General features: G+C 47.1%; 1 long non-coding RNA gene across 2 annotated transcripts; it reads right to left on the bottom strand.

Annotated features, from left to right (window-relative positions):
• Nucleotides 1–15,695: 15,695 nt before the first annotated feature.
• On the bottom strand, nt 15,696–18,945 carry LOC123134146 (uncharacterized). Of its 2 annotated transcripts, XR_006465536.1 has the most exons (4): nt 18,678–18,945; nt 18,516–18,598; nt 18,353–18,437; nt 15,696–15,955 (listed from the first exon to the last, which is right to left on the bottom strand). It is a non-coding gene; the product is annotated as an uncharacterized lncRNA (long non-coding RNA). The 2 variants fall into 2 exon arrangements; XR_006465535.1 differs by lacking the exon at nt 15,696–15,955 and having other exon boundaries at nt 18,174–18,437.
• Between the last annotated feature and the right edge of the window lie 125,234 nt (nt 18,946–144,179).

Here is a 144,179-nt window from a genome sequence, read left to right as displayed (position 1 = left end):
TCTATGGAGATTCTAGCAACAAGAGAGGGAGAGGATGACAATCTTCATACCCTTGAAGATTGCTAAGCAGAAGCGTTACAAGAACGCGGTTGATGGAGTCGTACTCGCGGAGATTCAAATCACGGGAGATCCGGTCTAGCGCCGAACGAACGGCGCCTCCGCGTTCAACACACGTACAGCCCGGGGACGTCTCCTCCTTCTTGATCCAGCAAGGGGAGAGGAGAAATTGAGGGAGAACTCCAGCAGCATGACGGCGTGGTGGTGATGGAGCTCGTGGTTCTCCAGCAGGGCTTCGCCAAGCACTACGGAGGAGGAGGAGGTGTTGGAGGAGGGAGGGGTTGCGCCAGGGGAAGGGTGTGGCTTCCCTCCCACCCCCTCACTATATATAGGGGGAAGGGGAGAGGGGGTCGGCCCCTCTAGATGGATCTAGAGGAGGGGCGGCGGCCAGGGTGGGGGTTTGGGCGCCCCCACCCCCTAGGAAACTTGCCCCCCCCCAAGCCGGGAGGGGAAGCTGCCATAGGGGTGGCGCCCCTACCTCTCCAGGTAACGTGAGATGGGGTGGGAGGGGCGCTCAGCCCCTTAGTGGGCTGATGTGCCCCCTCTCCTTGGCCCATAAGGCCCCCCAACACTTGCCGGGGCCTCCGAAACCCCTTTCGGACACGCTGGTCATCACCTGGTACCCCCGGAACAATTCCGGACTCCAATACCCTTCGTCCAATATACCGATCTTCACCTCCGGACCATTCCAGACCTCCTCGTCATGTCTGGGATCTCATCCGGGACTCTGAACAACCTTCCGTAACCACATACTATTTCCCATAACAACTCTAGCGTCACCGAACCTTAAGTGTGTAGACCCTACGGGTTCGGGAACCATGCAGACATGACCGAGACATCTCTCTGGCCAATAACCAACAGCGGGATCTGGATACCCATGTTGGCTCCCACATGTTCCACAATGATCTCATCGGATGAACCACAATGTCGACGATTCAAGCAATCTCGTATACAATTCCCTTTGTCAATCGGTACGTTACTTGCCCGAGAATCGATCGTCGGTATCCCAATACCTCGTTCAATCTCGTTACCGGCAAGTCACTTTACTTGTTCCGTAATGCATGATCCCGTGACTAACTACTTAGCCACATTGAGCTCATTATGATGATGCATTACCAGGTGGGCCCAGAGATACCTCTCCATCATACGGAGTGACAAATCCCAGTCTCGATTCGTGCCAACCCAACAGACACTTTCGAACATACCTGTAGTGCACCTTTATAGCCACACAGTTACGTTGTGACGTTTGGTACACCCAAAGCATTCCTACGGTATCCGGGAGTTGCAAAATCTCATGGTCCAAGGAAATGATACTTGACATTAGAAAAGCTTTAGCAAACGAACTACACGATCTTGTGCTATGCTTAGGATTGGGTCTTATCCATCACATCATTCTCCTAATAATATGATCCCGCTATCAATTACATCTAATGTCCATGGTCAGGAAACCATGACCATCTATTGATCAACGAGCTAGTCAACTAGAGGCTCACTAGGGATAAGTTGTGGTCTATGTATTCACACATGTATTACGGTTTCTAGTTAATACAATTATCGCATGAACAATAGACAATTATCATGAACAAGGAAATATAATAATAACCATTTTATTATTGCCTCTAGGGCATATTTCCAACAGTGGCTCTAACCTGGTACTCAGCGGCGACCATGGAGATTTGGGAGGCCATGGATTTTGGAGGAGGGTTAGGAGAAGTTGAACTGGTGTAATGTGAAAGGACGGGACGACTGGGAGCGAACTGTTGTAAGGTACTATACTAGTAAAAGACAGGGACGAGTAGGGCGTGCGAACGATGTGGGGTTGCTGGCTTGCCCGGTGGATAAATGGCTGCAAGCCCCCAAAGAGTTCTTGAGAACTATGCAGGACCCACTAGATGTCATGTCTACTAGACCCATATCGTAGGCCTGACGGTATAGCTTCTGCCTGTTCACACGCCATGCCGGCGCGTGGATGTAACTTCACTTAATTCCGTCAACCGTCGCGCCTCCCACAACCTTTGCCTCCCTCGCGTGGTCGCGCCCTTTGAGACTTCAACCGGCTATAAATGAGAATTTTTTTTGCCTACTCCGCATGCATGATACTCCCTCTGGTCCTTTTTACTTCCGTCAACCGTTTGCAAAGTGTTTGACCAAATTTATACTAAAAATATCAATACCTACAATACTGATTATAATGAGTATAATAAATACGTTTTATAATGAGTATAAAAATATTGATTTGACATTGTGAATGTTGATACATTTTTCTATAAGTTTGGTCAAAGCACAGGTACATTGACTTCAGACAAAACTTAAATGCACAATGCAGACTAGTTCCTCCGTCCAGGTGCGTGCCATGTCCTATCTTGTCATCACAACAAGGCTAGCTATTAGAGTACTACTACCTCCCTTCTAGTTTTATTTTTTTTTGCAAAAAGAAAGGATTGTATTAATCAAGGAAGATTATTACAATCCTGATGGCATAAGGCGCCAATACCTCCCTTCTAGTTTAAAGGGCTCAATTCAGAAAATTCACCTACTCTTAGCAATATAGAGGCGGTGGAATAGTTTTTGTAGTCTGTAGAAGTACCTAACTAATGATGTCGTTCTTCACAAAAAAATGTGTTTACCAACGCATGCATGAACACTAGTTACTCTAACCCCCCCCCTCTCTTCTTTAATTCTTTGCCACATCAGCATGTTTGCTATTCCTGTGTGCATGATACCAGCTAAGATACCACCATTATGGCCAGCCTTAATCATCGCATGCAATAATTTAGTGCACCTTGAAATATGAACATGTGTGGGGCATGTATGTTTTTAATGACTTGAGACTATACCTAGCACGACATGCAAGATGACCTATTATGCACCGTTTGCCATACCTGCAGGAAGCCCGTTCGTCTCCAAATCTTTTCCTCTTCATGTGTGGAAACAATATGCCTGACAAACTCTCCTTCTCCCTCCAGCGGTCCCACCACTCCACCCCGTGTGGAAAAAAATTGCATGCATGACTCTCCTCCCCCCGCGCTCGTCCAATCCGTTGTGACCAGCAATATTTCCACCCCTTCCCTCCCCCATAATTTACTCCAAAAAATATGCCCACGTAGCTGTTACGTTAATCACGCAACATATCTTTCGGGACGCTGCTTCAGTTACTGAACTACACGTGCATTAGGTCACTGACATCTGGACCCAACAGGGGTCTGGCCCACATGTCAGTGACGCAACTGGACCTGCAGTTAAGTTAGTGCACCTTAGTCCATATCTTACGTAGGTGTGCCATTGCTCGCTATAAATATTTTGCCTCCCACGGCATTCGTAGAACACTCACGTTCATCGCTATCTCCTCCCCCTCCCTCTCACGTCGACCACCATGGCATCGCCCCTCCCAAGCCCTAGGCGCCCCTCGTTGCACCGCCCGGACGGTCACGCGTCATCGTTCCGTTCCTCGCCACCACTAGTCGAGGAGGACGCATCGGTGTTCCACTCCTCATTGCAACACGTCGAGGTGGAAGCGTCGACGTTCCCAATCTCGCCAGCACGCACGTCGGAGGACACGTCGGCTCCCTGCTACGAGGAAGAGAAGCGCGCCATGAGGCAAGCTGCCAGGCAGGTCTATGTCATGTCCGAGAGAGTTAGGAATTGGCTCTTTGGCAGAAGGCTCGTGCAAGGGCCGTGAGGGTGGCGGAGGACGCCCGTGCCAAAGCCTTGAGTGCAGTCTGGCCCAAGCGCCTCATCTACGCTTGGCGGTACGTGGACCGGGTGCATGCTTCCAGCGAGGAGGAGTACCTATTGGCGCCGGATCACCACACCGGTGATATCACGCTCGCCTGCCGGCAAGCCGCCAATCAGCATCTCGCGAGTTGCAAGGCTGAGGAAGAGGTGTTGTGTCGGCGCACTGGGAAACGGCCGTGCACCAGGGCACTCGTGGCGTGCTGCAAGCACTCTTGAGAGCGTCGTGGCTTTTAGTAGGAGTATAATTTAGTTTCGTAAGGTGATCTCATTAGTTTTGGGACGCAAATGATAAATCCTAAACTTCAGAAATTATTAGCGTCCTTAATTAAGTATGTAAGAGGGAAAGTTTGGAAACCTTGTGTATCCGTACGCATTTTGTAAGTAGGTGCATATAGCACAAAATTTACTATATACTATCACACTACACGTCTCTCTCTCTATATATGCTTGCAGACTGTGCTACTCCCTCCGTCCAGGTGAATAAGTCATCTTTGGTTGTGCACCGTGACCAAGAAGGAGGGAAGACTTTATACATCTATACAAAGGGAGTACTGCTATTACTTATGTACATGCAAATGCACGTTTTAACATTATGATGTGGTTTTTGTAAAAGTAGAAAAACAGCACTAGTCAAGCTTGTGAAACGATTCAATTCAAAACAAATGCAAAAATGCTTGTTTGATTGTTTACTTTTAGCTTCCTTCTCTGTGGTTATTTCTTTGTCGTACTTTGTACGGAGTATCTCACTGGTCAGAAAGGCATGCAAATTCCCAAACCGCTTCCTACACCCAGTATCGAATTTTTTGCCTAACAAGTTGTGTCGTGCAATTGGAATTCCAACTTGAGTACTAGTACTACTAGTAGGAGTACCAGGGGCCAGTTCGTTTAGGCTTCTAGATTAGTAGTAATCCCATTACTACTAGCTCCGTCCTGGTTTATTGGTCCCCATTGTAATCGTGTCAAATTTTGATCATAAATTTAACTAATGAAATGTTTGTGCATGTCACATGCACTAACATTTTATCAGTTAAATCTTTGGTCAAAATTTACCACAAATTACAATGGTGACGAATAAACCAAGACGGAGGTACTAGTAGTAGTTTATAAGCCTAAATAAATGAGTGAGGTGCCTTAATGTTACTATCCACTTTGACTAGTCTTATGGGACAAGCTGGGGAAGAGACGGCTTATCTTTTAAGCCGCCAAAAGAACTGGCCCTAGGAGTAGTAGCTAGGGATACTAGGAGTAGTAGCTAGGGATCGAGTGTGCGAGATGAACCGGAGAAAGTAAATGTAGAGAGATGAAATTCAGAAAGACGGAGGGATGTGATGGTTGCTTGTCCGTTTATTTTACCAGGCCACTTATTACTGGCAGTGGTCGGGTTTTGTGATATGACGGCTTTACTGCCGCGCCACGAGCGGGGTGAGACTCCCGTGCAGCGCCGCCCTCTACACTTGTTCTACATCGTTCGTGATTTATTAGTCCCCCATTGAATTTGACTGAAGATTTAACTGACAAAATGTTAGTGCATGTCCACAAAAACTATATCGTTAGATTCGTATTTGAACATAGTTTTCAATGATATAATTTTAGGTGACATACATCAGCATTTATCGTACTATATAGAGTGTTAGTTCAATTTTTGGTCGTACTAATCTATAGTAGTAAGGTGCCCGTGCGTTGCACGGAAGACCGAAATGCATTGATTGGGGAGTTGTTTATTTTGACAAAGGATGTGGGGGTCATCTCATGTGTAACGGGTATCAATAGGTTTCTTCAGATATTATTTCATCTCTCGAGCTCACAAACATCTGGGTGAAATAGATAAAAAGGTATCTTTTGCAAACAAAAGCGTTCAACTGTTCAACCTGCATCCAAAACTTGTGAAGAAATAACACTTATTGTGCTTTGCAAGAAATGATCTTTAAGAATTAGTTTTTGAATATCGATTGTTATACATGTTGGCTACAGATGACATGGCACTTTCTTATAGTCAACAGTTGGCTATACTATTAACTATTAACCATGCCCTTATACACCTAGATGAGGGATTAAATCAGAATGACTTGGAAGGGGGCAGAGGAGATGTAAGAAATGGTTCATAGTAACTCTTTCACCAGTACTGTAGTAAAAATTCATACATGGAATATTCTAGACTAAACCGTAAACAGATACACTTTTATTCATGCGCGATACTCCAATAGAGCAAGATATTGCATGGAAGTCTCCACATGCTTAGACAGCGGATTACATTGAGCGAAGACTAATGATCAAAATTTAACTTGGTAATGCATATGTCTAGGTGAACCTCTTTGGAGTTCCCGTGCACCGCGTTGGGGGGTAAATCATACCATGCGTCTTCCATGTCCACATCGGCAGGAAGGTCCCAGCTCTGCAGAGTCCCAGTCAGTTTGATGTAGCCGGTGTCGCCGCCCACGTACCTCTGAGGGGTAGTAACAGTGAGCACGCACTCGTACATAGGCCTCATGTCAGTGTCAGCGTCAGCGGCGTCGCCCCTGGCGCACACTACAGAGACGGGGCAGCGGCCTGCGCGGGCCTCACCGGTGCCCACGATCAAGAGGAAGACGCTGTCGTCCTCCTTCGCGACTAGCAGGCCGCGGTGATCCTCCAGCGACTCTGGCACAGTGAATGAGTAGCACGTCTCGTACTTGATGTTCTCCGCCAAGGGCCAGTAGTGACCGCTGCACGCATTCGTGAGGTGATGCACGATGTCCGCCGGCGAGCCCCAAAACGGCATCCGGCACTCATGGCATTAGACGAAGGGCTCCTTGGAGGCATCGACCAGGCCGTCCGTGAAACGGGAGTGGCTGTAGGTGACATTGCGCCAGTTGAATATATGAGCAAGTTACTACAAGATTTAATCCGAATAAGCACAAAATAAATCATTACGGCTATAACAGAGATTAAACTAATCATGTGGACTAGCATAGTAGATGAACAGATAGAATCTACTCCCTTCGCTCCTAAATATTTGTCTTTTTAGAGATTTCAAATGGATGACCACATGCGGATGTATATAGACATAATTTAGAGAGTAGATTCACTCATTTTGCTCTGTATGTAGTCACTTGTCGAAATCTCTAGAAAGACAAATATTTAGGAACAGAGGAACTAGTAGGATATAGAGTAGAAACATCAATTCTACCATGATTTCAAACAGGAAGGACAGAAACACATACGGTGCAACGGGAGCAGCACCGTTGGTGTTGAGGTTGTCGCCCATGTCGTTGAGGAAGAGGTTGTCGAGGTCGGGGAAGAAGTCGTCATCAGTGAAGTCGTGGCTGCCAGCAGTCACGAGAGTGCGCTCCCCAAATTTCAACAGCACCCGCCGAATGGAGCACAGGAGGGAGTGGCTGTAGGGGAAGTTGCGGCCGTCGAATGGAGCGCAGGAGTAGCACATGAAGCAGTAGATGGTGCTCCTCCCTAAGTCTCTATCTCTACTCTTATCTCTATCTCTACTACTCTTCTTTGTTTTTTATAACAAATCGAATAGTACTGCGCCGTCCGCTGCACGCCCGGCTGAACACGCCTTCTCGCGTCCATCATCACCAACCGAGTCTTTTATAGGAGTAGGAGTAGAGAAAAAACCGAGTTGGTGATGATGGTGTGTCGTGCAATGCACGGGCATCTTGCTAAATTTTTTGCATATAATTCCAAACACCACGTAGACACGGTCTTTGACCATTTTACAACTATGTTAGTATCATTGTTAGTGGTCAGCCGGTGCAAGTTATAGCCTCGGGTGTTTTAACCTTTTTTTAGTAATGATATATGGCGATTGTTCGGCACGAGCTCAATCCTGGCGAATCCCACGTAACCATTAGATTTCTATCCGACGGTGGCCTGTTTTTAAGCCGTAGTATTTGACAAAACCGCCACCCTTACACACGTACTGTAACTGCATTGCGGCGTTTGCAACTGCCATGTTTCCCAGCAAACGTTTGCTGGGGATTGGAGTTAGCACCGATGGCGGTATGTAGTCGTTCCATGCTCGGGCATTGAAGTTTGTAACTATTTTAGATTAGAATATACTACTCCTCCGGTGCTAGTAGTCCTACTCCACTACTACTCTACTCAAGAAAGTTAGGGCATAGTAGTAGGTACTGTAGGGAGTACCAGTATTGTGATCACTCAAGCAAGTTGTCTGACTTCGATATGACCCTACACTGCTAGTACGTGTCTCGTAAGTCAAGCGGCGTGCTATAGTCATCATCACCTGTCCACTTCCCGCAGCACATATTCGCTTCTCCATCCTTGTCTACACATAATCTCGTCCAATCTTCCATCCCCGCTAAGGCGCCTCCCCCCCTCGTCCGAAACCCAAGCACTAACAATGGCAGAACCAAGCAGCGTCCACCGAAAGAGTGGCTGGAATTCGCTCCCCATAGAGGTAATCAAGCTCATTGTTTCGCATGTGGACAAGCTCAGTACCATGCCGCTCGCCGCGTGCTCGTCGGGGCTGTACCGTTTACTCAAAGCCCTCAAGCCAGAGCTTTTTAAGCCAGCTCCTTGCTTGCTGATGCCGCCTGATCTTCAGAAACAGCGTGTCATGCAACATAACGATCGTAGGGTGGCGAGCATCAACCCCCTTGACTGCGATCTGATCCCCTTCACCCTCAACTACATTAACAGTATGTACTGGGTCGGCATGAACACGTCTTGGAAGGTGCTCGTCGAGAGTAGTGGCAGCTGGATGATCATGGAGGTCTACACCTGGCGATTGATCCCCCTTCCTTTGATTAACACTGCACTGCTTTGGCACCGCAGCCCAGAATACTGGAATCTTACAGTAGCCAGCATGATACCAAGTTTGATTTGCTCAAGGTTGTAATCTACCAAGTGCCCACAATATCTACGAATTATAAAGACTTCAGGCTAATTGCGTTGTTCAACCGCGGTCTCGCCTATCTGACAGGTCACTGCGGTAAGTGGATAAATCTGCACGTCCATCGCAGGATCATACATCCTCCATGGTTCTCTGATGCCATTGAACACAAGGGTTTCATTTACGCTGTCGACTCCTTCTATGGCTGGACGTATTGCGGGCCTACTCTAGTCATCGCTACAAACGGCTGTTACAGCAGTATGTTACTTTCCTATGATATCATGATGGCTTGCTTATATTACTGTCAACATTTACTGAAAAAATATTCATGCTCATAACATGATGTTCTTAAGATTGACTACATTAAGAGCCCTTTTTTATTTGACTCCAACTTGATATGATGTTGTAGGCCGCCTGGTGTCCCTACCCTTCCTAATCCCAGAACCTTTCAAAGAAAAGCGGCATGGCATTTGCAGGTGGTTGATACATCTCCATCGTATCTACTTATTCAAACACTTTTGCCCTTGTTTTGGACTCTAACTTGTATGATTTGAATGGAACTAACCAGGACTGACGCTGTTTTCAGCAGAATTGCCATGATGTTGTTTTATGTGCAGAAAACAAAAGTTCTCGGAATGACCTGAAACTCCACGGGAAGTCTTAGAAAAAATAATAAAAAATCCTCACCAAAGATGAAGACCAGTGGGCCCACACCCTGTCCACGAGGGTGGGGGCGCGCCCCCCTAGGGCGCGCCCCCTACCTCGTGGGCCCCCTGGAAACCCTCCGACGCCAACTCCAACTCCATATATTGGCTTTCGGGGAGAAAAAAATAAGAGAGAAGAAATAATCACGTTTTATGATACGGAGCCCCCGCCAAGCCCTAATCTCTCTCCGCAGGGCTGATCTTGAGTCCGTTCGGGGCTCCGGAGAGGGGGATTCATCGCCGTCGTCATCATCAACCATCCTCCATCACCAATTTCATGATGCTCACCGCCGTGCGTGAGTAATTCCATCGTAGGCTTGCTGGACGGTGATGGGTTGGATGAGATTTATCATGTAATTGAGTTAGTTTTGTTAGGGTTTGATCCCTAGTATCCACTATGTTCTGAGATTGATGTTGCTATGACTTTCCTATGCTTAATGCTAGTCACTAGGGCCCGAGTGCCATGATTTCATATCTGAACCTATTATGTCTTCATGAATATATGTGAGTTCTTGATCCTATCTTGCAAGTCTATAGTCACCTACTATGTGTTATGATCCGGCAACCCCGAAGTGACAATAATCGGGACCACTCCCGGTGATGACCATAGTTTGAGGAGTTCATGTATTCACTATGTGCTAATGCTTTGTTCCGGTTCTCTATTAAAAGGAGGCCTTAATATCCCTTAGTTTCCAATAGGACCCCGCTGCCACGGGAGGGTAGGACAAAAGATGTCATGCAAGTTCTTTTCCATAAGCACGTATGACTATATACGGAATACATGCCTACATTACATTGATGAATTGGAGCTAGTTCTGTGTCACCCTATGTTATGACTGTTACATGACGAACCGCATCCGGCATAATTATCCATCACTAATCCGGTGCCTAGGAGTTTCCATATACTGGTTCTCGCTTATTTACTTTTCCGTTGCTACTGTTACAATCACTACAAAATACCAAAAACATTACTTTTGTTGTCTTTACTTTTGTTACCGTTACCACCACTATCATATTACTTTGCTACTAAACACTTTGCTGCAGATACTAAGTTTCCAGGTGTGGTTGAATTGACAACTCAGCTGCTAATACTTGAGAATATTCTTTGGCTCCCCTTGTGTCGAATCAATAAATTTGGGTTGAATACTCTACCCTCGAAAACTGTTGCGATCCCCTATACTTGTGGGTTATCAATAAACTGTTGCGATGACGGCAGCCTCACACTGCAGCCGAACCAGTGAACCCTCGTACTCCTCTCCGCATGGGCATCCACTGTCGTGTCTTCCCCTGCTCCGCGTCTTCCCCGGCTCCGCGTCGTCCCCTTCCTAGGCCTCGCCGTCGTCCAGTGCCCTAGTGCTCTCGGTGTGGCGTGGTCAACGTGGTCAAGGAACGACTTCCATCAGACGTGGATTGTATGCGGAGAGGCTGACAGCTGGGTCCACGGTCGCACACAAGGAAATGCCTCCTTATTATGCACAAAATAATGATTCCTCCAGCTGACATCTGGGACCCACCGGAAGGGCCTCCGTATTTCGCAAAAAAATGTCCACCCCCCCCCCCCCCGCTGACAGGTCGGACCCACCAGCTATATATTCGCACACAAGGAAGTACCTCCTTATTACGCACAAAAAAATGAATACTCCCCCTGCTAGCTGGGACCTAGCATAGTGGGATGCTGACTTGTGGGCCTACTAAGTTGACGGGGACGGAGGGCTTTGTCAACTTAGTCAATATGAACGATTCTAGCTCCAGTGACCGTACGATGTCCATCCAACGGCCGTAGTGCTTCTTCAACCTCTGGTCTTCTTACTCCAACCGCCCAAAGCAGTGCCGGTCGTGCCGCCTGCTCCTGCCTCCCGTGGCCGGCTGTGCTGCCGCGGAGGCCTCACCGCCCCCTACTACTCCCACCGCTGGCCAGGCCATCCCTCCACTCACCCACACCCCCTGTTATTCTGCGAAGACGGCAGCCTCACAACAAAGACGAACCAGTGAACCCTCGTAGTCCTCTCCGCGTGGGCATCCACTGCCGCGTCTTCCCCGGCTCCGCGTCGTCTCCTTTCTAGGCCTCGCCGTCGTCCACCGCCCTGGTGCTCTCGGCGTGGCGTCGTCAACGTGGTCAAGGAACGACTTCCATCGGAAGAGTACTGTACGTGGAGAGGCTGACAGCTGGGTCCATGGCGGCCTCAAGGAAGTGCCTCCTTATTACGCGCAAATAATTATTCCTCCACCTGACAGCAGGGACCCACCAGACGGGCCAACGTATTTCGCGAAAAAACGTTTCCCCCTGATTACTGGGACTAGGGTTGCAAGAAAAGCTCGAGGCTCGTGAGCTGCTCGAGATCGACTCATTTTTTGACTCGACTCGAGATCGACTCGAAAAGAAATGAGCTGAGTTTGAACACTTTATGTAGCTCGATCGAGAAACGAGCCGATCTTGAGCCAATGTTAGCTCGCTCGATTTCAGCTCGATAGCTCGACAGAGTATCATTATGTTAAATAATCGTGGCTTATATTAAATGGAAATACAATAATTTATTACCATCTATGTTGTTCATAATTTTTCTCCATTTTATTTACCAACGAACATGGAAACTTAACTAAGTGCAGAGAAGATTTAGGCCTCATTATGGCACGTGGTCGACTATGTGTTAAATAACCTATATTTTTGGCAAAGTTCCCATCATATTCACCTTAATTTTTTAGTTTTTCATCCATAGATTCAGATTTTTTTTACCATCTCATTTAGCTCGAAACTAGCTCGAGATCGACTCAAGATCGTTACAAGCTGAGCACGAGTCATGTTCTATAGCTCGATCATGAGCTTCACTCAGTTTGAGCTCGCTCGAATTTTCATATGAGTTGAGCAGAGCCAACTCCAACTCGCTCGAGCTCGATTCGTTTGCAGCCCTAACTGGGACCCACCAGCCACATCTTCACACGCAAGGAAGTGCGTCCGGGCAAAAAAAATGATTCGCCCCCTGACTGTTGGAACCCACCAGCTACATCTTCGCACGCAAGGAAGTGCCTAACAGTCGGGACCCACCTGGTCGAAGCGTATGTAGTGTTGTCATTCTGGTCGTGAACGTGTACATACATACTGGTCGATTGGACGCGCATGTGTCGTAGTAGAGGCGCGCACGTAGCATGTACACGTACGTACAACGGCCAGGGTGCAAAAAAGTAAATACGGCCACGTACGTACATACCGGCGGGGTCTCGAACGCCTACTTGCGCATACGTACAGGTAGGGCTCATGTACATGGCTGGGTCCAAACGGAAAAACTGCATCGTCGTCGTGTTCATGGGGAGCCAACCGGCTAGGTCAAAACGGAATGCGTCGTCGTGTTCATCGGGAGGGCTTGGACGGAACAGCCGATGGAAACGAGGCCTGGCGTACCGCAGAATGGAGGAAACGGCCTTGTGTTCGGCCGGCACGGTCGAAACGGGATCCTGTTCATCGGGAGGGGTCTGGCGTACCGCAAAACAGAGGAAACGGACTTCTGTTGGACCTCCTACGGTCGAAACGGGGTCCTATTGATCGGGAGGGGTGTGCCGTACTGAAAACGGAGGAAACGGGCTTGTGTTGAAGCGCTACGGTCAAAACCGGGGTCCTATTCATCGGGAGGGGTGTGGCGTACCGCAAAACTGGACTCCACGGGATACTGCTCATCTCCACCGTCAACCTCCTCCAGCTTCCACGGGCTACTATTCATCCACCGTCGACCTCCTCCAGCCTCCACCTGTGACTGTTCATCCACGGGGTCCTGTTCATCCATCCTCCACCGCCGCTACTCCACCGGCTACTGTTCAACCAGCCCTCTCCACGAGCTTCTGTTCAACCACCCCTCCACGGGCTACTGTTCATCCAGCCCTCCACCGGCTACTATTCAACCAGCCCTCCATGGGGTCGTCCTGTTCATCCAGCCCTCCACGGGGTCCTGTTCATCCAGCCCCAATCGGCTCGATCAAACCGGGTCCTGTTCATCCAGAGGCAACACCACGGGGTCCTGTTCATCCACCCCCACCGGGAACTGTTCATCCGAACCCCCCCCCCCCAGCAGTTAGGCGACGCCTCGCTCGGGTTCAGTTAGAGCCCAATGCCTCGCACCCACGCGCGTACGGTATGAGAGACACATGCATCGCTCGGCCCTCGACCACCCACCATTACCGGGAACTCCCAGAAATTTTCCTCGCCCTTGCTTCTACCACGGTTTTTTCCGTCATGGACGGCCCAAAGAATGTCATGCAGCTGCGTCTCTGGCCCGCCCAGGACAAAAGCCCATTTTCTGTCATGATTTTTTGACATAGAAGTAGGAGCCCACCACATCTATGACGATACCGGGTTTTGTCACAATTATCATCATAGAAGTGTCATAAGTATGACAGAATTTTTTTTCATTCAGCCAAAAATGTCACGGATGTGTCTTTTTTTTGTAGTGGGTGGCGGCGTCATCGTCCTCAGAATCAACTTCAGCGCTAGCATCTTCCCCGAGAAGCCTTCTCCCTTCCTCAGCACGTGCACATTTGTCCGCCAACGTGTAGAGCTCGTCGACGGTCTTTGGCAACCGTATGTTCATCTTTTCCTGCATATTGCGATTGTCCACGTTCGTGTGGAACAGGACAATCACAGCTATAGGATGCAGATCTGGTATGCTGCGGTGTACATGGCTGAATCATTGTATATATTTGCGCGGATTTTCTCCTTCTCTTTGCATGATCACCTGCAAGTCACTGGGCCGTACAGGGCCTTTCTGGCCCCCAGTGAAGGCACCAACGAACTCATTGCATAGATCTGACCACGTAGAAATGGAGTTCTCCGATAAGTTCATCAACCAAGACCTCGCATTGGGTTTGAGTACCAATGGGAAATAGTTGGCAAGGATCTTTTCATCCCTTCCTCCAGCAGCTTGCATGGCAATTGCGTAAATACCTAGGAATTATGTCGGGTTCATCTTGTCATCATACTTCTGTGGTACTTCTGGTTGAACACCCGGACAGATGGCCAACGGACTTGCCGCAACTCACATGTAAAAGCAGGGCACCCAACCTCGTAAGGTACGTACCCACCAATAACGGGCGCAGTCTCATCAACGACTGGGCCGTTGCGCTTCGTCCTAAAAGCTTTCTTATGATTTTTTCCAGGTCAAAATACACCATATAGCGGAAGATGGGCACCGGAGACCTGCTAGGGGCCCCACAAGCCCTAGGGGCGCGTCCAGGGGGTAGGGCACACCCTAGGCTAGTGGTGTAACGACCCAAACCTGATAAGATTCGATGTCTCTGTGCTCACTATGCTAGTCCCTGGATCAATAGCTAACACGCACAGTACAAGATGTAATATCAAAATAAACCACATGTCATAATATTACATCGTAGGTCCAGAATTTAACATAAAACATACCTGCATAGCTCAAGCTAGCATACAAACAAAATGCAGCAGAAAAGCAAATAAAATCTCCAAGAAGTCCATCAACACCACAGGCAAATGTCGAGTATAGACATCATAACCCTACATCGTATCACTCACCCATCGTATAAAATCGGCAACATGAAACATTGCAGCCATGAATGGTCAATACATTGAATGTATCAGGAAGTCACACAAGGAATGATATAATAGACCTATATCTACATGCATGGTATATCAAAAGAATGGGTGGTGGTTTGTTTTGCATAAAAGCTAATTTTTCCCTGATAACTACATAATATAATAGTCAAATTTTAATTATGTCTTGCTATAATTAAATACACATGGTTGAATTGGGCAACCCAATTACAACCTATCCCCATTATTAAGTTTCCCACCCAAAATTTATTAAAGTATCATCTGTCAAGATCATCCAACAATTGTAATGGCATAGTGGCTCAAAATTGCCCATAACCGGGGACACGGCTAATCATGATTAGTTTATACACTCTGCAGAGGTCTGTACACTTTACCCACTGGACTCAACCCGAAGATTTAGACATAGTCTTTCAAAAGCAGTCGCCTAGTCCCACAGGAGGCCCATCCCAACTATCATAACTACATCTACTGGCACATCCAGATAAGGTCTCCACAACTGATCAACTAAGCCAGAGCCCATATTAGCCAGTGGTTATACATGGAAGCTACTAGTCACTAAGTCTCTCTGATCTTTTTGAGCCTAGACGACACCCACTTACGTTCAGAGGGTATAAACCATGATGTTCCTGAAACCACCCAGCAATACCATTCAGGCGCACTTAGCCATGGTCCATGTCCTTGGAAAAGGAACAAGAAATTCCATGATGCAACCCTGTCCGTCCAGAGGTGAATTATATATTATGTTTTTACTCAAGTTATGTTATATATAGTCCTCACATAATCTCAATGAACACACGAACCAATCCCTGTCTACATAGCATAGCAAGAATACACTACCACGGTCAACAATCAGGCCGTACTAACTGCATTAATAGTAACAGCATACTACCGTCATATTCCTACACATGCATAATATGGTATTGTGGTATAGAACTACATGCATAAAAAATAGGATGAAGGATGATCAAGGTGTAACTTGCCTGTAGGTTTGATGAAGATCGTCGCACTCACAATCCTGATAATTCTACTCGTCACGCTCCGAGTAATCTATCGCAAGGAAATAATTCAATCAATAACCATGCCATACAGAAAAATCAAAAGAACAACCAAATAAATATGGCAAGGTTGAACAACAACAATACATATGGGCTCAATATTATAATATGGGTCTCGATGTGCTATAAGGTGACAGGGGAAAGGATCAACTCACAAGAGTTAATACAGAGAGAGATATTACTATAAAAGCTTATATTTGAGATAATATAGAACAAGGTCAAAAGTATTTGGAGGACAACATAGAAGTTGTTTGACATATTGCGTATGGCATACGAATTCATTTGAAGAAAAAGAGTTAATTGAAAAGAAATACTACAACACAAGTTATAGCGAATGAGAGCTTGAATTAAAATTAAATTCAAACATGTCAAAAGTATTTGAATATGAATGTGTAGAATATGTTCATCCAGTATTTGATGCAAGTGTCAATAGCCAAAAGGAATCAATTGAATATAATATACCATTTACAAGATATGGCCTTCAGAAGGTGGAATTCAAATTCAAACGAATTCAAATTTAAACAGTGCAAACATGTGAAATTTTAGTTCTACCATATTCTTCTGGTCATTGTTTATTTAGAAAAGGAGGAAGATCCCCGGCCTCTGCATCTGGGCGATGCTTACAGCCATTTTATTAATTATTAACACAAGAACTTACAAAGTCATACAACAATAAGACTAAAGCCACTGTCTAAGCAACATCTGTCACTACTCCTATCCAGTTGATGAAGGGCGCTGATAGTCTGGGCCTAATACCAAACAGACCCCGCAGCCAAATCTAACATTTAATACCTGAGGTCCCAACCAGGACGCCTGCCGGGTATGGGCTCCCACCAGTCCGGCGTGCTCCTCAACCAGGACGCCTGCCGGGTATGAGGCCGCCACAGCCACCTGCCACCACTCCATCTTTAGAGTTGTACTGCTGCATGTACCTTGCCCGGTCTAGCTGCCGCCGCCGACGCCACCACGATGCCAGACAGCGTCGACCTCCTGCGCGAGTCCATCATCGTACATCAGACGCCTAATCTCCAGGGCGCCATGCCATCGAGATCCGACACCATCAATGTGTATGATGAAGCACTGCTTCTCCTCTTGTCACCTCCAGCCATCACTTGCTCCAAAACGATGCCCCCCATGAGGGAAAGCGATACTAAGAACGCCATCATCGTCCGATCCGGGAGACCCAGATCTAGGGTTTCCCCCGGAGCATCCCGAGCCTGATGATGCCAACTATAACGACGATGCGCCCACAAGGAAACGACATCAAAGACGCCGCAATCATCCGCCATGACCGTAGTCGGCGTGATTTTCATCGGCAGTTGCGCCAACGGACGTACGCCGTCGGCCTCGCTGGACCCTTCAACCGTAGCAAACTCCAAAACAATGCCATGAAGAGGGACTACGACGCAAAAGCACCGCCATCACTCGATCCCGTGGAGATCTAGGGTTTCCCCCGGAGTTTCCTTTGTCAAGGACCAGACAAGGATGGAACCCCGCAGATCCGTCCAGCTGCCGATGTGTCACACTCGCCATCGCGCCGACCGTGACCCGAAGACCAAGCTCACGCCTGGGCCAAGATCCGGCCGCGCCGCCGCCGATCTGGTCACGCCGCCGCCGTCCATGGCGACCATGATGCCCCAGATCTTGAAGCCGCCTGCCATAGGGTATGAGATCGCCAGAGCGCCAGCCCCGCCATGACGTCCGGTCGCACGCCACGCTCCAGCCCGAGGGCGCCAGCTCCTCACGAGTGGGAGGGCACTTAGTCCCCATCGCCGCCGGCAACGGCAAGGCTTCGCCTGGCCGTGCCCTCGAGCGGCAGCGAGGAAGGAGGAGGACGAGAGCGGGAGTCGGGGGCGACGGGATCTGGGGGCCTCCCTGCCGCCGCACGGGGGCGACTCGGAAGGAGGACGGGAGGAGCCTCCCTCTTTTAAAATGGGGAGATTTTCACTTCCCGGCCTCTGCACCAACTAAGGATGCATACGACCATTTTAGTATGAGTACCAAGATAAACATGGTCCTCGAAATTTTTTAAATGAGTATCAAGATATTTCTTGATGAGTGGTTCCACCACACATCTACCTTGATCCTCAATAAACGGGGGAAAACCCTTGTGCATCACCTGTCAATTCTGGGAACTGAACTTGGGTTGTTGGGTTGCAAAACCACATACCCAACCACTGAGCCAAGGCTCTCTTTGATCATTCTAAGTGTATAGGAAAAAGAATCACCTAATTTGGATATATAGACTAAAAGATATAGCCAAAGGAAGTTTTAGTTGAAATCTGAAAAAAAAAGACAACAGAAATCCCCTGCACTGCAGTATCTCCTGTAGCAGATGCAACGTGGCGCATGGCAATTGGCCGCGACTTTGCTGTGCGCGCGTGCTCACCCAAAAGCAGAGGACGGCGGCGGTGGCGCATCTCCGACGACTCTCCGGCGAGATCGGGTTGGCTGGGGAGCTCGAATTCGAGCATCTGCTAAGGGGGAAAGATGGTCAGGGAGAGAGTCTTATCGATACGAAGCATCTGGCGGACAGAGGGAGCTCGGGGTACCTTGGGCTTGATAGGATGGACCGGAGATGGAGCTCGGGCGGCGGAGCTCTGGAGCTTCGGTTCTGTGTGCTCGATCCGGTGCTCTGATCAAGGGGAAAGAGGGTTAGGGCGACGCGGAGCAGAGGGAGGGAAAAGAAGGATTCATAGGGGATCGTCGGAGACCTCTGTAGGTGACGGAATCAACCAGCGAATAGCTTCGGCGGCGGCACAACTCCGGCGAGATCTGGCAGCGGATTCTAGGGCACGGAGGTTTGAGATTTGGCCAAAAATTGGTCGAGGAAGGATCAGTGGCCCTTCATACGAGGAGGGTCTATCTCATGGCTCTCGGGATCGATCGAACCGATCGATCTGGTTTGATTCAGTTCCGGGGTGCTACAGAGTTGAGGATGAACACGTTGGGGAAAAGAAGATGACAAGTGGGCTCCACCCATCAGCGGGAAGAGGCGAGAGAAGAAGAAGGAAAAAAACAGAGGAAGGGGGGTTGCGGCCTGCAGTTCTGGGCCTTGGCCGATGGAAGCTGCTGCTGCTGCTACTGCGCAGCGCAATGCGCGTGGCCGTGAGATAGGGAATGGGCTGGTTGGCTGTTCGGGTTAGAATACGTGAGGGATACGCTTTCTTATTTATGAAATTGTAGAATTGACTTTGGCTCCATAAATGACACAAATAATTTTGTAGAAAGAGAAAACATTCAGAAAATAGAAACAGTTATATATAGCTTAGTGAACATTTTTCCAGTCTAAAATACTTATATAAAATACATATAATATTTGCATAAACTTTAATTTGACACTTATAAAATGACCAATCAAATATTTTTGAACTCCATAGAAAAATGCAAATAAAATTTAGAACAATTCCAACTCTTTTTAGCGTCAAAGGAGTCATATTACCTTCTCTCATATGATTTAATTCTTGAGTTAGAATTGTTTTAAATATTCAAAATCCAAATGAGAGAATATTCAGTTATTCACCAATATTATTATTTGAGGAAGTCATGTCATCCTCTATCATATTTGAATTGGAAATATTCTGTATATCCTCAACCCCAAAATAAGAACCGACTGAATAATTGGAAAGTCCTTTGGTTCCCTCTTGTTTATTATTCATTTAAACTCCAAAAGTTTCAAATCCTAGTCAAAATCAACTAACCAGAAGCAACACAAGCAAGTTTTCAATTACTCCTATTTAAATTATTAACATTCCAAAATTATAAATTTTGGGATGTTACAGGTGGCCTCCTGGTGGGTCGCCTCTAGTATTTTCTTCGTCCAATATTTTTTATATATTCCAAAATATTTTTTCGTAAAGTTTCAAGACATTTGGAGTTGTGTAGAATAAGACTCTCAGATTTGCTCCTTTCCGGTCCAGAATTCGAGCTGCGAGCATTCTCCCTCTTCATGTAAATCTTGTAAAATAAGAGAGAAAAGGCATACACATTGTACCATAATGTGAAATAATAGCCCATAATGCAATAAATATTAACATAAAAGCATGATGCACAATGGACGTATCAACTCACCCAAGCTTAGACCTCGCTTGTCCTCAAGCGGAAGCCGAAATCGATAATCATGATCTCGTGTTTAAAGATAGAGGTGTCGACAAAAATAAAATACGGGCATGAGGGCATCATGATCATATTTAAAACAACAACGTATTATCATATAACTTCTCATGCTAAAGTGATAATTTGTTCACAAGGTAATGTATGAAGCAAAAACTTTATTGAAAACTAACAAACCATGATCTCAGTCATTGAAACAATTGCAATTGATCATAATCTTGGAAAGAGTCAGTGTAATAGCTTTTATGTAGCAAGTCAACATACTCAACCATATTTTAGTCTTTCACAATTGCTAACACTCACGCGATACTTATGAGATCAAAGCCTCAATCAGACACAGAGAAAGATAGTGGCTTATAGTTTCACCTCCCAACCTTTTACCTCAAGGTAATGTCAATAATAATAGTTTATGATCACCCACATCCGAGTGGATATATATGTCTCGATCTTTCCCTAACACATAGTGCTTGCCAAAAAGAAAAAGTATAAAAAGGAAAGGTGAAGATCACCATGACTCTTATAGAAAGGTAGAAGGTAGAAGTGAAAGATAGGCCCTTCGTAGAGCGAAGCATAGGTTGTCATGCGCTTTTATGGTTGAATGCACGAAATCTTAATGCAAAAGAACATCACTTTATATTGCCGCTTGTGATAAAGAACTTTATTATGCAGTCCGTCGCTTTTATTCTTCAATATCACAAGTTCGTATAAAGTTTATTTTCTTCACACTAAAAGATCATGCATGTATAGAGAGCAATTTTATTGCTTGCACCGATGACAGCTTATTTGAAGGATCTTACTCAATCCATAGGTAGATATAGTGGACTCTCATGGCAAAACTGGGTTAATGGATGTTGGATGCACAAGTAGTGTCTCTACTTGGTGCAAAAGATTTGGCTAGCATGGGATGAGAAGCACGCTCAACATCTTGGAGGATCCATGACAATATAATTTCTGTTCAGATATAAGAAAACATAACCCATTATGTTGTCTTCCTTGTCCAAAACTACTAGAGAAAACCCTGGTAGTAGTGCTTGAAATATACATAGCAGTAGCGTTGGGTCCAGCGCTACTACTAGCGCGCTACAGCTAAGTTGTAGCAGTAGTGCTGGTATGGGCAGCGCTACTGTTAAGTATGGTTAGCAGTAGCGCTGCACTGACCAGCGCTACTGCTAACTCTCTGTAGCGCTTGAACAAACGAAGCGCTGCGGATAACCCAGCGCTGCTAGTAGACGCTTCCAGCGCTACTGCTAGTATTCCTGCTTTTAACAAATTTATGCCCCCTCTATGTATTTGTGATGTATTTATACAGACTCTATACAATAGTTTCATCAGATCATACTAAACATACACTATTCTCATCATATCAGAGACCTACAGTGGTCTCGTCATACCATCATCATCATCATCATCATTCAACACAAATCATCACATCTTGAAAATAGCAATACACAAGTCATGTCATGTCTGGAATAAGTGCAACTGCATGGTCATGGCACACACACTAGTTTCATCATCTCTATCTAAACCATGATCTAGAAGACAAGAGCGATCAGCATGAGCAGGAGCGCGGCTATGTAGTACTTGAGGCACCGGCGGTCCCGCCCCCGCTCATGCCGGAGCATCCACCTCAAGTAACTACTTTCCGCTTCTGCTCTGTTGTCGAACCCTCTATGGCTAGCACCCGGGTACTTCTCCACCTGGGCATGAGCATCTGGCCAGTGGTCGTAGACTCCTGGAACCCTCCAAACGAACACGACATAGCAGTCCTTCACCATCTCTGATCTATGTACCTGCATCGTCAATTGATGAATTGAATGAGAATATGCAACATAATATACTTAAGAAAACAAAGAGGCATAATTAGCAAAATACAAGCAACTTATAGTAAACATAAATGATGAAGTTCCTCATAACCAAACTAACTAACTAGAGAGATCTATGCTAGTTTAGGACCACGTGATTTAATTACATCACATAGTTTCGCCGTGCATAAATTCAAAGTTTCGCGATAGAAATACAGTAGTGACACATTGTCATCGACAATCAGTCCTCCATGTTGGCGGTCCAATCTTCATAGTCAAGCAGGAAGCACCCAAGCTTCTTGAAAGGCTTCAGGTCCAGACGCTGAGCAGTTAGCAGTGCTTGGACATCAACCCGCGTGATTGGCCCATGGTAGAACATCTCCGTTGGTTCGAGGACCTTCTTCATGATCACTTGGGCAAGTTCACACTGTACGTGATAAAACTCGGCTCGGATTCGATGATCCGGTGTCTTTCCTATGCTTGTGGCTCGGCTGACAATCTCGGCATCTTCGGTAGTAGCTGACATGCGAACGCGTTGATTATCCCTTCTGTACTCGAGCAGGTGATGCATGAGGTAGAATCCATCAGCCCTACTGGTGTGCGGTTGCTGGATGCAGCAAAAGTCGGTCTTATGGCGGAAAACCGGCCCGTGCTTCCTGTGCCTTTTCACCTTGATATATCCACCAGACAGGATGAAGGTTAACAGGGCACTATCGAGAACACTCTTTACGTGCGTGTAATCCTTTTTCTTGAGGTTCTTTGATGAGTCCAAGTACATAGCATGGGAGTATTCCGGGTACAGAATGATGAGGGTGACGCCGCCCCGTTGTGCAAATTAAGTACACTTTAAATTAGCCTCCATGCTTGCAAAGGAATGATTAACACTTACGAAAGGATATGCACGGATGACTTACTAGGGATGATAAGGCAGGAGAATCGCTTCCTTATCCTTATTAGCGATCATGAATTTGCCAAGGTACTTGCTCGCATAGTCAGAGTGCTCTTTGCAAACTGCCAAGAAACTCTCGTGTATAGTACAGGTCCGCGACGCAGATATATTTTATGTTCTCGATCCTGATGAAGTAGTTGAGATACAGCGCATACATGCGGATGAACTGGAAATCTAGCTTGGTCATGTGGAACATGTCGTAGATGTAGTCAAATCGTAGGATGAACTGATTCGTGGGCCAGGTCTCGACGTACAACTTCCCACCCAGCACCTGAGCCGCGTAAAGCTGGTATCCTGGTTTTTCCTTGATCAGAAGGCTTTTCTCTCTGGCCAGCACATGTTCCGGGAGTCTTCTTAGATCATTGTTCAGTATGTGCTCTAGCGCTTTGGCAGGTAGGATCGACTCGCCGGTGATATGGAAATGCTTTACACCTTTGACAGGTATTCTATCTACCACCCAGGGATTCAGAGGCGGCTGGCTGCTTGAAGCACCTCTAGAGCCTTTAGGGCCTCTCCTGGGCGGTCTCCTCCTTTGCTTCTTGACGGATGGCGGTAGTGAGCCCACCATACCTTCCCAAACCACCACCCCAAGTGTCGTCGGGCTAATCAGTGGATGGCCCTCGGTGTGTTGCTGGGTAGGGGCGGCATCTGGAGGCGTCTCCTATGAGGATCGCTTGAAGAGAGACTTTTTGCATTCCGCCTTAGGACGTTCCGGCTCCGGCAAATCAGGCAGCATCAAGTCATCATCTCCATGATCATAGCCTGAGTCTTCCTCGGCCTGAGCCATCAATCCTCCATCATCATAGGCGGTATTGAAATACTTGTCTAGGTCATCATCATCCTCCTCCATGTCATCATCAGCATTTGCTTCTTCGACAACAGGGGCAACGTCATCTGGCACTAATGGAGGCTCTCCCTCGCGTCGTACTCTATCAGCCGCCATGATAGGTGCAGGTAATTTGGTAGGTGGGGTGGTGTTCGTACCTTCTTGAGAAGGTGGCGTTGGTGTGATACTGGGTGCCTCGAGATGAAGAAGAGACTTCGGCCAAGCCAAGAGCCAGCTCTTGCATGCGCCAATCCTCGTAGGGGTCTCCTCATCATTGACTGGTACCGAAGGAGACAAGTCCTTGAAGCCGCTAAGACACTGGCCACGTTAACCTTGAAGATACCATCAAGCATATCTCGGTTGTGGAACATGAGGTCCTTCGGCTTCATGATCATTGTCTTTCCCATGGCCACCTTCTGGCCCTTGATGTCATAGAGTAGGGTGCACGGGGTATCGTCGGCCTATGAAGAAGACATGTCTGCAATGGCAAACATCCGGAAGGTAACTGAAATGGAAGACTATAGACATGCTGGTGAAAAGGGTATGATCCGTAATTTCCGTGAGGACATCGAGCTCAGCGAGCAACGAAGGCCCGCCGAGCATGTCAGAGACGGAGGTTGGGCTGCTATGAGCAGGAGCGGGACCTTGTGCGGTTGCTTGAGCAGGTGTTGGTGCTGTGGTGTTCGCCGAATTACTCCCGCCAAAGCTGGGAAGGGGACAGTCCTACGGCCATGCATTTGGATTGCTCTTCGACCAATTGAAAATTGCCGGAATCAAGCTGGCCATAGTGTCAGTGACCAACCCACTGACTACCCCGATCAACTCTTCTTTTGTCTCAGCTTTGGTCTTATTGACCGCAATCGCGACCTTCTCGTCGATCGTCTACTGAGTGACAACCAACAGTCTCTTCCTTCTTTCCTCTGGCTCCTCGTGGTAGCATGTCTTCCATGAGGTGCCATCTCTGACGCCATGCACACGTCCATAGGACAGCGGCTTGTCCACCGGACCTTTTTTAGTATGTTCAGGGCCTGGTTGAATGGGGTGTCCCACTTGGGCCTTGCCGACAACTGTGACAATTCGTCGCTTTCGGCTGCCTTTTGGTGCTGCTCTTTTTGCAAAAGGAACGTGGATGGTTTACTAATGTGACAAAACTTGTAGTCGAATTGATTGGAAGCTAATATGATAATGTGATAATATAACAATTACCAGATGTCTCATGAACTCCCTCGTGTTCGGGTCCGTGTAAAAGATCTTTTTGACACGGTCCCACTTGTACCGGGCCCTGATCCAGTCATGCTCTAGCGGGTCGGTGAACTCCGCCAAGGGGTCTAGGTGTAACGCCCCGGATACAACTTTCCATATTCGTAACTCCGACTCTTGCCTTTTCCGGAGATGTGATTTATTATTTCCTCCGTGGTTGGGTTTTTGTCTGTTGTTTTGCATTTTGTTCTTGTTATGCATCTCGTCTCATGTCATCATCTGCACTTCATCTGCATTTCATCTGCATGTTTTTCAAAACTTGCATCCGTTCGGGTTCCGCCGGTCCTCTCCGTTGTCCGTTCGGAGTCCAGTCACACTCGCACGCGCCCGCGGCACCTCCGAGATATTATTTTAGAAGTGGCATAAAAATGTTCTCGGAATGGGTTGCAACTTGTCGTGCGGTCTTATTATAGTGTAGACAGGCCGCCTGCCAAGTTTCGTCGCATTCGGAGTCCATCTGATAGCCCAACCGTTAAACATAGCGGTACCGTTGCCGGTACCTTCATCGGACGATTTCGGTCTCCGGAAACAGTTGCCGGGCTGCATTTCTATTCTCTCCCCTCAGCCCAACCTCTCTTCACAGCCCACTAGACCCACCTACCTACCCCCCTCCGCTCCGGACCGTCCGATGGCGATCGAACGTCTCCGAAACGGAGCAAAGCCCCCAACCCTAGCCTCCTTTTCCTATAAAAGGAAGCCCCCCTTCCATTTTTGGCAGCAGCCAATCCCCCCCTCCTCGAAACCCGCGCGCCGCCAGCCTCCTTCCGCGCCTCCACCTCGCTGCCGCCATGTGGCGCCACCCCAGTGGGCAGCGCCTCCGCCAGGGCCAATCGGCACTCGCCATGTGGCCTGGCCACGTCCCCCTGTTCTCCCCGCGCCGCCGCGAGGCCCATCCGCGGCCCGCCACCGAGCCGAACGGGCCCCGCCAGCCCGCGCGCCTCCCGTTCTACGCCCGCCTCCCGCTCCCTGCCCGAGCGCCCCGCTCGCCCTTGCTCGTTCGGGACCAGGGAGGCCATCCGCGCCGCCCCGCCATGCTCGTCCCCGCCGCCTCGTCGGAGGGACGCCGCTGCCGTCGGACTCCAGCAGCAGGCCGGCCCCATCTCTCTCCTCCTCCCTTCACCTTCTCCGGTGCTCTCCCTCTCCACTAAATGCTGCGCCGTTGCCATTTTCTTTGCAGGAGCCGCCGCCAAGCTCGTCGCCGGCCTTCGCGCTCTCGTCCGCGGCCGGATCTGAGGAGCCCGGCCCTCGGTGTGCCCGTTTCCCCTTGCTCCTCCCTCGCCGCGGTCCCGCCCCGCGCTCGCCGGAGAACCGTGCCGCCATCCCGCGCCGTCAACTCATCCCGTGTCGGGAGGACGGCGTCCTCGCCTCCCTGGGCCTCCTCCTGTGTGGGCCTCGTGAGCCGCACTCCTCCTGCGTGGGCCCTGGCCACCCCGCGGCCTAGCCCAGCATTGGCCTGCCTTCCAGCCTCCTCTCCGCCAACGGGCCGTGGCCCATGGGTGAGCTCCCCACAGCCCCTCTGCTCTGTTGGGCCAGTAAGTTTCGGCCCAACACATGTTTTTTCCTCTAACGATTTTAGCTATTTATCCAGGGAATTTCAGATTTACAGAAAACCCCCTTTAACTTCATGCATTTAATAACTATTAAACCATGCATCGGATTAAAAAACTTTATATATGTAAAATGCTCAAAAAATTGTGTAGATTAATAATATGTCACTTTCATCCATGTTTAAAATGTTTAAAATGTTGTTTGTGTTAATTTGCATAAATGCCATGCTAAAATGATTTATTTCATAACTAAATAATCGTAGCTCGGTTTTAAATAAACTTTACCGGTAAATGGGGTGGAAAAATGCCTAGTTTAACATGGTCCACTTTATTTTCCTGTTTAACAACCTTAAAATGTGGTTTAGGACAGAACAGTACCAAATTCATTTTATGCACATGGGGATTTTCCGGAATTGTTGTTTGTTATTCCGGCCTCATTTAAACTTGTCTAGATAGGTAGATTTTCATATGCTTCACCCCTTGCCATGTTTAACAACATTTAACATTGTTGTGTACCTAAACGAGAGCGAACTAAATAATTGATGTGGTGTTTCATCACTATGCAACTTGTGGCATATTGAGCTCCACCTAACTTGTAGTATTGTTTGTTGCACTTTGCCATGCCATGACTCTTTAACCGGACATGCATCATACTTGTTTGTGCATCATGCCATGTTCGTGCTTGTGCATTTGCCATGTTGTTTGTTTCTTTCCGGTGTTGCTTCTTAGTTCCGGTAATGTTGCGTTCGTGAGGATTCGTTCGACTGCTCCCGTTCGTCTTCTTCATGGACTCGTTCTTCTTCCTTGCGGGATCTCAGGCAAGATGACCGCTACCCTGGATCTCATTACTATCATTGCTATGCTAGTTGCTTCGTTCTATCGCTATGCTGTGTTACCTATCTTTTGCTCCTCAAGCCTCCCAAATTGCCATGAACCTCTAACCTTTGACACTCGTCCTAGCAAACCATTGCTTGGCTATGTTACCGCTTTGCTCAGCCCTCTTATAGCGTTGCTAGTTGCAGGTGAAGTTGAAGATTGCTCCATGGTGGACATGATTTTGGTTGGGATATCACAATATCTCTTATATTATTAATGCATCTATATACTTGGTAAAGGGTGGAAGACTCGGCCTTTTGCCTGGTGCTTTGTTCCACTCTTGCCGCCCTAGTTTCCGTCATACCGGTATTATGTTCCCGGATTTTGCGTTCCTTACGCGGTCGGGTGATTTATGGGACCCCCTTGACAGTTTGCTTTGAATAAAACTCCTCCAGCAAGGCCCAACCTTGGTTTTACCATTTGCCTCACCACCACCTACTTTTCCCTTGGGAGTCGCTTTCTCGAGGGTCATCTTTATTACAGCCCCCCCGGGCCAATGCTTGTCTAAGTGTTGGTCCGAACCAGAGCCACTTGCAGCGCCACCTCGGGGAAACTCGAGGGCTGGTTTTAGTTGTACGTAGTGTTCATCCGGTGTTGCCCTGAGAACGAGATATGTGCAGCTCCTATCAGGATGTCGGCGCATCGGGCGGTCTTGCTGGTCTTGTTTTACCATTGTCGAAATGTCTTGTAAACCGGGATTCCGAGTCTGACCGGGTCTTCCTGGGAGAAGGTCTATTCCTTCGTTGATCGCGAGAGCTTGTCATGGGCTAAGTTGGGACACCCCTGCAGGGTATAATCTTTCGAAAGCCGTGCATGCGGTTATAGGCAGATGGGAATTTCTTAATGTCCGGTTGTAGATAACTTGACACTAGATCCGAATTAAAATGCATCAACCGTGTGCGTAGCCGTGATGGTCTCTTTTTGGTGGAGTCCGGGAAGTGAACACGGTTTCTGGGTTATGTTTGACGTAAGTAGGAGTTCAGGATCACTTCTTGATCATTACTAGTTGACGACCATTCCGCTTGCTCTCTTCTCGCTCTTATTTGCGTATGTTAGCCACCATATATGCTTAGTCGCTGCTGCAACCTCACCACTTTACCCCTTCCTTTCCCTGTAAGCTTTGCTAGTCTTGATACCCATGGTAATGGGATTGCTGAGTCCTCGTGGCTCACAAATTACTACAACCACAGTTGCAGGTATAGGTTATGCGATGATCATGACGCGAGAGCGATGCTTGCTTGCGTTGAGTTCTTCTTCTACTTCTGCTTCGATCAGGGGATAGGTTCCAGGTCGGCAGCCTGGGCTAGCAGGGTGGATGTCGTTTGAGTTTCTGTTTGTGATTCATCCGTAGTCGGATGATGCTCTGATGTATTGTGATGTTGTATTCGTGTGGCATTGTATGCCTTATGTATGTATCCCCATCCATTATGTAATGTTGATGTAATGATATCCACCTTGCAAAAGCGTTTCAATATGCGGGTCTATCCTTGGTGGGACCTTCGAGTTCCTTTTGGATAGGGTCGCATATTGGGCGTGACAAGTTGGTATCAGAGCCTCGACCAACCATAGGAGCCCCCTTGTTTGTTGGCCGTTGTTGAGTCTAGAAGAAAACTATTTTGAGTCTTAGGATTATATATATCGGAGAGTAGGATTCTTTTTACTCCTCAGCCCCCTTCGTCGCTCTGGTGAGGTCTCCTGACGTAGATGTTTTGTCTTTCCTCTCCTCAAATTTCACTAATTTTTTTTAGGATCACGCGGGTATCTTGGAATCGTTCCGATGGTTTTGTGACGAGAACATTGTTCTTGGTGCCTCCTGTCTATTTATGTGGCTTTGATCCGGGAGTTGAGCTCCGAGGTGTTGTCGTCACAATTTTATCGTTGCAGTTCTGGAATACCTGAGCTTTGCCGACATCGAAAATCTCTTTTGTACAGTTGTTGGTGAGATAACCCCGATAACCCAGTACTGGGGCGAGCTCGGGAGTATTGCCATAACTCGTATAACGGATGTTTTTCGAAGGTTGAGGTACATGATTTTCGAAGGTTTCTTGATTATGTGTTGATGGATGGATACAGCTTGGATGTAGGTATTGTTAGTTTGGGTGAGATATATTGCTTCCCCTGTATCCCCAACACCAGATTGCATAACCAGAAAGTTTCGGGAGTTTTATAGGTGGAAATTCAAGTAGCTCCTAGAATATCTTTTCGACAGATGCATGATATGAGATTGGGGTTTGACGTCTAGTGGTCCGCCTTTCCACGGTCGTTTTTATAGTGGTCTCATTGTGTCTTAAAGAACCCTTGGCTATGCTGGTTCAGGGACACTTCGTATGTCATGTGCACTGCCTTGTACATGATGGTGCTGTACACTCGAGCCCGTGTGGGCCCCACCACGAAAACTTCGGACAAAATCTCTATCATATGTTTGTTTCTGGCTTATTTTGCAAGCCAAATCCTTTGTTTTGTTTTATTTGTGATATTCGAGTTGCTTCAATGTCAAGTGTTGATTCCATACCTTTTCAAGCGGTGTTCTCATATTGATATGGGAGTACTAATCCTTCTTGATCACTACGGTTGTCATGTCAACTCTTTTCCAACCGGTGTGCTTCTCTTCAAGTGGATCCGATCATTTTCAACATCCGCAAGATCAATTCTAAGTTTTCTCAATGGTGTTTGTTCCATCTTCCCCAAGTTGCCTTTGTTTTCCCGCCCTCCCACCCTTTTTCTTTAAGGACTTGGATATCTTAATCATGTATCCTTTTATTTGTGGGAAGTCTCTTCATTCTTTTCTTTCAATGTTCTTAACCGGTGATTTCCCATGAAGATGCTCAACAGTTTCTAGTTCATCATCCTTCGATCTTTTTTCTTCTCCGGTGGATCCAATTCAAGCTTTCAGTGTTGATCATATTCCTTTCCTTGTGTCAAATGCTTTCTCATGCCGGTGCACCTCTCAATCACTCATCTCTTGCTTTCCATTTGTTCCGGTGTGTTGAAGATATCTCAGAAGATTTGTGTTTCCATTCTTAATCCGTTGAATCTATTTGGAGATCATTATCTCATTCAAGCTATTTAATTCAACCGGTGCAACCTCTCTTTAAAATCTTTCAATGGTGTTTCTTTTGAGTGGGCCCATAACCCACAGGTCGTTTCCCAGGATCTTATCTGACTCTTCTAATTTTCCCGGAGCTATTCTCAAATTCTTTTCAAAGTGTGACGTAAGAATGAATTTTCATCAGTCACATGCCTTCTCCAAGGTCGTTTTCAAATTCTTTTCATCTTTGGCTCAACCTTTCCTCTTTTACTTCTCCCGGAGTATCTCAACAATTCATGGTGGTGTTTCTCATCGTCATTCTCGAATTGTGAAGACCGAAGAAGAGTTTATCCTCTAAATCTTGTCCATTCTCCCGGAGATTCATGGTGCTAGCTTGATGTTATCCTCTCAAATTGTTTCAAGTCATGCAAATTCTTTTCATCCATCCGGAGCATTTCAGGAGTTGCTTTCTCTCTTGATCATCCGGAGGCCATCTTTTCGGAAGATTTCTTCGTTCTAAGTTTTCAGATTCGTTCTCCAATTATTCTATATCTGTGCCCTTTCGTTCGTCTCAATATTCTTCCGGTGCTTCGTTCAAGTATTCTTCAACCAGTTCGCAATCTCTAAGTTTTCGTCTCTCTAAATTCCCTCAAGTATCTTCATTCGTTCTCTAATTCTTACCGGTGATTCACCCCTTTACTTCCTTCATTTTCAATTCTTACGGTGGTTCGTTCAAGATTTCACTTACTTTGTTATCATATCAATTCATTTGTTCTTTTTAATCCCACCGGTGGTTCCATTTATACCTTCTCAAGTTTATGCTATATCTCTCTTAATTCTTTCTACGAGAATAAGTAGTATGCCAAATCCGTTGCTTGTCATCAATTTAAATTGGTGAAGGATAGGCATGACATAATTCTTATTCTTGTTTCATCCAAGTGATTAATTCCTTCTTCCCGAGATTGTTCATGATGAAGTAATTCTTGGTTCTAATATTCATCTTTTCTTTCCGGAGTTCCAAGTTTTCTCGGGTACATCGTCGCGAAGCTCCATCTAAATCATTGCAAGGCTTCACCTTGTGTTTTCAACTTCTCTTTCTTTGTTATCATCCTTTGATTTTATTACTGGAGTTCTTCATGGAGGCTCTACATGATGGTTCATTAAGGATTTCTTTCATTCTCATTTTGGTTCTTCAAGATTTCTCTCGGAGCTAAGATCCGCCAAGCTATACTCAAAAAATAAACATAGTGCTCAACACATGTTTTGTTTTGAGGCGTTCAAGTATTCTTCTTCTTGCATTTCGAAGTGCAATTCCTTCTACAATATCTTTTGAGGTGGTGTTATGTCACTCTTGACAATTTCATTCATGTTTCATGATTCATATGTTGTCAAGAATGAGGTAGTTAAACCCATCAACTCCTATGAGCATGAGTTCTTCTCAGTCCATTAATCTCTTCATTGGAGTTATCTTGTGTCAGATTTCACTTAAAGCCTTCCCTAAGGAATGTTGCTATTTGTGGTGCTTATCATTGATCCAAGCTATCTCCATATCCTTCTCGGTGAAAGAGGTTTTTCATCTCTTCGTTCATCTCAACAAGCAATTGTTTTTCTTTAGTGGTAGAATGTCATCTCATAGTTTTGAGAAGTTTTCCATAAGCCCACTACAAGCTTATTCTTTTCGTTGTTGGTTTTCCAACAACCCCATTGTAACCATCTTGGAAGGGTGCTTTCCAAGCTCATTTGTGGCACAAGTTGTCATTTTCTTCTCCGTCCCTTTATCCCAACGGTCTAACTTCTATTCTTTCGTTACAGAAGCATTGTGATGTTGCTCTTTTCTCTCACCTTCTCGAATTGAGGATCATGTTATTTTCGTGCTTATCCATTTAAGTGGAGTGTTGTGTTCTCATTCAAGTTCTTTCATCTTATCAAGTTTTGCCCCCTTCACAACCGGAGTGCTGTCTGAAATCTTTCTTACCCCTTGTGCCATTCTTTTAATAGTTCTGGAGGCAGTGTGTTGTTGATTTCATCAAGTATCCTCTCATCTTGTCAAGTTCATGTTCTATTTCTTCCATTTACAGTCGGAGTGCTGTCAAAATTATATCATTCTTATTCATTCTTATCTCGTTTTAACCAGAGTGGTTTCGAATTCTATCTTCTCCATTAAACTCTTGATTCATGTCTTTGCAACCTTCAAGTTCTCGTAATGTTCCTTGTTCCTCTTTTCTAACAGATGGTTTGCAATCTCGTTCATCTCTAATTGCTCAACCTCTAAAGGTTCATGGTTTCACTCGTTGGTCGAAGAAGCAACTTAGTTTTACCGCTTATCTTCCTCTTCCTTTTCCCTCTGGTGCCATCCTAGATCTCGGGACGAGATCCTCTCGTAGTGGTGGAGTGTTGTAACGCCCCGGATACAACATTCCATATTCGTAACTCCGACTCTTGCCCTTTCCGGAGATGTGATTTATTATTTCCTCCGTGGTTGGGTTTTTGTCTGTTGTTTTGCATTTTGTTCTTGTTATGCATCTCGTCTCATGTCATCATCTGCACTTCATCTGCATTTCATCTGCATGTTTTTCAAAACTTGCATCCGTTCGGGTTCCGCCGGTCCTCTCCGTTGTCCGTTCGGAGTCCAGTCACACTCGCACGCGCCCGCGGCACCTCCGAGATATTATTTTAGAAGTGGCATAAAAATGTTCTCGGAATGGGTTGCAACTTGTCGTGCGGTCTTATTATAGTGTAGACAGGCCGCCTGCCAAGTTTCGTCGCATTCGGAGTCCATCTGATAGCCCAACCGTTAAACATAGCGGCACCGTTGCCGGTACCTTCGTCGGACGTTTTTGGTCTCCGGAAACAGTTGCGGGGCTGCATTCCTATTCTCTCCCCTCAGCCCAACCTCTCTTCACAGCCCACTAGACCCACCTACCTACCCCCCTCTGCTCCGGACCATCCGATGGCGATTGAACGTCTCCAAAACGGAGCAAAGCCCCCAACCCTAGCCTCCTTTTCTTATAAAAGGAAGCCCCCCTTCCATTTTTGGCAGCAGCCAATCCCCCCCTCCTCGAAACCCGCGCGCCGCCAGCCTCCTCCCGCGCCACCACCTCGCTGCCGCCATGTGGCACCACCCCAGTGGGCAGCGCCGCCGCCAGCCTCCGCCAGGGCCAATCGGCACTCGCCATGTGGCCTGGCCATGTCCCCCTGTTCTCCCCGCGCCGCCGCGAGGCCCATCCGCGGCCCGCGGCCGGGCCGAACGGGCCCCGCCAGCCCGCGCGCCTCCCGTGCTGCGCCCGCCTCCCGCTCCCTACCCGAGCGCCCCGCTCGCCCTCGCTCGTTCGGGACCAGGGAGGCCATCCGCGCCGCCCCGCCATGCTCGTCCCCGCCGCCTCGTCGGAGGGACGCCGCCGCCGTCGGACTCCAGCAGCAGGCCGGCCCCATCTCTCTCCTCCTCCCTTCACCTTCTCCGGTGCTCTCCCTCTCCGCTAAATGTTGCGCCGTCGCCATTTTCTTTGCAGGAGCCACCGCCAAGCTCGTCGCCGGCCTTCGCGCTCTCGTCCGCGGCCGGATCTGAGGAGCCCGGCCCTCGGTGTGCCCGTTTCCCCTTGCTCCTCCCTCGCCGCGGTCCCGCCCCGCGCTCGCCGGAGAACCGTGCCGCCATCCCGCGTCGTCAACTCATCCCGTGTCGGGAGGACGGCGTCCTCGCCTCCCTGGGCCTCCTCCTGTGTGGGCCTCGTGGGCCGCACTACTCCCGCGTGGGCCCTGGCCACCCCGCGGCCTAGCCCAGCATCGGCCTGCCTTCCAGCCTCCTCTCCGCCAACGGGCCGTGGCCCATGGGTGAGCTCTCCACATCCCCTCTGCTCTGTTGGGCCAGTCAGTTTCGGCCCAACGCATGTTTTTTTTCCTCTGGACAATTTTAGCTATTTATCCAGGCAATTCAGATTTACAGAAAACCCCCTTTAACTTCATGCTTTTAATAACTATTAGACCATGCATCGGATTAAAAAACTTTATATATGTAAAATGCTCAGAAAATTGTGTAGATTAATAATATGTCACTTTCATCCATGTTTAAAATGTTTAAAATGCTGTTTGTGTTAATTTGCATAAATGCCATGCTAAAATGATTTATTTCATAAACAAATAACCGTAGCTCGGTTTTAAATAAACTTTACAGGTAAATGGGGTGGAAAAATGCCTAGTTTAACATGGTCCACTTTATTTTCCTATTTAACAACCTTAAAATGTGGTTTAGGACAGAACAGTACCAAATTCATTTTATGCACATGGGGATTTTCCGGAATTGTTGTTTGTTATTCCGGCCTCATTTAAACTTGTCTAGATAGGTAGATTTTCATATGCTTCACCCCTTGACATGTTTAACAACATTTAACATTGTTGTGTACCTAAACGAGAGCGAACTAAATAATTGATGTGGTGTTTCATCACTATGCAACTCGTGCCATATTGAACTCCACTTAACTTGTAGTATTGTTTGTTGCACTTTGCCATGCCATGACTCTTTAACCGGACATGCATCATACTTGTTTGTGCATCATGCCATGTTCATGCTTGTGCATTTACCATGTTGTTTGTTTCTCTCCGGTGTTGCTTCTTAGTTCCGGTAATGTTGCGTTCGTGAGGATTCATTTGACTGCTCCCGTTCTTCTTCTTCATGGACTCGTTCTTCTTCCTTGCGGGATCTCAGGCAAGATGACCACTACCCTGGATCTCATTACTATCATTGCTATGCTAGTTGCTTCATTCTATCGCTATGCTGCCTTACCTATCTTTTGCTCCTCAAGCCTCCCAAATTGCCATGAACCTCTAACCTTTGACACTCGTCCTAGCAAACCATTGCTTGGCTATGTTACCGCTTTGCTCAGCCCTCTTATAGCGTTGCTAGTTGCAGGTGAAGTTGAAGATTGCTCCATGGTGGACATGATTTTGGTTGGGATATCACAATATCTCTTATATTATTAATGCATCTATATACTTGGTAAAGGGTGGAAGACTCGGCCTTTTGCCTGGTGCTTTGTCCCACTCTTGCCGCCCTAGTTTCCGTCATACCGGTGTTATGTTCCCGCAGTTTGCGTTCCTTACGCGGTCGGGTGATTTATTGGACCCCCTTGACAGTTCGCTTTGAATAAAACTCATCCAGCAAGGCCCAACCTTGGTTTTACCATTTGCCTCACCACCACCTACTTTTCCCTTGGGAGTCGCTCTCTCGAGGGTCATCTTTATTACAGCCCCCCCGGGCCAATGCTTGTCTAAGTGTTGGTCCGAACCAGAGCCACTTGCAGCGCCACCTCGGGGAAACTCGAGGGCTGGTTTTAGTTGTACGTAGTGTTCATCCGGTGTTGCCCTGAGAACGAGATATGTGCAGCTCCTATCAGGATGTCGGCGCATCGGGCGGTCTTGCTGGTCTTGTTTTACCATTGTCGAAATGTCTTGTAAACCGGGATTCCGAGTCTGACCGGGTCTTCCTGGGAGAAGGTCTATTCCTTCGTTGATCGCGAGAGCTTGTCATGGGCTAAGTTGGGACACCCCTGCAGGGTATAATCTTTCGAAAGCCGTGCCTGCGGTTATAGGCAGATGGGAATTTGTTAATGTCCGGTTGTAGATAACTTGACACCAGATCCGAATTAAAACGCATCAACCATGTGTGTAGCCGTGATGGTCTCTTTTCGGCGGAGTCCGGGAAGTGAACACGGTTTCTGGGTTATGTTTGACGTAAGTAGGAGTTCAGGATCACTTCTTGATCATTACTAGTTGACGACCGTTCCGCTTGCTCTCTTCTCGCTCTTATTTGCGTATGTTAGCCACCATATATGCTTAGTCGCTGCTGCAACCTCACCACTTTACCCCTTCCTTTCCCTGTAAGCTTTGCTAGTCTTGATACCCATGGTAATGGGATTGCTGAGTCCTCGTGGCTCACAGATTACTACAACCACAGTTGCAGGTACAGGTTATGCGATGATCATGACGCGAGAGCGATGCTTGCTTGCGTTGAGTTCTTCTTCTGCTTCTGCTTCGATCAGGGGATAGGTTCCAGGTCGGCAGCCTGGGCTAGCAGGGTGGATGTCGTTTGAGTTTTTGTTTGTGATTCATTCGTAGTCGGATGATGCTCTGATGTATTGTGATGTTGTATTCGTGTGGCATTATATGCCTTATGTATGTATCCCCATCCATTATGTAATGTTGATGTAATGATATCCACCTTGCAAAAGCGTTTCAATATGCGGGTCTATCCTTGGTGGGACCTTCGAGTTCCTTTTGGATAGGGTCGCATATTGGGCATGACAAGTTGGTATCAGAGCCTCGACCGACCATAGGAGCCCCCTTGTTTGTTGGCCATTGTTGAGTCTAGAAGAAAACTATTTTGAGTCTTAGGATTATATACATCGGAGAGTAGGATTCTTTTTACTCCTCAGCCCCCTTCGTCGCTCTGGTGAGGTCTCCTGACGTAGATGTTTTGTCTTTCCTCTCCTCAAATTTCACTAATTTTTTTGGGGTGCATCTCCGTGACCACAATTTGTCCGATGCCTAGCTCGTTTGGTCTTTGTGACCTCTTCTTCTTTGGTGCTTTACTGGCTACGAAAGCATCGTTGATGGTCTCAGAGGTGGTGCCGATGCTGGTTCCAGTGCCGGAGTCGGCGGCGGTGTCGGGGTTGTTGCCACTGCCGCCACCATGCAGCCCCATCTAGTGTTTGTCTAGGTAATCGAAATACTGATTTACTGCCTCGATGGGGTCTTCTAAGAGACGAGCAGAACCCATGGCTTGGGCGTCGGTGGACATATTTCCTATTCAACAATAGGATATAATGAAGAGAAAAAAGGGGTGGATATTTGGTCGGAATGTTGATTCATTCCCCTTCCGGCAAATCCTGGGTACTCCATATGTTATAGTTTTTAGCACAAGTCATGCCGAAAATCATGGAATTTTTCGACATGACCTTTGCTAAAAAGTGGACATATGGAGCGCCTGAAATTTGCTGGAACGGAAATGAATCAACATTCTGGCAAAACATAGGCCACTCGGATATTTTTCGACATTCGACCAACATTGGAAAATCATGTAACATTGATGACATATATCATTTGCAAAATATATCATTGAAGCAAGTACATAGAGTGAAATGACCCTACTAAACATTGCAAATTAGTGGTCTTTTCAAAAACCAGAAACCTTTGCAAAATGACCTCACTAAACTGCCCTAACCAACTAATTTGATATTATATATCGTAAACTAAATTGCCCTAAACAAATGTGCTAAATTTCCTAAACTAATTTTCTACTGTTTTTTCCCTAAATGATCTCTCTCTCTCTCTCTCTCTCTCTGTTTGCTACTGTACATCGAGTGAAATGACCTGACTAATTTGCTAATTTACTAAAAAAATTATAGCTAATTTTTATACCTACAAAAACTACAAAATGTTTTTCTCTTTTAGGAATTTTTTCTTCTGTTTTTTCCTAAATGAGCTCTCTCTCTCTTTTAGAAATTTTTGCTACTACTTTTTATAAATTTTTGCTACTGTTTTTTATTTAAAGCTACAAAATTTCCTACAATTTTTTATTTAAAGTTCCTTATTTATAGCTACAAAAATTAATTAATTCCTACTGTCTTCTATTAGTAAGTAGCAACAATTTGGTTGCTAAAAATTATTATTTTAAATTAAGCAAGATATGAACCCTAGAATTTTTTCCTAATTGACTAGAGAGAGGGGGAGGTGGGGGGAGGGGGTTCATGAAGGGTGGCGACGCAGAGAGAGGGTGAGGTCGACAGTGGCGGTGCGGACGACGAGACCGGAGTGGCAACGACGCGGACGACGAGGCCGGAGTGGCCTCGGCGCAAACGAGGAGGAGGTCCGAGTGGCGGGCAGGGGCAACGACGGCGGGCAGGGGCCGAGGGGCTAAGACGGCGGACGGGGGTGATAATGATGAGTAGGGGCAACGTCGGCTGGCACGGGCGAAGGCGGCACGCGGCAGCAGAGAGGAGGGGAGAGAGTGGGGGAATGGGAGTTGGCAAAATTTGAGCCCGCATGGTGGGTTAACTCAAATTAGTAGTAGCGCTGGGTTAGGACCAAGCGCTATAGCTATATTAGCTATAGCGTTGGATAGTAATCAAGCGCTACTGCTAACTTTTTTAGTTTATAGTTTTTAATTCTAAATTACACGTAGTAGTAGCGCTGGATTAGGTTCCAACGCTATAACTACATTAGCTATAGCGTTGGGTCATAAGCCAGCGCTACTACTATGTTTTCTTTTCTTTTATATTATTTGCCTTTTCTAGTTTTTAGTTTTCTATTCTTTTTATTATTTATTTTTCTTTTCTATTTACTTTTTTTCATTTGTATTGCTTTCTCCCTTTTGTTTTTTTGTTTTTCTCCCAACTACGGCGTCTCCCTCAAACACTGCGCGAATATCACCGGAACCATATATGCATGTAATTGAAGGGGGATACAATTTCATCATTTTACCGATAACAGTTACTTAAGTGCGTATACAAAATCGATACATATATATAAATGATGGTTTCTCATCTGCGTTGACAATGTTTCATATTGAGCGTCTTCCTTTCTTGTTCGTTGAGGATAATTGAGCCCCTCATTGTGAATTCTCCGGAACCAGGGAGTAGATTTTTCTTAGGTAATGTAGTATTGATTCTTCTTTTCATGTATGCTTCATCTCGTCATCATCTTTCGTCATCGGATTGCCATATTAGTCATAGTCTTCCTTGTTGGCGACTCCATCCATTCTGATGATGCTCCTTTGGGATTGGTCGGTTCGGTTATGAAGAAGCATTGTGTCACGTGCTTAGCGTGTACCCATGGCTCATTTTTGTCGATGAAGTTAACGTTCACGGGAGTGCTCTTCACGTCGGGTATAGACACGGTAGTGAAAAACTTGTTTTCTCTTACGACGTCCTTGGGCCATCTGACACGGAACATCGTCGCATCGTGCATTCGAGCATAGTCAAGCTCCCAGATCTCTTCGACCCTTCCGTAGAATCTTTCAGTTGTGCCGTTGGCGTCGGTCACGCATTCAATTGTCACCTCAGAGTTCTGGTAATCACTGTCCATGTCTTTGGCCTCCGTGTAGAACGTGTACCCGTTGAAATCATATGACTGATACGTTGGGAGCTTGGGCGTGGGGCCATGTGCTAAGGCGTGTATGAGCAATCCGTCCGAACTTCACACTTCTGGAGGATTTTCAAGAACTTGCTCTTTGGACCAACGCAAGAAAGTGGAGTTGTGCTCTATAGTAACTTTGTCGTCCATCTTGAGCATCCCCTTATCACGGTACTTCTTTGCGATGCTTTCTTTGTGCCGTGCCACATAATCATCTACCACATCTAGGTGTTGTAGCACTACTAAGTTAGCCCTGTCAAAGTCATTCCGTCGATCCGAGTAGTCCACGTGCAATTCCCTCCGACCGTTGTTGTGACCATCTCCTTCGAGCTTCCCATCGTGCTACTTGACGGGCAAACCAACAACAGGGTTTCCAACGCCTATATAACTCTTGCAAAAGGAGATGCACTCATGCGTCAGATACCCCTGGATGATGCTCCCATCGGGACGGGACATGTTACAAATAAATCCTTTGATGAACCTATTCATCCTCTCGAACGGCATCTTGCTTTGAAGGAATGTCGACCCGAGGTCAATGATGTCGTCCACGATGTGGACACATAGATGCACCATGACGTCAAAGAACCTGGGCGGGAAGTACATCTCAAGATCACATAGTATGACAACGATCTCTTCCTATAGCCTTCGAAGCTGCTTCACACTTATGGACTTTCGAGATAACATCGAGGAAGTTGCAGAGACCAGTAAGCGTGTCACAGATGTGCTTCTCCATTATCCCTATAAAGGCAACCGGGAGTAACTGCATCATCATCACGTGACAGTCATGAGACTTCATCCCGCTGAACCTTTTCTTCTTGGGGTCTAGAAATCTTCTTATCTTTCCACAGTAACCTGAACTGACTTTGATTCCCATAAGGCACTTGATGAATTGATCGATCTCCTTCGCCGTTAAGGTGAAGCAAGAAGGGGGGCAATAATTCTCCTCCTTGTCGACTTTTCTGCCCCTTTCCCCCTCCTCCATCTCCGTCTCTGTCTCCTTCGTCGACTTCTTACGGTGGTGATCTTTCCTGATCTTCAAATCTTCCTAGTCTTTCCTTGCCTTCGGCCCATCCTTGGTCTTCTCTGGCATGTTCATTAGTGTGCCAAGCAAGCTCTCGAGGACATTCTTCGTGATATGCATTTGATCAAGGCAATGAGGTGTGTCATGATTGGGCCAGTACTCCAAGCCCCAAAAAACAAACCTCGTTTTCCATACCTTCAGCAGCGGCTCCGGCGCATTTTTCATCTTTCCCGGCAAGGGGCACTGTTCCTAGTTTCTCAACAGCTCGTCGATTTCGGTGCCGCTCCTCTTACGTGGAGGTCCTCGATGATCAGCCAACCCATTGAAGATCTCAACGCTCTCTCCATGGGTCATCCTTCTCAAGCCATCTATGTTTCCCCATGTACACGATTTTCCTGGACCCGCCATCTTTCATTGATGTAAGCTGCTGAGATGTTGTATCATCCATGCACCTCGTGCATCCGCAATATCTGTGGCACACCAGGCCTGAGGTGTACCCGTAACTGAGATAGTCGTGCACTGTCGTCATCAGCGCGGCTCTCATATGGAAATACTCTCCTTTGTTGGCGTCCCATGTCCATGCCGGTGTTTTCCATAACGTGTCTAGCTCCTCTTGCAAAAGCCCCATATACAGGTTAATATTATTTCCCGGTTGTTTGGGCCCTTGAATCAGCATTCTCATATGTATGTACTTTGTCTTCATGCACTTCCATGGGTGGAGGTTGTACATCCATACAAAGACGGGCCATGTGCTGTGGTTGGTGTTCTGGTTTCCAAACAGATTCATGCCATCGGTACTAGCACCAAGCATGATGTTCCTTCGATCTTCTGTAGCAAATCCATATACAGCGTTGAATGCTCTCCACTGGATACCATCTATGAGGTGTCTCAGCTTCGGATCATCTCCATTGTCGGGCTTCTTCCTCTCCACGTGCTAGCGCATGAGCTTTGCTTCCTTAGGATCTACGAAAATACCACTGCATACGGGGAGTGATCGGAAAGTACCAAAAAACTTTCTGAGGAGCTTTCTTTCCTGCCTTCTTGTATTGAGAAGCATTGCACACTGGATGGCTGGTTTTTTCCGTGTGCTCCCCCTAATAAATGATGCAACCTTTGATGCATGCGTGGTACCTAATGTGCGGCAAATCAAAAGGGCAAATTTTTCTTGGCCTCCGCGACACTAGTAGGACACATGTTCCCCGCGGGAAGAACTTTATTATGTAGATACTTCAAATGCTCATCGAGGCTTTTGTCTGTCCATTTATTTTTGGCCTTCGTCTTTAGAAGTTCAAGCGTTAAACTCAAGCGGGTCACCTCGGGATCGCAAATGTCATACAATGGAGTCTTCGGGTCTACTTCAAGTTGTGCCTGCTTGGCCTCCTCTCTAGAAGCAGCTCTCTCGCTAGTCGCACTCTTCGGAAGGAGGTCCCGAACATGAGGGTCCTGCACGACTGCACTTAGTAGCATTGAAGACTACAACATGACCGCCGCCTCTTCTCTGCCATGTCCAGACTCTTCTTTGGCATCATGTCCAGAATCTTCTTCGCCGCCATCATTTCTGGAATCTTCCCACCGCCATGTCCGCCGCCATCATCTTCATGTCGATCGGTCATCTCTTCGTCTAGCCCCATGTCATTATTCCCTGCCATGTGGACGTCATCATCATCATGATCATCTTCTTCACTTATCCACTGGGTATAGCCATCCATGAAACCATTCATCAGCAGGTGCACCTTCAAAGTGCCACGATGAAAAGGGTCCAAAAGGACTCCTTCTTTGCGTCTTGCACATCGACATCTAATCCTAGTCCGATTATTTGCATACATGTCCATCACCGTGGATTGCATGTATTGCTCCATGATCCATCCACTCACCTTCATGACCAACTGCACGGTATAACAAGCAAAGGGTTATAAACAAAATGCATGCATGCTTCAAAGTCATATAAAATTTTGGCATGACCTTGCCTAAAAATAGGACATATCGAGTTTGCTCGAAATTTACCAAAACGGAAATAAATCGACATTTCAGCAAAACATAAGCAACTCGGGGACATTTCACTTGCACAAATCACTCCATATCCCAAACACACATATTCCCATTTTTGAAATGAACAACTTTTTACTCACCTATATATATATATATATCCCAAGAGAGATCGAATCGAGAGAGCACAGTTAGATGATGAGGCCTTTCGCTACCTATATGGATCAAAAGTGTGGATGGCCAAATAGCTAACTAGATCTAGTTGTTGGGGAGAAGAGATGATCACTCTAGCTAACTAATGGAGAGGGAGTTAGGGTGGAGGCGGGCATTAATGGGGAGAGAAAGGAGGTAGCTAGGAGGAAGAGAGAGATGAGAGGCCATTTATGGAGAGTTATGGTGGAGGGGGACATCAATGAGGAGAGAAGAGAGGTAGGAGGAAGAGAGAAGAAGGGCAACAATGGTGGAGAGGGGAGAGTGGAAAGGAGGGGGGAGGGCAAAGTGGTGGAGGAGAGGGAGGGGTGGGTAAAAAGTTGGCACCAGCCACAACTAGCAGTAGTGCTGCATCCCAGAAAGCATTGCTGCTATGGTATTAGTAGTAGCGCTTGTCCTAGGCAAGCGCTACTACTAAGTGGGGCCTATTAGCAGTAGCAGTGCTGTAAAATAAAGAGCTACTGCTAAAGTCTTAGTAGTAGCGCTGGATTTTGGACAACGCTGCTACTACAGCTACCGCCCGTGGCATCGTCTAATCCCACATAGTAGTAGCGCCTTTTTGTACTCCAGTGCTACTGCTAAGGTGTTAGGAGTACCGCTGCCCACGAACAGCGGTACTGCTAAGTAGCAGCAGCGGTTGCTTTTTTCCATCGCTACTACTAAGGTCCTACCTATAAGCATTTCCCTAGTAGTGCAACATAAACTTATTAGCATATAATATTTTAATGAGTGCTCACAATCATAAAATATGTCCAAGATAGTGTATTTATATGTGAAACTCTATTTCTTTATTACTTCCTATTAATTGCAGCAATGACCAATACTATGTTTGTCAACCCTCAACAAATTTTATTCATCATACTCCTTATGTGTGAAGTCATCACCCTCCATAAGATTATTATATAATCTTTTATTTCTTTTATCCTTTTCTCTTCAAAGATCAAGGCAAGAAAGCAAAGCCCTCAACTCAAAACTACTCTTTTCTATATAACTCTCGAATTCGATTACATAGATAGATCACAAAGCAAAACTCAAAGACTAGATCATACTAAAACTTTTATTCTACTAGATGACGATAAAACCAAAAGGATCAAACTAAGATAAACGATAAAGATAAAGATGTGATGGTGATACGATACCGGGGCACCTCCCCAAGCTTGGCACAAGCCAAGGGGAGTGCCCATATCCATGTACTCAAGTCTCCGGAGGTTCCGGCGTGATGTTCTTTGCAATGATGCCCCTCAGGATGCGATTCTCCTCCTCAAGCCTATTGACTTGTTGTTTGATATCCATAATCTCCTTACGCAACTTTTCGATGATAGTTAAAGCATTGTCTACCCACGGATGCATCCTTGCCGTAGAGGAAGAAGGAACACTCCTTTTCAAGTTATGGTAAGATATAAATTTAGCACCGGGGGGTTTGACCAAATTTGGGAGGACCGAGTCATCGAGTTCCACACGCATGGCTCCAGGTTGAGGGATAGAGGTGACTTCTTGATCCTCCTCCATAGCGTCCACTCTCTTCAGGTCGGCTTCCATATCTTCCTCCATTGACCACCTAAAGGGATTCGCCTCACTGTTTGCTCTTTGGTCCTGTGTTGGGTGAGAGACCCGACTCTCCCCAACCGACTCTTGCAAAGACATCTTGCTCTAAATATGTTGTAGAGATAGCTCAAAACAAGAACCCAGGATATTGCCATGATACGATGGTCAAAACCTTCGGGAGATTATATAATGATTTTTTACCGTGCAAAGCAAGTATTCTGGGAGAAAACAGAGTCCAGAGGGCACACGAGGTGGCCACAATCCAAGGAGACACGCCCAGGGGGTAGGGCGCCCCCCCATGGCTTGTCGCCTCCTCGTGTGCTATCCGTATTACTTCTTATTTTTCTAATTTTTTTAAATATTCCAAAACGGGGTAAAATTGCCATTGGAAAACTTTTGGAGTCGGTTTACTTACCGTATCACATACCTATTCCTTTTTAGGGTTCTGGAGCGTTCTGGAAGGCTTCCCTTATGTACTCCTCCGGTGTTATGGTATGAATGAATTACATTGGTTTCAACATTTATGGGAGTACCTGAGATATAATGTTTGATTCTTTGCCCGTTCACCACCTTCGGGTTGTTGCCCTTGACATTGTTGATCTTGATGGTACGGGAACGATAAACTTCCTCGATAATGTAAGGCCCTTCACATTTAGAGAGAAGTTTTCCTGCAAAAAATCTTAAGCGAGAATTGTATAGCAAGATGTGGTAACAACCCGAGACCGATGCTCCAGAAGCCTTCCATGTTTTTCGTTGTTACCTTGTGTTTTATTTATTTGTTGCATTTCATCATCACATCATCCGCATTGCATTCGCATGTTTTCATAAAAACTCATAGTTGTTCGTAGTTACCACTTCTCTCCTTGTCTCTGTTGACCTCCCCTCGGGTCAATCAGACCGCTCTCTTCTATCTCGTCTTCTCGGTGGCCTTTTGTCAGGCCCCTTGTCTTGGCCGACCTCTCTCAAACCTCCCCGCTTGCGCGTCTGAAACTGCCCCGGACCCGAACCTCTCAGTCGTCACCATTGGGTCCGGATCATCCCCAAACATCCCCCGAATATCTTCGGTTATTTGATTAGACGACCTGTTTGACCCGGGATGATCCAAAACTCTCTCCTTTCTATATATATAGACCACCTACATCATTGTTGAGGAATTCATTAACTGGTAGCTACTCGGTTGGCTTGCGAGTAGGGGATTAATAGGCTAATCGGCAAGTTAATCGGCCATTTAATCAATTAATCGGACGATTTATTGGTTTATCGGCTACTCGGTGACCCTATGAGTAGGGGTTAATCGGCAAGTTAACTGGTTAATCGGACGAATTCTTGAACAGGGCCTACATTATAATCAGTGCAAACCCTAGCCCCTACCGTACCCTAACCCTCACACCGCTGCCACTCCTCTCCCTCGGGATCCAAGCCCGTAGCCAGCCTCTCTCTCTCCCTCGTTTTCAACATCAGACCAACCAGAGACGCACCCGATCCAGATCATCTCCCGCCTCCGACCACCTCCCTGGATTTGCGCCGCCGACCAACCACAGCGGCCACCTCCTCTGCTCCCAAGGCCCCGAGCTCCTCCTCTCGATCCATTGTTCGAGCGCTCGACCCCCTCATCCACGAGCTCGATCAGGAGAGGAGCTCCCAATCGTACAAGCCTCTGCCTCGTTTCTGACAATCGCCGATGCTGCCGGCATCCACCTCCAGGGCACCAGCATCCGGCACACCTCCTCACTTCCTCCATCCATGGAGACGAGCTCCTCCTGAACCAGGTTATGCCCTGCTTCCTTCTCTCTCCCTCGGGTGCTCTCTCCCTGTCTCTCAAATTCTCTTTATTCTCTCTGTCCTGCAGGACACCATGGATGCACCAGCTCGACCAAGCCGCCGAAGGAGCTCCGCCGCCTCGCCGAATCAATGCCTCCACCTCTCCCCCGCAGGTCGCCATGCCCTGCCATCTCAGTCTCTCCCTTCTTCATTTCCCTATTTTCCCCTCTGAATGTTCTATCTTTTTCTTCAGACAACGGCCCCATAGCCGCCCATCAAGTTCACGCCCCGGTCTCGATCTGGACCGAATCTCCTCTGCTCCGCCTCCTCCGCGCCTCTCGCGTCCGTCCCGGCCTCTTCCCCGCAGTCCTGGTCTTCTCCTCGCACCGGATTCTGTTCCCGCATGCCCGCTGCCGCAAGTCCCATCGTTGTTGGCCTCCTTTTCGTCTGCTTTGAGCGGGCACTCAAACGCCCGCTTGCATTGACCGTGGGGTGCCTCGTCAGCGCCTGGGAGCCCCATCTACAGCGCGTCTCCAGCCCAGCCACTTCTCCGCTTCCGGTCCGAGAGCCCGATGTGAGCAGCCGCCCAGCCCCTCCTCTTTGTTGGCCCGACATGCACCAGTTTCAGCCCGTGGATGTTTTTTTCCCTAGAGGAATTTACTAAATATCCTGTGCATGCATAATTACAGAAAAATGTGATCATATTAAAGTGTTAATAAGTAATTATCCATGCATCCAAATTAAACATGTCATACATGTAAAATTCTTAGAATTTCCTCTAGTTTCATAATTTCCAACTTTCATCCCTATTTAAACTATTTAACTTATTGTTTGAATTAATCTGCATAAATGACATGTTAAAATGATTTAATTCATAACTAAATAACCGTATGTCGGTGCAACAGACCCTGGGTATGTTGCCATGACTGTGCACAGGCACGGGAACATGATTGTGGCATCAGGCCATGCGCGTGCCAGAGTACAAGAGATCAAGATCTTCAAAGGACCAACATGGAAAACAAGAGGGCCAATATAAGGCTAGAGAAGCCAGATACCACCAGGAGAAAAACCTCCCTTGTCGGGCAAATGGGCCTAGCAAGGGCAGAGCCGCCCCCGGAAGAAAGCAACCAAGACGTCCCGGCAGGGCCTGCCGGGACTCACGGAAGCCAGGGACACCTCATTGGCTACTCTCCCATGACCCACGTCATGGATCAGTGCGGTGTCAAGCCGCAAAGTGATTAAGTGGTGACCACTTCCCACATGGCAGCCCCTTTCTACAGGAAAACCTACAAATGACACCCGTCCTAAGACGTGTCAAACAAGCAGGCGTGGAGCTGGCAGAATAAGCCCGGCAAGGCTTGGCGGGCAAACAACGATGCGACATTGAGCGGCGCATTTAATGCGCCCCGTCAGCCTGCAGAGTTAGGTATGATAGCACTGTTTGCTATCTTATCAGTGTATAATGACTGATTTGCCATTGTGGTGACCCCTTAACCTATAAAAGGAGGCCCATAGCAACCGTAGAAGGGGTTCGTTCGGTCCGTTCGGCTCGCGAGGTTGGAGAGTTAGAAGCCCATACGTGCGTAGCCGCTACCGCATGCCGGACAAGTGTACTATGCTCCACCACCACTCTTCCACCATCAATCAACCAAAGCAGGAGTAGGGTGTTACACCTCGCGGCGGCCCGAACCTGGGTAAAATTGCTTGTGTGATCCCTGCCGTGCTGCCCCACGCTCCTCTACTCTTTGTGCAATGCGACATCCCCCCTGTCGAACCAGCAAGGGGCTGCTTGGTCCCATAGGTGGCTGTGGTTTTCCCGCGACATCTTTGGCGCGCCAGGTAGGGGGATCGCTTGCGCGAACCTGAAAGCGTGTGTAGCGCGTCATCTTCATCACCATCTTCGTCTTCGGCAGCACCATCAGCCATGGCGCCCAAAAAGAAGTCCGGTGTTTCGGATCCACTGTTCACCTCAAAGGCTCCTCCACCCGTAGCTTCCAACGCTACGGGAGGTGCGAAGGCACGCGAGGATGTGGACGCCGCTGGGGATATGGTCGGAGTAGGAGGCACTATCACCGTTTCCCCCGCGACCAAAACAGAAGCAGGAGGCACCGGAGGAGAGCGACATCAGCGACACCCCCACGGCCAGGCTCCACGAGGTACGGGTGAGGGGTCTACTCTGTCCACCCCTCCTCTATCCGACGGGCATAGCTGAAGTGAGGGCGCTCGGGTTGAGGCAAACCGCCGCCCTCCGGCCGCCCCTATCACGGGAGCGACCACTGCGCGTGCGCCTTCCCCTGGGTGAGCCAACCAAGAAGCTGCGCCCAATTGAGCCACTTGCCCTCAAGCGCCTTCATCGCGCCACCATGCCACCCAAGAGGCCGCTCCGCAACAGCGCGTGCACATCGCTGTCGCTGTTGTCACCCTCAGAAGCCGAGCGATGGTGCAATCTGCGTTGTCGTCGCCCATGCTGATCATGGCTACACAGGCCATGGCGCGGGCTCAGCCGCTACTCAGGTTCCCGCCTGCAACTGAGCAGATGGATGAGTGGCACGCCACCATCCAGATCCTGCTCGGTTTTGCCGAGGCTGGGGGTTCACAGCGAGCCAGCCCGCCACAGCCTCCCCAAGCGACGGCAACGACTCGTGCTGTTGGTCGTATAGAAGGGGCCACCCCCACGGTGCAGTCCCCGCCACGGCAACCAGCTCGAGCTCGACAGCATCAAGAACCCGATGACGTCTCGATGGCCTCTTCTGACCCTTGAGCCTATCCAGATCGACGGCATACCTCGGAGGACACACGGAGAGAAGGCACGCATGTTATCATTCAGCAACACCGCGATGACCACCGCCAGACCGATGGGTGCAATGGTCCTTACGTCGACGAGCCTGCACCTGATGTCTGCTAGAACTACGTCGGTATTTCCCAAAAGAGGAAGGGATGATGCAGTATAGTGACGGTAGGTATTTCCCTCAGTGATGAGACCAAGGTTATCGAACCAGTAGAAGAACCTCTTCACACCACGTAAACAACACATGCACACAAATAGCAAATACTCGCAACCCGATGTGTTAAAGGGGTTGTCAATCCCTTCTGGGTACGGCGCCTCAAGATAGGCAAAAACGTGAGGTAAAAGTGGTGGATAGGATAAATAGATCGTGGAACAAATAAATTGCAACAAGGTATTTTTGTATTTTTGGTTTAATAGATCTAAAAATAAATGCAAGGGAAAATAGGTCGCAAAGGCAAATATGATGAAAAGAGACGAGGGGGTTCTAACTAAAGATAGCTTTGTCTTGGTCATGAACCTGCAGCGGCGATGGAGAACGGGATGCCTAGTCCTAGTGCTGGCCCTCCACCCTCTTGATTTTGTCGATGCGGCTGAGGATGGGCTGGATACGCTCGTTCAGTGCCGCGGTGTCGACACCCTCCGGCAAGCTCTTCAGCACAGCTCCAAAGTCGAGGTCGGGGTGCCAGTGCGCAATCTTGGTGAGCACCCTGGTCATGGTCCCCCGGCAGAGTATCCGGGATTCCTCGGCCAGGGACGCCGCCCGGTTGGAGTGAAGCCGCTTCAGCGCGCCGATGACCTTCTCGAAGTATATGGTCAGGTTGGCGTTGGGGCTCAGGCTCGCTTCTGGGGCATACACCATCCCCGGCATCCCCATAGTGGCCAGCTGATCGGCGGCCGAGTTTGCAACGGCGGCAAGGCGACTAAGCCAGCGTTTCTCGCCCGCCTTGTAATCCTTGAGGCTGTCGGTCTCGTTCCTCAGCAGCTGCTTCTCCGTCTCCATCTCCTTTGTCAGGAGCCCCTCCCGGGTCAAGGCTCCCTACAGCGTCTCCTCATGCTCTCCTAGCTTCCGCTTGAGATCTTTGATGGAGGCATTGGCTTCGGAGAGCTCTCCAGACTTGCTGATGATCTTGCCCTGTGCCACCGTTAGAGCGCTGTTGAGCGTATCCTTCTCCTGGGCCAGCTTCAGGGATTCCTCCTCTAGCTCCTTCACCTTGCCGGCATGGGCCTGAGCCAGAGCGTTGAGTGCCTCCTGATGCCTCCGCTCCAGCTCTTGGGTCCATTGCAGGACGAGCTTGTCCACCTCTTCGTCCTTGCCGCGAAGCATGGCGGCAAGTTTCTCCTTGAGCTTGGCAAGGTCCTCTTCCTGGGTCTTCAAGGCGGCCTCATGCTGGGACCGGACGGCCTCGGCCTCGTCGGCCAACTTCTTCACCGTCTCCTGGGCCTTCTCGATGTCGGCCAGCTTCAGGGCGAGCTCCACCTCACGGTTGGCCAGCTCATCCTGGGCGGCCTTCAGCTCATCCTGAGCCTGGCGGAACCAGTCCTGTGCCTCGGCGATGCGCCCCCCAAAGCCCTCCTCCATCTTTTCCACCACCACCGTCCTGGACTTGGCCTTGTCCAGGCGGGCGCGGTGGAGTGCATGGAGCTTCCGGAAGCTGGCGCCCATGGCTTGGAGCAGCTCCTCCTCCTGTGAGGCGGTGCCACCAATGCCCGGCTCATCAACAACCTCGAGCCCGGCGGTGGCAAGCGCCTCCTCGTCAAACACCTCTCCCTCGAAGGGAGCCCTGGTACTCGATGCACCAAGAAGCTGGACGAAGAGGTCGTCACTGACCCTCAGGTACCTGGAGGAGCCAGAGGTGGCGGAGGAGGAGGGCAGGTCGTCGAACGCCCCCACGTCAGAAGTGGCCTTGCCGGCATCCTCGGCAGGCCCCTTGCCGGGCTCTTCGGCGGAACCCTTGGCGGCATCCTCGGTGGCACCCCTGGCATCCTCCTCAGCGGCAATCTTCTCCGCCTCCGCCGCGGCCTCCGCGGCGACGTCCTTGATGGTGGTGTCGACGTCCTCCGAAGAGGGGCCTGGACACCGAGGAAAAGAGGAAAGAAGGATGCAAACAGAAAAGAAGGGCGAGTAGCCTACCCGTCCCAGGCCGAGAGGCAGAAGCCCCTTCTCCGCCAAAGTCCAGCGTTGAGGCAAAGCCACCGGCACCTACGTTCTCCTCCCCCTCCTCCGTGTGCATGACCATGGTGCTTGGTGTCCTTGTCGGGGACGCCCCTTGGGGCGGTGTGGTTAACGGAGGCGGCACGATCGGAGAGGCCCCCTGTGGCTCCCTTTGTTGTTGCTCCTCTCCTGCATCCGCAGCACGGTTAGGACCGAAGCATCGACCATGTCGCACGTTGATAGAGGGCGGGTGGTGGACTTACGCTGGGGGATGGGCTGGGGGCTGTTGTCCGGGCTGCTCGACACCACCAGTGGCGTATTGGAGGTGCCTGCCGGGGGCTGGCCGCTCGCCGAAGTCCTGGCCGTCTTGATCCTCTGGGCCAGCGTCTCCACATCCCTGCAAGATGAAGACAAGTAAGCAACGCCATCGGGGAGGAGTGTGAGGAATGAGGGAGAAAAAGCAGAGGCTTACTCTTCGTTCTCTTCCTCTTCCTCCTCTGTTGTCTTCCTCTTCCGCATCGGGCTAAGAGGCCCAGGCTCTCTCTCCGGGCTGAGAGGCCCAAAATCAAACAAGTCACCCCCAATCCCCATGCCAATGTTTGCCAGCGAGGGGGAAGGCGATGGCGTCCGGACACGCTTGGACGATTAAGAGGCAGGCGTCTCTTCTTCGACGCCACGGCTTTCGCCGGTTTCTTCATCGTCACCGCCCTCGTCTGGCGTACAGACGCTTCCTGGGTTGGGCGCACCTGCACGGCCTGGTCAGAGCAGACCGGCTCGCCGGAGGTGGCCCGCCGCAGGACCCGCCTTTTGCTGGTGATCGGGGGATCGGCGGTCGCGGCCCTCTCCTCCTCACCCTCCTCCGACGACGACCCGTCGACGGCGTCCTCCACAAGGGGAGCCCCGATGTTAGTGCCGCTAGCCTCCCCAGCGGCAGCAGCCCACCGGGCGAGCTCCCTCTCCTCCGCCTCCGCCGCGGCCTTGTCCACCACTCCGCCGGTGCTGCCAGCCTCCTTGACGAGCTTTGTCTCCTCCTCGGCAAGCCTTGCCTCCTCCACCCTGGCGACAATATAATCCAGCTCTGTCGGGGAGGTGTCCTGAATGAGCATGGCTCGTCGGTGATGTATATCTCGTGCAGAGTATCGAAGAACTCCTGCACCACGAGCTCGTTCGGCTCGACCCAGTTTGGGTCGAGGCCGTGCGTCTTGAAGAGCGGCATCATGCGATGATCTCGTTCCGGCGAGAGTTGTTGCTCAATGGAACCACTCCCGCGTGCAGCTTGAAAACAGGCTCCTTGTCGACCTTGCCGGCCTTCACGGCGGCCCTGGCAAGCTTGCCGGACCGCTCGACCTCGCCCACGTCATCGACCTCGAGCTGGAATATTCGCTGGCAAAGATGGGCGTGCTGCAACACCGTCAGGTTGTTGTCGAGGCCGGGACGGAGCCTCATGATGTCGGCGGCATTCACATAGAGCCAGGCCGGCCTCCTCTTGTCGTGCAGAGGGGCAATCCGGCGGCGAATGAAGTCCGCCCTAATCATCTCGAGGGTGAGCCCGGCCTTGGTGAGCCGGAGAATCCTGGTGGTGGCGATCGTGAGCATCGCATCGTCGGTATCGACGTCGCCCCAATCGCCACCACGGACCGGCGGCTTCTGGCGAACCTCACAGAACGATGGCGGGTCCTTCTCTTCAATCCAGCACCACCGGCCCCGCCATTCTTCCCACCTCTCCTTCGTGGCGCCGTCCGGGTACGCCCCCTTGGCCCTCGGGATCTAGGCAACGCAGCCGGCAATGGCGCCCCCTTTTTGGATTCGAGGGGAGAAGTAATGGCGGAAGAGCGCCGTGATGGGGTACACCCCGACGGCGCCCTCGCAAAGATGGGCGAAGAGGGCCATGCACTCCACGGCATTCGGAGATCCAAGAGGTGGAAGCCATAGGTGTGCATGATGTCCTTGAAGAAATCGGAGAAGGGGGACAGAGCCCGCAAGAGAAATAATCGACGAAGAAAGGTGTCAGGACCCCGACTCGATGTCACATCGATCTAGCCGGTAACACCTCATATCACTTTGCGGCCTCACGCACGGTATCCCCATGGGTGTCGCCTTACCTTTGCCCGGGACCGTTTGCGTCTTTTGGCTCACATATATGATAGTGTCGCTAGCATCCATATGATAAGGAGCCCGGGCTGACATGACTAGTCGTAAACCCAAAGTGGCACAGACTTACAGGGACAGGCATTCATGACCCAGCATCGAACGTGTCGGTCATCAGCGAGTGAATCCAGGCTGTAGCACTGGGCTAGCAGGACTCCGGTGAACCGGGCTGTAGCGGGCTAACAGGACTCCGATATTCATCGCGTGACATTTCCCCGAAGGGACAGACACAGGAACGAAGAAGGACACATGCCGGCCAGCCTAAGTGTTCCGGAGCAGTAGCAAGCTACCATGGCTCGGTGGAAACACTAGGAGACATTTCCCGGTAAGAGAGGCTACTAAAGATAAACAACTAGATGGTCAGATCCCACACATACCAAGCATTTCAATAGCATACACACAATATGCTCGATATGTGCAAATACAACATGGCATCACAACATGACTCTACGACTCAAGTAACTAATTCAATAGGCTCCGAGGAGTGAGATATTACAAACAGGGGTCTCATGACCCAACATTCAGAGCATACAAATCAAAGCACAAGCGGAAGCTATCATGTCTGGGTACAGACATCTATAAATGAAAAAGGCTGAAAAGCCTGACTATCTATCAGATCCTGCCGAGGGCACAAGATCGTAGCTGAGGTATCAAGCTAAACGTCGAAGTCCACGTGGAACTACTAGTGAGACTGAAGTCTCTCTGCAAAAACATAAAATAGGCAAACATGAGTACAAATGTACCCAGCAAGACTTACATCAGAACTAACTACATATGCATCATTATCAACAAAGGGGATGGTGGGGTTTAACTGCAGCAAGCTAGCTTTGACTCGGTGGCTATCCTGAACTACGACTGCAAGTAACTCTTTTGAGGTGGCGCACACGAGTCCACATATTCACCAAAACAATACACCACTATGGATCCGCTCTCGTCTCCCTACGAGAACGCCATCCATAGCACTCACGCTTATCTTGCGTATTTTAGAGTATCCACTTTCACTTGTCTATGAACTGATATAAGCAACCCAGAAGTCCTTTTCCGCGGACACGGCTATTCGAATAGATGATGTTAACCCTGCAGGGGTGTACTTCTTCATACATGTTTCCACCACTTAGCGTCTGCACACGACATGTGCTCGGCAGACTTCAAGAGAAAGCCGACGTGGGTGTAGACCACGACCTACCTAAACACTCAAGTCTCTAGTCCAGGTTTATCGCCTATTCGGGTTCCATCCATGAGGAGATCCGGTCGGAGTTTCGCTCACAGCCCCAAACGATGTGAACAGGGTTCCGTGGCACCAAACGGGCGCCCGGTTTACCCGGCCACGTGCCTACCGCATCACAGCCCACCCCTATGGTCAGCGCTGTCCACGGCCTCCAGCGTACTACAAACACCAGAAACTACTTGCAACTCCTGGACAGAGGACGAGGGTGAATAAGAAGTCGAGCGGGGTCATATTTCAGGGCCCAATGTATGGTAGTAGCTGAATCATGGATCACAAACACAGAACTCAGTTCCTAAGGACGGCTTCAATGAGACAACCCACCATGTACTCCTACATGGCCTCTCACCGACACCTTTTACCAAATCGTGTTCACACACTTAGCTCACACACAGTAGGACATGTTCACACACCTCTGATTCATCCCGGATGAATCAGACCTGACTCGACTCTAAGCAGTAGCAGGCATGACAAACAAGCATGAATGAGTAGGCACAACAGGGCTCAAACAACTCCTACTCATGCTAGTGGGTTTCATCTATTTACTGTGGCAATGACAGGTCATGCAAAGGATAAAGGGGTTCAGCTACCGCAGCAAGTAACAGATGAATCGGTGTTGTCCTAATGCAGTAAAAGAGAGCAGGAGCGAGAGAGTAGGATTGTATCGGAATGAACAAGGGGGTTTGCTTGCCTGGCACTTCTGAAGATAACATTGAGTCTTCATCAGTGTCAACGATCACATCATCGGTATCACGTCTATCGAGAGGGGACAAATACCGGCAAACAAAAAGAACACAATCAATGCAATGCACAATATGATGCATGCTATGACATGGCAATATGAATGTGTTTTGGGCTAATGCAACTAGCAACAGATTAAATGAAGTTGGTTTGAATACAAGATTCAAATTCAAACTCCATATGTGATTATTCAAATGCCATTTAATTGATTTGTGCTAAACAGCACCTATAAGTTGTTCTAACATGCATGAAAATGGTACAGATGGATTCCTTGAATTTTTCTGATAATTTTTCATATATAATTTATTTAATTTGGAGTTACGGTTAAATTTCTATGATTTATTGAAGTTTTAGCTATTTTCTGGAAATAATAAATCATTTTTGATTTATTTTAATTCCAGAAACAAATACTGCATCAGCATGACGTATTAGTGACGTCAGCAGGTCAACGTGGCTGGTCTAGGTCAAACCTGACGGCTGGGACCCGCACGTCAGTGTAACAGGCAGGGACAGAGGCTGACTGGTGGGTCCGGTCAATGCTGACATGGCAAAGTCAACGGTGACAGGCGGGGCCCTCTGAGATTAGTGCTAATTTAACAGAGAGGTTAAACTAATTAATTAGGCACGGGGGCCCACTTGGCAGTGGCTCTAGTGGGTGATTAGCGGGGTGTTTACGCCCTAATTAAGTGGCCACGTCGGCACTCGCCGGGGTTCGGCCGGCGACAACCAAACCAACGGCGGAGGCTCGCCGGAGTTGAGCTACAGGCAATGGCTGGACGCGCGGAGGCCACCAGGAGGTAGCCCGTGCTCTTCCGCATCCAACGGAGCAGGAAGGAGCGGACGGGGTGCGCTGTACTCGCCGGAGTCGAGCTCGCGGCGGCGGCCAGAGCTCGGGCAACAGCGGAGATGGCGCTATAGGGCATGGCAGGGAGCACCCGTGGGTGTTTCGAGTTCGCAGGAGCGCGGTGAGCACGCTGGTGATGCTCGGGCGAGCGGCCGAGCTCACGAGCTCGGAGCTCGTTGACCATGGCGGCGGCGAGCCTCGGTGGAGGTGGGGAAGCTAGCTAGGGGAGGGGAACGACGGGGATTCCAGGGGGAAAATGGAGAGTGGCTCACATAGGGACTAGCAGAGTCGACGACGAGGTCGGGGAAGCTCTGGACGACGCGAATCGGATGACGGCGGTCGTCGGGGCAGAGGACGAAGATGGCAATGTTGCAGTCGTCTGTGGCCTTCTCCATCCGCGTGCGTCATCTTGGAGACGAAGCAGAGTCCGGCGGTGACACATGACCCATCGGTGAAGCCTGGGGTGCGCGGTGGCTATGGATGCGACGGCGGCGCCCTCCGGTGGCTCTCGGTGGTGCTCCAAATCGAGAGAGGGAGAGAGCTAGAGCGAGCAGAGAGAAGGGATAGCGGTCGAGGGGGTCGAGGGCATTCCAACGGTGCACTGGAGAGGTCGGGGGCGACTGGGACACGTCGACGCAGGAGGTGGCGACCGGCGACGCGCGCTCTGCCACGACTTGTCCTCCTGGCGAGGGGTTGAAGACAAACCTGCCCCTCGCTAGGTTGGGCTGGGCTGGCTCTAGTGGACTGGGCTGCTGGTGGGCTACCAGGTAAGGCCAGGTAAGTTCTGCTCTGCCTTTTACTTTTTTTCTCTGTTTCTATTTTAATTGTTGTTTTCTATTTATTTCAATCTGTTTTGATTTAGTTCAAGCACTAAACCATTTTTGTTTCTTCCAATAATTTTTGCAGGGACTGAAAGTAATATTCTAGAGCCCCTCACAAAATATCAGAATTATTGAAGCATTAAAAATATATATAACATATATTTGCTCCAACTCAAATACAATATGTGTTAATTCAAAAATCCAGAATGGCCTAGAAATATGTGCATCATTTTTGGCAGAGGTTTTCACCTTTACCAGAAATCATGAACATTTTCAGAGGGCATTTTGGGTTCATTGAAAAAGATTTTATTTTGACCCTAGTTGAATTGATTTAATGCTAGGGTTTGAGCATCCCCATTTCAATTTTAGGCAAAATTTAAACATGATGCAACACATGACTAGCTAGCTCAGAGCAAACCAGAAGCTAGGGATGTGACAAAAGGGTACCGGTGGGGGGAGGGCCCAGCGCTGGTAGGGACGACGGTCGTGGCCGGATGCCCCGTCTTCTCTCCCCCCGTCTTCATGCCCCACAAGCACTTGAACATCTCCTGAAGCTCGGGCACACCGACCGTCGAAGGGAGGAAGTAGGCGAACTGCACCCGCCGCACCACCAGCTTGCTCTCCGGCTGCTCCGACACGTCGGCGTCCTTCACCACTCCCTTGCTCTTGGTGGACTTAGGTGCCATGGCGGTTAAGGGAAGCGAAAAGGTAGAGGATGGCGGAAGTGCAATGGCGATGGGAGAGAACAGAGGAGCTTGAGGAGAAGGGGGCGGCGGTTCTGAGATTGGAAGGGGGCATAGGGGAAGGGTAAATTGAGCAGCGCGCCCGCGGTTATTCCTTTTTATGGGGAAGGCGCGGGTCGCCTCCTTTCCCATTAACTGCGGCATGACGCATGCGTGTAGGTGCTGTCCCATGCATGCCTCCCACGTCATGCACGTGCACAACCCCCACATCGCGCGTTCAACACGGGTCGTGCGGAAGCGCAGCGGACGGAACAATGACCGTGGTAAAAATCCGCCCGACTGCCCGCGCACCGTTCTGGGCCTAGCCCAACAACGTGCTGCGCTTATGTATGGCCCAGGCCCGGGGGCTCCTGTCAGTGTACAAAAGTAGGGGTTCTCCTTTTGACCCCTTTACTTGTGCACGGGCAGTCAGAGCCTCCCGCCACGACCACGCACCGACACGGCAGGAAGGGGAAGCCGGAGAGAAGCCGAGGCCGCAAAGCAAACGAGGAAATGACAAGGACCAAGGCCACAAAGATCAGATGAGCGTAGCAGGTTCCCCCGGCAAGGACCCTTGCTGGGGCAGCCTCAGCAACCCCGGCAAGACCCTTGCCGGGGCAGCTCGCCCGCGCCAGCCAAAGTGAGCCACCCTTGAGCCCACCAACGTTCGACAAACACGTTGGGGCGAGGCTCGGGAGGCACCTCTGTGGTGGCATGCAGATCTTTGCGAAGACGAGGAAGAGACAAGACCAAATAAGGATAGGAAGGCAACCAGCCTCACCAAAGAAACCCACGAGACCCCCGTCCAGGTCCCTTGCCGGGGAAACCAGCGCGCCACGGCAAGACCCTTGCCGGGCTACCCGGCAAGACCCTTGCCGGGCCACCTGACGAAGCCCGTGCCAAGCGCACCGGCAGGGCCACCGCCAGGCCCGCGCCAACCAAGTCTTCATCATCGTTCGCATGCAGCTGCCAACTCAACCAGCTGGGTATCCTTCATGGAGGCTCCAACACTATGCCACCTCAGCTTCCTGCCTGCCTACATGGCGCCGCGTGCATCGCTGGCCAGGGCGCGTGTCGAAGCATGGGGGAGCGGCGACGGACGGGCCGGGCCTCGCTCCCGTCCTCGATAAAGCGAAGGGACACCTAAGCCTCGCATTAAATACGTCTTGTCCTATAATGCTAGCGATAAACTCACAATACTGTAGCACTTTCCCCCTCCTGTGCCACTGTGGCAGCCCCTTTCGCCTATAAAAGGAGGCCCATGGCACTTGGAGAGGGGATTCGGCTCTTTTGAACCCCTCAGCACCCAGAGCAAGTTCTAGAGCTTGGGAACACTAATACATCCACCAAAGCAAGATCGTAGGGTTTTACGCATCTTTGCGGCCCGAACCTGGGTAAATCCTCCTTGTGTCATATGTTAGTCCTGCTCTTCTCACGATCCCCGCGCCCTACAACCGTAGAAGGGATTCCAGTGATCCCATAGGTGTCGTTTCCCACCGACAGCGGGAGAATATCGATGTGTTTGCCTGGCAACCATCTGATATCCCCAGTGTTCCCAGGGAGGTAATCGAGCACCACCTTGCTGTCTGCCCACATGCCAGAACTGTCAAGCAGAAAGTCCGGAAGTAGGCCTTGGAGAGGCAGCAGTTTATTGCAGAGGAGATCAAGAAGCTTGAGGCAGCTAGTTTGGTCAGAGCAGTGCTACATCCCACTTGGCTAGCAAACCTAGTGGTAGTTTGGAAGGCTAACGGGAAATGGAGGCTTTGTATAGATTTCATAGATCTCAACAAGGCTTACCCGAAGGACCCATTTCCCTTGTCGCACATCGATCAGATTGTGGATTCTACTTCATGCTGCGACTTTCTCTCCTTCTTGGATGCAAATTCTGGATATCACCAGATCTTCATGCCCAGGGAAGACGAAGAGAAGACCTGGTTCATCACCCCATGTGGTATGTACTATTTTATCCGCATGCCATTCAGATTAAAGAGTTCCGGGTCTACTTTTGCAAGGGCAGTCCAGATTGGTTTTGAGCCATAGCTGCATAGAAACATTGAAGCTTAGATGGATGACATTGTGGTCAAAACCAAGGACAAAGCAACTCTTATCCAGGATTTGGAGGAGACATTTGCAAATCTGCGCAAGGTCAACTTGAAGCTCAACCCGGAGAACCGTGTGTTTGGCGTCCTCTCTGGCAAGCTACTTGGTTCTTTGTGTCCGATCAGGGAATCAAAGCTAATCCCGACAAGATCAAGGCCATTGAGAAGATCCAAGCGCCAAGGACAGTTAACAATGTGAGGCGCCTGACGGGATGCATTGTCGCGCTAAGTAGATTCATCTCTAAGTCTGCTGAGCACGCCCTGCCGTTCTCCAAAATCTTGAAGAAGGCAGGTCCCCTAAAGTGGACCCTAGAAGCAGATGTAGCCCTGCAAGAGTTGAAGGCCTAATTTTCTTCTATGCCTACCTTGGTCGCTCAAAAACCCCAGGAGCCGTTGCTGCTATACATAGCGGCAACCAACCAAGTGGTTAGTGCGTCCTTGATGACATAGCGGGAAGTGGACGAGGCAGATAATGAGCAAGGACCATCAGAGTCACATAAGGATCAGACAGAAGTGAGCACGGCAGCGAGGGCAACCCCAAGGACACGGCAAGGAAGAAGGTGGTGCAGCGCCCAGTGTACTTCGTCAGTTCCCTGTTACAGGGGGCTCGATCGAGGTACTCTGCCGTGCAAAAATTGATCTTTGGTCTCATCATGGCCTCAAGGAAATTGCTCCACTACTTCCAAGCCCATGAGATTACGGTGTCACTCACTTCCCATTGCAAAGGATTGTAGCGACTTGACCCAAATGGATCGAAGTGTCTGTGCTTAAGTGTCATCCCAGGATCGGTATGCTGACACACACAATACTCAAGGAATTATAACAGAGTTCAATCACACATTTTATTACATCAAGGTCCTCAAACGAGTATTTATTACAATAATATGGCCAAAGGTCATCTAAAATAAAATATCCACAGAAGCATCAAAGATAAATGAGTCCATACAACTCCACGGCAAACTGAGTGCAGAACAACGACCTATCGCACCTTTAATCCTTGTCGGAAAAGTCTGCAACATAACAGGTTGCAACCGTGTAGGTCAGCACATGGAATATGCTGGCAATTTCACACCATAGAATAATAATGAAAAATACTATCGCTATATGCAAATTTAGCTAGAGGAGGCTCTAAGTTTAATTTTTGCGTAAAGCAAATTTTACCTTACAACAAAGGAATAAATTTTTATTTACTACTAAATTAAAATGCCATTATTGAGAAGGTTCCTCCAACTCCATCCCAAAATTCCCAAGTTATTAGTATCCCAATAATTTCATTAAATAGAGTGATGACATCAAACAATAATTCACTTCTAGATACTCAAGTTTGTCCATAACCGGGGACACGACTAATCATGATTAGTTTGTACACTCTGCAGAGGTTTGCGCACTTTTCCCCACAAGACTCGACCACCTCCATGATCGGAAGATTGAGACATAGCCTTTCAGAAATATTTCCTCCAAACGCTGGGTAGACCGGTACACCTACTTTCCCCTACATCAGCTAGTCTACCATGGAAGGAGGTCACACAACTTACTCAACTATGCCACAACCCATAATGGCTTGTGGCTGCACACGCAAGTTTCTAGGCATGAAATATCTTATGATGCCTTTGAGCTGGGTGGCGGACCTAGGGTAATCACACGGGTACTCCGGGATTCCCCTTGGGCAAACACTAGTTACTCCAGGTGCCCCTATCAATCCTCCCAGATGTGTATTGGAGTTGCCACCTTATGTTGTCCCAAAATTATTAACTCTCGTAACTTGCATGGATCACACTTACCAATCCCCGTCTACGAGCATGGCTAAGCAATATATGATATAACGAATATTCCTGGGGTGATCAAAGGTCATAGGTTCCTACCACATGAACTATATAGGATAACCACGTGTTACCAATCCTACTCATGCAATCTTTGAGTGTTAAACTAATGCATAGTAAAAACTGGGTATTGAAAATTATGATCAAAGTGTGAACTTTCCTTGCCCATGATCGTTGAACTCTAAGTATTTGTAGTAGCAAGCTTCTCACTCCGGATGATCTAGCGTAAGCAAGCAATAACATACATAAGCATACAAGCAAAGATCCAAAAAGAAGAACAAATAAAAGACTTCGAAAAACTTCAAAAACAACAAAACAAAGTTTCTGTAAATAACGTAATTTTAGCTTCAAAAAAATAAATGGTTTTGGTTTTAACAGAAAGTACATGTCACAAGCTTCGATTTGCAAAAAGAATCACCCAAAATGGAGTTACGGAACTCGAGTTATGGCATAAAGAAGTTTGAATTCATATCTGTTTGAATTCAAATTTTAAAATTTTCAAAAATATTTTTCGTTTGGTTCTCTGGATAGAGGATATTGTTATGAACTAGTAGGAAAAAGAATCAACTAAATCGGATCTATATATTAAAAGATATACTAGAAAGAAGATTACGTAAAGAATCTGAATTTGGAAAAATTCCTGAAAAAGAGAAAAAAAATCGGCCAGAGACAAGTGGCACTCTACGATTGGCTGGCTGGGTGCTCACCGGACTTGTCGCCAAAGATGAGGAAGAAGGCGGCTCCGGTGTGCTTCGGCGAAGGATGCGTGCTGGGCGGTGTAGAGGACGATGAGGTGAACCACTTGAACAAGTTGTGGTTGTAGATTGCTTCCTGTACACACGGTGAGAGGTCGCCGGAATTCACGAACTCCGCCAAGCAATTGGCGAGGTTAGAGAGGGGGAAAAGCTTCATAAGGAGAGGTCTTCGTACGAGGGTTGAGAGGGGATCCCAGGGGTGCTTTATATAGGGCAGGGGAGGTCCACAGTTGGGTGGGGCAAGATGTGTTAATGGCTGCAGTTTCAAGCGCTCATGATGGCCATTATGGTTGTCTCTGAGGCGCACCAGGGGATGGGAGGGGTCGAGGGAGGCGAGGGGATTCCGTTCAGAGCGGTGCTGCATGCGTGCTCTCGGTACATGTTTCTGTAACGTTGAGAGGAAGAACAAGATAGCGCCTGGGCATGGGCCTACTAGGCTGCGTTTTTTTAAACATTTTTTTACGGAAGCAATGAAACACCGAAAATACAAATAAAAATTAGTCTAAATTTTTTCCAGAAAATTCACATAGTTATCTGGTCTTATATATGACCTAGTGAACTTTTATCTGGCCTAAAATGCAAGTTTTAAATAATAAACATTTTTGCTAAACTAATAAAATAAATTGCAAATAAAACCGAACAAATATATTTTGGTTCCAATTCAATTTCCAATATTTTCCTTCTATTTTTGAAGAAGTCCTTTTATCTTCTCTCTTTATTTTATTTTTGAAATAATGGAAATGAATTTTGGTGGAATCAAATTTGATCCAAATCCCAACTTCGAAATTATCAAAAAATGGTTTTAGGGAAACTTCCAACTCTCTTTGTTGGTCCTTGAGTTGCATAAAGTCCCTTGGATCTTGATCAAATGAAAAGCAACGGAAAAAAATGCATAAATCATGGATGCATATGAACAATCTATTTATAAACACCCAATTTGAAATTGGGATGTTACTAGGATACTCCGAAACCATGAGGCTACTGGTAGAATAGTGGAGTGGGCATTGTCCAGTTTCGGTCTGAAGTTTGAGAGCACATCAACAATTCAGAGCAGGGCGTTGGCAGAGTTTATTGCTGAATGGACGCCAGCCCCTAATGAGGAAATGACAGAGACAGTTATCCCTGGCAAGGAGGCGCCCCAAGAATGGATCATGTATTTTGATGGTGCCTTTTTACTGCAAGGTGCAGGGGCTGGCATGCTTCTTGTCGCACCCTCAAGGGAGCGCTTGAACTACGTCGTCCAAATGCATTTTGCCTGGGAAAAGGCAACCAACAATAAAACAGAGTATGAAGGGCTCCTTGCCGGGCTCAGGATTGCCATGGAATTGGGAATTAAGAAACTGATTATTCGAGGAGATTCACAGCTTGTGGTGAGACAAGTCAGCAAGGATTATCAATGTTTATTGATGGAGGCATATGTTGAGTAATTGAGAAGATTAGAGGAGCGCTTTGATGGATTGCAAACAGAGCATGTACCGCATGCAGAAATCAGCATAGCTGATCATCTGTCAAAGTGTGCTGCGCAAAAGCTTCCTGTGGAACCAGGAACTTTTGTTCTCCATCTTGCTCAGCCCTTCGTATCCCCAGCAACAATGGACCGAAAGAGGAGAAATATGGACTCCTATAAGCCTCTCCCGGTAGAGCCTCGCCCTCATGGGAGGGACCCTGCCGGAAACTCACCACTTGCCGGCCCGCACGCTCCTGCCGGGACTATGGTCCCCGCAGACGAGGAGTGTGCCCCCGCAGTTGAGGAGGTGCCGCTAGTCCTCGTTACCGAGCCACAGGCTCCAACTTGGGAAGCCACATAGTCCAGTTTATCCAAACCGGAGAACTCCCCAATGACCAAGATGAGGCTGAAAGAGTAGCCTGGAGGGCCAGTATGTACCAGTTTGTCGATGATACTCTATATAGAAGGAGGCCAAATGGTGTGAAATTGAAGTGCATCTGCCGGGAAGAAGGAAAAGAACTGCTGGATGAGATTCACATAGGCATGTGCGGCTCCCACATTGGATCAAGGGCATTAGTTGGGAAAGCATTCCGTCAAGGATTCTATTGGCCCACAACCCTCCATGGTGCGGTCGAGCTAGTCACGAAATGTGAAGCCTGCTAGTTCAGTTCCAAGAATATCCACCTGCCTGCCCAAGCTCTTCAGACAATCCCTTTATCATGGCCATTTTTGGTCTGGGGGCTCGATATCCTCAGCCCTTTCCCTCGAGCAATCAAGGGCTCTGAATTCTTGTTTGCTTCCATCGACAAGTTTACAAAGTGACCGGAAGTGACTCCCGTGATAAAGGTGAGTGCTCAATCAGCTATCAAGTTCTTGAAAGAACTGGTGTGTCATTTTGGAGTTCTGGCAAGGATCATTACCGACAACGGCACCCAGTTCACGAGCCGCGCCTTCATGCAATATGTTCACACCCTCGGAAGTAAGGTCTCATTTGCCTCTGTTGCACATCCCAGAAGTAATGGACAAGCAGAGTGGACGAACGCTGAAGTGCAGTGAACTCAAAACACGAACCTTTGATACACTACGAAAGCACGTCCGGCGGTGGATCGATGAGCTGCCGGTAGTCCTCTGGTCCCTCAGAACGACACCAAATTCGGCTACCGGGTAGACTCCCTTTTCCCTGGTCTATGGGACAGAAGCATTTATCCCCACGGAATTCATTTATGGGTCACCTCGAGTGCTTGCCTATGATGAAGTAGCGCAAGATCAGCACTGGCATGATGACGCTGTCATACTCGAGGAGAACTGACTCCAGGCTACTATGTGTGTTGCACGCTATCAGCAAGCCCTGCACCGCTATCATAGCTGCAGGGTTCGTGCTCGGTGTTTTGAGGAAGGCGAACTTGTCCTTAGGCATGTTCAGTCGGCCAAGGGTACAAACAAGTTGTCGCCAAAGTGGGAAGGCCCTTAACGGGCAGTACGAGTCACCAGACCTGGTGCAGTCCATCTAGAGACTAGAGATGACATTCAATTGCAAAACTCATGGAATATTGAGCATCTCCGCAATTTCTACCCGGAAGGCGTGGCTATCGGGCCCTGCCCGGCAGCCACCCATTTGTACCGGCTTGCCTCAGCTACATGTAACCCCTTGTACAAAGCCAGGGCGATGACCCTGTGCACCAGAGAAATAAACGAAGCGCTGGGGCCCCCCGACCAAGTTGCATGCATGCATGAGCATTCCAAGAGCATTTCATGAGCATCTACATATGCATATAGGTAGGATCGCACCATGCATCATTCTCATCTACATAAAGTTACAGGTTCCTGCCGTCAACTTGGCTTCTACTAGGAGATGAGAAGATGGACCAACACTACGATCCCCGGCAAGCCAAACAGATAAGTTATACCTCTTGTCCATAAGTGTTCTGTAGGCTAGGACTTGTGCATGAGAAAACTTCGCCACTCTTCAAATCTTAGGTGCTCCCACTTTTGGCTAGAACCTTGCTTCAGCCTGGGTGGTCGCAGTGGCCTTTGCTAAGAAAGAGTTTGCGAGGAGCTGGTCCCTCTATTTTTTGCCCGGTAGACTCCGATCCCCGGTAACAAAATAGAAAAAGGGTACAGGCAGGATAGTCTACCGGGGAAAACTTGTTTATCTAACTAAAGAGGCATCTCACCTCTGCATGGACATACACATGCACGAGTTCCCGGTAAGGCTCATGTTTTTCATTAATATGCTGATCATACAAGTACAAGCCTTATAGAACACATACATGGACTCGAGAGATTAGATTACTTGAATTAAAATTTGGCAAATGCCTACAAGTTAAAGATTAAAAAAAGATAAGTGCCCCAAAATCCCCTTTCTTGTCCCTCTCCTCCCAGGCACGGCAGGTGAAGGCAAAGAGGGCAAAAGGATCGCCTGGGCGGGAGCCCGGGCCAACCCCATCGGGCTCCAGGAGAGGTAGCCCGACGGGGACGGGGAGACACCAACAAAGGCGACGATAAAGAGCATGGCGGAGACACCCTCCCATCCACCGCCACCGGAGCCAACACGACATGGCAGGGCTAATGAAGCTACAACCCGAGAGGAAGCCTACTGGGGTCCAACTGGAGGAAGCCAAGGAGGGCACCATCGCCACCTCTCCATCCAACTTTCCGGCAATCACCTTGCCAGGAGAAAACACAGGGGAAGATGATGGTGCTGCCACGCGACGGAGGTGGTGCGGGCGGGTGAGCCAGAGCCAGAGTTGTCGTCGCGGCATCGTCATCATCGTCATGGTCCTCCTCATTGCTATCGCTCGAGGAGGAGCTCTCATAGTTGGTAGAGCTCTCCGCACAGCACCCTAAGCGGATTCCCGAGCGCCCGAAGATCTTGACGGAGAGCATGCCGCTCTCCATTAATTGGAACTGGAGAACGTGCCCCTTCGACAAGCCATGGGCATGAGCAAAGGTCTTCCAGCCGCGGCGGAGATCCATAATATGAGGAGCAGGGAAGTTGACGTCAACCCACATGCCGCCATTCCCACAACCCCTCATGTGCAACCTCAGAGCATGCAACGGATTGAGCTCCATTTCCCGTGCGAATAGAGTAGGAAGACGGAGATGGCCGCACAAAGGCTTGTACAACCTGATGATGAACTCCCGAGGCTGGTCTCCGATATGTCCTTCCATCGAGGGAGGAGCCGCCGGCAGGGGCGTGACCAGGGCGCCACCCCGTCCTCCTCTACCTCGAGCACCGCGGCGACCATGGCCTCGGCCCCTCCCTCTGCCTCTAGTGACCGGTTCCGACGCCACAGGATCAAGAGGAGGAAGAATGCACTATCGAGCAGAAGCCCTCGTCGCTGTCGCTGGTGTACCACTCCGCCCTCGCCCTCTCACCATGACAAGCGAAGGAAGATTGCGTGGAAAGAAGAAAAAGCATGTGTGTATGGAGATGCACCGCTCCTATGACCTTTTTATAGAAGGCCAAGGCCGGGGGCTCGCCTCTCGTTCAAAGGGCGGCCGCCCCGCACATCCAATATAGCCTCCTCGTCCATCCAGAGGCGTAGGGGATCAGGACCGACCCACTGCTCCAACCAGCGACGCCCGATTTCTCGCCATGGCACTCACACCCGTGCTCCCCGCATCCAACAGCTACCCTTCATTATACATGGAGTACACATGGTGGATACGCCCGAAGCATGGAGGCAAGTGGGGTGGCAGTTTTCACCCCGTGATCATGGGATGCAAGCTCAATGCGGGCCATGATCTAAGTTTTTCCATAACATTGCGCACGACGCTCGTGACAACCGTAAACTAGCCTAGACTCAAAGATTAATGAAGAAGCAAAGAATACATGAAGGGGCCAGCCTATTCAGCGCCCCTTCCTATGCACTTATTAGGGCCTACCCCGACGATGCCCGATAGCGCGATCAGGGCAGGCCCGGGGGCTTCTGTCGGTGCAACAGACCCTGGGTATGTTACCCTGACTGTGCGCAGGCACGAGAATAGATTGTGGCATCAGGCCATGCCAGAGTACAAGAGATCAAGATCTTCAAAGGACAAGCATGGAAAACAAGAGGGCCAAGATAAGGTCAGAAAAGCCAGATACCACCGGGAGAAAAGCCTCCCTTGCTGGGCAAATGGGCCAGGCAAGGGCAGAGCCACCCCCAGAAGAAAGCAACCAAGACGTCCCTGTAGGGTTTGCCGGGACTCATGGAAGCCAGAGACACCTCATCGACCACTCCCCCATGACCCACGTCATGGATCAGTGCGATGTCAAGCCGCAAAGTGATTAAGTGGCGACCACTCGCCACATGGCAGTCCGTTTCTACAGGAAAACCTACAAATGACACCCGTCCTATGACATGTCGAACAAACAAGCGTGGAGCTGGCAGAATAAGCCCGGCAAGGCTTGGCGGGCGAGCAACGACGTGACGTTGAGCAGCGTATTTAATGTGCCCTGTCAGCCTGCAGAGTTAGATATGATAGCACTATTTGCTATCTTATCAGTGTGTAATGACTGATAAGATATGATAGCAGAGTTAGATATGTTTTATCAGTGTGTAATGACTGATAAGATATTACAGCCTGCAGAGTTAAATATGTAATGACTGATCTGCCATTATGGTGCAGTGACCCCTTAACCTATAAAAGGAGGCCCATGGCAACCGTAGAAGGGGTTCGGTTCGGTCCGTTCGGCTCGCGTGGTTGGAGACTTAGACGCCCATACGTGCGTATCCGCTGCCGCCCCTACTGGGCAAGTGTACTACGCTCCACCACCACTCTTCCACCATCAATCCACCAAAGCAGGAGTAGGGTTTTACGCCTCGTGGTGGCCCGAACCTGGGTAAAATTGCTTGTGTGATCCCTGCCGCGCTGCCCCACGCTCCTCTACTCTTTGTGTAGCGCGACATCCCCCCTGCCGAACCAGCAAGGGGCCGCTTGGTCCCATAGGTGGCCGTGGTTTTCCCGCGACATTGTAGCTCCAAATTAAATAAACTTTGTATGTAAATGATGTGGAAAAATGCATAGATTAACATGGTGCACTTTATTTCCCTGTTTAACAAAAAAAAATATGGTTTAGGACAAAAAAGTACCAAATTCAAATATTGCATGTGAGGTTTTTCTGGAATTGTTGTTTGTTGTTTCCGGCCTCATTTAAACTTGCCTAGATAGGTAGTTTAATTATGCTTCATATCTTTCCATGTTAATCAACATTTTATATTGATGGGTAGCATAAACGAGAGCGTACTACATAATTAATTGTGGTGTTTCATCAATATGCAACTAATTGCATATTGAGCTTCAGTTAATTCGTAATGTTGTCTGTTGCACTTTGCCATGCCATGCATATTTAAACCGGACATGCATCATACTTATTTGTGAATCATGCCATGTTTATGCTTGTGTGTTTACCACGTTCTTTGCTTCTTTCCAGTGTTGCTTCTTAATTCCAGTAACATTGCGGATTGTGAGGACTCGTTCGACTACGCCCGTTCATCTTCTTCATGGATTCGGTCTTCTTCCTAGAGATTTCAGGCAAGATGACTGTCACCTTGGATCTCACTACTATCTTTGCTTTGCTAGTTGTCTTGATGCTATTGCTATGTCGCGCTATGCACCACTTGTATATCAAGCCTCCCAATATGCCATGAAACAACCTATAACCTTTCCACCATCCCAGCAAACCGTTGTTTGGCTATGTTACCGCTTTGCTCAGCCCCTCTTATAGCGTTGCTAGTTGTAGGTTGTTCCATGTTGGAACAGGGATATCTTGGAATATCATAATATCTCTTATTTATTTAATGCACAATATTCTTGGTAAAGGGTGGAAGGCTCGGCCTTTTCCCTGGTGTTTTGTTCCACTCTTGCCGCCCTAATTTCCGTCATACTGGTGTTATGTTCCTTGATTTTGCATCCCTAACACGTTGGAGGTTTATGGGCCCCCCTTGGGTGTTCACTTTGAATAAAACTCCTCCAGCAAGGCCAAACATTGGTTTTACCATTTTCCTAATAACAACTAAAACTTGCATCAGGACTTTCCGAAACCCGAGGACTTAATTAACAAGCCCGGGCCAGTGCTCCTCATGAGTGTAGGTCCAAACCTGTCAACTGTCGGTGACCCCCAGGGGCAACTCTGGTTTTGGCCGACCGGAAGTTTGGACAATCCGATCGTGGCCTGAGACGAGATACACACAACTATGCTGCGTCTTGAGCTTGCGTTGGTTTTCCTTGAAGAGGAAAGGGTGATGCAGCAATAGTAGCGTAAGTATTTCCCTTGGTTTTTGGGAACCAAGGTATCAATCCAGTAGGAGGCTCCTCAAAAGTCCCATGCATCTACACAAACAAACAAAGAACTCGCAACCAACGCAATAAAGGGGTTGTCAATCCCTTCACGACCACTTGCGAAAGTGAGATCTGATAGAGATAGTATGATAAGATAAATATATTTTTGGTATTTTATAATATAGATTGGAAAGGTAAAGATGCAAATAAAAGTAGATTGAAAGCTTATATGATAAAAGATAGACCCGGGGGCCATAGGTTAAGTATTACGGTGGGTGAACAAATTACTGTCGAGCAATTGATAGAAAAGAGAATAATTATGAGATTATCTAGGCATGATCATGTATATAGGCATCACGTCCGTGACAAGTAGACCAACTCCTGCCTGCATCTACTACTATTACTCCACACATCGACCGCTATCCAGCATGCATCTAGAGTATTAAGTTCATAAAGAACATAGTAACACATTAAGGAAGATGACATGATGTAGAGGGATAAACTCATGCAATATGATATAAACCCCATCTTTTTATCCTCGATGGCAACAATACAATACGTGCCTTGCTGCCCCTGCTGTCACTGGGAAAGGACACCACAAGATTGAACCCAAAGCTAAGCACTTCTCCCATTGCAAGAAAGATCAATCTAGTAGGCCAAACCAAACTGATAATTCGAAGAGACATGCAAAGATAACTTAATCACACATAAAATAATTCAGAGGAGATTCAAATAATTCTCATAGATAAACTGGATCATAAACCTACAATTCATCGGATCTCGACAAACACACCGCAAAAGGAGTTAAATCGAATAGATCTCCAAGAAGACCGAGGAGAACATGGTATTGAGATCCAAAAAGAGAGAAGAAGCCATCTAGCTAATGACTATGGACCTGAAGGTCTGTAGTAAACTACTCACAACTCATCGGAGAGGCTATGGTGTTGATGTAGAAGCCCTCCATGGTTGATTCCCCCTCCGACGGAGCGCCGGCGAAGGCTCCAAGATGGGATCTCGCGGTTATAGAAGGTTACAGTGGTGGAAATAGTTTTTCGTCGTCTCTTTTGATATTCTCGGGGTACGTGGGTATATATAGGAGGAAGAAGTTGGTCGGTGGACGCCCGAGGGGCCCACGAGATAGGGGGCGCGCCCTCCACCCTCGTGGCCGCCTCGAGTGCTTCTTGACTTGCACTCCAAGTCCTCTGGATCACGTTCATTCCAAAAATCACGCTCCCAAAGGTTTCATTCCGTTTGGACTCCGTTTGATATTCCTTTTCTTCGAAACACTGAAATAGGCAAAAAAACAACAATATGGGCTGGGCCTCCGGTTAGTAGGTTAGTCCCAAAAATGATATAAATGTGTAAAGTAAAGCCCATAAACATCCAAAAATGGGTAATATAATAGCATGGAACAATAAAAAAATTATAGATACGTTGGAGACGTATCAAGCATCCCCAAGCTTAATTCCTGCTCGTCCTCGAGTAGGTAAATGATAAAAACCGAATTTTTGATGTGGAATGCTATTATTCTCAATGTAATTTTCTTTATTGTGGCAGGAATGTTCAGATCCAAATGATTCAAAATAAAAGTTCATATTGACATAAGAAATAGATACTCCAAGCATAGTAATCAAAGCAATCATGTCTTCTCAAAATAACATGGCTAAAGAAAGTTCATCCCTACAAAATCATATAGTTAGGCTATGCTTCATTTTCGTCACACAAAAATGCTCCCATCTTATACACCCCTGATGACAAGCCAAGCAATTGTTTCGTACTTAAATAATCTCAAACTTTTTCAACTTTCACGCAATACATGAGCGTGAGCCATGGATATAGCACTATCGGTGGAATAGAATATGATGATGGGGATTTTGTGGAGAAGACAAATGGGAGAAAGTCTCACATTGACGAGGATAATCAATGGGCTATGGAGATGCCCATCAATTGATGTCAACATGAGGAGTATGGATTGCCATGAAACGGACGCACTAGAGCTATAAATGTATGAAAGCTCAACAAAAGAAACTAGTGGGTGTGCATCCAACTTGCTTGCTCACGAAAACCTAGGAAATTTTGAGGAAGCCCATCGTAGGAATATACAAGCCAAGTTCTATAATGAAAAATTCCCACTAGTATATGAAAGTGACAACATATGAGACTCGCTATATGAAGAACATGGTGCTACTTTGAAGCACACGTGTGGAAAAGAGATAGTAACATTGCCCCCTTTTTATTTATTTTTATTTTTTTCTTTTTTCTTTTTTCTTTGGGCCTTTTTTTATTTTGGCCTTTTTTTCTTCTTTTTTTCTTTGGCCTTTTTTTCCTTTTTGGCCTTTTTTTATTTGGGGACAATGTTCTAATAATGATGATCATCACACTTCTATTTATTTACAACTCATGAATTACAACTCAAAACTAGAACAAGATATGACTCTATATAAATGCCTCCGGCGGTGTACCGGGATAGGCAATGAATCAAGAGTGACATGTATGAAAATTTATGCATGGTGGCATTGCCACAAATACGATGTCAACTACATGATCATGCAAGGCAATATCACAATGATAATGTGTGTCATAATAAAAACGGAACGGAACGGTGGAAAGTTGCATGGCAATATATCTCGGAATGGCTATGAAAATGCCATAATAGGTAGGTATGGTGGCTGTTTTGAGAAACATATAAGGAGGTTTATGTGTGATAGAGCGTATCATATCACGTGGGTTGGATGCACCGGCGAAGTTTGCACCAACTCTCAAGGTGAGAAGGGCAATGCACGGTACCGAAGAGGCTAGCAATGATGGTGAGACTGCGTATAATCCATGGACTCAACATTAGTCAAAAGAACTCATATACTTATTGCAAAAATCTACAAGTCATCAAAAACCAAGCACTACATGCATGCTCCTACAAGGATAGATTGGTAGGAAAAGACCATCGCTCGCCCCCGACCGCCACTCATAAGGATGCACAATCTAAGAACACCTCATGTTTCAAATTTGTTACACAACTTTAACCATACGTGCATGCTACGGGACTTGCTAACTTCAACACAAGCATTCTTTAAATTCATAATCACCCAACTAGCATGACTCTAATATCACTACCTCCATATCTCAAAACAATTATCAAGTATCAAATTGATCATAGCATCCAATTCACTTCCTATGATAGTTTTTATTATACCCAACTTGGATGCCCACCATTCTAGGACCAATTTTCTAACCATAGCAAATACCATGCTGTTCTAAGAGACTCTCAAAATAATATAAGTGAAGCATGAGAGACTAAAAATTTCTACAAAATTAAGCTACCACCGTGCTCTAAAAGATATAAGTGAAGCACTAGAGCAAAAACTATCTAGCTCAAAAGATATAAGTGAAGCACGTAGAGTATTCTAATAAATTCCAATCAAGTGGGATTCTCCCAAAAGGTGTGTACAGCAAGGATGATTGTGTTAAACTAAAAAGCAAGGACTAATATCATGCAAGATGCTCCAAGAAAAACACATATCATGTGGCGAATAAAAATATAGCTCCAAGTAAAGTTACCGATAAACGAAGACGAAAGAGGGGATGCCTTCCGGGGGCATCCCCAAGTTTAGGCTTTTGTATATTCTTGAATATCTTGTGGTGCCATGGGCATCCCAAGCTTAGGCTCGTGCCACTCTTATTCCATAGTTCATCAAATCTTTACCCAAAACTTGAAAACTTCACAACACAAAACTCAACAGGAAATCTCATAAGCTCCGTTAGTGAAAGAAAGAAAATGCACCACATAAGGTACTGTAATAAACTCATTATTTATTTATATTGGTGTTAAACCTACTGTATTTCAGGTTCTCTATGGTTCATACCACTTAATACTAGCCATAGATGCATCAAAATAAGCAAACAACACAAGAAAAACAGAATCTGTCAAAAATAGAACAATCTATAGCAATCTGTAACTCTAGGATACTTCTGGAACTTAAAAAATCATACAAAAATAGGAAGTCCTGTGAAATTTGTCTATTGATCTACAGAAAAAATAATCAATGCAAAAGCATGTTTATGTGAATTACTAAAATTATTTTCGTGCATGCAAAGTTTCTGTTTTTCAGGAGAATCGAAATTAACTAACACCATAGGTTATCCTATAGGTTCTACTTGGCACAAACACTAATTAAAACATAAAAAAACATCTAAACAGAAGGTAGATGCAAAGTTTATTACTAAACAGAAGCAAAAACAAAAAACACAAATAAAATTGGGTTGCCTCCCAACTAGCGCTATCGTTTAACGCCCCTAGCTAGGCATAAAAGCGAGGATAGATCTAAGTAGTGCCATAATAATAAGATAGATCACGAAAACTCATCTCATATTATCTACGTTCAACAGCAAGTTTTCTTTGAGGAAAATAAAAGTAATCAAAAGGGCTAAATTCAATGGGACAAAAGTCCCCAAGATCAATCTCAGGAGGTATGGGTTCCTCCTTTGGCCCTTCATATTGCACAACTAATTCATCATTATAAGCATTATTTTGGCAAAACTTCGTAAGCCTATACTCAAGAGAGTATCCTAGCTCATTGTTTTGAAGAGCAAAATCATTATTAAGTTCGGAAATTCTATCAACTAGGACATCGGTAGGAACCTTTTTTCTAAGGTTTTCATTAAAAGCAACATAATCCAGAGATTGAAAATGCCTAATTTCCTCTTGATCAAAGAGGATCGCCTCTATGGGAGGACGACCGGCGTCCACCCTATAGTGCGCAAAGATTTCTTTGGCCTCTCTTATTATAAATCTAAACTCATGTGCCAAAAATATAGTAACGGCGTGCTTAACAGAAGAGTGCTCGATATTAGAAAATTCCAGGAAAATTCTTTGTATGCAAGGATGCATATGCATAAATTGTCTTTCAAGCTCAACTACAAGCATAGGGATAGCATCCACAAGACTACTAGTTCTATGAAGAATAGAACCACCCATAGAAGGTAAAGCACCGGCACAAGTAAAGAAATCTCGAATAACCCCTTTTCCAATAATATCACCGCTACCGATTCGAAACTTTTTAGTGTGCAAGATAGGAGGTTCTTCAGCAGGAGCATCAGAATTTTCCATGTTATCATTATTGTCCATATCGACAATAATCTCCCCAATTTCAGACATAACGGCAAACAAAAGTGAGGAAGAAGAGGGCAAGCGAAAGAGAGAGGAGATTGGGAAAGAGAGGGCGAATAAAACGACAAGGGTAAAGTGGGGGAGAGGAAAACGAGAGGCAAATGGCAAATAATGTAAATGCGAGGGAGATGAGTTTGTGATGGGTACTTGGTATGTCTTGACTTGAGCGAAGACCTCCCCGGCAATGGCGCCAGAAATCCTTCTTACTACATCTTGAGCTTGCGTTGGTCTTCCTTGAAGAGGAAAGGGTGATGCAGCAATAGTAGCATAAGTATTTCCCTCAGTTTTTGAGAACCAAGGTTTCAATCCAGTAGGAGGCTCCTCAAAAGTCCCATGTACCTATACAAACAAACAAATAACTTGCAACCAACGCAATAAAGGGGTTGTCAATCCCTTCACGGCCACTTGCGAAAGTGAGATCTGATAGAGATAGTATGATAAGATAAATATATTTTTGGTATTTTATAATATAGATTGGAAAAGTAAAGATGCAAATAAAAGTAGATTGAAAGCTTATATGATACAAGATAGAGCCGGGGGCCATAGGTTTCACTAGTGGCTTCTCTCAAGATAGCATAAGTATTACGGTGGGTGAACAAATTACTGTCAAGCAATTGATAGAAAAGCGAATAATTATGAGATTATCTAGGTATGATCATGTATATAGGCATCACGTCCATGACAAGTAGATCGGCTCCTGCTTGCATCTACTACTATTACTCCACACATCGACCGCTATCCAACATGCATCTAGAGTATTAAGTTCATAAAGAACAGAGTAATGCATTAAGAAAGATGACATGATGTAGAGGGATAAACTCATGCAATATGATATAAACCCCATCTTTTAATCCTCAATGGCAGCAATACAATATGTGCCTTGCTGCCCCTGCTGTCACTGGGAAAGGACACCGCAAGATTGAACCCAAAGCTAAGCACTTCTCCCATTGCAAGAAAGATCAATCTATTAGGCCAAACCAAACTGATAATTCGAAGAGACTTGCAAAGGTAACTTAGTCATACATAAAAGACTTCAGAGGGGATTCAAATATTTCTCATAGATAAACTTGATCATAAACCCACAATTCATCGGATCTTGACAAACACACCGCAAAAAGAGTTACATCGAATAGATCTCCAAGAAGATCGAGGAGAACATGGTATTGAGATCCAAAAAGAGAGAAGAAGCCATCTAGCTAATAACTATGGACCCGAAGGTCTGTGGTAAACTACTCACAACTCATCGGAGAGGCTATGGTGTTCATGTAGAAGCCCTCCGTGGTTGATTCCCCCTCCGACGGAGAGCTGGCGAAGGCTCCAAGATGGGATCTCGCGGATACAGAAGGTTACAGTGGTGGAAATAGTTTTTCGTCGTCTCTTTTGATGTTCTCGGGGTACGTGGGTATATATAGGAGGAAGGAGTAGGTCGGTGGATGCCCAAGGGGCCCATGAGATAGGGGGCGCACCTAGTAGGGGGGGGGGGCGCCCTCCACCCTCGTAGCCGCCTCGACTGCTTCTTGACTTGCACTCCAAGTCCCATGGATCACGTTCGTTCCAAAAATCACGCTCCCGAAGGTTTCATTCCGTTTGGACTTCGTTTGATATTCCTTTTCTTCAAAACACTGAAATAGGCAAAACCAAAACAGCAATACGGGCTGGGCCTCCGGTTAGTAGGTTAGTCCCAAAAATGATATAAATGTGTAAAGTAAAGCCCATAAACATCCAAAACGGGTAATATAATAGCATGGAACAATAAAAAATTATAGATACATTGGAGACGTATCAGGCTACTATGAGGGTGTCGGCACATTGGGAGGTCTTCCTGGATTTGTTTTTGTAGCGACCCGACCTCAGACGGTCAAGCCTCTGTGTATCCGTGCCATACCTGGGTCAGTATGCTGGCACACACAGTACATCAATGTATATATCAAAGTGTAATCACATGTATAAATAACGTAAAACTGATATATACCTCATAAGTCTCAAAGGAAACAAGTAATCGGGAGTGGAGTCCCATCAACGCCATTGGCAGGTTGAGTGTAGACCGTAACCCTGTACCGTACTCTTACTCGTCGGAAGAAAATATCTGCAACATGATACGTTGCAGCCGTGTAGGTCAGTACATTGAATGTACCGGCAAGATCACAACTTGAGAAAACAGATGATGAAACTATACTATATGCAATATGGCTGTGCAGCTCTGTGTCTGAGTTTTGTTTTGCATAAAAGTTGGTTTTATTTTCCCTAGACCAAAGGAATAACTGGAGTCTGTACTATGGAGTGTTCTATCATGACACGGTTTCGCCAACCGATGTCTCATAGCCCAAATCATCATAAGTTGCCCACAATAAGTTATCAATCCGGTGCTGAGAGTTCTGAGATAGATCCAAGTCAAGAGGCTCAAATTGTCCGTAACCGGGGACATGGCTAATCGATTAGGTTTTAACCCTCTGCAGAGGTTTGTACACTTTACCCGCAAGATTCAATCCCTCTCTTTACGTTCTCGCACTTCAGGGTGTTTGAGAACAAGATGACCGAAACATGGTCTTCCAAAGAGTTCCCCTGACCACTGTCCGGTGCTCATCCAATCCTACCGTAGTTCTACATCTACTAGCACCGTCCTAGCCAGAGTCACAACTAAGGTCAACCAAGCCAGAGCCCATAGTGACTTGCGGTTGCACAGGTAAGCTTCCGGGCATGAAGTATTCTTCCATCTCTTTGAGTCTAGGTGAAGCTTTCCGCAAGATGTCATGGTGCTTCTCCATCCATCCCGGCCATCCACTGGTTACTCCAGGGTGCCCATCAACCGTCCTTCACCCAGTAGTGTGTATTAATTCTTGTCTCGAGTCTCGAAATCTTGAGGTCTTGAAGATGCAGTCCTTGCCGATGCCATCATGAAGTTGTCATCATTGGCGTAGAGTCCTCCATTCTCACACCACTCCCGAGCACTCATACCAACCCCATCTACTATAGCATAACATTGAAATAAAACAACGTCCCGGGCTTGATAACTGGGAGATGGGATCCTACCTCATGCATTCTACTCAACTACAAGATTCAATAACACTAGTGGAGGATTGTTGCAAAGATGACACTAAATGCAATAAAAACATAGGTATGAAATTCATGGTCAAAGTGAACTTGCCTGGTAATACTTGAGGAAGATAATAACGCTCTCAGAATAATGACTTGGTAGAACTATTCGTCACTCCGTTGAAAATCTATATAGTCAAACATAGCATTCATATAAGCAAACATACTAGCAAGCAATTCTAACACTCCTAATAAAACCAACAAATAAAATGCAAATCAACAAGGGACACCAAATAAAAACAAAGGAAAACTACACAACAAAACTACTAAAGAAAACTCTAAGATATAACACAAAACAGTTTTGTCCTAAGTAAAAACTTAACAACAATTAAAACACTAAACTACTAAAATAACAGAAAATACAAAGTAAAACAACTAAGTTAACAGAAGGTATTTTTCATAAAATTTTATTTGCAAAAAGAAACAAATAAAAAGCTTTTATGAAACATTAACTATGAGCTAAACAAGTTTTCATACAAAACTAAGAAAAATAAAATTTTAAAATAAAAACAAAATTTTCTTTTGTTGACTAACAGAAACAAAACTAAATTTTTCAAGAGTGTCAAAAAGAAATAATTTAAAACTAATAAAAACAATAAAGAAAAGACTAAAACAAAACTATAACTAAAACAGTATTGTTTTGCCTAAAACACTAATTTAAAATAAAGTAAAATAAATAACTATATGCTACTGGATAAACCAAACAATAACATAACAATATCAAAGAGAATCAATCAAAAATATTTTATAAAACTCAAGATACGGCCAAAATAGTGATTTGAACAAATTTTATCAAACTCAAATTTAAACTACTCAAATTTGGAAACTAAGTACACAAACGGAAACATCAACAAATTTGTGAAACAATGCAAAAAGAATCACTCAATGTGGGTCTAAAACATAAAAGTTATAGAATATCTAAGATTGAAACTTTTCTGTTTTAAAAACAGAAACGAAAATACAGAAGAAGAAAAAAACGGGCGCTATTGGGCCTACGGGGGGTGCGATCTGTAACTACCAAACGATCGGGCGAAACTTAACAATACGTACACGTGCGTTTATTTTTCTATGGAATAAAACCGATCAGCTGGTTTGATCTGAACTGTACTAAACCACTAAAAAACAGTAACTAAAACCGATCTAATGAAAATAAAACGATCTACTAAACCGATCTAATCTACCACAACGTTTCGATCTAAAGAGAAAAAAAACACTAGCGAACAGAGGAGAGGGTTCGTGCTTAGAGAGAGGAAACGGGCGAGGCAGAGAAGAAGAGGCCGGTGGGCGGCGGGGCTCTGGTCGGCGGCAACGTCGGCGAGGATGTCCAGGTGATGCGGGGGTTCAGGGGCGTCCGATTTTCTGTGGACGGTGAGGCGAGGGGATGTCGGGGACGGCGGAGACGACGAAGACAAGGTGGCGGAGCTCGGTGCTCTGATGGAGCAAACGGAGTTGGGTGCGGCCTCTGTAGATGACGAAGGTGAACAAAAACATGTCAAAAAGATTTGTGGGCTCGGGCTAGGCCGATAGCAGAGGTTAGAGAGGTTGGGGATGCTCACCGGTGAAGAAAACGACGGTGAACGGCGGTGGCTAGGGCGAGATCGGAACGGAGATGGTGGTGGACGTGGGAGGCTTTTGCGAGGGTTTCTGAAGGGGATCGCGGGAGGACGGGTAGGGGTACTTATAGGACGTGTTACTTGGGCGAGGGGAAGACTTTAGCTAGGGTTTTAGGGAGGGCGTGGACGCGGCCGGCGTCGAACTGAACGAGATACGGGCACGGGAGTATCGGGAGGAAAGAGATAAGGCGGTGGGATCTAGCGGCCAGAGAAGAAAAAAATGAGAGAGAGTGAGGGTTACGTGAGGGAGGGGCTCAAGCGTGCGAGGGGATCGAGCGTTGGGGTAGCGGCCTGCTCGGGCGCTCGTGGCTGGCCTGCTCGGGTGCTGGCTGGGCCGGTTGGCCTGGCCAGCTCGTTGAGGTTCTTTTTTTTTGACAAAGGAAAAATAAATAAAAATAGGGAGAATAAAAATACTTTTATATAGGACATATATATATATATCAAAAAATCCATAAAAATAAAATCTATAGGATGAACTATTTTTCAGAGGTCAAATGAAAACTTTATAAAAAACTTTTTTTTTAAACTCCAAATAAATCCAAATTTGAATTCAAACTTTTGGCATTATTTTCTTCTGACATTTTTGGAGTGTCATTTTAGCTCCTCTCATACTTTTGAACAAGTATTTGTCAGGGATTTGTTTTTTGAAATAAATTTCAATGGCCAATTTGAATTCAAGTTCAAATAAAATTCAAATGCCTCTAAAATTTCCAAAAGCCACTCAATTTCACACAATTGGTCACACAACAATCAAACAATCAATCATAAATATTTGTTTAATATAACCTTCCAGAATTTAGAATTTTGGGATGTTACATTTTACCATTGTCGAAATGTCTTGTGCACCAGGATCCCGAGTTTGATCGGGTTGTCCCGTGATGGAGGATTGTCTCCGCGGATCGTGAGCTTGTCATGGGCTAAGTTGGGACACCCATGCAGGGTATAATCTTTCGAAAGCTGTGCCCACGATTATGTGGCAGATGGGAGTTTTTAATATCCGGTTGTAGAGAACTTGATACCGGATCCGAAATAAAATACACAAACCGCGTGTGTAACCGTGACTGTCTCTTTTCGAATGAGTTCGGGAATAGAACTCGGTGGGGTTATGTTTGAACGTAAGTAGTTCAGGATCACTTCTTGATCATTACTAGATTGTGACGGTTTGCGTAGTTTCTCATCTTATTCTTGTACTCGTAAGTTGGCCACCATACAATTCTTAGTCGCTTGCTGCAACCTCACCACTTGCCCATTCCATACCCATTAAGCTTTGCTAGTCTTGGTACCCATGGTAACAGGATTTTTGAGTCCTCATGGCTCACAGATTATTACAACAACAGTTGCAGGTACAGGTAATGCGATGATCATGATGTGAGAGCGATGTTTACTTGTGTTGGAGTTCTTCTTCTGCTTCTTCTTCGATCAAGGGATATAGGTTCCGGGTCGAGAGCATGGGATTAGCAGGGTGGATGTCGTTCTTCTTTTTCATTTGATTTCATCCGTAGTCGGATCCTGCTCTTCTGTATGATGATTGCTATGTATTGATGAACTGTTATATCCATGTTGTAGCTTGTGGCGAGTGTAAGGCTTTATCTTGTATTCTCATCTGTTCAGTACATGGTATGTTGTAATGATATCCACCTTGCTATGCGCTCGAAATGCAATTGTGCCCCAATCATGAAGTCATCACGTGATTGGGATACAATCGCATCTTGGGCGCTACAGACATGGTCACCTAAATTAAATTCAGGCTTTTGTATCCTCTTGTAATGCCATCTTCTAACTTTTTATTTATACAATTTGTCATTTTCATAGGCTTGGGTTCTCCATTCATCAAGTGAGCTAATGTCAAATAACCTCTTCTCACCGGCAAATTTGAAATTATAGTTGAGCTCTTTAATTACCCAATAAGCCTTATGTTCAAGTTTGAGAGGTAAGTGACATGCTTTCCCATAAACCATTTTATATGGAAACATACCCATAGGATTTTTATAAGCAGTTCTATAAGACCATAGTGCATCATCAAGTTTCTTAGACTAATTTTTCCTGGATCTATTGATAGTCTTTTGCAAGATCAATTTTATTTCTCAGTTACTTAATTCTACTCGACTACTAGACTGAGGATGATAAGGAGATGCAATTCTATGGTTAACATCATACTTAGCAAGCAATTTACGGAAAGCACCATGAATAAAGTGTAAACCACCATCAGTCATTAAATATCTAGGGACTCCAAACCTTGAAAAATAACTTCTTTAAGCATTTTAATAGAAGTGTTGTGATCAGCACTACTAGCTGGAATAGCTTCTACCCACTTAGTAAGATAATCAAGAGCAACTAAAATATGTGTATACCCATTAGAGGATGGAAAATAAACAAAAACTGAAGCAGGTGTTGGATTTCAACATGAATATGTAGAGCCAGGTATAGCGAGTTTTATTTTATTTTATATATTTTAATTGAATCAACAAATATTTTTTGAATAGAACGTCAATGTATCTAACCTATTATTTCACAGGAGTACTAGTTGCTGAAGGCGATTTCAGAATCAAAAAAAGTAAAGTCAAAATTATTTAGCTTATTCTCTCAATTTCAATCCAAACCGTATGTGGGGTGAGTTTCTGCCTCATACAGCTTGGGTCAAAGACCGGGGAACTTGAGGAGAGATGGGGAGACCAAACTGCTGCCGGAAGGTCCCATATAATGAAATCCCAAAACATCCAATGGTTCAATAACAAGTGAATAATTCATAGGCATTTCCTGATGTCTACTTATATTACGAATTCTTTGACATTCATCACAAGACAAGACAAACTTAGCATCTTTGAAGAGAGTATGCCAATAAAAACCATATTGTAATACCTTATGTGCAGTTCTATCTCCAGCATGGTGTCCTCCGTAAGCCTTGGAGTAACACTTGTGTAGGATCTGTTCCTGTTCATGGTTAGGTACACAACATCTAATAACACCATCTACTCCTTTATAAAGGTGTGGGTCATCCCAGAAGTAATGTCTTAAATCATAGAAAAACTTTTTCTTTTGTTGGTATGTAAGACTAGGTGGTATAAATTTAGCAACAATATAATTAGCATATATAGTCTGCATACCATGGAGTACTACGCGAAGCATTTACAACAGCTAATTATTCATTAGGAAAGCTATCATCAATAGGTAGTGGGTCATCAAGAATATTTTCTAACCTAAACAAGTTATCTGCTATGGGGTTCTTAGCTCCTTTCCTATCAATAATATGTAAATCAAATTCTTGTAGCAAAAGAACCCACCTAATGAGTCTAGGTTTAACGTCTTTCTTTTCCATGAGGTATTTAATAGCAACATGATCAGTGCGAACAATAACTTTGGAACCAACAATATAAGATATGAATTTATCACAAGCAAATACAGCTGCTAAAAACTCTTTTTCAGTAGTAGCATAGTTTGTTTGAGCATTGTCTAGAGTTTTACTAGCATAATGGATAACATTAATTTCAAAGGATAGGTTCCAATCACACATAATTTCAAAGGGTATGTTCCAATCAGGTTGTTGAACAATAGGTGCAGATATTTAGGCTTTCTTAAGTATTTCAAATGCTTTTACACAATCATCATCAAAAATGAATGGAACATCTTTTTGCAACAAATTAGTGAGAGGCCTAGAAATTTTAGAGAAGTCTTTAATAAACCTCCTATAGAAACCAATATGACCAAGGAAGCTTATTATACCTTTGATATCTTTAGGACACGGCGTATTTTCAATAGCATCAAATTTAGCTTTATCAACTTCAATGCCTCTCCCGGAGATTTTATGCCCCAAGATAATACCTTCATTAACCATAAAGTGGCACTTCTCCCAATTCAAGATAAGATTAATTTCTTCACATCTCTGCAAAACTCGGTCAAGGTTGCTTAAGCAATCATCAAAAGAAGTTCCGTATACGAAAAAATCATCCATGAAAACCTCAACAATCTTTTCACAAAAGTCAGAGAATATAACAGTCATATATATATTTAAAAAATAGCATGTGCATTGCATAAACCAGAAGGCACACGTCTTTAAGCAATGTGCATGTGCATGTGCATTGCATAAACCTAGGCACTGCATCAGGAACTCCTTGACGATCATGGCCCTCGTCAGCTTCTCGTTCTTCAGGTCCTCCTCCATCTTCTTCATCAACGGCTTCAGGGAAGGGTCGGTGATCTTCTCATAAAGCTACCCCTTCTCAGAGGAGGGGAGCTCGGTCGGCAGCTCCAGCAAGTCCCGTGAGCACTTGGCATCCATTAAGAACCACCTCTTCAGGGCATCCTCTACCTTCTTCCCAGTGCAGGAGATCGCGTTGCCGCCCCGAGCCACAACGAAGCTGACGCACCCTGCGGGCCGGTCGCCACTCATGCGGAGGAAGAAGAAGTGGGGGAGCATGGCGATGGAGGGCATCACCCCCATGAACGCCTCGAAGTAGAGGGCAAAGATGGACAGGAGGAGGATGGAATTGGGATGGGTGTGGAGCGCATGGAGGCCGTAATGGTGGAAAACGGCGTAGGAGAAGTGGGAGAATGGGGGCACCAGCCCCGAATAGATGCTGTGCAGGAAGAAAGGGTAAAAGGTGATGTTCGCGGGTTCCGGCATAGCGCCGGCGACCCAAAGCGCGGTCTCCTTCCACTCGTTGTCCTTGCTCACCGTAAGGAGAAGCGCGGTCTGGAGCTTTTCCTCGGTGACGGAGGGCGCGGTCAGCACCGGCTCGTACCAGGCAGGGCGGCAGCCAGGGCCGGAGCCTTGGTCTTCTCAGTAGCCATTGGGCGAAAAATTGGAGGAGAGAATTGGCAGATCTGGTGAGTTCTTTCGGAGTTGGGAGTAGGGGATCTGGAGCAAGACGAAGGAAAGGCAACGAAAGCATGGCAGCAGGCGGCACCCCTTTTGTGAGACGGAAACAGTTGCCGAGGCAGCATGGGGAAGTGGAGATGCCCACGTCCCATCAATCGCCATGTGTCATCAAGGCCGTAGGTGGTTAGGGCCTGCGGTGCTCTGCACTTGCCCTTTGGCTTCGCCTGGAAACCAAGTCCGAGCGCGCCTTGGGTCCGGGGGCTACTGTCGGTGTTTAGGATATGGGGGTATCCATACTTGCCTGCCTGTGGCCCACAATGTGCCTCCACCGACGGCCTGGTACTGCCCAGCTTCCACGTCAACGACTCAAGACCCTCGCAAGGGGCCAAGCCTCGCGAGGAGGACGACACAAAGACCCCTGAGGGGATTGGCCTCTTCAGGCTGGCTCCCAAGGGGCGGAGAGTTCTATGCAGGGCGCGCCTCACGAGGCTTAGCGGACGTGAGCCATGACGACCAAGGCTAGGCGGGCGCCAGGCAGGCGCCGGCGCTAGCGGGCGCAGAGCGCCAGTTTCCTCTTCGGTGCAAGGGAGGCGACCCATAGGCGCGGACTCCCGAGGAATCAGCCAAAGGTTTGCATTCTGGTGCAACAAGACCAAGACCACCAGGACAGCAGGACAGAGGTCATCATCGATCCCACCACAGCGTCACGACCAGGGGCTTTCATAGGCGAATACCACTTTAGTCAGGATAAGCTGTACAACTTGTCCCCTTTCAAATCCGGTCGTTGTGAGATCCCTTCCCGCCAACATTTGGGCAGAGGACCAAGGCCACTATAAATAGGACTTAGCCACCACCATAGAGGGGGGATCTGGTTCACATCTCATGGGATGCACTCTCACGCAACCACCTCACTAGCTCTCTTGAGCTCAAGAACACCTCACCTCCTGAGGACAGTTCATCCACTGTACTAGTTCATCCTCAGCCCCTCGAGGCAATCCACCAAAATGTTGGAGTAGGGTATTACACCGCAAGGTGGCTCGAACCAGGATAAACTGATGTGTCTCTTTGTCTCTTTGAGCCCGACACGCTGGGCTTAGGAGGGTCACGAGTAGGCAGGCTGGGTAGGTTGAGATCTCCGCAGGCACCCCAGAGTTTGAACCTTTCAAGGGTTTGCGGAACCCGTAATCTGACACTTTGGCTCCTGCCTGCCGACAAACATGACACGTAGGCCATGTATAAATTACACACATGCATCACATACACATGAGCCATACTATTCAAATCAAACCTGCAAAACAAAGTTACACACAGAATCGCATTCTACCGGTTTGAGTGATCGTGTACGAAATACAAGGCGCTACGCACACAGCGGTCTCGCTAGCTAGTTAGCGGGCGGGGTTCGAAGGGGCAGCGCCCCTCGTGGGTGCGGACAGCGCCTGACGTTTTCGGAAATCACAGATCGCATCTGTACTCTGTTCATGCCGAATTTTCTGATCTGAGTGGTCTGATCGATCATCACAAATCCGATTTGGGTTTATCTTGCACTGTTAACCCTGATGGCGGATACTGACCGGTAGGGGTAGGTTGTGTCACGACCTCATTGATTCTGATTGATAGAAAACATAGACACATCGATCCCCATGTGCAGTTGATCTCATCAACTGTGCACACAGCCGATCTCATAAACGACAAAGATCTCATCTGCCGCCTCCACATATCTAATATGCATATGATCTGAAACCAAATCCTATAGTAGAGACTCTAATACCACTGTTGGGATCTATGGTAGGGGTGCGTCGACTGCAAATTTAAATTTTCCTATGCCTAGAACAACCAAGATCTTGCTACGGGAGATGGATCACAGATTGTTACCACTAGATGCGCAGTGCCATGCAGCGGAAAAAGAGTTGGGACAACGTGTCTGTGTGGATCGTCTCCTCCTAATCCGGTCTACCTCGAACAGCCGGTCGTCGGTTCCCACGTACAGGTTCACCGGAGCGGTGCAAGTGCACCACGTCTAATGGTATCCACACGTGCAGGAGGAACACCATGCGGCGGACTACTAGGTCCGATCACACAGTCGGCGGCGAGTGGAAGTGGCTATTCGCAACACATGCAAAACCTAGTGACAACGATGAAGCGATCATCCAAATGAGTGTGTTGCACCTCCACTTTGTATAGGCGTCCATCACGGGCTCAACACTTGGGCCTCGCACGTACCCTAAGGTACAAGATCTCTTCGGCCGGAATTCGAGTCTGAGTAGGATGATATCTGACTCGTGGAGTCTGATCTAGCCTCACAGGTTCCTTCCCTTAAGCGAGCGACCCCTTAGGTTCAAGTCAACTTGGTCGTAGGTCGGATCACCTTCGACCTGCTCGGCTGCTAGCGGCCTCTAGCAAGGCGTGCCAACCACCAAGCAAACAATGAAGCCGGTTGGCCAACCTATACATCACACTTCCATTCCTTTTGCCACACGATATATTTTGTTAGGCTCAAGGTGAGTCAATCATCCTTGTGCTAGCCCGACCTCTTTCTTGTTCCAGTGATGCCGAACATAAACCGGATTATCTCATAATCCTTGTTGCATGGCCATGCTTATCCTGGTCGGATCACACAAGAGGCCTAGAGTATATCTCTCCTGATCGGAGGGGCAAATCCCATCTTGCTCGACCATGTATCGCATCATGGGTCTGGAAAAGCCTGAAACATACCTTTGTAACTACCCAGTCACGGAGTAGCATTTGGTCGGCCCAAAGCAGGTCTGTCACCATCTCGAGTACATGTGCCAGCTCAGGTCTTAGGATATAGAACATATGTTGTACTAGAGACTCACAAATGATATATCACTACGTCTCATAGTTGGGTCTGTCCGACTCATACCTTATCTCGACTCAAATCCGACTACGTCAAATCCGACCAGATCCTTTCGAGTCCATATTATCCGGTTAGCATCCAATGCTCCATGGCCAGTGAGACCAAGCCATCGACTGTGTCATATGCCAGTCTAGTCGGCTGCGCGTGCACACAACCCTTTCGACTACAGACCTTTTAGGGCAGTCGTCATACAATCCATAGTCCCACAAACAAGTCATGTACTTGCTGATACACATCATTGATAATGTCCAAGGACTATCTTTATTCATAAACACATAGCAAGTATCATCATACATGATTGCCTCTAGGGCATATCTCCAACACGTTGAACCAACACTCTTTAGTCCCAAAGGCATACATACAAAATAGTACGTGCCACATGGAGTAATCAATGTAGTTTTCTCCTCATCTTCCTTGGCCATGAATATCTGATGGTATCTAGAATATTCATCAAGGAATGAGAGCAACTCACGGCCAGCAGTGGAGTCTACAATTTGATCAGTACGCGGCAAGGGGAAAGGATCCTTTGGGCATGCTTTCTTGAGATCAGTGTAGTTAATACAAAGTATCCACTTCCCATTTGCCTTGCGCACTACAATTGGATTTGCCAACCAAGTTGGATGTAGCACTCCTCTAACCAAACATGTTGCTTAAAGTTTCTTGATTTCTTCTACGATGAACGGTTGCCATTCCAAAGCTTTCTTTCTGACCTTCTGCTTGGCGGGCCGAGCATGGGGACATATAGCAAGGTGGTGCTCAGTTACCTCCCTAGGAACATCGGGGATGGCAGATGGTTGCCATGCAAACACATCTAAAGAGTGGCTCTAACGGTGAATGTACCGCCAGTGTTGTCCTCCTTTGCTGGCACCTTCTTCATCGCAGGTGGAGTGGCCTTGGATCTCTTGCCGGCAGAGCTCTCTGGCAAGTCTTCAATAGGCGTGCAACACTCAGAAGAGGCGCGCTTCCTGGAATTCTCACTAGATGTCTTGTTGTGCCTCTTGTTCTTCTTTTTCTTGGCAGGAGCTGCTACCTTGACGGTCACTACTACAACCACATCTCTATAAAGCTTGTCAACACATATGATTGCATCCTTCTTGTCTGAGTTGATGGAAATGAGTCCCATTGGCCCTGACATATTCAATGTGTTATAGGCATAATGAGATGCTGCCATAAATTTAGCCAGGGCCAGATGACCAAGAATTCCATTAAATGGCAAAGGGATCTTAACAACATCAAACACTATACTCTCTGTCATGTAGTTTAGTTTCCCACCAAACATTACCAGCAGCGTGGTCTTCCCCTTAGGCTAGCTCCTTCCCGGGATAATTCCTTGGAATGTACCAATTTTCTCGAGCTCTTTGTCAGGGATTTGTGGCCTCTCGACTACTTTTGGAGAAATCAAGTTCAAGTTGGCCCCATCGTCAACTAGCACTTGTGTGACCTTGAGGTTGCGTATTGTTGGCGAAACCAACAATGGCAAGCACATGACCGCAGTAGTGCGATCAGGGTGTTCCTTAGCATCGAAAGTTATAGGCGTTTGTGACCACTTGAGAGGCTTCTGAGCATATGCCGCCGGCTCCGCTGCGTTGACCTCACGTGCCTACTGTTTATGCTGGCAGTGAGAGGAATGCAAAGATGCACCCCCATCTATGCACATGGCTTCTATTGCCTTCTAGAATTCATGCTCACTGGATTCATCGTCATCTTCCTCTTTCTTTTCCCGGCCCCAAGCTGGTTCTCTTTCCGCTAATTGGTTTTGCCATGGTGCCCTCCTCTGAAAGTGCGTTATATCGACTAGAGGGGGGTGAATAGGAGATTTTTACAATTTCGTCACTTAGGAATTTCTAGGTGAAGAAATTCCTAAGCAACGACACGCTAGCAGTGGAATAAGTACTTAGGTATAAACAAAATAGAGCAACAACATAGTCATCATGATGAAATGAAAACAAGCACAGAGTACAGGTAGCATGATAACAGGATAAGCACGCTGAAGACTATGTGACTGAAGAAATTGGATTGAGGAAATAGAGAAAGTCTTCAGTCAATGTCTTCAAACAGTAATGATAGGGTTCATCAACACATGAATGAGGAAATTAAAGGGTTGAGGAAATAGAACCAGTTGGCTTGGTGAAGATAATGATTTGGTAGACCAGTTCCAACTGCTGTGACAGTTGTACATCTGGTTGGAGTGGTTGAGTATTTAAACCGAGGACACACAGTCCCGAACACACGGTCCTCACCGTATTCTCCTTGAGCTAAAGTCACACAGACCTCGTCCAACACTCGTGGTAAGTCTTCACAGGTGACTTCCAAACCTTCACAGACTTGGTCACTCGGCAATCCACAATTCCTCTTGGATGCTCAGACTATGACGCCTAACCGTCTGGAGGATACACAATCCTCAAAGGTAACAGGCGTCGGTTCCACAAAGGAACAATCTCTTCAGTGATGCTCAATAACTTTGGGTTTGTAGGTGTTTGGGTTTGGGTTTTGGGTTTTCCTCACTTGATGATTTTCACTCAAAGTCCTCGGAGGATGGGATGCTCTCAATGACAAGTGTCAGTTTCTTGCGATGCAGCCAACTAGCTAGTAGTTGTAGGGGGTGGCTATTTATAGCCAAGGGAGCAGCCCAACATGATAAGACATAAATGCCCTTCAATGATATGACCGTTAGGTGGAAGATATTTTTGGACAGCTGGCGCATAACACAGCAACAGTCGGATATTTTAGGTGCGAATTCCTCAGGGCTATCATGTTCCTCAGTGTGTAGGCAATCCGCACTAGCGAATTCCTAACTCCTCAGTCAGAACAAATTCCTCAGAGACCAGAAGATCTTCGTCTCTGTCGCTGAAGAAATTGACTGAACTGATATGAGATTTCCAATGGCTTCACTCGAAAGGATTGGGTAGGTGTAGGATTTTGAGATGAGCATCACTTGGAAATCAGTTTCCTTAGTATTACCTTGACCCCTTTAACAGTACGTTGTTTCCTATGACTCAAGAAAGAGAAAAAGAAACTACGAAAACAAAAGTCTTCACGCTTCTTAATCCTCGCATGAATATCCAAGTCTTCAAGGTCACACCAATTTCTTCACTTTCAAAATCTTCAGGAGAACCAAAGTCTTCAGCTAAAGACATACATTTTTAGGCATCAACTTTCACCGTAAATATCAAACTCCTGATCGACTTATAGAGCCTGTGTACACTCACAAACATATTAGTTCCTTAACCTATAAGTCTTCAATACACCAAAATCACTAAGGGGCACTAGATGCACTTACAATCTCCCCCTTTTTGGTGATTGATGACAAATAGGTTAAGTTTTCAACGGGGATAAACATATCAATTGAAAGTGCTCAATATTAAGGAATTTGGTTGCAAGATATAGAAGAACTCCCCCTGAAGATGTGCATATGTGAGGAATTTGCTTTCAAAAAGCAATGCACGTTGTAGAGTAATATCATGGAGATCTCCCCATATATCTTGTAATTCATACACGCATTTAACATATCGAATGAAGAATTTGAAATGCATGATGAAATATGGTGACTGATGTAATTCAGCATGCATGCATTAACATATATGGGGAAATAACATGCAGAAAAAATACAGCAAAAGTATCAAGCCACCATCAGACTTACGTTTACAACTCAATCCAACAAATACTTCAGAAGAGCGAGAGATGTAACTTAGCAAAAAATACGCCCATATATAGACCCGCTTGAAGACTAACTCAAATTTCTCCCCCGTTGTCATCAAATGACCAAAAGGTATGAAAAGTGAGGACTAACACCCTTGAAGAATTTCTTCATGATGTCGATGGAGGAGCGCCAGCGCTGTTGGGGTCGTCCGTTGTAGTAGGGCCTATTGAAGTGTCGTCCAAATCTTTAGCTTCGTCCATCTCGCGCGATGAAGAATATGAACTGACGACCAGCGGAGGAACTTTGACCTTCTTGATTTTCTTTGAAGGTGGTTGAGACCAGTCAAAGTCCTTTTGGAAGTCCACCTTCTTGAGCTCATCATCGGTGTAGACATGTGAAAGAATAGCCCAGATGCGGTCGAAGACGTGATGTAGATAATAGTGATTCTTCTTCACTATATTTTGAGTGACTGTCATGTTGTGAAGAATAGCACCAAACTGACGCTTGACACACTTCTGATTTTTGTCCACCTTCTGATGAAGACTTAGAAGCAGCTCATGATCAGTCATCACACGCGGAGCTGTTGCCTGAGGATTTTGCTTTGAAGCATTTGCAGCAGTATCATGTGTGGCGGAGTCATCATTAGTGGAGTAGGATGCTACCTTTCGAAACTGTCCATCCAAAGGACGAGTGCCTTCATCAATAACTGCAGCCTTGCCCTTCTCATCAGCTGAGGAAATAGTCCGTTTGAGGACTTCGATCGGGGGCAGATAGTTGAGATGATTTTGAAAATCAGCCTTGTAGTGAATTGAAGTCCTTGATATAATGAATTTCATGATCCAGGGAGCGTAAGGCTTCAATTCAAAAGGTGACAAAGCAGCATTGGCCAAAGTCCTCATGAAAAAATCATGATAGTTGATTGGAATACCATGCATGATGTTGAAAAGCAAGTTCTTCATGATGCCAACAACTTCTTATTCTTCAGAGTTGTGGTCGTTAATGGGACTAAGGGTTTTGGCCATTATGCGATAGACAGTCCTTGGCACATACAATATATCCTTAACGAGGAAATTTGTTCTTGGCGCTTGGCCAGCCTTCAAAGGCTTCATCAGCACTTGCATCAGATGATTTGATAGTTGATGCGGAGCATCCCACAATCATACCCATGGACGTGCCTACATCTCCCATGACACCCCTTGGACCTATGACAAGAGCTCGAGCAAAGGCTATCGAAGATAAGGTGAACTCGCTCCCCTCCGAACTCCCACTCCCAACTTATGAGACATGGCTACTACCTCATGCGGAGACTCTATGTGTGATCAAGTGTTTGGAGGAGAGTCACGGATCAGCTACACCCATTGAACAAGACAGCGAGGACACCAAGTTCAACAGACAAGAGGAAGTCCCGCTCGAAACTCCCAGCCTTCGGACGACCGATGCCGACTGGGCGTCCGACACCGACCGGACGACCGATGCCTGGAAGCTCCAAACGACCAGCCAAGTCCCAGCCTTCGCACGCTACAAAGGCCGAACGACCGACGCCAACTGGACGTCCGACACCTCCCAGCACTCGGACGACCGAGCATCTCCGGACGACCAGCACAACCACTCCCAAGCAAAAATAGTGGAAGAACGGAGACTTCCGGACGACTAGACGACCGACCCCGACAGGATGACCGAAAATGCTATCCAGAACCAAAACATCGGACGCCCAACCGGCACCGGACATCTGAACCCTCATGAGCCTTCGGACGACCGGTGACCGTCCGATGTCCGACGCCTGTGCGTCCGCCCATGTGTTGGGCCGAAGCCACTTACCCTTTCGTCCTCTTAGACTATAAATAGACTCTCCCACCTCCTAGCTAGGGTCAGCGTTGATTTAGCTCATTTGTGAGATAGAGCTTTGCTCATCCATCCGGATCTACTCCTTTGTGAGGGACCAACACCTCTTTGGAGAACATCCACTTGGATTCAAGACCTCCTTTCAGAGAAGACCATCTTCAAGACCTCCTCACGGAGAAGAACTGGTTACCCTATGTATCGTGCCTTGTTGGATTTGGATCTTGTATCACCTTGTGCCTCGATGATCTAGCGCATGTGTGACTTTTTCTTGTTGGTTGAGTGTTCTCTCGTGCTTTTCCCTCGTTCCCCTCCTCATGCTATCCGTGTTCCTCGTAGGGATCCGCTCCAAACGTGAAAGATCAACCTCTAGGGTTCTACCGTACATCATCTTGGTATCATGAGCCATGTTGATCATGTTTTTGGAGCCCCTACCCTTTGTTTTCTAGCTTGATTTTGTTGATTTCGTCCTAAATTCAAAAATCCCCACCAAAAATAGCCCCAATTTTTTTTTTATGATGAAGTTTTGTTGGATTTGATCCATGGATTTCATTTGCCATGTGCGGATCTAGCTTTCCCCCATCTTCTCCACCATTTCCATCCACAAAATCGCTCTGATTTGACCCTCCTCCATCCTCCACCACGAAAACGAGGTGTTCATCCCATGCCCGAAATCGCCCAGGCACCGGACGTCCGACCGACGACTTCCGGTCGTCCGACCATTCCTGACGAAACTGAATATTTTCAGTTCGGTTTTCCCCGTTCCACCGCCACTTTCCGCATACGCTCTTGCATAACACCACCACCTTCCGCAACCACCATCGCTTACCGGTTTCGCACTTCGACAAGTTTTGACACATTATGGTCTTTGAGAATTGGAGTTGTGGTTCCCGTGTCCTATTGTCTTTCGGCTATATAGGTGCGGTTTGAAATCAACATCACCATCGCTCATCTTCGCAAAGGACTCATCATCGCCAAGGATGGTAACCTCAACGACATCTTTGTCATGCCATGCTATTTCATTGATACCCAAATAGCCTTACTTTTGCGTTGCTTACCCATTGAGACTAGCCTTTGAGTATTGCCGGCAACGTGACATGTGCACATTAGTGTTCATACTCCAGCATACATACCATATCATAGTGGTGGATACCTTGCTATCTTGGTTCGTGAAGTTTTGCATGAGAAAAGAGCTCAAAAGCAAAGAGCCAAACAAGCTTTTAAGCAGAGAGGGAAAGATAAGCAAAGAGCTTATAAGCAAGAACCATAGCATCATACTACATTAAGATTGTCATATCCGATCATCTTGGATCATACCATCGGAACACCATACATATAGCATACTTGGGATAGAGGTCGTTGCATTTTTCCCTAGTAGGTTGTGCACAAGTTCCGTATCCGCCTACTGTGCAATCATGCTAGCGTCTCTCTAGTACTGTGAAACAAGAGCATTTTCGTGGACTCCACATTTTGGCTCATTTTTGGTTTGCACCATCCCACTTATCTATTTGCATGTGTGTTTCCGTGTACCACTACTTGCTTAGTCTACTTGTTGCATTTGTAAATTCGTGAATCTTTTCCAATATTATTGAAGCTCACTTACAATTGCATCAAATTTTGTGCCACTACCCTAACCAAGCTCTACCATAAGCTTTTACTTGTGTAGGTGTGAGAACCGACAAGAATTTGTACCAATTGTGCTATTTCATTGTTCGCATTTGAGTGATCTTTGATCCATCTTCAAAATCGGTCAAGGTATATTTGGTAGAAGTTCTTCTCTTTCTCCCACTCACATTTTGCTTGGAATGATGGATATGCCAAATTCTTCTACCAACCCACACTTCATCGAGCAAGATGACGACATGAAATCATTCATCTCTAAGAGCCACCTCTTTGGTGCACAACGAGCGTTGCATCAAGAGCAACAAGCAATGAGCGACCACAGCGACAATCTCGCCACCGGCTTACAACTCTCCGAGCAACAAACAAGAGACTACTTCGACAACAAGCTCGACGCTCACAAGCAAGAGAACGATGCAAGAATGGACGAGATCCGTGCTTTGTTGGTGAACCGCCATCCTTCCACTTCTTCATACTTAAGATGGGGCCGCTCAAGTCGACACTCCGACGACACCTTCTCCGGCTCAAGTACACCAACATCAAACACCCTACGCCGAGCCGCGCGTCAAGACCGTCATGCATCGCGCAATCCTCCTACACGGAAATCATTCACAAGAGCATGTCGACAAGCAAGTACTACGTCATCAACCAAACCAAGTTCCTTTTGCGCAAGCTCAAGATCGACAATGCCAACGTCACGAAGAAGAAGAGTGAGCGCGGCAACATCAAGATGAACAAGACGCCGAGGCTCAACGTCTTCAACAACAACAATGTGAAGTACAAGCTCTCGAGGCGCAATGTGCCCTTCAAGAATCAAGTCGAGCCATTGCCAAGCGCAACCACGATAGGTGCAATCAAAAGGAAGCACTTCGAGAAGAAATCCAAGAACAGGACTACCAACCAAGCGGGTAACGTGAAGTTCCTCACGCTCCTCCACAAGCTCGACAAGCTCCTCCACAACCTCAAGTTCAACAAGAGCACTAGGACTATGGACATCCTCCACGCCAAGAGCAACATGAGGTTGATTATCCTCCACGTCAAGGGCATCATCATCACCCTTGACCACAACACAATGAAGAACAATGCTACGGCAAGCTAAAGTTCACCATGCCCAAGTTCAATGGAAGCAATGATCCCGAGGAGTACCTATCATGGGCGTTGAAGGTCGACAAAATCTTTCATTTGTACAACTATGAGGAAGAGAAGAAGATCGCTACGGCATCACTTGAGTTCCATGACTATGTGCTCATATGGTGGGAACAAGTCCTTGAGGGCCGAGAAGCAAGAGGTGAACCACCAATAACCACTTGGGCTCAAATGAAAGATGTCATGCGAGCACGTTTTGTGCCCACCTACTACAACCGCGATCTCTTCAAGAAGCTCCAACTACTCAAGCAAGGAACAAAGAGTGTTGAAGAACTACAAGGAAATGGAGATGGCCATGATACGAGCCAATGTCAAGGAAGATGATGAGCAAACGATGGCACGTTTCTTGAAAGGCCTCAATCATCCCATTAAGAAGATTGCGGACTTCCAACCCTACTCCAACCTCATTGAGCTCGTGCATCAAGCTACAAAAGCGGAACATCAAGTGAAAGATGACTTCAAGTATGCCAAGTACTCATCCAAGACCTAAGGCTTCTCCAACAACGAAGCTTCAACGACTTCAACAACTTCTACCTCAACCAAGCCATCTCCAAGCAACGATGACAAGTCCAGTTAAAAGAAAACTTTGACAACCTCAAGTCGTCCTCCTCCTACTACAAGCAACTTCAAGACGCGCGCTTCATCATCTACTCCAACCGATGAGATCGTCAAGATAAGCTCCTTCAAGTGTTTCACTTGCGGCGGCCGAGGCCACAAGTCCTTTCAATGTACAAACAAGCGCACCATGATTCTCAACGACGATGGAACATATGATTCCATGAGTGAAGAGGAAATGGAAGCCCTTGAGCAAGTGGCCATGAACTGGCACATGAACGAAGATAAAGATGATCAAGTCTTTTGTGATGAGGATTCGAGCCCCGCTCTCGTTGTCTCCAAAGTCTTGACTCTTCAACATCAATAAGACAAAGACCAAAGATGCCACATTTTCAACACTAAGGCCGGAATCAATGGAAGGTCCGTCAAGGTCATCATCGATGGAGGTAGTTGTCACAACTTGGCAAGTGAAGAACTATGCACCAAGCTCCAATTGGTTAAGATGAAGCACCCGCACCCATACAAGGTCCAATGGCTAAGCGATTCCGGCACTATACAAGTTGAGCATACGGTCCAAGTCTCCTTCAAAATTGGAGCATATGAAGACACTTTGGAGTGTGATGTCGTCCTGGTGTCCGTTTGCCACCTACTTCTTCGTCGACCATGGAAATTTGACCGCGGCGTCATCCACAACGGGCGTACCAATCAATATAGCTTCAAGATGAAAGGAAAAGAATATGTGCTACGACCTATGTCTCCTAGTCAAGTGATCGCTGACAAGCAAGCCACCCATCATGGAGAAAAGAGTGAGAAAGTGATCCACCCAAAAGAGAGTGAGAGCCACAAGCCAAAACCGAGTGCCTCCATGATGTGCGACAAGAAAAACTTCATCCTATTTGCCACCATAAGTGAGATGAGATAAGTGTGTGAGAACCCATCGAGTGTTATGCACTTTGTCCTTGTGTGCAAGGACGAGGCACCAAAAACTAACACCTCTCACGATCTACCTTTAGTGTTGTCTTCTCTTTTGCAGGAATTCCAAGATGTTTTCCCCGATGAGCTACCTCCGGGTCTACCTCCACTACGAGGCATTGAGCACCGAATCGACCTCATCCACGGAGCACCTCTACCTAACAAGTCTCCCTACCTCGTCAACCCCAAAGAAACTAAGGATATCCAACGGCAAGTACAACAACTCATCGACAACGGACATGTACGTGAAAGCTTAAGCCCTTGTGCCATTCCAGTTATACTTGTTCCCAAGCAAGATGGTAGTTTTTGCATGTGCTAAGATTGTAGACCCATCAATGCTATCACCGTTCGTTATAGGCATCCCATTCCTCGTCTAGATGATATGCTAGATGAACTTAGCGGTGCCACCATTTTATCAAAAATTGATCTTAAAAGTGGCTAATATCAAATCCGCATACAAGAAGGTGATGAATGGAAAACCGCTTTCAAAACCAAATTTGGCTTGTACGAGTGGTTGGTTATGCCTATGGGTTTATCGGAAGCTCCCGGTACTTTCATGCGCCTTATGCATTTTGTGCTTCGCCCTTACATTGGAGTGTTTGTTGTGGTCTACTTCAACGACATTCTTGTTTTTAGCAAATCCATGAAAGATCATCTAAAGCATGTTAGGGCTGTTTTGCAAACTCTTCGCAAGGAACGTCTTTATGCCAACATGAAAAAGTGCACGTTTGGTGTTGACAAACTTGTTTTCTTGGGTTTCGTTGTTTCCTCAAAGGGTGTCCATGTTGATGAATCTAAAATTGAGGCAATTAAAACCTGGCCCCAACCCACTAATTTGCAACATGTGCGTAGCTTTCTTGGCCTTGCGTGTTTCTATCGTCGCTTTGTGAAAGACTTTAGCACCATCGCCGCACCTTTGCATGCTTTGAGTAAGAAAAATGCTCCTTTTGTTTGGGGACCTTTGCAATCTACCGCTTTTGATGAGCTCAAGTCTTTGCTTACTCATGCTCCAATTCTTGCTTTACCCAACTTTGACAAAACTTTTGAGGTTCATTGCGATGCAAGCGGTCATGGCATTGGTGGAGTTTTGATGCAAGAAAAGCGAGCTATTGCATATTTTAGTGAAGAACTCTCCGGCGCTCAACTTAACTATCCCATCTATGACAAAGAATTGTATGCTTTAGTACTTGTGCTACATGATTGGGAACATTATCTTTGACCGCATGAGTTTTTCATACATACCGATCATGAAACGCTTAAGTACTTAAAAGGTCAAACTAAGTTGAATAAGCATCATGCCAAATGGAGTGAATTTATAGAGTCTTTTCCTTATGTCATCAAGTACATCAAGGGTAAGGAAAACATAGTGGCGGATGCCCTTTCCCGCATATGCACGCTTGTCACTAAACTTGAGTTGAATGTTATTGGCTTTGAGCACATCAAAGACTTGTATGCGAATGGTCCTTCCTTTGCTACACCTTATGCTAAGTGTTTAACGCATACATCTTGGGAACGCTATTACATCAAGGATGATTAACTTATGAGATATAACAAACTTTGCATTCCCGAGTCTTCTCTTCATTTACTCCTTTTGCAAGAGGCTCATGGAGGTGGCCTCCTGGGACACTTTGGTCACGACAAGACATTCTCCACGCTCTCCAAGAACTACTTTTGGCCCAATATATTCCGTGACGTCTCACGCTTTACCAACCGATGCTCTACATGTCTCAAAGCTAAGTCTAAAGCTCAATCCCATGGTCTTTACATGCCTCTTCCTATTTGAGGGAGTCCTGGATTAGGGGGTGTCCGTATGGCCGAACTATCACCGTTGGCCGGACTCCCAGACTATGAAGATACAAGATTGAAGACGGCGTCCCGTGTCCGGATTGGACTTTCCTTGGCGTGGAAGGCAAGCTTGGTGATACGGATATGTAGATCTCCTACCATTGTAACCGACTCTGTGTAACCCTAACCCTCTCTGGTGTCTATATAAACCGGAGGGTTTTAGTCCGTAGGACGAACAACAATCATACCATAGGCTAGCTTCTAAGGTTTAGCCTCTCTGATCTCGTGGTAGATCTACTCTTGTACTACCCATATCATCAATATTAATCAAGCAGGAGTAGGGTTTTATCTCCACCGAGAGGGCCCGAACCTGGGTAAAAACATCGTGTCCCTTGTCTCCTGTTACCATCCGCCTAGACGCACAGTTCGGGACCCCCTACCCGAGATCCGCCGGTTTTGACACCGACATTGGTGCTTTCATTGAGAGTTCCTCTGTGTCGTCACCTTTAGGCCCGATGGCTCCTTCTATCATCAACAACAACGCGGTCCAGGGTGAGATTTTTCTCCCCAGACAGATCTTCGTATTCGGCGGCTTTGCACTACGGGCCAATTCACTTGGCCATCTAGAGCAGATTGAAAGCTATGCCCCTAGCCATCAGGTCAGATTTGGAAGTTTGAACTATACGACTGACGTCCGCGGAGACTTGATCTTCGACGGGTTCGAGCCACAGCCAAGCGCGCCGCACTGTCACGATGGGCATGATCTAGCTCTGCTGCCGGACAGTGCCCTAGAGGCCGCACAAGTGTCCTCTCCGACCCTTAGCTTGGAGCCGACTGCGCCGATCGAGGATGGGTGGCTGGACATCGCCTCAGGGGCTGCTAGCTCTACGGCGATCGAGCCGAACACCATCCCTGTCCTTTGCGAAGCTCGTGACTCCAAGGTGCCGGACTCCTCTCCGGACTCCGAACCTTCCGTGCCCCTGCCAATCGAATCCGGTTGGGCACCTGTTACGGAGTTCACTACCGCGGACATCTTTCAGCACTCGCCCTTCGGCGACATCCTGAACTCGCTAAAGTATCTCTCTTTATCAGGAGAGCCCTGGCCGGACTATGGTCAGGAAGGTTGGGACACGGACAACGAAGAAATTCAACGCCCACCCACCACCCACTTTGTAGCCACTGTCGATGATTTAACCGACATGCTCGACCTTGACTCCGAAGACATCGACGGTATGGACGACGATGCCGGAGACGACCAAGAGCCAGCGCCTACAGGGCACTGGAAGGCCACCTCAACTCATGATGTATATATGGTGGACACACCTAAAGGAAGCGATAACGAAGAACAATGGGACGCTGCGAAGGATAATTCCCTCGAAAAGCAGTCAAAACGGCGACGTAAGCGCCGCTCAAAGTCCCGCCTCGACAAAGATAGCACCCATATAGAACCATCCATAGAGCAGGGCAAACCGGTGGACGACGAACATGCCCTCGAGAAACCATCCGAACAGGATAACTTGGATAAACAATCTGTCCCCGACGAAGATAACAGTCCGGACGATCTCACGCCGGACACATCGTTGGAGCAGAAGAACCTCCACAAAAGGCTCGTCGCCACTGCATGTAGTCTAAAGAAGCAGAAGCTGAAGCTCAAAACAGCGGAAGACGCACTCAGAATGAGATGGAGCAAAGTACTCAACACCGCAGACAAATACGGCGATAGTCGCCAAAGAAAGAGCTACCCGAAGCGCAAACTACTGCCCGAATTTGACGAGGAGGCCGTAGAGCCCCCACAATCAAAGAACAAAGAGGCCGCCTAGTCGGATAGACGACCACATGGCAAACATAGAGCGGCAAGCGGCGCCGCACACAAGCCGGCACGCGATCCGCATAAGGATCCGCACCAAAAGGATGGCCCAGTCGGGTCTATCTATGGGCCAAGAAAGCAAGCTCCAGAAAGCAATGCAACACGTCGAGTATTTGAACATCACGGCACACCCAAATACAGGGGCGCCGCACGCCCCCTATGTTTCACCGACGAGGTGCTGGATCATGAATTTCCAGCGGGATTCAAGCCCGTAAACATAGAGGCATACGACGGAACAACAGACCCTGGAGTCTGGATTGAGGATTACATCCTGCACATACACATGGCTAGAGGAGATGACCTCCACGCCATAAAATATTTACCCCTCAAGCTCAAAGGGCCAGCCCAGCATTGGCTCAAAAGCCTCCCGAAAAATACCATTGGAAGTTGGGAAGAGCTCGAGGATGCATTTCGGGCAAATTTTCAGGGGACTTATGTCCGCCCTCCGGATGCAGACGATTTAAGTCACATAACTCAACAGCCCGGAGAGTCAGCCCGCAAATTCTGGAACAGGTTCCTCACCAAAAAGAACCAAATAGTCGACTGTCCGGACGCCGAAGCCTTAGCAGCCTTCAAACACAACATCCGAGACGAATGGCTCGCCAGACACCTTGGCCAAGAAAAGCCGAGAACGATGGCCGCACTAACAAGCCTCATGACCCGCCTTTGTGCGGGAGAGGATAGCTGGCTGGCAAGATGCAGCACCAGCGACCCAAGTACATCCGAGGTCAGGGATGGAAATGGGAAACCACGACGCAACAAGGACCAGCGCCGGACCAAGGGAAAAAGTACGAAGAGTACGGCAGTCAACACCGGATTCAAAAGCTCTCGGCAGAACAACAAAAAACCGCCTCTTAAGGACAACAGCGATGAGCTATCCAACCTAAACAAAATCTTGGACAAGATATGCCAAATCCACAGTACCCCTGGGAAGCCTGCAAACCATACCCACAGAGATTGTTGGGTCTTCAAATAGTCCGGCCGACTTAACGCCGAACACAAGGGGCTCGACACACTAAGTGAGGACAATGACGAACCCCACAAGCAGAGCACCGGAAAACAAAAGAATTTCCCACAAGAGGTCAAAACAGTAAACTCACTTCAAGTGACAACAGGGAAAAACAGAGCGGCGCCCATTGAAATACGTGCCGCACGGTCCACCCCAGCGGAGTCCCAACACTGGATGTCAAAACCAATCACCTTCGACCATCAGGATTACTCCGGAAGTATCCGGAACGCAGGATGGACTACCTTGATATTAGATCCTATAATCGACGGACTACAATTTACACAAGTCCTAATGGACGGCGGCAGTGATCTAAACCTGCTATATCAGGACACAATCCGCAGAATGGGGATAGACCCAACCAAAATTCGCCATAGCAACACTTCCTTTAAAGGAGTGATGCCAGGCCCATATGCCCATTGTACGGGCTCTCTACCACTAGAAGTTGTGTTCGGATCATCCGACAACTTCCGTCGCGAAAAGTTAGTCTTCCACATCGCCCCATTTAAAAGTAGCTATCAAGCACTATTGGGACGCGAAGCTTTCGCCCGCTTTAACGCAATACCGCATTACGCATCTCTTACACTTAAAATGCCCGGTCCACGCGGCATCATCTCATTAAAGGGAAACTTCGAGTGTTCCTCGAATATGGAAGAACGTGAGACTGCCTTGACAGCCACACACTAATCCGGCTTTGCTGATCAAAGCACCTAAACAGGTCATTCAGACCCCGGACACGGTTAGGCGAGTCCGGTATAAATAAACAAGGGGCTTACTAGCCGCGTACCCCCTTACAAGGGGCTCCACGCATGTACAACAAGAGACAATAAAGCTAAATTTTATTCATTTTTTGAATCATACTCTGTTTATTCTAAAAATACGTTTTTCGCACGATCTTTTTTTCCCAACTAAGTTCCTCTCTTTTACAGATGAACACCGTGCTATACCCGTCCAGGATACGGCACAACGGAGACACAGGCGCAGACGTGCAGCAGGGACCCGTTGCAAGGATTCTTTTCAGATTAAGACCCTGCGTAAACCTTTTTTACTGTCTCTTGTTGTTACACATCCCCCGGTTTCTTGCTATAACCGAGGAGGAGGCTGGCGTTTTGGCATCGGCCGCGTCAGAAATTTTTGCGCGTACCTGGACACTAGGGGCTTAGGGCATTGTTCTGCCCGTTTTCATAAAGACCGAATACCTTAGGGAGTGTTCGGCGTCTCGAGTTAGGCCTTATATGCATCAGCTCCGAATCATGTCTTTGGTCAAATGTTGGGTTTGCCCGGCTCCTGTGTTTTGCTGCCTTACGTTCCGCTCTATCGGCTAACGCGGCACCAGGAGAACTACTGCGATTGTGCCCCGGTTCGGCCTGGTGAGCACCTCAGTAGAGAAAGCCGAAAACTGACTGTCATGATATAGCGTGAGACTGGTCAACCACTCGATGACCCACCGGAATGTTTAGAATTCCTCCACATTAACGAAGGACCGTTTCTCGGTCAGGCACATACGTGCCCCGAATTCGGAGAGCGCGGTGCCCCTAGGGGTTGTATAGTAGCCCCACCATCGAACTCCTATGGCTAAGTGAAAGTGATAAAGCATTATAGTCCGGTTGCCTAGTTTGCTACGCTATCACCTCCTTCACAGGACCAAGACGTTGGATTAAGTGTGAAAATGCGCTTTTTTTGCAAACACCCCCGCACTATGTGCGTGGGGGCTGAAGCCGAAGACTGCCATCTTTCAGGTTATATACACATATACATTAACGGCCGCACAGGAGGTATTTCAATACTTGAACGCACAAGTATAAAAAGCCCTTATATTATATTCAAACATCGTTTCACAAATCATACATGTCATTAGAACATAATATCCTTCGAGCACTGCGTCTCTATTAAATGAGCGCCCTGCAGGACTTCCTCAAAATAGTGCTCGGCAGGTACTCGGCTTCTGTCCGAATCCTGGGATGCAACGTCGGTGGCCTTCATCTCGGCCCAGTATGTTTTGACACGGTCAAGATCCATCCGCGCACCCTCTATGCATGCCGACCGCTTCATTGCATCGATATGCGGCACCGCACCAAGGAACTGCTGCACCAAGCCAAAATAACTTTTCGGCTCGGGCCTTTTCGGCCACAAATGAGCCATGACATCCTTCATGGCAAGTCCGGACAACCTATTCAGCTCAGCCCATTCGGCCAAACGATCGGTCAATGGAAGCGGACGCTCTGGACTATGGAACTGCGACCAAAAAAGCTCTTCCATTCCGTGATCCTTTTGGCCTCGGAAGTGTACGACCGCGTCTGCGGCACTCGCCACCAAATCCAGATAAGCATCCTCCGCACCCCACAGCTGGCCCAACTGAGCATACTTCGGATCCGTGAACTTCCTCCGCAACAGAAAGGGCTTTCCATCCGCGATATCCCCGGCTTGACGTAGCTCCTCCTTTATAGCTCTCATCGTGGAGCGGGCATCCTTGGCTTCGGCGGTGGCCTTCTTCAGGTCCTCTTGCTCCGCTCGACGTTCTTTTTCAAGAAACTCGCAGCGGTCCGTAGCATTCTTCAACTTCCCGGCCATCTCGGCCATTTCCTCCCTGCTCCGGCAGTGAGCAGCCTATTCGGCTTTTAGCTCCTCGGCCACCCTCAAGGCAGCCGCGTCACTTTTTCTGGCTTGCTCCTTGACTTGGGCTAGCTCCGCCCGAAGGTTCTCCATAGCAGCAACACCATCTGCATAAAGCATACATGTTGTAAGGAATGGGCGTCAAGCTCCCTTACCAGGTGTCCGCGGAGAAGTTGCATACCTTGTGACTCATCAAGCCGCTTATTGACAAGCGCGATGTCTGCATCTACCACGTCAAGTTGCTGCTTCAGTTCGGCAAATTGATCAGTCCGGCTGGCCACCGGACGCTCCGCCACCTATATAGGACATGCGACATCTTACAACTGAGATTATGATTCTCGGCGCGCTGTCACTTTCGACAACGTACCGAGTCTCAGGGGCTACTATCTATACAGGGCGCATTCTATATGCAAAACTGTCAGAAGGTATATCATTTTCACGTACCTCAAACCCCGTCAGTAAACTTCTGACGGCTTCATGCAATCCGCTCTCAGCGGATGAAATCCTTTCAATCACCGTACCCATTAACGCACGGTGATCTTCTGAGATAGACGCTCACCCGAGCAGATCCTTCAGCTCCTCCGACCGTACACCAGTTGGTGCCGGACCTCCCGACCCCGCCGGACTCGGGGAAACCCTCCGCGACGACACCTCAGGGTCGTCCGCCCCGCATGACGGTGCGGCAGATGGAGGCGTTTCGCTCTCCATCATCTCCGGACGAAGATCCCCCGAAGATGAGCTCTGCTGAGAAGGGCTGAGATCCGAACTACAAGGTAAAACTTCGGTTATCTTCAGAAATAAAAACAGGGATGTCCCTTATTACAAAACTCCCCTTTCTACTTACGGCTCGCTGGAGGGCTGATTCCCTTGGGGAAATAGTGCGGCCGGGGCTTCTCCTGGCGCAGGACCCTCTGGTGAAGATTTCTTCCCCCGCTTTGAGGCCTTGGCCTCCGGATCTTCAGAAGCGGTCCTCTTCTCCCCCTGGAGGGAGGGATTCTCGATCCCCCCTTTCTTGAAAGCCTCCTTCGCGGAGGCAGTAGCTTCCCTGTTCCCCCCTTTGCCCTCTTCCAAAGGCGCAGCCTCCAGCATCTTGGTTAACACAGGATCCGGCGTGGTCTCAGGGAGGGGGGCCGGACACCTTATTAGTTTTGCTTTCGCTATCCACTCCTGTTCAAGGGACAACTCTTTAAAGGGCAAGTTTATGATAAATGTACGGATAGCGTGTCCGGGCACAGGACTACTTACTTGAGTATCCGGGCGATTGCAGCTCAGACCTGCGTCCTCGGTCAAGTCCGGACACATCTCTTGTGACCCGAAGAATAGTTTATACATCTCCACGGGCGTCGCGCCCATGAAGTGTTGGAGAGCTCGTGGTCCCTCCGGATTAAATTCCCACAGGCGGAGGGGGCGACGTTTGCAGGGCAGAAGGCGCCGAATCAGCATGACCTGCGCCACTACGACCAGATTGATCTCTCTCTCTCTTGGAGGTCTCGAATACGGCCCTGCAGCAGAGGAACGTCCTTGGACGGCCCCCAGTCGAGCCCTTTGTTGACCCATGACGCCAGCCGCTGTGGAGGACCCGGGCGGAAGGCAGGTGGCGCCACCCATTTGGTGCCCCTGGGAGCGGTGATGTAAAACCACTCCTGTTGCCATAAACCGAGCACCTCTTGAAAAGAGCCCTCGGGCCATGGAGCGTCAGCATTTTTGCTTATAACAGCCCCTCCGCACTCTGTCTGCTGCCCCTTGATCATCTTCGGCTCCACTTTGAAGGTCTTGAGCCACAATCCGAAGTGAGGGGTAATGCGGAGGAAGGCTTCGCATACGACAATGAACGATGAGATGTGGAGGATGGACTCCGGATCCAAGTCGTGGAATTCCAGCCCATAATAAAACATGAGCCCCCTCACGAAGGGGTCCGTCGGGAAGCCTAAACCCCGAAGGAAGTGAGACACGAACACCACGCTCTCACCAGGCTCGGGAGTAGGAATAACCTGCCCTTGGGCAGGCAGCCTATGCGAAATTTCGCCGGTTAGATACCTGGCATCTCTCAGCTTTAGCACGTCTTCTTCCGTGCCAGAAGAAGGCATCCACCGGCCTTGCAGGTCGGAGCCGGACATCATCGAAGGTCCGGAGCGACTGAATCTGGAGCTTTGGGTGTTGGAACTCGAGGCGAGGGGCGGATTCGATTGAGATTGAAAGAAAGGAGCAGGCCTTGGTCTCGTTATAAAGAGGTTGAATACCAAGAGCCCTCCCCGTGGCCGTTTGGGACTCGCCTTCGATAGAGGGGGCGTGCCAACGGGCACGGTTGGGTTACCCACGCCCGTATTGATGAGGATCCCGGAATAAGGGGGCACGATCTCCGCTTTGATAAGACGTGCATAGGAAACCGCCTCACTAAACGCACTGAGGTGGGACAGCAAAAAACGATTCGAATAAAGGCCTAGCCATGGTGTGATGTCACGCTGCGGAATACGTCAGCAGATCTGTGTAAAAATTATTCTCTCTACGGTGGTATGTGGAACTTGTTTTGCAGAGCCGGACACTATCCTTGTGTTCAAAATCTTCTATGAAGAATTCGGAGGAGGAACCCGCCTTGCAATGCCGAAGACAATATGCGCGCCGGACTCGTCGTCATTGAAGCCTGGTTCAAGGGCTACTGAGGGAGTCCGGGATTAGGGGGTGTCCGGATAGCCGAACTATCACGTTGGCCGGACTCCTAGACTATGAAGATACAAGATTGAAGACTTCGTCCCGTGTCCGGATGGGACTTTCCTTGGCGTGGAAGGCAAGCTTGGCAATACGGATATGTAGATCTCCTACCATTGTAACCGACTCTGTGTAACCCTAGCCCTCTCTGGTGTCTATATAAACCGGAGGGTTTTAGTCCGTAGGACGAACAAGAATCATACCATAGGCTAGTTTCTAAGGTTTAGCCTCTCTGATCTCGTGGTACATCTACTCTTGTACTACCCATATCATCAATATTAATCAAGCAGGAGTAGGGTTTTACCTCCACCGAGAGGGCCCGAACCTGGGTAAAAACATCATGTCCCTTGTCTCCTGTTACCATCCGCCTAGACGCACAGTTCGGGACCCCCTACCCGAGATCCGCCGGTTTTGACACCGACACTATTCCTTATCAACCTTGGGAAGACATTAGCATGGACTTTGTACTTGGTTTGCCTAGAACTCAAAATGGAAAGGATTCCGTGTTTGTTGTTGTGGACCGATTTTCTAAGATGGCACATTTTATTCCGTGCAACAAGATAGAGATGCTTCACATGTTGCGAATATCTTTTGTAGGGAAATCTTGCGACTACATGGAGTACCCAAAACGATTTTGTCGGACCGTGAGGTCAAGTTCTTGAGTTACTTTTGGAAGATGCTATGCGCCAAGCTCGGAATCAAACTCTTGTTTTCTTCGGCATACCATCCTCAAACCGACGGCCAAACGGAGGTGATGAACTGTACACTCTCCACTCTACTTTGCGTGTTGATCAAGAGGAGCATCAAAGAGTGGGAGGAGTGCCTACCCACTGCCGAGTACGCCTAAAACCGCGCAAGACATTCAACTACCGGCAAGTCCCCCTTTGAGGTCGTCTACGGCTTCAACCCATTGTACCCATTGGACTTTCTACCTCTTCCACTACAAGAGCGCACCAACATGGACGCGAGTGCACGCGCGAGCTACCTCAAGAAGATGCATGAGGAGACAAGGACCACCATCAAGCGACAAGTACAACGACTCGCGACCAGCTCAACATCAACAAGCAACCCATGATATTCAACATTGGAGATCTCGTGTGGCTACACCTTCGCAAGGACCGCTTCCCCAACGAACACAAGTCCAAACTTCTACCTCAAGCCGCTGGACCCTTCAAGGTGCTATCACGCTACGACAACAATGCCTACAAGATCGACCTCCCACGCGACAAGTACAACGTGAGCGACATCTTCAACGTCAAAGACCTCTTGCCATACCATGGTGATGAAACTTTCAATCCGAGGTCAGATCTTTACCAAGTGGGGGGGAGATGATGCGGAGCATCCCACGATCATCCCCATGGACATGCCTACATCTCCCACGACACCCCTTGGACCTATGAGAAGAGCTCGAGCAAAGGCTATCAAAGATAAGGTGAACCTGCTCCTCTCCGAACTCCCACTCCCTACTTATGAGACATGGCTACTACCTCATGCAGAGAATCTATGTGTGATCAGGTGTTTGGAGGAGAATCACGGATCAGCTACACCCATTGGACAAGACAGCGAGGACACCAAGTTCAACGGACAAGAGGAAGGCCCGCTCGAAACTCCCAGCCTTCGAATGACCGACACCGACCGGACGTCTGACGCCGACCAGACGACCGATACCTGGAAGCTCCAAACGACCAGCCAAGTCCCAGCCTTCTCACGCTACAGTGGTCGGACGTCCGACACCTCCCAGCGCCCGGATGACCGAGCCTCTCCACACGGCCGGCACAACCACTCCCGAGCCAAAACAACTGAAGAACAGAGACTTCCGGACGACCGGACGACCAACCCCGACCAGACGACCGACAAGTGTTGTCCAGAACCAAAACATCAGACGCCCGACCAGCACCGGACGTCCGAACCCTTGTGATCCTTCGGACGACCGGTAACCGTCGGACGTCCGACGCCTGTGCGTCCGCCCGTGTGTTGGGCTGAAGCCACTTATCCTTTCGTCCTCTTAGACTATAAATAGGCCTCTCCCACCTCCTAGCAAGGGTCATCATTGATTTAGCTTATTTGCGAAATAGAGCCTCTCTCATCCAACCGGATCTACTCCATCGTGAGGGACCAACACCTCTTTGGAGAAGATCCACTTGGATTCAAGACCTCCTTTCGGAGAAGACCATCTTCAAGACCTCCTCATGGAGAAGAACCGGTTACCCTATGTACCGTTGCTTGTTGGATTTGGATCTTGTATCACCTTATGCCTCGATGATCTAGAACATGTGTGACTTTATTCTTGTTGGTTGAGTGTTCTCCCGTTCTTTTCCCTCGTTCCCCTCCTCGTGCTCTCCATGTTCCTCGTAGGGATCCACTCCAAATGTGAAAGATCGGACACTAGGGTTCTACCCTACATCAATAGTTCAGGTTCCTCATATAGCTTCAGAGCTCCTTAAGTGGGCGGACTAATTGGGACGGCATGAAGCAATTCAGAGGCTGGAGCTTTGTGATGAGTATTGTCAGTCATCCAGTCCAAAACCCATGATTTCACATCGTCAACATTGCCTGTCAGATGTAGAGTGGCATAGAACTGAAGAATTAGCTCTTCATTCCAATCGCAGATGTCGACGCAAAAGTTGAGCAGCCCTGCATCGTGAAGAACACTGAGGACTGGAGTCAAGCACGGAAGTGACTCCATATCCACATGAGGAAGATGCTCATGCTCAATCACTTTGTCCTTGTCAAACAGCAACGAGGAATAAAAGTTCATTTGTGAGGCAGTCCAGAAGCGCTTGTGGTGAAGATGAGCAGTGTCATAAGGATTGAAATCTGAGAAGAAATGATGCTCAATAAAGAAGTCATCAGCCTTGAACTTCTGCTTCTTGGAGTGAGGATTCTGTGGCTTGGGCTGAAGATTTATAGTTGAAGTCTTCACAGCCATTTCAATCGCAGCCTCTGGAGCAGGCTGAGGAATCTCTGGAGTAGTTTCTTCTGCTGTCTTCTTCTCAATTTCATTAGCACTAGTGGCTTGAATTTCTTAGGGGATGGAGTGAATTGAAGCTTGACCTTGATCAGAGCCCGTGTGAATTTCTTCAGTGTGCACGGGGGACTGAGGAATTTGCTGCAGAGGAGTGAACAGAGGAGAATTGGGATGATGACTTTCCCAAAAAATGGCATTCATTACTGGAGTCGTAGACCCGATGTCCACATCCTCTTCGTCAGCTTCAACTTCTTCAACACCGCCCTCTTCAGCAGTGAATTGAGCCAGCGGTGATGATACCAGTAGCGTTGAAGGGATATTATCCACTTCAATTTCTTCATCCAACTGCTCTAACGTAGCAGCAGAAGGATCTTCTTCATCAATGTCATCAGTGATAACATATTCTTCACCAAAAGGAACAATTTCCTTTGATGGCATGACACTCAGTGGAACTATATCAATGGGTTTCTAAAAAGAGCTCGTCAAAGTCTTCACTTTCTTCGGAACTGAAGACTCTGAGGCATCAGATGCTTTCCTCTTCTTAGCTGCTGCCCTTTCGACAGCCTTTGTTTTCTCCGCTTCTGATGCAGAAGGAAGGAGAGTGCTTTTCATCTGTGAAGATTGTGTAGGAGGAGCAAATGAAAGAGGCACAAATTCTTCAGGCACAATTGTGTTAGTTGCCCTAGCAGGTTAAGATTCTTCATGCACAGTGACAGATTCATCACCTGGCCTGGCTTGTTCTTTAGGTGCAACATTGGTGGTTGCCCTGATAGATTCATCAGGAGCTGGAATATCATCATCAGCCCTGGCACTCTTAGTTTCTTCAGCAGCCTGAGTTTCATCAGCGGTGCTGGCATGTTCTTCAGTGGACTGAGCAGATGCTTCACCCTGAGGAACATCTTGTTGTGCTTCAGCAGCAACATTGGGCTTGAGGCCTTTAGCCAGTTTCACGAATCTGACTTTAGCTCCTAGCCAATCAGCTTTGTAAGCGTCAATTTCATCACTGAGAGCTTTGATTTCTGACTATATAGTCACAAATTCTTCAGTTGACATTTTATGAACATTTTTCTTCAAATAATGCTCCTTTCTGTATTGAGCTTTCTTCACTGATCTGACCTTCTCAAACTTCTATTTTTCTTCAGCAATGAAAGTAGTCAACATGTGACTTTGGCCTGGTGTGAGGTTCAGATCAGGAAGGGGTGTTTTGGGATCTTTATGCCAGAGATCAATGTAGTCGACGATCTTCTTCAGATCCAGCAAGAGCGGCACAACACTACCTTTGCCACAAGCGGCCTGTTTTTGTCGGTCTCTGATGATTTAAGCCAGTTCTTTATCATCAGCTTCATCTTCAGATGATGGGACTTCAAAGGCGACCTGCTTCTTGTGAGGACTTGGCCTCGTGCTGCGTCTAGCAGTGACCTTTTTCTTCAACAGCTGCGGCTGTGCTGAGGAACTTGCGGAAGCTCCTGAAGCAATTGAAAAGCATGCGGTCCGTTGGCACGTGGCGAGATGCACTGGTGCTAAGGACTTTCAAGGTGCAGGTGAGAGCTTTGCATGAGCAGAAGACCCTGAGGGTTTGGAGGAGCTGGGCTATGAGGGCATTGAGGAGCTGGGCCATGAGGGCATTGCAGAGGAAGATGGCTTTACAGCAGATTTCTTCTTCATAGCCTTCTTAGGCTGACTAGCGGATGCTTCATCAGCAGCATCAGAATCTTCGTTGAATTTCTTCACTGCCTCCTTTGCTACTTTAGCCAATTTCCTTTGGAGCTTAGCACATTCTTTTGGAAATTCCTCACCTCTTCTGATGCTTGTGGGATTGACATCTTGGCCTGGTGCCAGTGTAGGTCTTGGGCATGGAGGATTTACTGTGAATTTCTTCATGTATTTGGAAGTTACATAGCGGTAATCCCTCCATTCCCGTGCCCATCTTTGTTCAATCCGCCGAATGCGCACTTTGTGCTGATTTTTATTCTCCTTGCCATGAGTGGCCTCATCAGGAGTGCAGTAATCTGCATAGATATCTTCAGGGATCTCGAACGCTGCGTTTGTCCCAGGCCTCTTGCCTCCCTTTTGAGGACGCTTTTCTTCAGCCATTTTTTCAGCTGAGGATTCTGAACAATAGATGTCTCTGAGGAAGTATGCAATTTTTCTTCAAGAAACGCTGCAAATGAGTTAAGTTGATGAGAACCTAGTGATTCAGCAGCAGACATGTGTACCTGTGAACAGAGTATAGGTACGGAGAATTTGAAGAGGTCATATGTGTTCTCAGATTTTTTTTGAAAAAAGGAATCAAGTTTGAGGAATTTGACCAGGGAGTCTTGAAGAATTTCTCTAAGAGTTCTTGTCTTAGGTTCCAGAGTTGTATAGATTGGAAATCCACACAATTGAGGAATCTTGAAGAAAAGTACATCTTAGAGAGAAAGATCAAGAACAGATGCAACTTTGGTGTTTAGGAATGTGAAGATTGAAGAATAAACACCTTTTGAAGATTTTGTGTAACTCATCAGAATCAACAAGGGCAGTAAAAGCAATTTTTATTTACCCTTGACAAAGAACGCGACAAACAGAGAGATGAACTGGAGAAACTCGTCCATTCAGATCTTCCATGCACTAACTTGGCGGAGGAAGACAGCTACGGCTGCGGCGGAGGTGAATATATTTGCGACCAGTGGGAGTACGACGACGACGAGGTCGAGGAAGCTAAGCTCTTCCTCACCGGAGACAATGGAAATTAGCGGCGGTGCTAGGTCAGAGAGCTCGAGCGGGAGAGGGAGAGGTCGAGCGGAGTAAATGAACTGAGGTGCAAAGGGAGGGGTATTTATAAGGAAGTGAAAAGCTGTTCATCTGAAGAATTTGGACGAACATGCCCCTGACCCTTGCCATCCTAGTGACATGTGTCACCCACGTATAGAGAGGTGGAGATCGTGTGAGATCGTGGGTGAGTTGTTTAATCCAGTCATGGGATGCGAAGCATTTGAGTGCCAAAGGCCGAAAAATTAGATATGAAAATTTTAACATTTCGTTTGCAAATTCTTCAGCTGTCAAGGACAAAGTGAAGATTTTGAATGGGTTTCAAATAGAACGCACATGAAAAATTTGTGAACAGACTAGGTTGAGTTTAGCATAGAGGGGGAACGGGTCCGATCACATTCACTTAGTTGAAAAAGCAACATGAAGAATTAGCTATATATATATATACATATATATATATATATATATATATATAGCAATGAAGAATAACGACAGAAAGACTGAGGAAATTGCAAAGTTGAAGAATTTGAAAAACTGAAGAAATTGCAAAATTCAAATTGAAGATTTTCAACTTTGGTTGGTGGTGTAACCCACCGTATAAGAATGGTGATTTCAGACACCGCGTACAATTGTCGTAAGGTTCTCAGAATCAAATTCTTCACTAATTTCTTCACACTTACAGGGTTAGTCTTCATTGATTCAAGAAAAACGTTAGTTCGTGTGTTGCACATCTAAGTCATCAAATTCTCATAAGTGTTAGGATGTGTGTCCTTTTCAAAGAACATTCAAGGATTCTAAGATATCTAGCTCACACCGCAACTTGCTAAATCTCTTCTCATCCAAGGGCTTTGTGAAGATATCGACCAGTTGATCTTCAGTATTCGCGTGGTCGATGGAGATGTCGCCCTTCAACACATGGTCACGAAGAAAATGATGACGAATCTGGATGTGCTTTGTCTTCGAGTGCTGAACTGGGTTGTGGGCAATCTTGATAGAACTCTGTAACACCCATGATGCGGCTATATCTCCCACGTGTCGAAGCACGCCTTAGAGGCATAACCGCATTGTGGTTTTGTCGCAAGAAGGGTCATCTTCACACAATCCCATGTAATGAACAAGAATGGGATAAAGAGTTGGCTTACAATCGCCACTTCACACAAGTACTTAAATAAAGCATACATCAATCAGAGTACACACATAGTCCGACTACGGACGAAGCCAAAAGAAAAGAAGATAACCCAACTGCTAGAACCCCGATCATCCCAACTGGGCTCCACTACTAATCAAAATGAAACGAAACATAGCAACGACCAAGATCTTCGTTGAGCTCCCATCTGAGCTCAGTTGCATCATCTGCACTGGTATCATCGGCACCAATAACTGTTGTGATAGTAACTGGTGAGTCACGAGGACTCAGCAATCTCAAAACCCGCGAGATCAAGACTATTTAAGCTTATGGGTAGGAAGTGGTAATGTGGTGGAGTTGCAGCAAGCACTAAGCAAATATGGTGGCTAATATACGCAAATAAGAGCGAGAAGAGAAGCAACGGAACGGTCAAGAAGCTAGAAGTGATCAAGAAGTGATCCTAAAACTACTTACGTCAAACATCACCCAAAACCGTGTTCACTTCCCGGACTCCGCCGAAAAGAGACCATCACGGCTACACACGTGGTTGATACGTTTTAACTAAGTCAAGTGTCAAGTTCTCTACAACCGGATATTAACAAATTCCCATCTGCCACATAACCGCGAGAATGGCTCTCGAAAGTTTATACCCTGCAGGGGTGACCCAACTTAGCCCATCACAAGCTCTCACGGTCAACGAAGGATATTCCTTCTCCCAGGAAGACCCGATCAGTCTTGGAATGCCGGTTTACAAGACATTTCGACAATGGTAAAACAAGACCAGCAAGACCACCCGACTGTGCCGACAAATCCCGATAGGAGATGCACATATCTCGTTCTCAGGGAACACCGGATAAGCTAAGCGTACGAGTACCAACATAACCAAAGTTGTCAAGGGACGGTCCCGCACGGTGCTCTAGTTTGGACCAACACTCAGAGGAGCACTGGCCCGGGGGGTAAAATAAAGATGACCCTTGAGTCTGCAGAATCCAAGGGAAAAAGGCTTAGGTGACAAATGGTAAAACCAAGGTTGGGCCTTGCTGGAGGAGTTTTATCCAAAGCGAACTGTCAAGGGGGTCCCATAAATCACCCAACCGCGTAAGGACCGCAAAATCAAGGAAGATAACACCAGTATGACAGAAACTAGGGCGGCAAGAGTGGAACAAAACACCAGGCATATGGCCGAGCCTTCCACCCTTTACCAAGTATATAGATGCATTAATTAAACAAGAAATATTGTGATATCCCAACATAATCCTGTCCATCATGGAACAATCTTGAACTTCACCTGTAACTAACAATGCTATAAGAGGGGCTGAGCAAAGCGGTAACATAGCCAAAGCAACGATTTGCTAGGAAGGGTGAAAAATGTTAGAGGCTGACATGGTAATTTGGGAGGCTTGATAAAACAAGTGATAGGTAGCGCAGCATAGAGATAGAACGAAGCAACTAGCAAGCAAAGATAGAAGTGATGTCGAGGGTAATGGTCATCTTGCCTGAAATCCCGCAAGGAAGAAGAATGAGTCCATGAAGAAGACAAACGGACGTAGTCGAACGAATCCTCACAACTCCGAAACGAAACCGAAGCTAATGAGAGAAGCACATCGGAAAGAAGCAAACAACATGGTAAACACACAAGCATAAACATGTCATGATGCACAAACAAGTATGATGCATGTCCGGTTTAATGAGGCATGGCATGGCAATATGCACAAACTACACTACAAGTTAAGTGGAGCTCAATATGCAACGAGTTGCATATTGACGAAACACCACATCAATTATTTAGTTCTCTCTCGTTTATGTACCCAACAACATTAAATGTTATTAAACATGGCAAGGGGTGAAGCATAATTAAACTACCTAGCTAGGCAAGTTTAAATGAGGCCGGAAACAACAAACAATAATTCCGGAAAATCCCCATATGTCATTTAGCAATTTTAAAGCAAGCAACAATTTTAAACATTTTAAATGTTGCTATCATGATGCGGATGACATATGCAAGTTTTAGGCAATATTTATGAAGATGTTGACATGAGCATGTTATGAAGCATTTGGTCACCATGGCGGAACAAAAAGGGTGCCACGGCGGCGAAACAAAAATGGTGCCACTTCAACATTCCGGTCCCGGTAACTTGATTGAGATACTGATGCAAATGAGAAGTGTGCGGATGTGTGGAACACGCAAGAGATGGGGAGTGATCCCGGATACCGGGTGTCCCACATGACGATGGCATGGCAAACGAGGAGGAATATGCAAAGACATCTCGGGCACGGTGCAAACACGAGCATCTCATACAACACATACACTCGGTCCACGGGTGATCCTCTCGTCGTTATACCTTTGAAGCATGCATTTTCGGGGCGGATCGAGTTTGTCGAGGGAAGTAGTGGTACACGGGCTGTAGTGGAAGTAGTCGTTCTCGCGACAGTAGTGGAAGTAGTGGTTCACGGACATCGTGGAAGTAGTCGTTCACGGTGACGATAGAGGTACTCGCGATCTTGGCAACGGTAGTCGTACATGTCCGGAGAGAAACTTGTCGTATCCATGCAGTCGAACTTGGCGTGTCCGAAGGGGTACTTGGTGAATCCACGTATTCGTACACAGGGTCATAGAGGAACTTGACGTCCATGGAGTCAACGGTGGTGGAACTTGACGCATCATCATGTGTAGTCGTACTTGGTGTCCTCGGGGCATCGGCTGTAGTCGTGGTACTTGGTGTGCATCAACTGTTGACCGACAGTGTATAGGAGGCAGAGAGGTCTCTTGCGGTCTTGACGTCAACAGATCTAGGCAGCGGGGAGCACGCACAACAGGGCACGGCAGCAACGGGTCGGCCAAAGGAGGCACAGGCCATGGCGCCATGGATGAGCCGTGATAGCGGATCCGGGTCGCGGGAGGGTGGATCCAGCGGGGCGCGACAAGCAGGGGCCTGATCCAGCCGGAGTAGGGACGGAGGTGATCTCCGGCGGTGGGACTTGGCGGTGGGGCCGGGGCGAGGAGACGGGGCGGCGTCGGGCGGGCAGGGCGAGGAGAAGCCGGGCCAACGGGAAGGTGCGGAGGCGAGGTGTGGGCGAGCAGGGCGCCTCATCCTAGATGAAGCAGAGGACGCAGGGCGCTGGCAGCAAGTAAACGCCGGGGCGTCCGGCGGCGGCAGCGCTTGGCGTCAGGCAGTGCGAGGAAGGCCGAGACGGCGGGGGTTGTGAGGAAGGAGAGGCCGTTGGATGAGCTTGAGGCCGACGGCTGGCGAGATCCGGCGGCTGTGTCAGGTAGATGAGGAGGCGGGGACGAGGCAGCAAGGCAGAGGGGTCGCGCGCAGGGTGGCCCTCCGGTGGGTGGCGGCACACGTGGGAGATTGAGAGGGAGAAAAAGCATCGAGTGGAGGGAGATGGGGATCAGGCTCTTGGCGGCGCTAGAGGGATCGGGCAGGGGAGCGAGAGGGGGATTCGATCGGGCTAGGGTTATAGGGATAGATAGGCGCAGCTGGGCTTAGGAGGGTTAGTTGGGCCGCTGGTTGGGCCTCGTGGCCTGCTGGGAGCAGGCCGAGTTGCGGCTGCTCTCCTTCTTCTTTCTCCCAAAAACAGAAAAATTACAAGGAAGAAAAAGAAGAAGAAATGAAGGTAGAGATAGAATTTGGGCCTGGGGATTATTTTCCTGGACTCACAAAAATGTGAGGAATTTGACAAAAATAGACTGAGGATTTTTAGAGGAGGCAAAATCCACACCTGTTGGATTTAACTCAGACAAGTTTGAATTTTGAAACCCATTCGAATGAACTCCAAATGGGTTGAAATTATAGGAGATGGCCCTACACACTAGATGTGATTTATGGGCTGATTTGGAACATTTATGGATAAAGTAAAATTGCAACTCAATTTTACTAAAAGGCACCAAAGGAAGAAAAGCAGTTGAGTTGGATAAAAAGGAAATTTGGAGAACCGCGCAAATGTGTTATGGAATGGTTTAATATAGCTCCCTAAATATTTGGAGGATATGTTATAAAGAGAAATCACCATTGTGAATATCCCTCGATTTAAATGGACCGAGGATCCATAAAATTTATTTAGATGAATTGCAAAAATTAAATGACATGGTGGCATGATGACATGATGCAATGCAACAAGCAAATAAAACACATGGCAAAGCTCGGAATAGCTGGAAGTCTTCTGGAGCACCGGGCTCGGAGCGTTACAACACTCCACCACTACAAGAGGATCTCATCCCAAGATCTAGGATGGCACCGGAGAGAAACGGAAGAGGAAGAGAAGAGGTAAAACTAAGTTGCTTCTTCGACCAATGAGTGAAACCAAAGAACCTTGAGAGGTTGAAAAGTTGAAAGAGAGAACACAACGGAGTTGAACACAATTGAGAGCACTGCGGTAGAGAATAGAAAGAAGGAACACCATATGAACCTTGGAGGCTGCAAAGCTATGAATGATGAGTACAACGGACAAGAAAAAATTGAAACCACTCTGGTTGAAACGAGATAGACAAGGAACAAGGAAGATCAAATTCGGACAACACTCCGATTGAAAGAGACGCATGACTTGATAAGATGAAAGAACTTGAATGAGAACACAACACTCCGGTTAAATGGATGAGCAAGAAAATAATGTGATCTTGACAAAACAAGGTGATGGGTGAAGAGAGCAACATCACAATGCCTCCGTAACGAAAGAATAGAAGCTAGACCATTGGGATAAAGGGATGGGGAAGAAAATGACAACTTTTGCCCCAAGAGAACTTGGAAATCACCCTTGCAAAGAAGAATTGAACGGAGTTGTTGGAAAATCAACAATGAAAAGCACAAGCTTGTTATGGGCTTATGGCAAACATCTCAAAATGATGAGGTGACAACCGGCCACTAACAGAAAAAATTGATTGGTTGAGATCAATGAAGATAAGAGAAACTTCTTTCACCAAGAGGATAATTGGAGAACTTGGGTCCTTAATAAGCACCACAATTAGCAACATTCCTTCGGGGAGGCTTTTAGGTGAAATCTTTACCAAGATAACTCCAAGGAAGAAAATGATGGGTCTAAATTACCTCATTCCTAACAACATGTGAATCGCAAAACATGAATGCAAACTGTCAAGAATGATATAATATAATCTCAAAAGATAAAGTAGAAAGAATTGCACTTCGAAATGCAAGAAGAAGAAAACTTGATCTCCTCAAAACCAAACATGTGTTGAGCACCATGTTTAATTTTGAGTATAGCTTTGCAGATCATAGCTTCAAGAGAAATCTTGAAGAACAATTGAAGAATGAAAAGAATCCTTGACGAACCACCATGTAGAGCCTCCATGAAGAAATCCAGTAATAAAAGGATGATAGAAAGAAAGAGAAGTTGAAAACACAAAGGGAAGCCTTGCAATGATTTAGATGGAGCTTTGCGACGATATAACTGAGAAAACTTGGAACTCCGTAAAAGAAAAGATGAAGCATCTCAAACCGAGAAAAATGACATGATGAACAACTCTGGAAAGAAGAAACTAGATCACTTGGATGAAACAATGATAAGAATTACGTTATGCGTATCCTTCACCAATTTAAATTGATGACAAGCAACGGATTTGGCATACTACTTATTCTCGTAGAACTGATTAAGAGAGATATAGCGTAAACTTGACAAGGTATTGATGGAACCACCGGTGGGATTTGGAAACAACTAATGAATTGATATGATAACGAAGGAAGTGAAATCTTGAACGAACCACAGTAAAATTGAAAATGAAAGTAGCAAAGGCATAATTCACCGGGAAGGATTGAAAAACGACTGAAAATACTTGAGGGGATTTAGATACAAGTGAATGAAGAGATCACGAGCTTATTAGAGAATACTTGAATGATGCACGGGTAAGATTTGGAGAACAAGAGCTGAAAGCTGGAATGAATAATTCTCAGATGATTGGCTCCGAAGAATCAAACTGAAAAGATTCCTTAATTGCTCCGGATGGATGAAAAGAATTCTCACACTCGAAAAACAATTAAGAGGATGGCATGAAGCTAGAACAATGAATCTTGAAGAGAATGGAGCAAGATTTAAGAGAAATCCTTCTTCGGTCTTCAAATGTTGAGAATGAAGATGAGAACCATCATGAATTGTTGAGACACTCCGGAAGAATGAAAAACAAAGAGGTTGAGCCAACACTGAAAAATAATTTGAAATTGATCTTGGAAAACATCTGACTGATGAAATTCATTCTTACGTCAAAATTTGAAAGGAATTTGGGAATGGCTTCGAGAAAATTAGAAGAGTCAGGTAAGATCCTGGAAAAAGACCTGTGGGTTAGGGCCCACTCAAAAGAAAACACCGTTGAACGATTTCGAATAGAGATTGCACTAGTTGAATTAAATGACTTGAATGAGATAATAATCTCCAAATGGCTTGAACAGATTAAGAATGGAAAACATGAATCTTCTAAGATATCTTAAGCACTCCAGGACAAATGAATAGCGAGAAGTGAAAGATTAAGAGGTGCATCAGCATGAGAAAGCATTTGACACGAGGAAAGGAATATGATCAACACTGAAAGCTTGAATTGAATCCACTGGAGAAGAAAAAAGAATGAAGAATGATAAACTTGAAACTCCTGACCATCTTCTTGAGAATCACCGGATAAGAACATTGAAAGAAAAGAATGAAGAGACTTCACATCCATAAGTTGGATACTTGATTGAGAAATCTGAGTCCTTGAAGAAAAGGGTGGGAGGGCGGGAAAACAAAGGCAACTTGGGGACAGATGAAAGAAACACCGTTGAGAAAACTTAGAATTGATCTCGCAAATGTTGAAATGGTCGGATCCACTTTAAGAGAAGCACGCTGGTTGGAAAGAATTAACATGACGACCTCGATGATCAAGAAGGATTAGTATTCACATAGCAATATGAGAACACCGTTTAGAGAAGGTATGGATTCAGCATTTGACTTCGAAGCAACTCGATTACCACAACTCAAAACAAAACAAAGGATTTGGCTTGGAAAATAAGCTGGAAACAAACATATGATAGAGATCTTGTCTGAAGTTTTCGTGGTGGGGCCCACACGGGCTCGATCGTACAACACCATCATGTACAGGGCAGTGCACATGACATACGAAGTGTCCCCGAACCAGCATAGCAAAGGGTTCTTTAAGACACAACGAGACCACTATAAAAACGACCGTGGATAGGCGGACCACTAGATGTCGAACCCCAATCTCATATCATGCATCTGTCGGAAAGAAAAACTAGAGCTAATTGAATTCCCACCTATAAAACTCCCGAAACTTTCTGGATATGAAATCTGGTGTTGGGGATACAGGGGAAGCAATATATATCTCACCCAAAACTAACAATCCCTACATCCAAGCTGTATCCATCCGTCAACTCATAACCAAGAAACCTTCGGAAATCGTGTACCTCAACCTTCAAAAAACATCCGTTATACAAGCTATGGCAGTACTCCCGAACTCCCCAGTACTGTGTGACGTCGAGGTTATCTCACCAACAACTGCATAAAAGAGATTTTTGATGTCGGCAAAACTCAGGTATTCCAGAACTGCAAGGATAAAATTGTGACGACAACACCTCGACGCTCAACTCCCCGGGACACTGCCACAACCCCTAAATGTCAGGAGGCACCAAGAACAATGTTCTCGTCATAAGAATATCGGAACGATCCCAAGATACCCGCGTGATCCTAAAAAAATTAGTAAAATTTGATAAGAGGGAAGTCAAAACATCTACGTCAGGAGGCCTCACCAGAGCGACGAAAGGACTGAGAGTAAAAAGAATCCTACTCTCCGATATATATAATCCTAAGACTCAAAACATTTTTGTTCTAGACTCCACCACACCAGTGATTCAATCAAGCAGGGGGGCTCCTAAGTCGGGGATGGCTCTGATTACCAACTTGTAACACCCACGATGCGGCTATATCTCCCACGTGTCGAAGCATGACTTAGAGGCATAACCGCATTGTGTCTTTGTCGCAAGAAGGGTCATCTTCACACAATCCCATGTAATGAACAAGAATGTGATAAAGAGTTGGCTTACAATCGCCACTTCACACAAGTACTTAAATAAAACATACATCAATCAGAGTACACACATAGTCCGACTATGGACGAATCCAAAAGAAAAGAAGATAACCCAACTACTATAACCCCGATCGTCCCAACTGGGCTCCACTACTGATCAAAATGAAACAAAACATAGCAATGACCAAGATCTTCGTTGAGCTCCCATCTGAGCTCAGTTGCATCATCTGCACTGGTATCATTGGCACCTACAACTGTTGTGATAGTAACTGGTGAGTCACGAGGACTCAGCAATCTCAAAACCCGCGAGATCAAGACTATTTAAGCTTATGGGTAGGAAGTGGTAATGAGGTGGAGTTGCAGCAAGCACTAAGCAAATATGGTGGCTAATATACGCAAATAAGAGCGAGAAGAGAAGCAACGGAACGGTCGAGAAGCTAGAACTGATCAAGAAGTGATCCTGAAACTACTTACGTCAAACATCACCCAAAACCGTATTCACTTCCCGGACTCCACCGAAAAGAGACCATCACGGCAACACACGCGGTTGATGTGTTTTAATTATGTCAAGTGTCAAGTTCTCTACAACCGGATATTAACAAATTCCCATCTGCCACATAACCGCGGGCAAGGCTCTCGAAAGTTTATACCCTGCAGGGGTGTCCCAACTTAGCCCATCACAAGCTCTCACGATCAACGAAGGATATTCCTTCTCCCAGGAAGACCCGACCAGTCTCGGAATCTCGGTTTACAAGACATTTCGACAATGGTAAAACAAGACCAGCAAGGCCACCCGACTATGCCGACAAATCCCGATAGGAGGTGCACATATCTCGTTCTCAGGGCACACCGGATAAGCTAGGCATACGAGTACCAACATAACCCAAGTTGCCAAGGGACGGTCCTGCACGGTGCTCTAGTTTGGACCAACACTCAGAGGAGCACTGGCCTGGGGGGTAAAATAAAGATGACCCTTGAGTTTGCAGAACCCAAGGGAAAAAGGCTTAGGTGACAAATGGTAAAACCAAGGTTGGGCCTTGCTGGAGGAGTTTTATCCAAAGCGAACTGTCAAGGGGTCCCATAAATCACCGAACCGCATAAGGAACGCAAAATCAAAGAACATAACACCGGTATGATGGAAACTAGGGCGGCAAGAGTGGAACAAAACACCAGGCATAAGGTCGAGCCTTCCACCCTTTACCAAGTATATAGATGCACTAATTAAATAAGAAATATTTTGATATCCCAACATAATCCTGTCCATCATGGAGCAATCTTCAACTTCACCTGCAACTAACAATGCTATAAGAGGGGCTGAGCAAAGCGGTAACATAGCCAAGCAACGGTTTGCTAGGAAGGGTGAAAAATGTTAGAGGCTGACATGGCAATTTGGGAGGCTTGATAAAACAAGTGATAGGTAGCGCAGTATAGAGATAGAACGAAGCAACTAGAGATAGAAGTGATGTCGAGGGTAATGGTCATCTTTCCTGAAATCCCGCAAGGAAGAAGAACGAGTCCATGAAGAAGACAAACGGACGTAGTCAAATGAATCCTCACAACTCCGGAATGAAACCGAAGCTAACGAGAGAAGCACACCGGAAAGAAGCAAACAACATGGTAAACACACAAGCATAAACATGTCATGATGCACAAACAAGTATGATGCATGTCCAGTTTAATGAGGCATGGCATGGCAATATGCACAAACAACACTACAAGTTAAGTGGAGCTCAATATGCAACGAGTTGCATATTGACGAAACACCACATCAATTATTTAGTTCTCTCTCTTTTATGTACCCAACAACATTAAATGTTATTAAACTTCGCAAGGGGTGAAGCATAATTAAACTACCTAGCTAGGCAAGTTTAAATGAGGTCGGAAACTACAAACGATAATTCCAGAAAATCCCCATATGTCATTTAGCAATTTTAAAGCAAGCAACAATTTTAAACATTTTAAATGTTGTTATCATGATGTGGATGATGTCGGCGTTCTGGGAACGGGGGTCCCTAGACTTGCCTGCCTGCGGCCTGCGGCATGGCTCAAAGGAGGCCCAGCACAGCCCATCTTCATCAACACAGGCTCAAGATGTCACGCCCAATATGCGACCCTATCCAAAAGGAACTCGAAGGTCCCACCAAGGATAGACCCACTCACAACAGGAGACGAAAAGGGGAACGCCGGATGACATAGGAGCGTCGGATTGCAAAACGGACAACGGGGAAAATGCTCGGATGCATGAGACGAACACGTATGCAAAATGAAATGCACATGATGACATGATAAAATGCAACACGCAGGCAAATGACATGGCAACGACGACGAATAACTGGCGGACACCTGGCGCATCGAATCCGGGGCATTACAACACTCCTCCACTAACAAGAGATCTCGTCCCGAGATCTTAGGACCGAGACGAAAGGGAAAAAGGGATGAGGTGAAACAAGAACTCAAGAGAAGAAGAAAAGAATCGAGAGCACTCGAGAAGAAGAGAGGAACGACGAGAATGACGAGAATCGAAAGCTTAGGGAATCAGATAGGCTATGAAACAACTCCGGTTAGAACGAGATAAGAAACGAATAAGACTGAAAGGATTTAGGCAGCACTCCGGCTGAAACATGGAAAGAATAGAACATGAACTAGAAAAGATGAAATGATACTTGACGACATAAGCAACGCAATACCTCTGGAAGAATTGAAATAATTTAATGAAAAGAACTTAGTAGGAAGGGTTGAACGGATTTGAATATCTGAGAAGAATGAAGAAATGCAAAACTCCAATTCAAAATAATACGGACAATTAATTGCATTTCGAGACGTGAGAAGAAAAGATACTTGAACTCCTCCAACAAAATCTTGATGAACTCTTGAAGAATGAATTAAATCATGAAGAACCACCATGAAGAACTTCGGTGATAAAAGGATGATGAGATAGAATGAAGGATGAAAGAATAAGATGAGCCTTGCGATGATTTAGATGGAGGTTCCGACGAAATGGCTGAGGAAATTTGAACTCCGGAAAAGAAAAGATGAAAACACTTGGAACTAGAATTTATTCATCAAGAACAAACTCGGAAGGAAAGTATTACTCACTTGGATGAAATAAGAATAAGATTTATTGTATGCTTATCCTTCATCAAATTAAATTGATGACAAGTAATGGATTTTTACATACTACTTATTCTTCTCGAAAAGGATTAAGGGGAAATATGGTGCAAAACTTGAGAAAGTCTTCCTGAGCCATCGGTAGGATTGGAAAGAACGAATGGATTAATATGATGACAAAGGAAAAAAAAGATCTGAATGAACCACCGTAAGAATTCGAAAATGACTGACGGAAGGGGATGAATCACCGGGAAGAATTAGAGGAACAAATAAGCTAGAGAGGATATATTTTCAGAAGAACAAAGGGATCATGAGCTGATTAAAGAACACTTGAACGAAGCACCGGGATAAATAGAGAACGATGACTGGAACGATGGCCTCCGATGAAAAGGAATGGGAGAACAACTTCTGACATACTCCGGATGGTTAAGAAAAGAATAACTGGCAAATGGAATAATTCGATAGGATGATATGCAGTTGGAACCACGAATCTTCGAGAGAACGGACAAGGTTTAATAGGAACTCTTCTAAAATTACTGAGGTACTCCGGGAGAATGAAAAACGAAGGGGTTGAGCCAACAATGAAAGCATTTGAAAAAACAATCTTGGAGAAGGCATGTGACTGATGAAATTCATTCTATGTCCCACTTCAAAAGAATTGAAAATAACTCCGGGGAATAATTAGAAGAGTCAGGTAAGATCCTGGGAAAAGACCTGTGGGTTAGGGCCCATTGAAGAGATAACACCGTTGAAAAGGATGTTGAACAGATAGATGAAGCACCCGAACAATTGAAATATTTGAATCAGGTGACAACCTCGAATTAATTGGAACACTGATGAATCTCCTGAGATGTCTTCCGAACTCCGGAATGATTGAATGGCGAGAGGCAAACGAGCAGGGAAAACACTTGAGCCGAGGAAAAGAATGTAATCACTACCAAAAATTAGAATTGAATCCACCGGAGAAGAAAAGAGATGAAGAATGACGAACGAGGCGAGAATTCACCGATTGAAATAATTTATGAAAGACTGAAGAGGTTCCGCACGAATGAGATAGATGGTCGAGAGAGAGACAGACTCCGGGAAGAGAAAGGGTGGGAGGGCGGGAAAACAAAGGCAACTTGGAAGGGGAAATCAACGAATATCTTGAAGAGAAAACACCGGTTGAAATAAAGCAAAGGCTTCACACGAGTAGGATGGATACTCGATTACGGACTCCGGCTTCAAGAAGAAAAAGGGAGGGTGGGTGGGAAAAGAAAACAACCGAGGATTGAACTCAAAGATGAAGAGGCTCGAGTCAACTTGGCGAGAAATGCACCGGATAAAAGAGCTGAGAACCAATGATCGGAAAACCAACTACGTGATCCTAAAGAAAGTTTTGAAGGGGAAGAGGAGTATTTCAAAACACCTACGTCAAGATTCCTCACCAGAGCGACGAAGGGCTGAGGAGTAAAAACAATTCCTACTCTCCGATATAACTAAACTCAGAAAACAGTTTTATTCTAGACTCCACAACGGCCAAGCTACACGATCAATCAAGGGGGCTCCTAAGGTCGGTCGAGGCTCTAATACCAACTTGTCACGCCCAATATGCGACCCTATCCAAAAGGAATTCGAAGGTCCCACCAAGGATAGACCCGCATATTGAAACGCTTTTGCAAGGTGGATATCATTACATCAACTGTCAGGACCCCGACTCGATGTCACATCGATCTAGCCGGTAACACCTCATATCACTTTGCGGCCTCACGCACGGTATCCCCACGGATGTCGCCTTACCTTTGCCCGGGACCGTTTGCGCCTTTTGGCTCACGTATATGATAGTGTCGCTAGCATCCATATGATAAGGAGCCCGGGCTGACATGACTAGTCGTAAACCCAAAGTGGCACAGACTTACAGGGACAGGCATCCATGACCCAGCTTCGAACATGTCGGTCATCAGCAAGTGGGTCCGGGCTGTAGCACTGGGCTAGCAGGACTCCGGTAAACCGGGCTGTAGCGGGCTAACAGGACTCCGGTACTCAAAGCGTGACATTTCCCCGAAGGGACAGACACAGGAACGAAGAAGGACACATGCCGGCCAGCCTAAGTGTTCCAGAGCAGTAGCAAGCTACCATGGCTCAGCGGTAACACTAGGAGACATTTCCCGGTAAGAGAGGCTACTAAAGATAAACAACTAGATAGTCAGATCCCACACATACCAAGCATTTCAATCATACACACAATATGCTCGATATGTGCAAATACAACGAAGCATCACAACATGACTCTACGACACAAGTACTTTATTTAAGGCTCAGGGAGCCATACATAACATACACAAAGGTACGGGTCTCACGACCCAACACTCAAGTCATACAGTCATACAAACCAGCAGCGGAAGTACATTGTCTGGGTACAGACAACTAGTAAAATAAAAGAGGCTTGGAAAGCCTAGCTATACTACGTGGTCCTTCACAAGCTCAGGGTCACCACCTGGGCCTTTAGCCTACTCGTTGATGTCAACGTCTACATAGAACCCATCAGAAGGGGTTGCAGCGTCTTCTGTAAAAATGTAGATTATAGCAACATGAGTACAAAGGTACTCAGCAAGACTTACATCAGATCCTACATACATGCATATTATCAAGAAGGGTTGGTGGAGTTATTGCAGCAAGCCAGCTTTGACTCTTGGCTAGACTATCCTACGGTACCTCAACTTGAAATGGTTTTGCGCACACGAGTCCACTGCTCACCACTTCAATACACTACCGAGGATCCGCCTCCGCCTTCCTACGGAAGAGCCATCCTCGGCACTCACACTTATCTTGAGGCTTTTAGTAGTTTCCATTTACTTGTCTATGAACTGTATAGGCAACCAAGTAGTCCTTTACCGCGGACGCGGCTATTCGAATAGATCATGTTAACCCTGCAGGGGTGTACTTCTTCATACACGCTCTCACCACTTACCGTCGTTTACACGACATGTACTCGGCAACCTTCAAGCGGAAGCCCAACGTGGGTGTCGGCCACGACCTACCTAACCACCTAAGCCTCCAGTCCAGGTTTATCGCCTATTCAGGTTCCATCCGCAGGGAGTCCGGCCGAGGTTTCCCATACGGCCCCGAACGATGTGAACAGGGTTCCCGAGATACCTAACGGGTATTCGGTACACCCGGCCACGTACCTACCGCATCACAGCCCACCCCTACGGTCAGCGCTGTCCACGGCCTCCAGTAGACTACAAACTCCAGAAACTACTTGCAACTCCTGGACGGAGAACTAGGGTGAATAAGAAGCCGAGAGGGTCCATTGGTTTCGGGCCCAATGCATGGTAGTAGCTGTATCTTAAATCACACATACAGATCTCAGTGCTTAGGGTCGGCTTCAATGAAACAACCCACCATGTACTCCTACATGGCCTCTCATCGATACCTTTACCAAATCGTGTTCACCACACCACTCTCATTACCGACATAATCATTTCACTCTAGCCCATCACCCAGATGAACCAGACCTGACACGACTCTAAGCATAGCAGGCATAGCAAGGTAGGAACAACACATACATATGGCTCAATCAACTCCTACACATGCTAGTGGGTTTCATCTAGTTACTGTGGCAATGACAGGTCATGCAGAGGAAATGGGTTCAACTACCGTAGCACACAGCAGTTTGAAACGCGTTGTCTTAATGCAGTAAAAGAGAGCAGGAGCGAGAACATGGGATTGTATCGATATGATCAAATGGTTGGTTGCTTGCCTGATGGTTCGATGCACTGATACGGTTCTTCGTTAGGGTAATCACGGTACTCCTCGGAGGCAGAACCTGTCGCAAAGGACACCGATACACAACCATCACCAAACAATGTGCAACAATATGATGCATGCATGAAACATGGCAATATGAGTGGGTTGGGCTAATGCAACTAAAACCAGAAGGGTTTGAACAAATTTGAATCAAAGATTCAAATTTCAAACTCAAATATGGCCTTTTAAAGTGCTTTTCCTTGTTCTGCTTAAAACATCAATTTAACTTGTTTGATCATGCATGAAAATAGTACAGATGGATAGATTGGATTTTTCTGATCATTTTTCATATATAATTTGTCCAATTTGGAGTTACAGAATAAAAGTTATGAATTTTTGAAGTTTAAATAATATTCTGGAATTTCCTGTGTAAAAATAATTCCAGTAATTAAATTACTGCGTCAGCACTACGTCATGATGACGTCAGTGGTCAACGGGCTGGTCCAGGTCAAACTGACCAGTGGGTCCCGCATGTCAGTATTCAATTAGTTTAACTAAATTAGATTTAAACTAACTGGATTAATTAACAAAGGGGGCCCCACATGTCATAGACCCAGGGGGTCAACCGGGGCCCACCCGTGGTCAAAGTCAGAGTCAAACACGCCGGCGTCTAGCCGCCGGCGAGCCCGACGCGGCGGCGAAAGTGCTTTTTGCCATTCCGGCAACCAAATGGACGGCGGAAGGCATCTACGTGTTGCTGAGGTTGAGCCGCGACTATTGGTGGTGGTGGTTGGGCTCGGGGTGGCCGGAGTTGGCGCCGGCGGCGACTTTGGCGGCCGCCGGAGTTCGGTTGAAGACGAACTCGTGGCTAGAGTGTGCGGTGAGGTGCGGGGAGTGCATGGTTAGCCCCAACGCGGCGTGGTGAGTGCGATGGACAAGGTGAGGTGGCCGGAGGATGGCCGGGAGCACGTCGGCGAAGAGGTCCGCGACGGCGCGTGCGGGTGAGCTTAGTGTGCTCGCTGTGGTGCACGAGAGAGAGAAAGAGAGGAAGGGGAAGTTAGCCCAGCTCACTGCGGTCTTGATGGAAAGGACGGCGTGGTCGGGGACGAGCTGCTGCGGCGGCGACGGCGAAGGGGATCTCCGGCGATGGCGGTTCGGGCGAGGTTGGTGCGGCGGCTTCGGGGCACGCGAGCGCTCGGGGCTCGGCTAGCTCGAAGAAGTAGAGGACGGCGGAGCTTCTGGACACGGTGGCGCGGCGTGGAGACGACGGGGAGCACGGCTACGGCGGCGGTGCGGCGACGGTGGCGTCGGCCATGGCGTGGGAGCGCGAGGGAGAGGAACTGGGGGCGAATGGAGGTGTCCAGGGGGGTCGGGGCGCGACGTGGAGCTCGTCCAGGCCAGCAGGGCGGCGAGAGGGGGAAGCAGGGCGACGTGCAGCTGCGTGGCGAGCTGCGGTGCCGCCGCCGAGCACCTTGGCTGCCTGCCTGGCAAGCCAAGCAGCTCGCTGGAGCGGTGGCCGGGCTGGGCCGGCCAGGTGGGCTGGCTGGTGGGCCTGTGGTGGCGCCAGGTAAGTTTTCCCCTTTTTTTCTGTTTTCTGTTTTTATAATTTTCTGACATTTGTTTTGATTTAAATAATATATTAAATCATTTATTTACCTTATGCCAATTTTTGCAGGAGCTAGATATATTATTCCAGAGCTCCTTTATATTTGGCATAATATTTGGACATATATTAATATATATAACTAATATATTTCCAATGCAAATATTTATGCATTAATTCCAAATGCCCAAAATAAATACCTATGAGCTCTTAAAAATATTGGTTTGATTTTTATCTCTGTCCAATATTTTCAGAGAGCAACATGAGCATTTTCTTGGACCTTTTTGGAGAAATTTTTATTTGGATCATTTTCAGAAATGATTCTGAGGGTTTCACAATCCCCATTTCAATTTAAATGGAATTTTAAACATGATGCACACACTCTGATGCATGACTAGCTAGGGTGTGACAACTCACCCCCACTCAAAAGAATCTCGTCCCGAGATTTGGGTTCCTCCGGGAAGAAGGCGGGATACTCAAGTCGAAGACGATCCTCCCTTTCCCAAGTTGCTTCATCCTCAGAATGGTGCGACCATTGAACTTTGAGAAACTTGATATTATGACGTCGGGTGGTACGTTCGGTCTGATCGAGGATACGAATGGGGTACTCTCGATATGTAAGATTATCTTGGAGATCAAGCGTTTCGTGGTCCACTCCACGGATAGGATCCGAGAAGCAACGCCTGAGTTGAGAAACGTGGAAGACATCGTGGACTCTGGAGAGGTGCGGAGGTAGTTCCAACTGGTAGGCAACTTCCCCTCGTTTGGCGAGAATGCGAAAAGGTCCAATGTAACGAGGAGCCAATTTGCCTTTGATACCGAAACGATGGGTTCCCTTCAGAGGGGTGACCCGAAGATAAGCCTTCTCGTCAACCTCGAAAGTCATAGCCTTATGTTTTCGGTCATATTGACTCTTTTGACGAGATTGAGCTGTTTTCAACTTTTCACGAACGATACGAACTTGTTCTTCTGCTTCCTGAATCATATCCGGGCCAAAGAATTGTCTTTCCCCGGTCTCTGACCAGTTAAGGGGTGTTCGACACCGTCGTCCATAGAGAACTTCAAAAGGGGCTTTACCCAAGCTAGATTGATAGCTGTTGTTGTAAGCGAATTCGGCAAATGGAAGGCACTTCTCCCAGTCCATTCCGAATGAGATAACAGAGGCTCGAAGCATGTCTTCTAGAATCTGGTTGACGCGTTCCACTTGACCACTTGACTGAGGGTGGAAGCGGTGCTAAAGGAGAGACGAGTCCCCATAGCATTTTGGAAACTTTCCCAAAATCGAGAGGTGAAAAGACTTCCTCGATCCGAGTTGATTTCCAAAGGAACACCATGGAGGGACACTATTCGGGAGATGTACAAGTCTGCCAGCTGACTAGCGGTTATACTCTCACGAACAGGTAGGAAATGGGCTACTTTGGAAAGACGATCGACAACGACGAGGATAGCATTATTCCCTCTCTTGGTCCTGGGAAAACCGGTAATGAAATCCATACCAATTTTATCCCATTTCCATTCAGGAATAGCTAAGGGTTGAAGGGTGCCAGCAGGCCGTTGATGCTCTGCTTTTACACGACGACAGACGTCGCAATTTGCAATAAACTGAGCAATTTCTCTCTTCATCCTAGTCCACCAGAACCTCTGGCGTAGGTCCTGATACATCTTAGTACTACCGGGATGAATGGTGAGAGGAGATTCATGAGCTTCCTTAAGGATCAAACGCCTCAGGTTGCGCACTTTGGGAACCACTAGTCGATTCCCGAAGTATACGACCCCTTGATCATTAACGGAGAAGCAATTCGCAATTCCTTTCTGGATGTTTCTCTTGATGCGGGAAATTCCCGGATCTACCTTCTGTGCTTTGATAATCTGATCCGTAAGGGTAGGTTTTGCCACCAAGGTGGAAAGAAAACCTTGAGGAACAATGTGAAGGTTAAGCTTCCGAAATTCCTCATGGAGAAGCGGTTGACTTTGTTGTAACATCAGATTGTTACAATAAGATTTACGACTTAGCGCATCAGCCATGACGTTGGCTTTCCCTGGGGTGTAGGTTATTCCTAAGTCGAAGTCTGTGATCAACTCAACCCAACGTCTCTGCCTGAGATTCAGATCCGGTTGGGTGAAAATGTACTTCAGACTTTGGTGATCAGTGAATATTTCGCAACGATTACCGAGGAGGTAATGTCGCCAGGTCTTAAGTGCATAGACTACGGCTGCAAGCTCTAGATCATGAGTAGGATAATTCTCCTCATGTGGGTGCAATTGCCGTGAAGCGTAAGCAATTACGTGTCGATCTTGCATGAGGATGCAACCTAGTCCTTGTCGCGAGGCGTCGCAGTAGATAACAAAGTCCTTGGAGAAGTCTGGCGGTACCAGTACGGGAGCAGAAGTCAGGCGTCTTTTCAGTTCCTGAAAACTGTGGTCACATTGTGGAGTCCATTCGAACTTCTTATCTTTCTTGAGGAGTTCGGTTAGAGGTTTAGCAACTTTGGAGAAGTTCTCGACAAAGCGACGACAATAGCTCGCTAAGCCCAGAAAACTCCGAACTTGCTTGACCGATTCAGGTGGAGTCCAATTAAGGACGGCTTGAACTCGCTCAGGGTTAACAGCAATACCTTTACCAGATATTACATGACCCAGATAGGTCACTTCTGACAACCAGAATTCACATTTAGAAAATTTGGCATAAAGGCGATGCTCTCGAAGTTTCTTCAACACTAGCCTTAGATGTTCGGCATGTTCTTCCTCGTTCTTGGAGTAGATGAGTATATCATCGAGGTAAACAACGACGAATTTATCCAAATACTCCATGAAGATTGAGTTCATTAACCGAGAAAAGGTGGCTGGAGCGTTGGTTAAACCGAAGGACATGACGGTGTACTCGTATTGGCCATAACGAGTAACAAAGGCCGTTTTAGGAATGTCCCCGTTTCTGATTTTGATTTGATGGTAGCCCAACCTCAAATCCATCTTGGAGAAGACTGAGGATCCAGCGAGCTGATCATAAAGGTCGTTGATCCTGGGGAGTGGATATTTGTTCTTAATTGTGACCAAATTGACAGGTCGGTAATCTACAACCATCCGGTCCGTACCATCCTTCTTCTTGACGAAGAGGACGGGGCAAGCCCACGGAGATGAACTAGGTCGGATGAAACCCTTTTTCAAGGACTCATCGAGTTGTTTCTTAAGCTCGGCTAGTTCTAGGGGTGCCATCTTATAAGGTCTTCTAGCAATCGGAACGGTTCCTGGGATGAGGTCTATTACGAACTCGACATCCCTGTCAGGTGGAACACCTGGCAATTCCTCTGGGAAGACATCCGGGAAGTCACGGACTACCGGAATGTCCTCAAGGTCTGGCAAAGGGCTGGCGTTAAGAGAATATAACTGTCGCTTGGCTAATCGGGTCAAGACATTGACTATCTTGCCCGAAGGGTGAGTGAGTTGAACAGTCCTAGAGAAGCAATCAATTTGGGCATGATGAGCCGACATCCAGTCCATACCCAGAATGATATTAATATCTGAAGATTTAAGGGCTATCAAGGACGCGAGGAAAACAAGTCTGTCGACTTGGATTTCATTTCCATAACTTACCCTAGAGGTCTGCCATCTAGAACCAGGAGTAGAAATTTCCATAGTGGATGGCATGTCACAGAATGCAACGTTATGCAAACGAGCATAATTTTCGGATATAAAAGAATGAGAGGCTCCTGTATCGAAAAGAACAGATGCTGGGTGGCAATTAACAAGAAGCGTACCGAGAACGATGTTGGGATCCTCTTGAGCTTCTTCGGCAGAGATACAGTTGACATGGCCACGTGAAGCGGTGACCGGCTTGGCGTGGAATACTTTTCCTGTCGGCTTGCCACGGCCAACAGCTTTAGCAGACTGGTTGGGGTTGGTCTGGGGACACTCACGCATATAGTGGCCAGATTCCCCACACTTGAAACAAGTCACGGAACTGGTACGTGGAGGAGCATTGTTAGCTAGACCCCCATAGGGCTTGGCTGGAGCAGACTGTTGAACAGGGCGAGGCGCTTCTGAGGACCTCGGTGTGAACCTGGGTGGCAGGGCGGTGTTGGGTACCCACACGCGGCGCTTCTGAGGACCAGCACCGGATGAGGAACCCATGTCACGGCCATGCTTGCGTGTTGCGCCATAGTCAGTCTGACCAGTTTCAGCACTGATGGCTTTGTTGACAAGTTTCTGAAAAGATGTGCACTCATGCAGACGGAGGTCGCGGCGAAGCTCAGGACTAAGGCCCTTACGGAACCTTGCTTGCTTCTTGGCATCAGTAGACACTTCCTCAGTCGCATATCGTGCGAGATTACCAAACTCCCTGCTGTAAGCATCCACAGAAAGTCGGCCTTGGGTAAAACTGCAAAATTCCTCACGTTTACGGTCCATGAGACCCTCCGGAATGTGATGTTCACGGAAAGCCTCGCTGAATTCAGCCCAAGTAGTGACATGGCCCGCTGGGCGCATAGCTCCATAATTCTCCCACCATAGACTGGCGGGGCCTTCAAGATGATATGCAGCAAAGGTGACCTTGTCAGCCTCCGCTACCAGCGCGGAACGCAGTTTGTGAGAGATACTGTGAAGCCAGTCATCAGCGTCGAGAGGCTCGACGGAGTGGTGGAACGTGGGTGGATGTAATTTGATAAAATCACTGAGTGACACCACGTTAGTCCTTTGATGGTGTGTTGTATTCTGTTCAATACGCTCCAACAAACGGTTGGTCTCCCGCTTGTTTCTCTCAGCTTCCATCATAACCTCGGCTAGTGAAGGAGGATGAGGCAGATTTGCATCCCTGACTTCACTGCCTTCGGCCTGCTCTTGAGAAGCAGGGTTAGCGCGCGTGTTGACCATCCTAGGTAAACAAGACAATGATTTAGCCAGGATGATAAAATTCCAACATAGGATATAAAATGTAAGGAATAACTCGAAATGCAAGATGATCATCCGTATGACATGGTAAATACAGAAACTGCTTCTTTATTCCATCGTCATACACACCACACAAGGTTTAGTACAAGACCAAACAAAGTACTATTACGGTGAAAAGAGGATTACATCTCATCGGAGGCATTCCAAGCTCCTATACATTATTTTTCTACACCTCCGGAAAGAGTACAAACTAGGTCATATCCCACGAGTCACGCAGGACGATAGACGACACAGCTAGTGCGAACTAGTGATACTACCACTAACTCAGACCAATCCGTAGTAGTCCTCGTAGAAGTCACCTCCATAGCCTGGAAGCTCAACATGATCATCCGGAAACAGACGATCTCGTGGAGCTTGTGGACCATAGGGGCTAGGATGAGGCCTTGGACCAACAGACGGTGGCCTGCGGGGACCGCGAGGTGGGGTGATGCCTCCTACATCACGCCAACCCATCACGTCCGGCAGAGCAGATCTCACAGGATAGAGATCGCGCATATCTGAATATCCAGCTTGCACCGCGGGTGCGAACCGAGTCAAAGTGGCCCAGTGGTCAGCACGGGTATTGAAGAGCTCTAACCTCAAGGCCCGATTTTCACGGTCCTTATCCTCGAGCATCTCAGCAGTGGTGCGAGTCCGTGAATCCTCCTGAGTGGGGTCAGCATAAATAGCCTGGAGATACCCTTGTGCTCCCGGAAGTGATCCTGGCATATACCGGAAATCAGAGTCCCGAAATAGACCAGATCTGACTCGCATAATGGTCATCATAGAGTAGGCGGCGTCCTGCACAGCCATCTCAATAGTAACCCCGAGTCCATAGGAGCAGTGAAGGGGCTCGGTGGATCCAGGATAAGATGGAAATATCCGGACAGTGCAGAGATACTGGCTTTGATTGAAGTCCCGAAATTGCTCTTCGACCGTGTACTCAGGATACCAACGGTATCCAGCCTCAGTCATTACCCTGACCAACTTGACAGTATGGCCGGGTACATCTAGGCATCGAGTTAGGCGAACCACTTGATTGAGGTCGCGAGTGGCCATCTGCAAGTACAATCATAATGCAAAGGCATTAGAATTTCTAGCAAAATTTCGGCAGCATAACAGCTGTAAATGCTCAAGAAGGATTTTGAGACATTTGACAAAGGATTTCATACACACTCAACATCATCATATCAAAGTTCGGAATCCATTCTAACAACATAATGTGGTAAAAGAACTGAACTAGGCTTGTATCCATCATACCTATAAGGTACTATTGATTAGTAACACGTGATCCTGATAGAGAGAATAGATCCTAATTCCTTAACCCCCGGTGGAAGAATGGACTGACTCAGATCAGAATGTCATAAGATAAAGGAGTAAAAAGAGCCTTACGTTCCATCCCACAAACAATTCCCCTACATATAACTAAAGAATTTCTAGACTCAACATCGACCAGTTTGGCTTGGAGAACCTACAGGCAGTCCGGCTCTGATGCCAACGCTGTCAGGACCCCGACTCGATGTCACATCGATCTAGCCGGTAACACCTCATATCACTTTGCGGCCTCACGCACGGTATCCCCACGGATGTCGCCTTACCTTTGACCGGGACCGTTTGTGCCTTTTGGCTCACGTATATGATAGTGTCGCTAGCATCCATATGATAAGGAGCCCGGGCTGACATGACTAGTCGTAAACCCAAAGTGGCACAGACTTACAGGGACAGGCATCCATGACCCAGCTTCGAACGTGTCGGTCATCAGCAAGTGGGTCCGGGCTGTAGCACTGGGCTAGCAGGACTCCGGTAAACCGGGCTGTAGCGGGCTAACAGGACTCCGGTACTCAAAGCGTGACATTTCCCCGAAGGGACAGACACAGGAACGAAGAAGGACACATGCCGGCCAGCCTAAGTGTTCCAGAGCAGTAGCAAGCTACCATGGCTCAGCGGTAACACTAGGAGACATTTCCCGGTAAGAGAGGCTACTAAAGATAAACAACTAGATAGTCAGATCCCACACATACCAAGCATTTCAATCATACACACAATATGCTCGATATGTGCAAATACAACGAAGCATCACAACATGACTCTACGACACAAGTACTTTATTTAAGGCTCAGGGAGCCATACATAACATACACAAAGGTACGGGTCTCACGACCCAACACTCAAGTCATACAGTCATACAAACCAGCAGCGGAAGTACATTGTCTGGGTACAGACAACTAGTAAAATAAAAGAGGCTTGGAAAGCCTAGCTATACTACGTGGTCCTTCACAAGCTCAGGGTCACCACCTGGGCCTTTAGCCTACTCGTTGATGTCAACGTCTACATAGAACCCATTAGAAGGGGTTGCAGCGTCTTCTGTAAAAATGTAGATTATAGCAACATGAGTACAAAGGTACTCAGCAAGACTTACATCAGATCCTACATACATGCATATTATCAAGAAGGGTTGGTGGAGTTATTGCAGCAAGCCAGCTTTGACTCTTGGCTAGACTATCCTACGGTACCTCAACTTGAAATGGTTTTGCGCACACGAGTCCACTACTCACCACTTCAATACACTACCGAGGATCCGCCTCCGCCTTCCTACGGAAGAGCCATCCTCGGCACTCACACTTATCTTGAGGCTTTTAGTAGTTTCCATTTACTTGTCTATGAACTGTATAGGCAACCAAGTAGTCCTTTACCGCGGACGCGGCTATTCGAATAGATCATGTTAACCCTGCAGGGGTGTACTTCTTCATACACGCTCTCACCACTTACCGTCGTTTACACGACATGTACTCGGCAACCTTCAAGCGGAAGCCCAACGTGGGTGTCGGCCACGACCTACCTAACCACCTAAGCCTCCAGTCCAGGTTTATCGCCTATTCAGGTTCCATCCGCAGGGAGTCCGGCCGAGGTTTCCCATACGGCCCCGAACGATGTGAACAGGGTTCCCGAGATACCTAACGGGTATTCGGTACACCCGGCCACGTACCTACCGCATCACAGCCCACCCCTACGGTCAGCGCTGTCCACGGCCTCCAGTAGACTACAAACTCCAGAAACTACTTGCAACTCCTGGACGGAGAACTAGGGTGAATAAGAAGCCGAGAGGGTCCATTGGTTTCGGGCCCAATGCATGGTAGTAGCTGTATCTTAAATCACACATACAGATCTCAGTGCTTAGGGTCGGCTTCAATGAAACAACCCACCATGTACTCCTACATGGCCTCTCATCGATACCTTTACCAAATCGTGTTCACCACACCACTCTCATTACCGACATAATCATTTCACTCTAGCCCATCACCCAGATGAACCAGACCTGACACGACTCTAAGCATAGCAGGCATAGCAAGGTAGGAACAACACATACATATGGCTCAATCAACTCCTACACATACTAGTGGGTTTCATCTAGTTACTGTGGCAATGACAGGTCATGCAGAGGAAATGGGTTCAACTACCGTAGCACACAGCAGTTTGAAACGCGTTGTCTTAATGCAGTAAAAGAGAGCAGGAGCGAGAACATGGGATTGTATCGATATGATCAAATGGTTGGTTGCTTGCCTGATGGTTCGATGCACTGATACGGTTCTTCGTTAGGGTAATCACGGTACTCCTCGGAGGCAGAACCTGTCGCAAAGGACACCGATACACAACCATCACCAAACAATGTGCAACAATATGATGCATGCATGAAACATGGCAATATGAGTGGGTTGGGCTAATGCAACTAAAACCAGAAGGGTTTGAACAAATTTGAATCAAAGATTCAAATTTCAAACTCAAATATGGCCTTTTAAAGTGCTTTTCCTTGTTCTGCTTAAAACATCAATTTAACTTGTTTGATCATGCATGAAAATAGTACAGATGGATAGATTGGATTTTTCTGATCATTTTTCATATATAATTTGTCCAATTTGGAGTTACAGAATAAAAGTTATGAATTTTTGAAGTTTAAATAATATTCTGGAATTTCCTGTGTAAAAATAATTCCAGTAATTAAATTACTGCGTCAGCACTACGTCATGATGACGTCAGTGGTCAACGGGCTGGTCCAGGTCAAACTGACCAGTGGGTCCCGCATGTCAGTATTCAATTAGTTTAACTAAATTAGATTTAAACTAACTGGATTAATTAACAAAGGGGGCCCCACATGTCATAGACCCAAGGGGTCAACCGAGGCCCACGCGTGGTCAAAGTCAGAGTCAAACACGCCGGCGTCTAGCCGCCGGCGAGCCCGACGCGGCGGCGAAAGTGCTTTTTGCCATTCCGGCAACCAAATGGACGGCGGAAGGCATCTACGTGTTGCTGAGGTTGAGCCGCGACTATTGGTGGTCGTGGTTGGGCTCGGGGTGGCCGGAGTTGGCGCCGGCGGTGACTTTGGCGGCCGCCGGAGTTCGGTTGAAGACGAACTCGTGGCTAGAGTGTGCGGTGAGGTGCGGGGAGTGCATGGTTAGCCTCAACGCGGCGTGGTGAGTGCGATGGACAAGGTGAGGTGGCCGGAGGATGGCCGGGAGCACGTCGGCGAAGAGGTCCGCGACGGCGCATGCGGGTGAGCTTAGTGTGCTCGCTGTGGTGCACGAGAGAGAGAAAGAGAGGAAGGGGAAGTTAGCCCAGCTCACTGCGGTCTTGATGGAAAGGACGGCGTGGTCGGGGACGAGCTGCTGCGGCGGCGACGGCGAAGGGGATCTCCGGCGATGGCGGTTCGGGCGAGGTTGGTGCGGCGGCTTCGGGGCACGCGAGCGCTCGGGGCTCGGCTAGCTCGAAGAAGTAGAGGACGGCGGAGCTTCTGGACACGGTGGCGCGGCGTGGAGACGACGGGGAGCACGGCTACGGCGGCGGTGCGGCGACGGTGGCGTTGGCCATGGCGTGTGAGCGCGAGGGAGAGGAACTGGGGGCGAATGGAGGTGTCCAGGGGGGTCGGGGCGCGACGTGGAGCTCGTCCAGGCCAGCAGGGCGGCGAGAGGGGGAAGCAGGGCGACGTGCAGCTGCATGGCGAGCTGCGGTGCCGCCGCCGAGCACCTTGGCTGCCTGCCTGGCAAGCCAAGCAGCTCGCTGGAGCAGTGGCCGGGCTGGGCCGGCCAGGTGGGCTGGCTGGTGGGCCTGTGGTGGCGCCAGGTAAGTTTTCCCCTTTTTTTCTGTTTTCTGTTTTTATAATTTTCTGACATTTGTTTTGATTTAAATAATATATTAAATCATTTATTTACCTTATGCCAATTTTTGCAGGAGCTAGATATATTATTCCAGAGCTCCTTTATATTTGGCATAATATTTGGACTTATATTAATATATATAACTAATATATTTCCAATGCAAATATTTATGCATTAATTCCAAATGCCCAAAATAAATACCTATGAGCTCTTAAAAATATTGGTTTGATTTTTATCTCTGTCCAATATTTTCAGAGAGCAACATGAGCATTTTCTTGGACCTTTTTGGAGAAATTTTTATTTGGATCATTTTCAGAAATGATTCTGAGGGTTTCACAATCCCCATTTCAATTTAAATGGAATTTTAAACATGATGCACACACTCTGATGCATGACTAGCTAGGGTGTGACATCAACTTTACATAATAGATGGAGATACATACATAAGGCATACAATGCCACACGAATACAACATCACAATATATCAGAGCATCATCCGACTACGGATGAAACAAAAACAGAAACTCAAACGGCATCCACCCTGCTAGCCCAGGCTGCCGACCTGGAACCTATCCCCTGATCGAAGAAGAAGCAGAATAAGATCCCCAAAACAAGCAAACATCGCTCTCGCGTCAAGATCATCGGAAAACCTGTACCTGCAACTGTTGTTGTAGTAATCTGTGAGCCACGAGGACTCAGCAATCCCATTACCATGGGTATCAAGACTAGCAAAGCTTAAAGGGAAAGGAAGGGGTAAAGTGGTGAGGTTGCAGCAGCGACTAAGCATATATGGTGGCTAACATACGGAAAAGAGAGTGAGAAGAGAGCAAAGGAACAGTCGTCAACTAGCAATGATCAAGAAGTGATCCTGAACTCCTACTTACGTCAAACATAACCCAAAAACCGTGTTCACTTCCCGGACTCCGCCGAGAAGAGACCATCACGGCTACACACACGGTTGATGCGTTTTAATTCGTATCTGGTGTCAAGTTATCTACAACCGGACATTAACAAATTCCCATCTGCCTATAACCGCAGGCACGGCTTTCGAAAGATTATACCCTGCAGGGGTGTCCCAACTTAGCCCATGACAAGCTCTCACGATCAACGAAGGATATACCTTCTCCCAGGAAGACCCGATCAGACTCAGAATCTCGGTTTACAAGACATTTCGACAATGGTAAAACAAGACCAGCAAAGCCTCCCGCTGTGCCGACAAATCCCGATAGGAGCTGCACATATCTTGTTCTCAGGGCACACCGGATGAGCAAGACGTCGGGTTGGCATAGACCTTGGTTGCCCAGGGGGCGCCGGACATCGCTCGGTTCGGACCAACACTTAGACAAGCACTGGCCCGGGGGGGGGGGGGCTAAAATAAAGATGACCCTCTGGTTGGCCGACCCAAGGGAAAGGTATAGGTGATGATGAGGCAAATGGTAAAACCAAGGTTGGGCCTTGCTGGAGGAGTTTTATTCAAAGCAAACTGTCAAGGGGGTCCCATAAATCACCCGATCGCGTAAGGAACGCAAAATCCGGGAACATAACACCGGTATGACGGAAACTAGGGCGGCAAGAGTGGAACAAAACACTAGGCAAAAGGCCGAGTCTTCCACCCTTTACCAAGTACATAGATGCATTAATAATATAAGAGATATTGTGATATCCCAACATAAATCCTGTCCACCATGGAGAAATCTTCAACTTCACCTGCAACTAGCAATGCTATAAGAGGGCTGAGCAAAAGCGGTAACATAGCCAAACAACGGTTTGCGTAGGAAAGGTGTCAAAGGTTAGAGGTTCATGGCAATTTGGGATGGCTTGATAAACAGGTGATAGGTAGTGCAGCAATACGATGGAACGAAGCAACTAGCATAGCAATGATAGTAGTGAGATCCAGGGTAGCGGTCATCTTGCCTGAAATCCCGCAAGGAAGAAGAACAAGTCCATGAAGAAGATGAAGCCACGAAGACGAACCAAGCGTAGACGAATGAATCCTCACGATCGCAACGAAACAGGAACTAACAAGAAGAAGCACACAACATGGTGAACACACCACACATGAACAAGGCATGATGCACAACAAGCATGATGCATGACAAGACTACATGAATCTACTCATGGCAAGAGATGATGCAAACAAGAACAACACATCAAGGCAAGTTTAAATGAGGCCGGAAACAACATATAACAATTCCGGTAAGTCCTCATATGCAAATTTCGAAGTTGGTCCAGATCTGAATAAACATTATGTTCAAGTTGTTAAACAGCAAGTTAAGATGCACCAAGATGATCTACATGAGATTCTAGTCAAGTTACATATAAAGTTCATTTAGTTCGGGCTACGGCCTAGAAGATATGAGCAAAACAAGTTAAACATGGCATTGATGCAAAATGCATACAAACATCAAGAAAACACCTCAAAACAAAGATGCAACATGATAATATGAAGCTACATGCAATTCTAAGCAAGTTTCATATAGAGCACACTCAAAACGGAGCAACGGTTCAACACACACACACTATACAAGTCATAACAACAATTTGTCCAAAACAGCAACTAGGCATATTGCAAGCACCAAAATAACATGCTACAGCATCTCAACATGAAAACAAAAGACATGGACATGAAGTACAGGTAAAGCATAACAAAACATGAACACTGAGCTATCTCCAGAAATAACTAGAACATGCTCAAACACACATGGTAAGATTGCAAATAATAACAATTCAGACTTTGCAGAAAATAACATCAGGTTGCAATGTTTAGAGCTATCAAACAACATGTTACAGGAACTTATCATGGGAAACAAAGGCATGGCATGAATTTACTAATTTCATATATCAAAAGTGCCTTACTGGCCATAAGCCAAAAAGGATCAGAAGAAATGATGGCACCCATGTAAACATAGCAAGTTATATTACAGATTCAAACATGGCAGAAACAGAATTATGAAGGCATGTAGATGAGCTTGTACCACTCACAACAGAGCAATACATGGCATGAAAAGGTACCCAACAGTAAGAAGACATGTTTGTGAAGCTAAACATGGCAATATCAAGTTCATAGGATCCATGGAACACTAGCAACAATCATGGTAACAACTGAACTTAATGTTAACAGGCAGACAACAACATTATCAAGCAACTTTGGAGCAAGAGAACAACAAGATACAGCAAGCTATAAATGCAACTAGGGGCATGGATGGTTATAGCATAACATGTATAACAAAACATATTTAGTGGACATCTCCAGATTATGCATAGAATGACTAGTAACAGCAGATTTATATAGCATCACGAAATAACAGATTCAGCCTAGCAAAACAGCAACATCATGTACACTACTTAACAAGCTCGATTCACTCACCACAAGTCATTGCATGACAAGATAAGCATAGCATCATCAAGAAGACCTGTTTATGAAACAAACCAAGGCAAGAACAAGTCCATAGCATGCAAGGATCAACTATAGCATCCTTGACTAAATTGAATAACATGTAAACAATCTGCCAGGAAACATTTTGAAGCAAAAGTAGAGCACGAAAATGACATGCTAGACTAATCCATAATTGGAACCAAGGGCAGGGATGGATAGACAATAATCATATGTTAAAAACATCCTTACTGAAGTATCTCAAAATATGCA

This window comes from Triticum aestivum, chromosome 6B, assembly GCF_018294505.1.
Source record: "Triticum aestivum cultivar Chinese Spring chromosome 6B, IWGSC CS RefSeq v2.1, whole genome shotgun sequence".
NCBI classification, from domain to species: domain Eukaryota; kingdom Viridiplantae; phylum Streptophyta; class Magnoliopsida; order Poales; family Poaceae; genus Triticum; species Triticum aestivum.
The sequence above is the reverse complement of the archived record's forward strand: the minus strand, read 5'-3'. Positions and strand labels throughout refer to the sequence as shown.